The following is a 141,091-nucleotide window of genomic DNA, read 5'->3' on the forward strand; positions in this document are numbered from 1 at the left end:
TGTCTTTTAGGTTGTTTGTTTCTTTATTTTCTTTCTCATATTGCATTAGCGGATATAGGGTATATCCTAACAAAATACCTTGCACCAAGACACTGGAGACAGGGTTGGTCGCCGCCACCCAGCCATTAAGGCTTGGTGGCAACCCTTGCCTCCCACCAAAATGCTATATTTTTTAACTCTTGTCTCTCACCAAAATGTCATATTTAAAGTGGTTTGGCTTCAAAAAATTCAGGCGAGTGCGTAGTGCATCCGTTTGGTCCGGTAATGGTTCAATTCCCTCCAAATTACTCTTGGGTCTCCTTAGGTCCGCCCCCTCCTCCCTAATATATGATAGATTAGGTTATACAATAGTTGCTGTCTCCCAAAAAAAAAAGTACACTGGAGACTATACGGCTCTAGAATTATGTTTAGGCTCTCTATTAATTAGCAAGCGCCACAATCATTTTTTATTTTTTATTTTTTGAATGACACTCCTTAATTAGGTCACATCTAATGATTCACTTCAAAGAAGCATTGAGATTTTTTTATTTTTATTTCAGATATAAATTTAACGTGGCATACAGGTATCACTTGTCCTTTTTTTCCATTTATTTTTTTTTTCAAGTTATATGGTTAAGCACTTCAATTATTACCTTTGAAAATTTGGGATGGTTACATGGTTAAGTTATATGTTCCTCTTGTACTAAATCATGATTCATCGCCATATTTGGTTCTTTACGATGAGTGTGTATATGTATACTAGTAAGGCCTAGCTGTGCCTTGGAATGTTTGATGGAAGGTTTGAATGTTTGAGTCATAATACATTAATATTTAGTTAAAATATGAGTCATTAATGCTAACTAAAATTATGACCAAGTATAGTATGCAATTTTGTTATCAATTTTATTTTAATTTATTTGTACGTTGATATTTGGTTTAATTTACATTTCAAATTTTATGCTTACATATATTTGTTTTAAAATTATATGTATAATTTCATTAGCAAACATTGCATCAAAAATATATCTATGGTCAACATGTTTGCAGAAGTTAATTGTGTTTCATAGGTGGACATCTATATTAGAATTGGATGTATAGTTTTAGTACATTTATTTTTTAAGGCAAAAGAGAGTAAATTGAAGTACATTAACATAAAGGATCGACAAATACAAGATAATAGAATTAAAACACATTTAGTTAGCAAGGTACAAAAGTCTAAGTTGAAATACATTAACGCAAATGATAAAGAGATACAAGATAATTACATTAAAACAGAAGTAGTTTAGTTTTGAAGCACATAAGCATTATATTGTTGGAAATTAATGCTATGCATAATCATTGTGAAGGTTCATTGAAGTTTGCTGGTCAGCTGCAAGTTGTTCAACTTCATAGCTTGTGATAATGGTGAATGTTGTTCCTTTGATTGCTTTTTCTCTTGGAGTTGCTTTTTTAACTAAACACAGGAGTCTTTTTCCTTGGATTGCTTGTGTTATATGATAAAGTAAAATCATATTCTGCTATAGTCACATAGAAACACGTTAAGATTTAATATGTCAGCAGTTTGTAGTTGCTTTTCTTTAATACTTGATTGTTTATTTCAGTTAGTTCAGCAGCTTGAATGGACATCAATTTTTCAGCTTCGTCTCCTAAGGCAATTGTGTCCATTTGTCCAGTGGCATCAACTATGGCAAGTGCAATGCAAGCTCTATATATGTAATTAGATGTATTAGCCATTTTGTTAATTTTTCATTAATCATGAGGGGAAAATTTTTAGGTGCATAAAAATATAGTTTTCTCGCCTAAATAATTTAAATGATAAGGTTGGAAACTGTAATATAAATAATTAAATTTCAAGTTAATATATCTTCAAATGTTAATGTACATATAATATACTTATATGTTTTAACAAATATAATTTTAAATAATTTAAATGATAAGGTTGGAAATTGGAATAGAAATAATATATGGTCAAAATGCAGAGGTTGAAAAGTCTGCTCAAAATAATGCAACTAATTTAAGTCATTGAGCACATCTAAAGGAATGTTAACTTCATGAGACAATGGCAAGCCTATAGACAAAGTAAAAGAAAAAGCTCAAAATTCATCCATTGTGCCATGTGTCAGCACAACAAGCTGCTACAGTAACATTAGGCTTTTGCTTATCTTATAGTAAGATAAGATAAGATATATAGACAGACCTCGGCTCTGTGCTCTCGAAGCCTAGTGGAGAGGAGGAAGAAATTTTGTATTTCTCTCCTAATAAGTTGAACTTGTCTAGGAGAGAGTTAGATTAGGTGATAAGGTGAAAGAGATTTTAAGTGGAAGGCTTTGAACTTTTAAAGAAAAAAAAAAAAAAAAAAGTTAAACACTAGTATGCATGTATTTGCCCTTACAAATTAAGTTGCACTAAAAAAATTTTGTGCGACTCTCCAAAATTCATCTGTTATGTAACCTATAAATCTTGACCCCAATGTGAAAGCTTTCCGGTGCTAGCTAGCAGCTGGTCATTCTATGGTTCCACACATTCAAGTCGTGTATGGACCACTTAATGTCAATCCATTCCAGGGCTGGACGTACTGCCTGCGCTTTACTTTGCCGGCAGTGCCGTCGAATCAAGTTCCCTTCGGTTGGGTTTCACATTGTCTTCTATTTTGGACTCATCCTTCTGTTTATAATCTCCCCATTTCCAGTTCAGTTGCTTCAGGATCAATGATTAGAATCTTGTTAGAATAAATAAATTTCCTGGGTGAACCGAATTTTATCAGTGTATTATTATTTGTAAGGATCATCGATCGTGTATATTGTTCTGGCGGTAAAGGTGACAATGGCGATAAAGGGGAAAAAAATTTTAATAAAGTTTCGCCTTTTAAAGCAGAGGGACCAAAGGTGTTTGTTCCAGGGGCCAGTAACTTCTGCTTACGCCAAGGAAAAGGAGGGCTTTTAGAATTAATGGTGGACCATTTAGTCACTAGTCGAATAAAAACATGTCCAGGCCATCGAAAGAAATGAAAACCCTCTTTAAAGCTATTACACAGCCTCATGCCAATCACATTGGAGAAAGAATTGCCTGTCACTATGTTCTATCAAATTCTTATCTTCAGATTCCAAATTTGCTTTTTCACTTTTCTGCCTTCTCTTTTTTTTCCATTTCTCTTCTCTTTCTTGAGCTTTTTCCAACACCTTTAGGTGTTTTTCTACTACGTCAGATGCTTGAGAGGATGTCAATGCATAAAGTCTTTTATCACACTGCCACTGTTATTCAACGTCGACCGCAGGCTTCGTCAAATGACTAAATCAAATATTATTAATTTATTCGCCTTGCCTTTCCGTTGGATCAACCAAAATTTAATGGTTTGGCTTTTTTGACCCTAAAACTCCCTTTATATATTCAAAAAAAAAAAAAGCGGTATATATACCATCTTTTATCATCGAGATTATACGAAGCAAAAAGTCAAAAGAATTTGTCAACTTGGTCACTATAAAGCTAGCTAAAATGTGTGGTCATCACCATGCGTAGCATGCGCTTTATCTAACATCCAATGCGGAGGGATAATTTCTTCATGCCAAGCTTCCTTCTTTACTCACTATTTATTTTCAGGCATAATCAAGAAGAAAATGTGGATGGGTCAAAATTCGACTATTTGAAGGTCAGTTTGGGATATCAATTGGAATATCAGCCAAAGAAATAAAATGTCCGAGGCTGAAGAATGGGAAGCTAATGACGGAGAAACCAAGAGAAAAAAAAAAAACCAAAATGAGACTCTGTATGACAGGCTTAGGTTTTGGGGTTAGAAAAACTCAGCCGGTTCGACCCCATATATATATATATATATATATATATATATATATATATATATATATATATAGACCCTATTCTCAACTAATTTTAGAATCCTGATTTTAACTTTTGATTTTCGAAAAGCTATTTTATTGTATTCTTAACTGATTTTAAAGAATTGCTACGTTTTTCGTGAACACATTTTTCAATCACCCTTTTATCTCACATATATCAAATCGCTACAGTGATTTTTCTACAAAAAAAACCCAAAAAAATGCAATCCAAACAAAGCCAAAGGCAGCTTTTTAGGTGCTTGTGGATCCTAATCCTGACCTAATTTTTTCATACAATCAAAGATATCCTCAACTTTTAACATTATTACTAAACTGGACAATTTTTTATGTTACGCATCTCTTTATCTTCCTTCAAGTCTTATCCATATTCCAGATTCATCTATATCCCTCTTCTTTTTCTCATCAACATTTAATTTTTCACAAAAAAATAAATAATTACATCAAAAAGTATATAATTAGTACAAAAATTCAGTTGTGTAGCGTATGAGGTTAATTTGGTCATCTTCTTCTTCTTCTTTTTTTTTCAATCAAAATCCAACATATTATGGTAAATTTGGTCCTTAACTACCGTGAAAGATCCAATAGCTCCAGGGCCAGACCTTCACCCTCGAGTAAGAGTCAAACTCTGCGGGCGCTCCCGGACCGAATCCGGATTAGTCCGAAAGGGATACCGGATGGTTAGACCAAAAAAAAAAAAAAGAAAGATCCAATAGGCACTTTTCGCAAGATTGCGGCCCTGATCTCAATACGGGCAAAATCTGCTCTAAGTTTCCGTGCCAACCCTATAATCACAGTTCACAGGAATCTTTACGTTTTCTTGGTCCTTGATCCCAGGACCATAATATCACTAGTACAGCTAGTTAGTTGCTTTTTACTTTGTAAATTTGAATTTCGCGGGCACCGCAAATTCACGTAGTAACATCACTGTGATGTTAGTTTGTTTCCCCCAGACATCCGACTATTGCCTTTTGTTGCTCCCAATCCCATCGTCAAATAGAAACTAGTTAGTGTACTAGAAACCATTTACTATATGAAACTCACAATGCAATACTTACACTGATATTTGTTGTACTCCACAATTAGACACTTTTATAATCTAAATCTCATTTTTAAAAAATATTAACATGTCACGTGGTGGACTAGTATATATTTAATAATCAATAATTGATTTTAATATATCATATGGTAGTATATTACATAATTCACATTGAGCATGCAAAATATTTTTCAATAAAGTCCCTCTTAACGAGTGCTCCAAAGCACCAATGAAGCAGATCTTGTTATAAGTTTTGGTTACCTATTTCAACCTAAAGAAATGTGGTTATGAAATCTAATCGACTAAGCAATTATTAGTTAATGTTATTCTTCTACTCTACAAAAATCTTGATTCATTCCTAGCATACAGCGTTATCCTCAATTGATTTTTAAAACCTAATTTTAGATTTGGATTTTGAAAAAATTATTTTGTTGCATTTTCCAATTACTTTTCATGTATTGATATTAGATTTTTTTTTTAGCTTAAAAAGCTGAAAATCAGAAGCATTTATTTTGATTTTTTATTCAGTTTTTTTTTTAAATCAACTTTTACACAATCCAAAAAAAAAAAATTTAGGACAAGGCTTATGAATTGCAACACCAATACGTACCAAAAAAAAAAAAAAATAGAACACTGATAACGAGAAAACTAGAATTCGTCAAGCTCCAAGAACTTTAACTCAAGTTTCACAGTGCAAAGCATAGAGATTTCTTGTCTTTCACCTTTTCTGTTCCAACTTGACTCTTAAAAATGATACCCAAATCTGAAGTTCTTGGCCAAGACATCCAAATATAAGACAATATTCAAGTCCCAAAGGAAAGGACGTAAGTTAAGTCGCAAGCTAATACATGACGACAAAGCGTTTACGAAAAATAACAAAATGAAACCATTGGTCCTCTGATCAGTAAAGCCATAGGAGCATGCAAGTCTAGTGAAGAGAATCCTAAGCTTGGAAACCATGAAAGTCGTGCACCAAACAAAAGGAAAGAGGTAATTAATTGAATAACAATTAATATAACGTCAAACATGTTACTTATCGTGAATCTTATGCTGAGCTTAATATGCCAAAATGCAGCAATGAATAATATTTTATTTGTTCGGATAGAATATTATTTGAAATAATTATTATAACACTTTTTGTAATGTGATGTATGTGAAATAAAAATGTAGTTGAATATAAACAGAGGTGGATTAAAAATTGTGCGCGAAATGTTATTTAAAATAATGAGATGCAGAAACAAAGGCCATTTTAACCGGCATGTACTGTTTGTCTTAGTATTCCAAAGAAGTCCCTTAACGAGCCAAATGTTTAAAGGTCAAAGGGAAAGAGATGGCGCTACTGATTTGTGTGAAGGTATTCACTAATACTACTATTACTGTCCATTATCATTGTCCTAAAATGTCGTGCCCCGTCTAGTTAACTAATTGTTTTGTTCGTATGTGCTAATTAAGGTGCAAGGTGGGGCTGAGTTAGCATGTTAATTTCAAGCATTCTTGGACTTTTTGGCTGCTAGCTACTTTGTAGGTTATACTTTATGGTGCAAATTAAAGGTCATTTCTCACCCTACATTTCCTAGTGATGGAGTGGCTCACGAGCGACCATCTTAACTTTTACTATTATTCTCGGGCAACGTGGCCACACTGTCTAGCTAGCTAGCGTAATTGATAATTAAGCAAGTCTGCTCCGTACTTCATTTGCTTGGGTTGGGTGACGAGGACCTGCCATCAAAAGAATAATGTCCATGCACTGTTATACTTTCATTCTTTTTTGACTTTTATCTCACCTCATTTGACTTTGCAAACAATTCATTCGAATTCCCGTCAAAGGATTTTCGACGCATTTTAGCCAATAACACATGGGCATCTGTATGAGTCTGAAATATATATGTAATGTGAGTTTCTGTGCCAAATTCTGTACACAACGATGAAGCAGATATGGATATCTACAGAAAATGAATGCCTAATCCTTCCTATTCATAATGTTTTCCCCTCTCAGGGGACAATGTCAGCGATATAATGGATAAGCAAGACAGTTGCTGAAGAGGGTCATGACTAGTAACTTAATCACGGTGTATTGAGCTTAATTAGGACGACTATTACCTCAATCGCAAAGCATGCACCTAATTACCAAAGATTTGTGCCTTCGGGATGTGTACTTTATATGATCACAAAGTTCGTAACTTTGTAGTAGCAAAGTATGACAGAAACCAATGCACGGTCGTGAAATTGGAATCTCAAATAATACAGAACGGTAATCAAAACCTTTTGGCATATTAGGATCACATAAAGCAAGCAGTACCATGTTTGTTTCAAAAGTGAACTGCAATCATGCATATATTTCTTGAAAGACTACAAAATTAAGGGATTGTTCTAGCTTTCTAAAATAGTAAAACAATGATGTCCAAGAATTTGTGAAATAGTAACAAATCTGGAAAAAAAAAAAAAAAAAAAAAGCGGGTAGCAAGTTACTGCTTCTAAGTTCTAACAACAATGCAAGACAGGATTAAAAAGAAAAGAAAAACATGGATCACGGATTTAGCTAGCAACCATATAAAAGGAAAATACAAGTGCATGGTGAGTTTGAGAGGGCAAGGACAGTATAGACAGACGAGTCTTTTGCCAAAATAACTTATTCTTTTTTTTTTTTCCAAAAAATATTCTTACAATGATTCAACTCTAAATTTTATTACTAATCTAATCTTCTGACCTTATCCCATAACAAGGAGCAACTCCCTCCATACTTTCTTAATCAAATTCTCATTACACTATTATTGAAGACTTTGTGGGTGAAGAGAGTTACAGTGAAGAAACAAACAAAGACAGATTAGAATATTATAGTCATATATGGAATTTATGGACCATACCAATGGCTAATGAAGGGGTTTACCCTTTTTCTCATTTTCGTTTGCATTTGATCGGACGGACAACAGAAAAGACTGACATGGGAAGAAAGTATGAAATTGAATCATTTTAGGATTTTTTTTTTTTTTTTGTGAAGGGAGTTATTTAGGCAAATATAGACTGTAGAGTGCTAACGGCTACGAATGATCCCACAAGGAGGAGGAGGTTTCTCTGGAGCCGGTGTTCCACTATGCCCACCACAACCGCAGACCACAGGTCCACAAGTAAATAAATAAATAAAAGAAGCCCCATTCCGGTATAATTAATCATGTAGAGAGGGCGTTTTGACCCCAAAAAAAAAAAAAAATGTAGAGAGGGATTGGGTTTTGCATATTTAGGCATTCATTCTGATCATTACGCACCTATCGGCAGCGCCGTTATGGCCCTAAAATAAATGACCATCAGTGCATGCCTCCTCCTCGGTCCTCTCCCACTCGCAAATGCCATTGGTACACCACTAGTTGTACTATCAGTTTTCAACGTCACAGCACCATCGATTTGCAACTTCCATTTCAGGCCTAATTACCATGATAGTCTTTTTTTTTTTTTTTTTTGCTTTAATTATGAGTCTAATTTGATTAATCAAATTTGAGAGAAATTAAGAAAAAAAAAAAGAGGGAAAAAGATCTAGCTGCATTGCAAATCATATTGCAAGTTGCAACTAGATATTCTTTATTTTTTATTGTGTAAATTTTGTTTACCTTCCCATCCCTCCTTATATCTTTTCCATCTCTAACTGTCAAACCCAAAAATTCGAATCTCGAAGTTTATAGTAGAAAAGGCTCTAAAAATTTTTCAGCCAGTCTTAGACATTGCCATGTCAAATATTTCTTCTCATGTAATTAGGAGGACATCCTAGAGTCATGCCAGTAAAAGCTGGGAGAATTACACTGGAATCATTAAGTATTACTATCATTTTAGACATTTTTTCGATTTCTTTCTTCATCATTTAACTTTCCTCCATTGACCATTCCCCTTCAACAACAATTAAACCTACCGCCTTTATCCTCTTTTCTTCTTATTTTCCAATACAAAACCTAGACGCCTCCTCTACCTCCCTCGATCACCACCAATTTTCCGAACTCAAAATGCATTACTACTATCCTATATATCCACTCAATTGGCTACCCATCTCATTTGCCTGCACACAGAAACCAGTACTTCTTCCTACTTCCGAGAAAACAGATGAAAACAGAAACTTAATATAAAAAGGAAAATATCTATAAGAATGAGGCCACTGCCGTTGATATGTTATGATAGAGAGTTTTTTGGCCCACTTGTTGAGATGAGTTTCACGTGCTAATTTTTTTTTTTAAAAAAAGTAAAGTTAAAATATTATTTAAGCTAATCAAACTAGAGAGCTTTTGATGTAATATATAGCTCAAATTAACATTGATTGCAAGGGAAAAAAAAATCTCACATCTGTAAAATGCAAGCAGTTTTGTTTCCAGTCTTAGTACTTGCAGGGTATAATACAAAAATGATGCATAGGACTACAAAGGAAATTAATCTCTCCTCCGATATGGGAATCCCTCTCAAAATGAATAATCTCAATCCTTGTACAAAATCGAGTGAAAACTTCAAATCGAAAACCAGTCCTCGATTCCTAAGTTTAGGAGAGAAGAAGAAGAAGAAGAAGAAATGAAAGTGACTGAAAAAGAAGCAAGGAAAAGGAATCAAAATAAATAAGGCAGGAAAATTAGTAGTGTCACTTTCTTCCACCTTCTGCCCCTTCAGGCGCGAAGCTGAAGTCAAGACAAGCCAAAGTTTGCCTCAATTTTCTCAGTAGCCAGGCAAACCATACTTACACAAACAGCCAAACCAAGTCGGTCTTTAAGTACAGCTCTATTGCCTGTGTCAATTTATGCAAAACATGGATCCGTGCTCAATCAAAAGAATAACGAGAGACTAAAAGATGGGAGTACATTTGAACAAGGCTAATTGAGTAATTTCAGTGCACCACACGACTAGTTCTACACCAACCGTATGCCGATATATTTGCAAAGTACTCCATCCGTGGTCCCAACGGCATGATCAGCCGCTTAGTAGTATAACTTTCCCCAGTTTCGCTGCTCCGTTGCTGATACACGTGGCCTAACGATGATGGTAATTGTTTTCCTTTTTTTTTTTTTTTTTGGAAAAAGTGAATGCTCCTTGCCAAATGTGGCAACTCTGATTTGTCCGTGCCACATAATTACAGTGTGAGTTTTTAACATAATCCACATTTTAATTAGAATATGAGTTTTTTTTTTTTTTAAAAAAAAAGATAATCCAGATTCACGGTCCAAAATTTCGATTGGAGTGTGAGTTACTCCTTACCCAAAAATAAAATAAAATAAAATAAAGAGCGTGAGTTACTAGAAGAGCATATGTCGTCATTATCACAAATTTGTGTGTTAATCATGGTCCAGATCTGAATAACGGAGCCGTCAAAACTCAAAGCCCAAGAACACTGGAGCTCCCCGTCATATATAACGGCGTTTAAGAGACCCATTTGCACCATCCCCCTGGACCACAAAAGAAGCCGAACTCGCAGTCACACGCTACTGAACAGCAGAGAGAGAACAGACAATATATATATATATATATATTAGTGAGGATGGCTCAATAGAAACCCCATTTCTCAAATCGTCCAGAAGGGGAGAAGGGAGTAAAGTAGGGAACCCGCGCAAGCCAGCCAGCCAGCCATTAGCGTCGTAATCAACGTCGTCATATCTATCGCCTTCTCCAGCACTTTCTCTTTCTGTAACAGAAAACCAAACAGAAAAAAAAAGGAAAAGAAATTACTCAGCTGCTGCAGTGAAGAATCAGACTTTTGCAGACCCAATCTTCTTCACGTACTACGTGCCGAAAAAATTCTCTCTATCCCTCTCAGAATATCGTTCCGTTACAGAATTTGCGGATGACGTAGGCCGCAGGCTGAACAGAGAGAGATATACATATACATATACATATATATATATAGAGAGAGAGAGAGATAGAGGATCTGCAAATTTTTAATTTTTCTTTTGAAGAGAGAGAGAGAGAGAGAGGGATTGATATGAAAGGCATAATAGTAGCCAGAATGAGCAAGGATAAGGGTATTGGAGAGGAGGTGGCTGAGACAGATGTGGAAACGACCAGAGCTGTGCCGGCAGTTTCGGCAACGGCTGGGGAAGGGAGAAAGAGGAAAGTTGGCTGCGGAGGAGAGCTGAGCTATGCGACGTCGCTTGTTCAGCTAAGAAGTCATCGACGGCTTAGAGTTGATGATAATGTGATGTTGGATGATTTAACAGGAAATGCAGCTGCTACTGGTAAGTTGGACGATCCATGCTCGTCTTGTTGCTCAAGTAATGGATCGAGTGAGCTGGACTATGACACTTCGGAATCCGTAGATCCAAAGGTATGTCCCCAAAACAAGTACTACTATATATATACAAAAAAAAAACTTCAAAATTCAAAATTAGATTGTCCTTTGTAGTTTTAACGGCGCAATAAATAACACTTATGATCGAGGCTTGAATTTTTCGGATTGAATTCTGGTGCTGCAGGTGGAGGAGGAGGAAGAGGGGACTGTTGAGGTAACAACGTCGACGTATGAGTTGGAAAACTGCTGCAGAGAGAGGTAGTAATAGGGATGGAGACGAAGCCTTATTTATTTCAATCATTACTGCTATGAGAGGAATCTTCATGCACTTAATTCACTGTCGAACCATATATTACCCACGTCTTTTCACCTTGAATTCGAAATTTAAAATCAATCTTCAACGGTTTCTCATCTGGTGCTATGAGAGGAATCTAAATTACTGCTGCTAAGTTTCTTGAGTTTTGAAGTTCTCTCTTTCACTCTCCCCAGTCCTTCCTATATAAGTTGACATCTTTTGCCTGACAGTTCGCTTTACAGGAGAGGAACGGCGCCGTGGGCCGAGGTTCAAGCTGAATCAGGCGAACTGGAGTCAACAACAGCATCAAGGCTGCGGTCCATGTCGTCCGAGGAAAACTCTTCCCGCTGCCGCACATCGACGGAGGAGAAGAATATGCCATCTAAAGATGAACTAGAAGAGTTCTTCTCCGCAGCTGAAAAAAACCTCCAACAGAAATTTGCACAGAAGTATGCATATATGAAGATCCCTCTTTTATCTGACTCTCTTCCTCCCTTCCCTTCACATAATTGCAGCAAAATTTCACGACAGTATTGCAGCAAAGTTTTTCACCAATACAACATTGAAATATCGAAATTCATGTTAATTGGATGCAGGTATAACTTTGACATTGTTAAGGAGGAGCCGTTACAAGGTCGGTACGAGTGGGTTCGGGTAAACCCGTGACTGTGGCGAGAGTAGCTAGGGTAGCTAAGCACCAAGAAAGGAAAGAAGCATGGTCGGAGGTATCATCCGTAAATTCAAATTTAGTACTTCCAGTTGCAGTAGTGTTGTCCGGAGAGCAAGCAGTGGCAGAATCTAGGTATACTTTTCAGGTCAGGGTTTTAATGGCAGTCTTGGTTTGTTAATGCATCAGCCGGATGATATGTTGTACAGTTTAATTCTCAGTTTGGTAACCAGAATAGTACTAGATAGTAGGGATTGCTATTTAGTCCAAATAGTAGTAGTATTTTGATTGGGAAATGCAGAAAATGTTCCATTGAAATGTGGGAGCCGCTAATTGGTCTTGAAATGAAATTATGAATTACTGCTACATTTAGTACAGATTTGCGATGGTGAGGTACATGAAGGAGGAAAAGCTTCTTCTCTAAAAATTCAGTCTCCGCTTGGGGGAAGAACCCCGGTTGAATAAAAGCACTATTTTTAGGGAGTTGGTGCTTCCGCCTCGCCTTTAGCGTTTAGCTGTCTCCTTCTATTCTGCTTTCTTTCGTTTCTCTCTATGTGGCAGGCGGATAGTACGGGATGCCGATCCCTCTGACTAAAGTCTGCAGCTTCTCCTGCTGCTGCTGCTGCTGTAGTTTTTATTTTTCTTTTTAATTTTTCAGTTTCTCATGATATTTGGCAAATGGCAGTTAACACCGTTTTCCCCCTAAAGCATATTACAAGAAAAAGAGAGAGAGAAAAAAAAAAAAAAAGAAATAAGAAGGGACATCAATATTCTTTTATAATTTGACATCATGCCTTTCTTTCTATTGATTACTTGGTGGTCCATTCTTGTTTATGATTGGATAATATTTTTCTAAAATATACCAAAGTTGGCTGGAAGGAATATGAGGTAAAGGAGTCCAGGACGGAATAATTAATTGGGTGGATACCGGCACTTGCTTGGATAGAAGTGGTGTGGTGGAGGAGCCGCTGAGGAGGTGGAGATAAGAAGTCTGTATAGGCGTAAAGGCATAACAGAACCGTGAAATGTGAACAGAGCTTGCCGTGTAAGTAACGGACTTGTCTGTTTGAGGTCAGGGAAATTGATCTAATGTGATGTGACCCCATGTGGGCATGTAAGTGCGTGAGCGACTGTCTCCTTTTCAATTAAAATTAACTCCACTGATTCGTACATGTAACCCAATGTAAGTAAAACATTCCATCTTTTGGAGTTTTGGCTCCCCACTCTACTCTGTATTCGGTTATCTAACCTCAGTACAAATTGTTGGTAAGTGTATGTAAAGCTGTGTTTGTGTTGAAATGTTCTTCGATGTGTTCATCATTTCATCATTCATAGAAGGAGAGAGAGAAAGGAGGGGGAAAAGGTGCGGGGATTGAGTTGCTTCATACTACAAGGCAAGATGAATCTTGAAGGAAGGGGGCGGGGCGGTGGCGGTGGCGGTTGGAAGGGTGGTGAGGGTGGTAATAATCAATTCTAGGAGGTGAGTCTAATCAATTTTGCAACGGTGAAAGTTTTTACCATGGAGTGTGTGGGGAGGAGGGATGGTTTGTCCTCGTCACGTCTCGTAGTAATGATTAAGTAGGAATTATGGTAACAGAAAGTGGAACGAAACAGGAAAGGCATGGCACTGATTTGGAGATTTGGGTATCCTGAAATATTTGATTCTGGTGGGAGCGAGACTCCGCTTGAGCAGTGGTGGTAGGCTGTTTTAGGATGCCATTATACCATTCGCTCCTAGCATTATGTTATTTCATGCCAACTGAGCAAAAGAGATGCGCTCTTGATTCTGATACCCGAACCCACTTTACAGTGGGCTTGGGTAAATGGGCATTATATTTATGACAACTACAGTACTAGTACTACTCGGCTTATAATACTTCGCCGTTCGGGAATTGGGGTGCTTGCTCAATAAAAGGTCGAGTACGAGAGCTTTTCTATCAAAATAATAATAATAGTAAAAGAGAAGAATAACGTTAGTGCGGGGGACAAAATTCTGTTCAAGTACGCACTTTTTTGTACCAAGAAAAGGACACCTAATAGTCACAGGTTGCAGATTCATGTAAATTAATGAGAAAAATAATAAAATTTCTTCTTCTTTTTTTTTTTTTTTTTGCAATAGGTTCACTTTTATTTTGGCATTTCCGTTTTCTTTTTTTTTCCCCCCCGAGTGAATTTCCTTGTTAGCTCAATTTTCTTCACAAAAGAAGATCTACGGAAAAAAAAAAAAAACAATTTTCCTTTCCTGTCAAAACAACTTGAGCTGAAATAGAACTTTCCACTGGCGCAATTTCTCCAAAAATGTCCATCAAGAGTTGTACGATTAGTACATGGAAACGAAAATCGGATTTGTATGAAATCTTTCTTTACACATGGTATGAGTCACAATGTCCTTGCACGATAGAAGTTGACTTTCAAATACAAAATTCCTGTGTAAGATTGACATTTTGGTGAACTAGGATGCTAATTTTATACTTTTTTAAATTTAAATTCACACCTTGTGCGAGTTTAAAAGTTAGTTATACTAGTCATTATTCATTAATACATCAAAGACAAGAATTTAGGATGAAAGATGTATATATAACATCACTCCTTTTGAATTTAGCACACCTTAATACGCTTACCCGCAGATTAACATCCTAACTGACTTATCCAAATTGAGTCATTATTTTCTTTTAATTTTTAGATCAACATACTAAAACATGATATTGTTTTGAGAATACTTTGACAGTCAATTTACATGAAACATTAAAACAGTGAAAAATGAGTCAAAATTGTAACAAAATTTGTAATGATTAATTAGAAGGTAAAACTTAATTAATTTTATACGAAATTTTATGTATGGCTGACACGAGTGATTAAATATATATCATAAACAGTATTGATTTTTAAAAATAATTTATAAATTCACTTTATTGGGATGTACACGTAATAGAGAAAAATTCTCTCTAATGCACGGAAGAGAAGAGGGAAGTGGGGAGGAGTTGTTCCATTGCTTGGTTAGGTAATGGCTTGCTACCGCACGTGTAAAGGGTTACGATTTTGAAACGACGGAAGGATATAGATTCCAAAATTAGTAGTAAAACGGATGATGAGAATTAGCTGGCAAGAGAACTTAGCTAAATGCTGCTATTTGTGCTTTAGAATCCCAAGGATGCTTTGAAGTTGATAAAAGCAATACTCTTTATTCAATGCTTTATTAATTGGAAAGAAGGACCATTAATAATGTTAATGCTAGTGGCTGCTGCCACACACGGCGGACTCTTTGGCTGCTAAATGGATTTAGCGTAATATATAGCGCTATTCTTTTACTTTTGAGTCTTCCTTTTTTTCCAGGACGGAAATAACACACACGCTTAATTAGAATAAACACAAAAGTTAAAGAAAGAATGACTCGCAAGCAATTTAAAAAGGACCGCAACGAATTCACATTCAGCATTGATCACAGAACGACCTTAAACCGCAAGTAAAGATCCCACGATCAGCTAATTAACAAAAGAACTATCCGAAAGCAATTTAAGAAAAACTCACAAAGAATTCACGTACAACTAATTGATAACAGAACAAAGATTCCTGCGAATTTTAAATCTAGAGTAAAGATATTACGATCTTTGGACGTGAGATGGTTTTACTTTTGAGTCTTCAGATTAGACTTTTTTAGCATGACGGTCCTAGCCGTGTAATAGGAGCAACGCCGCGGATCATGTATAACCAGCAGGGTATTCTTCTTGGATCTGGTGAAACAAAATTTTCAATGCGTGGAAGTTTGGGACTCGCAAAGCCAACAAAGTTACAACCCCTTTTAAGGTTTTAAATTCCGCCCGCCCACTTTGGTACTCTGAGAATTGTCAGCTACAAGCCTACAATATTCTCATTTAATGAATTGGGGAGAATATGCTCCCAGAGATTATTAAATCATTAGTACTACCTCTCATCTCATTCGCAGATAGAAATAAAAATAAAAAGGAAGGGATCACCAGAAAGGAAATACGCCTACGCAAGAAAGAAGAAGGACAGGCAACATCGCCAGGCTTTTAAAAAATAAAAGAAAAATTGTACTGCTACTACTGAGAACAATTCTCGTGCTTATAATACTAATAATATTGTGGCTTGTAAGCCGAGATCGATCAAGTTGATGCGAGGATCAGATAACATATCTGCTTCCTTTGCATCTTAAAGCAATAAAACATTACTAATGCCTTTTCTACACGAATCAATCAATATACTAATTGATTTAAGCTATAAACGCTTGAACTTTTATAAAACCTGCCTTTTTTCGACTTGGCTTTCTCTTCTTAAGCCTCAAGATTGAAATAATCCACGAGGAAATAGCTCGTTAAGTCCTGATATTGGCATTTTCAGTTCAGACTACTGCTTCTTTGATTTATGTATCCAGCATGCATGAGCAAGAGTTCGGGCTGCAAACGAGTCGAGTCGAGTCGAGCTTTGAACTAATCGAGCCGACTCTCGACTAAATTTTATGAATCTCGAGTTCGACGAGTCGGTAATTTTCAAGCTCAAGCTCGACTCGAATCAAGTTGAGTCGAGCTCGAGCTCGAAAAAAATAAAATAATGATTTTTTCTTAATAAATAATAAAATATTAAGGATATATACGTAATTTTACTATGAAAATAAAAATATATATAATATACGTAATTTTATTATTAAATAAAAATAAAAAATATATATACTCAAACTCGCGAGCCGACTCGCGAGCTAACGAGTTTAATATTTTGAGCTCGAGCTCGACTCGAGCCGCTCGTTTGCAGCCCTAGCAAGAGCACTTCAATATGTAACCTACTTTGATTGGAAGGGTGGTGGAAATCAATATATTAATCGAAGCATTAATTAGCTAGAGTAAATTTTATATACACTGTCAAATCAGTGTATATGCTATTACGATTGGATTGATGACACATGAGCAAATTTTAAATTTAAAATTCAAATATTACACACGTGTCATATATTCAATGCTGATAGTGTATATAAGATTAATCAAATTAGTTAGATCCTAAAAAAATTTAATTAATTAACTGGGAAAACTCACCTTGGCTACGATTGCGCGGTCTTGCATTAATCTGGCAGGTATACGTACAAAAAAAATTTTTAAAAATTTGCTGGCGATCAATAATAGAACAGTTAATTTAAGAAGCTAAGCTAAGCACCGTGACTAGTAATTGTCGCATTATAACTAATGAGCAGGCAAACTGTTCGTATCTCAAAGAAAATATCTTTTCACTTCAAAAGAAAAAAGCAAATATCTTTTTTTTCAGGTGAATATCTCAAAGCAAAAAAAAAAAAAAAAAAATCTAAGACAAAAGGATTTAATTAAGTCCGTACAATTCGTGACGGTGTGATGGGACTAGGATTGTATGGAGTACATAGGATGATAAATTACAGGTGGCGTCGGTCTCCTTCCACCATCTTACTCTTGCATCCTTTTAAATGTCATCATAATATCATTCTCTCAGAAGCAAAGGTAGAATTCGAGTCAATAGAAAAAAAAAATTCAAATAAAAGGTTTATAAGTTTTTTTTTTTTTTTTTAAATCCTGTATTTGAAAGATGGGCCTTCTTGAAGTTGCGGCTCCTCATTGTTGGTTCGCCTGTCAAAAGCCCAAAGCTCCTCCTCCTGGCTCATTTGTTTGACAGGGGCCCAACATCTTGGGTAGGCTTCAATGCTTGCTGGATGGCCCTTCAGTGTTTAAAACAGCCAAGGCAGCCACTGGACTATCTTGCAGCCTGTGGCCTGTAGGTGCTGCACTTTGTAGGCTTCGGCAAGGCCTTCATAATTTAAGAAAATTCAGCAACACAACCATCTTCCTCAATTCTGCGGCTTATGTGTAAACTGTACTTTAGCATTTAAGAATTGTACAAACTCAAAGGACAACTTAATGCACCAGAAATTGGCGGTTAATTCGACAGTGTATTTAGCAGGCAATTATAACCTATAAAATGTTTTGACTCCATAATTAATTAGAGAAATATGTAGAAGTATGGAACACCCCTCACCCCCCCCCCCTCTTCCAACCAAAAAAAAAAAAAAAAAAAAAAAAGTGGGTTACACAATTTCAACGGAAGCAACCGATCTCACAGATGCTGATCTCATCGAACCATCCTTTGTGAGTGGATAAGATGTAGTAGGCTTGTTCGATCCCTCCTTAGTTATAGAATAAATGATCAGAGCCTTCACAATGCGTCGGAATTTCCTCCTATAGGTAGGGAATTTCGAGACACTCCTTAACATTCCGACCATCCTACAAGAAAAAACAATCTACCATGTTAATGAACTGCATTAAGAATTTTACAGGAATGAAATAACACACGACAATGTTGAAATACCATCTCTTTTTTTTTTTTGGGTTAAACTCATGAAAATGATGCCAGTAACCTGTAAGGTAGAAATAGCATTTCTCACCTCCTGCTGATGCCCTCAATCTGAGCAGCTCTTAGAGCTTCTTGAGGTATTAAACTGCCATTTTCCCAAGCCTTCAACCGTTCAGTATTGCTTCCGAAAAGAAGTACTTTCTCCAGGAACCTCGTCTCACTTTCTTCGAGATGAATTACTCTGATCTGTTCTTTGAGGACCATAACGGGCTGGAAAAACCAGTCCAGCAATCTGTCTTGAGGACGATTCAGGTACGTGATCTCAAGGTCATCAAGAAGCAATAAACCAGCTGATCCAGCTTTAATGGAGTAAAGGATGGACTGCAAGAATGAGTAACAAGGCAACCCAATGTCTACAATGGGTGCTTCATTACCATTCTTTGCCTTCAATGAATCATAGAGGTCAGCTGGTGTTATTACGTTGGCGTCCAATAACTCTTTGCCCCTTAGTTCACATGACCTCATCATATTTCCCCACACCTGTAGCATTCCAAGCTAAACATGAGTTACCACCTCATTTATCCCCTCCCCCCCCCCCCCCAAAGCCAAAAATGGAGAGCTTATGGTAATAAATCTAAATTTGCATCTTTTATTATGAGTCAACTTTGGTAACACGGCTGACAGAGTGCACTGAGATCTCATAACTTATTGCTTAAATAAGGATCAGCAAGCCATTTCCCCAATGACCAAAGAATTCCTAAGTCTAAATTAAGAAATCATACCATGACACCTGTTTCGATATTCCATTTTATTGTTTTCCACTATTGCAACTCCAAAATGTTCTTTTTACTCTTAACTCTGAGCTACTTGAAGAGTTTTGGACAATCAAAATTCAACCTGTGTCATTTGCAGTTGGTTGTGTCTGTTACATTTTAAGTTAACTATACATACTTTTTAAGTTTCGAGATGTCAATAACCTAAGCTAATAGATTTCGAGGTATGATGAAACCCGGCACATCAAACAGGGTTATGCGACATGAAGAGACTAGCTAGGGCCACACGCAATGCCAAATATATATCGTGCCAGATGAGTGAACCCAATGTAGTTCCAACAACCTACCTAAACAAAATCTCAGTTACCCCAACTCTCATGAAAGCTACCAAACAGCCCCACATACTTGGAAGCATTATCTAGTTTTATGTATCAATTGGTAGAATGCTGTAAAGCCTAAAAATTAAAAACTCTCCACCAATTGTTCAAGAAAAGCATACCTGCACCATTTTCACTTCCTGTATTGCCTCCCTCACTGATCTTGAAGATGACAAACTAGGTACAATTACGGCTGGTGCTTGGGTAAAATCAGTACCAAATTTTCGTTGTACTGAGGATCTTTGTCCGATAGAAAATTCCGTAGAATTGGATATCTTCTTCTTTCTATACCGGGGCCTGGCTGCCAAAGACTTGGTTAGTCTTGTCTAAGAGGGAAAGCCTTATATTAAGTTGTAGAAGCATTTATCAACTAAATACCAATAATAACATTAGCAGATCAAAGTCGAGTATGATTCAACTAATTACTTTGGAAGGATGGATCCCTCTCGAAGGTAAAGCCAATCATTCGTGTACTCATCAAATTCTGCAACCATGGCAATTGCGTAGGCTATGCCTCTCTTGAATGACCTTTCCTGCATATCATTTTAGATTTTACAGATAAATGCAAAGTTTCAATTATAAAAACAATAAACTAAAGCAGAATGGCAGGAAAATAAACCTGATATACAACAACAGATGCATACAATCCTATGAAAAAGCTTGAGAAAACAGCCATTATTATGCTGCCAATCACAACTAGTGGCCACATAAGGATGGTTAAACCAGCAATCGGAATACAAGCTGTTTCAAGAAATGGCCCTTCGCGGCTGATTAGATCATGTATCAGTCTCTGCCAGCCTTTGAACAACATGTATGGGCTTTTTACAATTGCAATAGCCACGTACAGAGGGATTTCGACAATAAGCCCCACAATCCCAGCAAGGATACATGCTGGCACATGGATGAGCCTGTAACAGAGTTTGAAGCAAATTAGAAATAAGTGTGTACTAACGAGCAACAAACGAGTGTGTACTAACGAGCAACAAACGAGTGTGTACTAATGAGCAACATAAAAACTTCAACAAATTTTTGTCACGAATGAGCCACTCCAGAAGAAACATAACTACAAACAAAATTTGCCTAACTGATAAATGACAATTCCAATAATGCATCAGATATGTCGCGCAGGTTTGACCAGTCTCTTCCACTGTTTAATATATGTAATATATCGTATTTATCAGTATCTTCACAAGTACTTAAGCATAACGCAATATAACTTCTTGAAATTCCATGAATTTCATTCTGTCTAGCTTCTCCTGCAGCAAAAGACAAGGTTTTTTTGACAAAAAAAGAAAATAAAAAGAAAAGAAACATTACCTCAAACCACACATTCCAACAGCTTCCTAAGCTAACCTCTCAGAACAGTTAGCTTGCACTAAACTAATACAATTCAAATGAGCTCCTCTCCCATTATCATCAAACAAAAGGAGCAGAGAGTATACCTAAGAGCTTCAAGCCCCTCTGAAGAGGGGGATTCACGCAATTCTTTAAGGAAAAGTGGGTAAGAATGATAGCACATATCAGCAAAATCTCGAACAACTGTGCAGCTTCCTTTGATAGTTCCCCAAGTTCCATCCTAAATTTCCATTAAGAAAGGAAAAACTAAATGTAAGAGAGAGAGAGAGAGTGACGGCAAATAAACTGCAGAATGCAGGTGCAAAGCTCATAATAGAGACAAAATTCCAACTGTACCACAACGCAATGGAAAAACTTCTTGGACTCATCATCATGTCTGAAGGCCTCAAAAGCAGAAACCCAAGGAGTGAAAAAACCATATCCCACTCCAACAAGGACAGTACCAGCTATGCTTAAACCTAACCATATACCAAATAAGGCAGGCAAAGCCAGAAAGAAAGCAACTTTCAGCGGTGCATCAAACCTATTTGTCCTGTAAATAGAAATTTGAGGAAAAAAGATTCAAGAACCCAACATAAGGATTGTCGTCGAGCATCAAAATTCAGAGCATGGAAAGCATAACAATTTCAAAGGTTTAGAAACGGTCATTACTTGAAAATAGTGTATGCTGTCCATAAAATATGTGCCGGGAAGAGCCCCAAAATCACCCCAACATTCCCTAGTATCAGTATTAAACCAGCAATTGGACCCACCAATAAACCTGAAACATGCACAAAACTAAGAGCAGAAGCACAACTGAAAAAGCGTGAAACTTGGTAAAAGATTAATAGAAATAGCAAAAAGCTTTACTATTTCAATACTAACTTTTGAGACCACCCAAACAGAGGGCAGAGCAGAATGCAAATATCACGTAAAGGGTCCTCAAACAATCTTTCAAGTGTTCTGCTGGCATGTTCGTTTCACAGATTAAAAGCAGAAAACGAAAACAAGGGGAAGAGTGGAAACTTAGAGACCAACTGGGATTTTATTGCTCCCAACGAATTTGAGACTTGTTCATGAAGAACGAAGAATATATTGATCGAGAGAAAGTCTGCTCGATACGTGACAAAACAGAATACTATAAAAATGGTTTACAAAAAGCCAGAAGAGCAAAAGGCCTTTGTAGTCTTAAACCAACCAGCGGCGAACAACAACTACGCGACAGCACATCACGCGCCCGAAAGAAGGGTGCAACGACGGAAAGAAATTAATAATAATAATAATAATAATAAAACCCACTAATTCTCCAAGAAAAAAAACGTGAATTATGGACTTTTGAAATATTGCTCAGTGCTCGCATGAGGTGGAGAGTTATACTGTTCTCTTGCTGGATTAGTAACTTTATTTGCCAATCACAAATCGCCAATTTTAGTGGGAAAAACCCCATATATTAAGTCGTGACATGAATACAGTACCCCAAAAGAAAGCATAATATATGGGGATAAAATGCAAATGAGAGTTGAGACATCCCGTTTACACAGCCAAAAAAAAAAAAAAAAAGGAGTGTGTCATTTTCTTAATTTATATGTAAAGAAGCAAATAAGATAATTTTTTCTCTAACTGAAAAGGGGTAGAATTTAAGAAACGAAAAAGAAAAAAAAAAAGAAATTTGACCCAAGATTTCGTATTGAAATCCAAACTTTAACTACTAAATCATCAAGTCTTCTTGACAAGTAAATGGGATAAATTAGTACTGCATGATCTGAAATCTTTGATTTTTCTAATGACTGATGAATTAATACAGCTGTGTATGCATGCATGTCATGTTATTAGGAAAAAGAGACAACAAAATACTGTGGGGATAAATCAAGAAACCAAAATAGGTATTTACCCATGATGACACTACAAGCGTGAGTAGTCCGCCGTCTCAGGGCAACCGGAACAAAAAGGGAGAACAAAAGTCAACGACGTTTAAAATAATAATAATAGTGTTTCTGGCGGTCGGTTGTGAGTTCACGTTGCTAAATTATTCTCGCCATAACAATTAGCATCGGATGCTCCTAATCACTCTCTCTTTTATTTATCTCTTCTGCTTAGGAGTAGGGAAATTCTTGGGCAATTCAACCATAGGTGATTTTATGATTACTGCAATTCATGTGTTTAATTGGTTTTGCTTTTTAAAGGGGGTTATCAGTTATGCTTCCATGTTTTTACATTTTTCTGAATGGAATGAGGCTGCCATATTATATGATATTAGATTTTACATTTGGATTGTGAATTATTAGAGATATTTTTACTGTAGCACTTTTTGTGATGTGATGTATGCGAGATAAAAAGGTAATTGAAAAGATAGAAAGGTGTGTTGAAAATTGTAATGATGATGTAAGCAAATATATTTTGACAAATAAACAGCAATCCAAACAAACCTATGTACCAATCTTCCGTCAAAGTCAAATCATAACAATATACAAAATCGGCTAATTAATATATATTTAATAAGTTCCGCAATGCAGCCACATTTCGTCATAATTTTCTTAGATCGTAAAATAACTTAAGACGACAGAGACTTTTCAGTATATCTTACTCAAAGTTACGTAACGACAGTGCAATATGCATAGAGGAACTTAGTAAATCATCAGCAAGGATGTCACCCTTATTGGTAAGTAACTCAACTATGACTAGCTTACCAGCTATCTATCAGCACGAAATTATATACTACCCTACCTACGAGAGTGGATATATTTATATGTGGGTGTGTGGGCGAGACGTTACTTTTTTTTTCTTTTTTTTTTTTCGTTTAGAGATATTCCAACTTTTCGTCCAAATTAATATTCTAAATCTGTGTAGAGTCTTGTCTCAAACATGCACAGTAAAGTAGCATACGAAAATTAATCACAAAACTTATTAGTAATTACTTGGCTACGGGGCTAATCGAACTAACACATGAGGACGGATGAGACGCTGCTTTAGGATGAGGTTAAATCACAATCCGCTATTTCTAGTCTACGTTCTGTCATAGTCAAAGACAAAAGGACCATTAATTTTGATGCGGCTCGATATAAGCGTCTTGCAAGCTATGATAAGATGTTCTAGTTTTTTGTTTTTTGTTTTTTTGTCAATATGATACGTATCCGTCTGGATTTTAAAAGTAACGTCACATTTAATTGTGATAAATGGGTGAAAGGTAAGGTAAGGTTTGAACCCTTGTCTCCCACCCCAAATATAAGATGTTCTAATTAAACGATCGAAAAAATATATGATAAACCTTTTCTAAGAGAATAAACAGTACTCACTTGATTTATTTCCCATAAAAAGGATAGTGATTCTATTCCTTTTTTTAAAAGTGCATGTTACATTGTAGATGTGGTTATAGCCTTGGAAAAAAAATTGGATAAAATTGCTCAAACTGCAAATTGACTACTAATAATACTTAATTAAAGTCAACATATGTAACTATTAATAATTATATATTCACTACGTATATGGCATTTCTTTTTTGATGCTGTAATTCATTTTGCAATAGATCTTTTGTTCCACTTTTTGTTATACCATATGTTCCTCTTTTTATATTATTATTATTATTTTTCTTTCACAAACATCATGTTTTACTTCTTTTTTATTTCTTTAAGATTTAATAATTATTAACTGAGTAATACACATAATTTAAGAAACTCAAAAAATCAAAATACACAAAATGAGATTTTTTTATGAAATTTTCGTTGTATTTTTTGATTTTCTGTTATATATTACTTTTTTGAGACTAGTATATTTATTTTTATTGCATTAATAGTTATTTGATAGTAAGAAAAAAAAAAGAATTAAAATATGATATTTATGAAGAAAAATAGCAACATAATCAAAAGTGGATCTGAAAACAGAGTAAGGAGCGAGACAGGATATTTGTTCATTTGCTAATCATGTACTCACTGGTTGAGGCCCAGAAAATAAAAATCTTGAATTCAAATTTTCCTGTTATCTCCTCGCTTCTTAAGTCTCATCCATCTTCTGCTTAAAAATAATTTTTAAAAAAAATCACGTACTCGCTGTTATATTTTTCAATGTAGATAGTGATTCATGTTTTAAATCATTGAGATTGCTGTCCTATAAATGTCAAAAATACATATTTCACTATCTAATGAATTTAATTTAAGAGTATGATACATAAATTGGATTGTAAAATCTACCTACTTTTTTATGCTAAAACAACTCTACTTCCTTTTTTTTGCCAAGGAGCAGGTACATTCGGTGCATATTTGTGTTTCTATTTTAAAAAATGATTGAATGTTAATTCTCTGACTATATATTAGTTTAATCCTACTATTTATAGGTTAATAATTGCAATGTTATTCAATTATAGTCCCGTGTTCATCGTTTCAGGCATGAATTACCTGTACTCATATTTTAGTTTTTTTTTTAAAAAAAGGAGAAAGAAGGATGATTACTTTTCTGGACTCGGGACACAATAATGCATGCTTAGCAAAATCAGTCGGACACTACTTGAGAAACAAGTCAGATCTTCTGTCCTACCCTACAACTCATTCAACTCTTATTAGTCATCGGAAACATTGGGCGTTGGTCCAAATGGTCAGGGATGGTTCTTCGTGTATTAGATGGGAGGTTTAAATCTTTTGAAAATTTTAAAGAGTGCAATAATGTACGTGCTTGGTCCAACAGTTTATCCTCAAAACTCCTATACAAATCCAATTGGGCATTCCTCCCCCCATAGTCTAAAGAATTAGACAAAAGTTATTGCCACCAAAAAAAAAAGAAAAAAAGAAAAAGCGAGCCTCTTTGAATTGCTATTTTATGAGATTTTTGTAAAAAGTTGTATTATAACGGTTTAATGTGTCTGAGAAAAAAAGGTGATTGAGAAACATAAGAATTGAACTCTTTTGAATTGCTATTTATTGAAATTTTTACAAAAAAAAAAATATGCTGGAACAAATTGATGCATATGAAAAAAGAAGTGATTGAAAAACATGACGAGTGTACATTTTTTTTTGGATAAAAATTGTAACAGGGAAAATGCTGAAAATTCCAACATCGCCCTTTTTGCTGGCAATTTTCCGAAAGCCAAAAACTATTTTGCATCTGTGGAGGGTCCGTCTGGACTCTGGAATTCAAAACCACCGCCGTAACGAGACCTCTTGTATGGCGTAAATGAAAAACTCTCCTTTGAAACCTTGGAAGTCATGGTTAAATCACTTCATAGCGACTTTGAAAGACTCCGAAGAAGTTCATCAATCTTGCGCTGGAGATATTTCTGTGTCGATGGTCGAAGCCCTCAGCCTTGGTCAGATCGCAATCATTTTGCACCCTAAAGTCGTCCTTAACCCAATCCTTTGACGCATTGTTCGGAAATGTGTTTCAATTACACATTTTTTATATCTTATTTATAGATATTGATATAATTACATTATCAACATATTTTTATAAATCATCTTTTTATCTTATATATAACATATTAAAAAAATATTATAATATTTTTTTATAAAAATATTTTAAATAATTTATTATCCAAACGCACTCGATCGATTTGAAACCGAAATGTTCACTTCACGGTGAATATTTTAGTAATCATTGCAATCTTTTAATGTCTGACATAATTTGCTTCTTTAAATACGTACTCCATTCTGCGTCCAAAGGAACTGGGTCTAGTTGTAACAGTTTACGTGAAAAGGGCTCTCTCTTTCATTCTTTTTTTTTTTTTTTTTTTTTTGTCCGAGTATCTATTATATCATATACTACGAGGAGAGGGAGGATAGGAAGTGATCTAAGAATAACTCGAAAGGAATTGAATCACCATCGAATTAAACTGATGCACTATATACTCGTATAAATTTTTTAAACAGAGTCACTTAATATGACAATTGGTACCCACCAAATTTTAATACTTTGATGGTGGCCATCAGCCCAGATGCTGATGATTTCCCATTTCGTCCTTGCTGTGCAAGTATTTCATAGCCAAATAATAAATTAATATCTACTCGTTTTCATGTTTTTACGAAGTACCATTGTCATTGCAGGGGAATTGGTCCAATGGAAAGGATCCAAGTACACATTGGCGCATCGATGGGTTATCCAAGACTTTTGATCTACATGATAGAATACCGATTTGACCGTAGAATCCCGTATAACTCATCAATTCTTTTAAAAAAACATGGGAAAAAAAAAGAGACAAATTTTCAAAGTTTGGAAGCGGTCAATGTATGGAAGCAGGCTATGCTGCTGCTTTGGGTCCAATTTGCCATCGTTTTCTGCATATTCCAATTGCGAAGCTGGGGTACAACTCATCCGCAGCCCGTCCATCAAAACCGCCCTCATGAAAACGCTGAACCAACAAAAACTAGACGGAAAGAGGTTTGAATCCAAATCCTTAGTACATTAACAACGTCATAATCTCGCATCTATGAGATTCCGGTAAGCGGCAAATGTTGTCGAGAAGGCTTTGTTGTGGTTCTCTTCTCCACGTTTTGGTAAACCTGGTGTCGGGTTCCGGTTGATATTTTTACAAGCTTCAATTAGGCACCATAAACATCGTTTTCCCGGTTAGGTGCACAAAGATCCACAGACCCTTCCTTCTGTTGAATGCGGGAAAAGTAGTGAATATAAAGCCCAATAAGGGCCATTAATTAGGCGCGTTATTCATTGCGCGATCGAAATGATGCAGTATAACATTTAGAGCACAAGGCCCATGAACTCGTTCGCGTCTGCTACAGGGACTGCTTCTCTAGTTTTCACTTTTTTTTTGGTTTTCCTTTTCCAACCACTCGACCCGACCTTTCCACACAGACAGGTCGTTGGTCCATTAGCATGGTGGAGAACCGAGAAATCATTTTCATCCCTGGAAGATGCTATTGCAACCCAAGGTGCTATTTAATCAGAATTGATCGGAAAGGTTTGGAAAAATTCTAATCAGAATTAGATCAGAAAGGTCAAAAGACAAAAATAAGTCTAATTCTGGCCAAATCCTTCATGTTTATTCTTCCTGAATTATCCTAATTTTCGACAAGCATTTTCCAGACAGGAAACGGATTTCAAGCTTTATCCCCGCCCCTCCTTGCACCGGCAGCCACATCCAGTGTCCAGATGGAAGAAACAGAGTGGCAAAAGCAGATGCAGAAACTTGGTACTTTGAAACTTGTACACATTTTTTTTCCCAGTTCACCGTAAAAAGGTGCAGGCGTATGCCGTAATAATCCAGGTGGGCACCGCTCAATCTTCAGATCTATCCGCCATTGTAGATTATGCTGCGCGGAGCTCCCACAACAATTTCTTGATTTAAATGATGGGTCACCCCACAAAGGTTTTGACGCAGGGTATAAAATTACCCCTTTGGCTTTTAAAGCAAAACGACTTCGACTCTTTATAGCTTCGATTGCAACATTCCGTTTCCTTTTCTCTAAAGCAGTAAAAACGGATCAGTCTTGACGTACTGTCCAAAACCTTATAGCTCCAACCTGAATTTACCCCGTAGCTTTGTAAATTGGGAGTGCGTTTCCAAGAGGATGGGATGAGTTAAAAAAAAAAAAAACAAGGGGATGAGACGAGGAGATCTTCAGAGATGAAAATACCATCGTCTTTCGTTGTAGAATGATGTTAGTACAAGGAAGGCATAAAGACACAGGGCCGAGCCATCAGGCCCCTGTTTTCTTTTTCAACAGTTAAAACAAAACCAAGAGAGAAAAATAAGATAAATTAAAAAAAATAAAAAAGAGAAAAAATAGCAGGGGCTTGTGTTGTCTGACCCACGCACCACGGCACCCACATCTTCCCGGGTTTCGATTTTACCTTTCCTCTGCTCTTCCCTTCCCACATTCATTTCTTCTTTGCACAGGTAACAACAAATCTGCGATAAAAGTACACCTGAATACGACTAATCCTCCTGTTTCTCGGTTCCATTTCTATTTATGTTGGGTTAAAGTTTTGATTTTTAACAGATATGAGGTTGAAGATAAAGCCAGTGCAGCCAAGTCCAAGTCCTGAAGTTCAATATCAAGAAAACCTCCGGGTTACTGCTGACCAAGAAGTCCTGAAAACAGAGGCTGTGGAGGAAGAAGGACAGGGCTGCGGATGGCTTATCCCTGATGGAAACAATCCCATGATTTCCAACTCTGAAAATAACAAAGATAACCCACCTGAATTATCTCCAACCACTACTCCTGTTCCCCAGTACCTGGTCTCTATTCTTTTAACCTTTCTGCTTCTGTTTGTTCATATGTTTGTCGATTTGCTCTAATCGGTGGTAGATCTGGTTCATCTGTCCAGGGGAAAAGGAAGAGGAAACCCAAGGAGTTGATAGATGAGATATCACCTATTATCGTAAGGAGGAAGAAGAAGCAGCCTTCTGTTTCCAAATCTGAACAAGTGAGATGTCATCCTGTTTATCTATTTTAGTCTGTTTCCGTCAACTGTTTGGCAATTTTTGAGAAGGGTGGCAACTTCCTTTCTTTCTTTCCCATGGATTAATTACTGAACTCTCTACCTTCCTAGAATATCCCATGCCCGATACTAACTAAAGATCCACGAGCTGTGTTCTTTAACATTTTGTTTTTGGTTCTTATTCATGAACTTCTTTGAGAAAATTAAGGAACCTTTTATCATAGTTGACATGTCGAATAGTTTACTGACCAAATTTATGTCTGTGCGTCCTCTCATAAATAGAATGTAGGTGGCCTTGAATGCAAACATGTATTAGGCACAGTAAGTCTTAAGCCGAGTAATGGTTTGCTCAAGTTCAAGTTTTCGTGGTCTACTTGATCAGCTTGGACTCAACAAAGTGGAAACATGGTTGAGTTTCAAGCAAGGCTTAAGTAGCTTGGTAAGTTTGTCAACTAATTTTAAAACCTACCTGAAGATTTTTATTGGTTCTGTTATAGCTTCTTTGTCCCCTCATAATCACCCATGATCACGAGGAAACTCTATGTGACTTGGATCAATCAAGGTTTAAATATAATTCCACTTGTCGTTTTAATTTTTTCATCTGCCCCATGGGTTTTGTACTCCTCTTTTGAGTTTCCTGTCCCTCCCTTACTAATCAGAATTTATTCCAGAGTATACATACTAGAACATCTTGGTTTTATGTCAGAATTGATAGGTAGATTTGTATGTTTTTGCAGCTTGTCATGGAATGTCCCTAAAGCCCTATGTTTTTTGCTATGCCGTACTACCAATTTATCTTCGTTGTGGTGTTTCCTTTATTATTCTTGCTTAATGGCAATTATTGATATGAAAATCTGATGGTCTACGCATAGCAGGAAATAACTGATGGTGGAGGAAAACATGTGAGGTTGGTTCAGTTCTTAAATTTCTCAACTTCGCTTATTAACCTTTTATGCTTATGCTGAAGTCGGAATGGCTTGTTGATTTACGTAATGCAGTAAACAGGAGAAGTCTAAAGTTGATGGGTCTAGGAACCCTGTCCAAGTGAAGCCAGCTACCATGATTCGAGCAGAGGAGGTTCAATCAAGTTTAGGGAATGAGTATCCTAGCTTTGTAAAATTGTTGGTTAGATCGCATGTTGGTAGTTGTTTTTGGATGGTAAGCTTTGCTTTAAAGGATTTAATTTAATACACTGCAATTAATCCTTTGGATTGGCAATGGACTTTTGGTTATATAATTACTGTTGTTCAGGGCCTTCCTGTGCCATTTTGTAAGACGCATCTACCAAGAAAGGACACTACAGTGGTTCTTGAAGATGAAAGTGGGGAACAGTTTGAGATTAAGTACATTTCAGAAAAGACAGGACTAAGTGCTGGATGGAGAAAGTTTGTGGCTGCACACAAGTTGGTGGAGGGAGATGTCTTAATCTTCCAATTAATTGGGCCTACGACATTCAAGGTGCAAGAAACTGTTTCTGCTTAAACTCTTATGTGCGTGAAATCTGTTGCTTAATCTTCTATCGACTTCAAACTTTACTTGTTTATAGAAAACGATGTGATATTAAGCCAAAAACATTGATCCCATAGTAGGTGATCTCCATCTTGTTTTCTAAGAAATTTGTAGCGCATGGTGGTGTACATAGTGATAAAATTTGTATATCAAACATGCTTTTATCTTAATAAAAATATTGCAAGTTGTGCATGTGGCATTGGAAGCAAAACTATTAGGCAAGGACACAGGTATGTGCCATATGAAAGCAGCCGTTTAGCATGGGCAATGAAGGTATAAATAAACATGAATTTTGACTGCTTCTTTCTCGTCTATTTTATTTGCATTTTCCCTTGAGGAAACTTGGACCAGGTTGCAAATCTATCAGAACTTGGAAAAAACTTTTTGTTTAGTTATGGAAATGTTTCTGACAGTTTTTAAGTCCAATTATGCATCTTGTGCGATATTGGAAACCTGCATGTCTTTGAGTCCATCAATATGCAAATAAAACATCTTTTACCTTCCAATTTATGACATTCTTCCCCTTATTCCTGCTCCTTGAAGAAATGGAGACAAGACTGGGACCAATTTTAGATGTTTCTCTAATGTTCTTTTAGCTACATAGATGTGATAATGATGTTTATTCCATTTTGAAGCTTGAGCTCAATTTGATTTCAACTATGCTCTATGATCAGAACAAACCCCAAGCCGAAAGAAAATAATACAGTATATTTTCCGACTAAGGAAAAGGTTATAGTATTGTTTCAGATTAAAGCAAGCTTTTCTGAGAAAAGCTTATCAGCTCATGTCCACCAAATAAGTCCTGGCAGATATGAGCAGACGAATATTTATTTCATAGATGACCATGTTGTTTTCAAGCTGTGCATATTCTTCTGTTCATGTGCTTTCTCGTCTGCAGGTCCTTGTAATAAGGGCTAATGATCTGACTGAGGTTGATGGTGCTCTTAGCCTTTTAAATCTGGATACACTTGCAAAACAAAGTGATGCAATTGGTTAGTCAATAATCTGTTGAATAATTTAATTTTATTGTGTCACAAGCTTCTGTGCTAATTATTTATTGTTTTCTGGCATCATGGAATTTTCAAATTATGCAATAAATTCAAAAAGTGGAGGGAAATGTAGATCTTCAAAACAAGAAAAAAAAGCGTCCAAAATCTCTTCCTTTGACTGTGGTGCAAAAGAAGAAACAGAAAGCTGGCCTGTCAAGATCAATACTCCCGCATTTGGGACACCTGGAGGAACAATCTGGAAATGATAGTGATGAGGTGGCTTCAGAAGTTTTGGAGGGTTCCAAATTTTCAGCTGATGCTGTTCGTTTTAGGGACATTAAAGGCTTTGAGGAGTTCCGCATCATGGTGAATGGGGTATGCATAGATTCTGAGCTTCCTGAACATGTACGACGAAAGTATTATGAGCTCTGCTGCAGCAAGAATGTTTTTCTTCATGAACGTTTTCTCCCAGGGCTTCATTGTAAGTTGGCTGCTGGAATGATATTTGAAGCTGTCAATACCGCAGAAGCCATAAGAGCTTGCAAAGTGACCACCTCCCGAAAAGAATTTGAGAAATGGGAAAAGTCTTTGAGGTCCTTTGAACTTTTGGGCATGAATGTTGGATTTTTAAGAGCACGTATGCGCAGGCTGCTGAGTATGGCTTTCGAAGGTGAAGGGGCCTCAGAGGCAAAGAGGTACTGGGAGGCTAAAAATGCACGAGCTTGCACTGAAGATGAGATCAGAAATCTTGAAGCCAAGCTTGTAGAATTGAAGGCAACTTCTGAAAAATACGATGCTGAAATAGAGGCACTAAAGTCGAAGGCCGAGAGCTACGAGATACTGTTCCAGGAAGAGGTTAATGCTCCATGGTAATCATATTGATAGCTTGGTTATCTTGTGCATTTACCATGTGCTATATGCAGCATGGAGAGAGGAAGAAGAGCATAATATTATAAAGATGTGAATTTGCAATATAAATCCTACGTAGAAGTACTGAGAGTAGTTCATCAGCTCTTTAGATCTAGTGAATCTTTTGATGAAGATGTTTGTAATACATGGGTTGTTACTTTGTTAGACCGTGCATGGTAGGGACAATCAATCATATTACAGCCACATCCATCCTCCCCCAGCTCACCCCAACAACAACAAAAACACGTTTCTTGTTAAGAAGGAAAGGGTCATGGATGCGGCAGCTCCATTCAGATTTAGTGCGTCTTCTGAGACTGAGGGCTTAGGTAGCTGATAATAATCAAAAGACAATAGTAATATTTGTCACCTTTCGGTTAAGGTAGGGTGGCGGGTTTTGGGACATTGTTCATGTTTTTGCAGGCGAAGCACCGGATGGATCAGCCTTGTGCCTTTTTGTCTTTCTGGTAATTTACCTCGACTGGTTCTTCGTTTTCAGGCGTTAGGTCTGTGACACGGTTTGCCCGATAAAGATTACAGGGATTCATATACTCCTCTTCGCCTTCGCTGACTAATGAACTTCTCTTAGTATTGGTAGTTCACATCTGTTCCACATTAGTCTTTGGAAGGACTAGACATATAGCCTCCAAAGAGTTTGGAAGGACGGTTAAGTAGAAAAAGCTTTAAAGGATTAGGAATTTTTACGGTCAAAGAGGAGAGTGAAAACAAAGAGAGGGAAAAAGAAAGGACGGAGATACTTCGTCAGGGACGCGAACCGAGCAAGAAGGTTTTTGAGCTACTACTCTGGTGGTGCTTCCACGACTAGCTAGTACTTTGACCGGTGACAAAACCAGATTTACAGTGGAAGTTACGCCCATTTGCACTTTGTCAGATGTGGGACTAGTTAATAGCAGTTTTATTAATTGGAACGAAGTTTTTCGTACAACAACATGTTATTGTTGTGTGCTTCTCGACGCGATTTTGTGCCACAGATTCACAGCTGTGGCTTAGCTGTCATGTTGACTGCCAGAGAGTCGCTTCTCCTGCACTTGCACTGCCACCTCTTGAGTTCTTTAATCATTAGCTTTTTCCATTGTTCTGGAAAACCCCCGGCGGTTGATACCCTTTTTAGAACCTTTCTCTTTTTTTTTTTTTTGATTAGTTACTAACTGCAATGTAATTAAGCTCTAATGCTGCACCACCAAGGCACATTTCCTCCCATCAGGCCTTTTCTTCTTCTCTTGCATAAAAACGAAACGCTAGCTCAATTCTAATCCCAGAAGCTTAAAAGCACATGTTGCAGAAGGAAAGTGCTTAAGCTTGGCAGGGCAAAAAGCGCTTTTCAACTGCAAACGATAATAATACTAAATACTTTCCTTCTGCACAGAAAAAACATCAATCTTCTGCACAGAAAAAAGAGAGAGAAGAAAGATGAAACGGGAACTCCAAAACCACGGATAATATGTTAAATCCAATTGCACTAAAGTACTTGCTACAAATGCAACAATCCAACCCGAACCCCGGCTAATACTACCCCAAATTCATGATGAAATGATGGGCTCAATTTTAGTACAATGTCGGCCTACAAACCTCCATTACTGACTACACTACAGCACTCTAATAGTACAACGTTGTCATCATCCACTACAATCGAAGCTGATCCTCGTTCATCTGGGAACCTGACCCTCCATCATTCACCATTTCCTGCAACTCAACACCGTCTTACGTATCAGAACTGGTCACGTTATTTCAACTGTAAGTGCAAACTACTCAAAACCAATGCAAGGATATTCTCTATAACACTTTTCTGGGTAAGTGAGAACGGTGAGAAGACTCTGTTTCAAAACGAAAAGAGCAAGAGACTCTTTTTACTACTACCGGAAGAAGGAAAAGACCCTTCTCGTACCCAGAACGATGATATTTTATTAAAAAAAAAGAAAGAAAGAAAGAACACTTAACCGCGAGAATATATCCGAATCTCAACAAATGAAAGCGGGCCTGAAAAAGCAAAGAAGAAAGACTCTTTAACAAATGTACCTGAATGAGCTTCGTCTTGAGCGAAAGCAGACCTGGACCCTTCAGCCTTGTCAATTTTTTTAGATCCAATGTGAGACTTTTTAAGGCCGAGGAAGCCCTTCCACCTCGTACTGGAGCTCTTGGGAGGCCTCAACGAGAAAATATCATCTTCGTCGTCTTCTTCTTCAACTTGTTGCAGCTCATCCCTGAGAGTAGTTGTTTTCTGGAACTGACGGGTGCCGCAATTTTCTTTGAGGGGCAGCAGCCTGCCTTGAGAGAAGAGCTCATCGGCACTCATCATGGAATAGTTGGACACAGAGAATTCGAAGTCTGAAGAAACAGGGGCATCCCTGTAGGTCCTCACCATGTGGGGACGATGAGAAGTAGAATGACTGGTGATGGAGGACGAGGAGGATTCAATGAAGTCATTGGAGAAGGAGATCCTGGGGCTGATGATAGTAGTCGGAGGAGTATTGGGAGCCCCAACCCCAAGAGGTAATTTGCTGTGCTGATCGTTGCTGTTCTGGTTGTACATGTCTAAGCATGCCATGGAACGCTAACAACTCACAACCAACAACATAAAAACATCAAAAATGAAAAAAAAAAAAAGGTTGGGGAAATTCAATTCAAGTTTGGTCAAGCGAAGTGAAAGAAGCCCTATGGTTCTACACCTAAATAAATCATCCAATGGGGGTTGATGGGGTTTTTTCTTATGGGGAGTCGGGGGTGGAGGGTGGGTGGGGGAACAGGGGACCTACCTTCCTCTTCTGGGGCGCTAGCACAGTACCACGGCAGCGTCTCACCAATTCAAGATGCTTGTATTTATATCCAACGGGAAGGTGACTGCCCTTGGAAGCAAAACAGGGAATTTCAGTTCCACCCCTTGAAAATTTCAGAATTCTCTCTTTTGCACATGAGGGAAACCCTCCCTACGTCGTATAAGCCTTTTTTTTTTCCTTTCAAGAAATTAGAGAGTATCAAAATGTTTTTGCATAAACATAAATGAGTTAATTGGGTCTTTAAAAAAATTGTTAATTGGTGGGTCTTTCCCAAAAATTTATAAACGACTAGTCCTATGAGCTTTTAATAAATGGCGACTCCACCTTGAAAGACTTGTGTCATCCTAAACTTGAATAAAAAGAAAGATATCTAACTATAGAGTTTTGCTTATAAATTATGTCGTCAAAATTGAACTACTTCATTAAAATCATAATTTCTTTTGATCTGTCAACTAAAGTCTTCAATTTCGACTGAATTTTATCAAGTGATATATAAGTTGATAATGAAGCATGATTTAGTTGTCAAGATATTTCACCTATAATCAAGAGATCGGGGGTTCAAATCATCAACGGAGCAAGTGAAAGCGGATTTCTTGTTTTAGCCTTTTAGGGGGGACAAGTACAAATTGACAGGAAACAAGGTGGGCATTGGCAAGAAAAAAGAATACTATCTAAACAAGGAAGGTAGGTTTAATGTTTTCCGGACAAGGCGATCATGTCAAGATGTGATGGCTATTGTCATTGCATGATAATTTGGCAGTGAGTGATGATAGTGAATTGATGGCCGATTCCAAATCTTGGATTAGAATCCAGGGCTCCTGGTCAAGGGTTTGGACTGCTCGTGGGATTGAAGCCAATCTGTCATTTCATTACCACTACCGTTTTAGTGCTTCGTGCCGGACATTCTGTGCATCTTTTGGATCTTTCATGCACTCGCTTTTAGCTTGGCGAACTCAGAATTCAGATAGTAACAACACTAGTACTATAACAATTCTGGTGCAAGTAGTCAGTCCTCTTTGTAGCATTTTGACCAGCATCAGCATCACATGCTTCACATTCTATTATTGTTTTCTGTTTTCTTTTCTTCTTTTTTTTTTTTTTTTTGAATACGCAACTACTATTTGGCATTGCGTTTTAAACGAAATCATTCACTCAGATTCTCCTATCCTTTAACTGAGAAACGAGAACAGGCATATCAACTGGTCGACTTTGAGCTTGTGGCAATACAACCTAGTTTTGAAACATGGAAGAACAAAAGATGTGCTGCTCTTAAAATACTGCACCGTTGCTCTTTAAATGCAATTTAAGAAGATGAACATTATTGGCATGTGTTTTTGAGATATGTAACCCAGTGCTGGTGGCAACCGGGATTCCTGCATGTTTACACTCCAAGGGAAGAACCAAAAGCAGAAAAGGAAATTAAAAAAAAAAAAATTGGGAAGAAGACAAGAATGCACATGTTAGCATTGATTTATCATATATGCAAAATCCAAAACTAAAGGGAGGGGTGGGGTGGGGCTCCTCTCATCTCATCCCTATCTCAATTCTCATGCAAGAATGAATAATAGTAGTGATAATAATGCAATGTGGCAGCAGCAGGCGGAGGGTCGACAGAGATTTAATGAGTGAGCTAGTATAAATTGGTAAAAACTGGGACGATTTATGAACATGTGATGGATCGGGTACCCAGTTTTAGGCTGGCGCCTGGCAAGTGTAACAGTTTCCATTGCTGGCGAGTAATAAAGCAATTGAAATAGTAAGACGCTCGCATTCATTTCTTGATGACTTTAAAATTGCAAGGTATCAGATGTTTTTGACTGAGCCTTTTTTTGCGTTCTTCTTTGCTTTGTACTATTACGCATTCATTTTGGAAAATTTGTAAGTAGAGAGAGAGAGAGAGAGAGAGAGAGAGACAAAATTGGTGGCAGGACCAGAAGCCAGAAATCCCACCATCTACAAAGCAAAGATGCCTGAGGCCCTGAACTGAAGGAGAAGAAAGGGGAATCACAACACAAAGATCAGGCCATGGAAGGCACAGCACAAGCGCAGAGGCTGCTGGCATAGTAGTCGTTTGAATAGTGGGATACTGGCACCAGGGTATGCAGTGGGCTTGGTTGACTGAGCTTTGACTTTCCAAGTCATCACATTAGAAAATGGTGAGCTGGTCGGGATACTGACGGGTCGGCGGGATCACGTGCATCTTGGATTTTAAGACAAAAATGGAATTACCAAATCAGTCCGTCACATTTCAGGTTCCGTTATTCACGTTTAAAATTAGTCAAAATAATCTCTTGGATATAAAAATTTTGCACACTTGGTCCCGATGTTCATTTTTGCTCAATTTTCTAGCCAACAAATGCACGGCTACTTCATGCGCCCATGATTTTTTTAAGGGAATAAAATTTATTTCCCTTTACCCCCCCAAAAAAAAAAAATATATATATATATATATACACACACACACACATGACCTCCCATTACCCTCAATTTTTATCCATCAAACTCTATTTCTAATTCCCAAACACCAAACCCCAATTCTCAATAACAAAGCTTTTAGCAAGTTCACAAAAACTATATATATTACGGTATTTAGATAAGAATTTACACAATCATCCTTTTATTTTATCAAAGTGGTACATAAACTCACCATAGTCAGATCCAGTGGCGGAGCTAGGAATTGCAATTAGGGGGGCGAGTCTCTGTTATTTGGACCAAGTCCAAATAACTTTCAAACATTATTGTTTGTATCCTTGAGAGGGGGCAAAGTGAAATTTTTTATCAATATTTTGGAGGGGCCAAAACAATATAATAAAAATTTTTTTACTTAGAAATTTTTTTTATAACAATTGGGGGGGGCAAAGTGAAATTTTTTATCAATATTTGGGGGGCAAAACAATATAATAAAAATTTTTTTACTTAGAATTTTTTATTTTAACAATTGGAGGGGGGCGGTTACCCCCCCTGGCCCCCCCCTTCCCTCCGCCCCTGGTCAGATCAAATGGGTTGCACCTTTGCCATCCTTCTGAAACTATATTATCAGATCCCCGTGCCATTTTCTTCATCGCCTTTTGTGAAGGTACACGCACCAAAGTTTTGTTGTTGAGAATTGGGGTTTAGTTACTTCGAATTAGAAATAGGGTTTTAGTGGTTGAAAAATGGCGGAAGGAGTCGTAATGTGTGTGTGTGTGTGCGTTTTTTTTTGGATGAAGGGATACAAATTTTATGTCTATAACACGTCAAAAAAAAGTATCACGCTATTTAAAAAAATTTGCTACCCAAAAACGGACTAACCACTCGTTTGGTCAAGGGATATGAGACTAAAAAATGGGTTTTAAGAGCTAATGAAAGTGATTGTTAGAGTTTGGAAGATTTCTATCGAAATAGATCTATAGGTTTCAACAACTTCCTCCCCCTGATCTTCTGTCTGGTTCTTATCTGCCCCCCAACTCCAGCCACGCACTTCCTCTCTTCCTCGCCCTCAGCCATCACTTTCTTTGACCCCTTTTTCATCTCCAGTTCCCTATCACTCCATGCAATACACTACTTCGGCCCTCACCTCTCCTATCTTACAAGACAGTAGTCGGTGCCAAAGAGATAGGATAGGAAATCAGGGAAAAACAAAAAAAAAGATAAAAAGGCAAACGATGGATAAGAAAAAAATAATAAATGAAGGATTAAAGGGGCTGGAGTGGTTTATTAATTTGTATCTACAATGAATTTGGATGTTGAAAGTATAGGAACCCCACAAATATGGAGTCTATCTATCCTGCCGCCTAAGTTGCATCATTGCGCGGAATTTCAGTTTTGAAAAACAGATTTGCAGGTGTATCTCGGGGGTTTGGGCCTCAAATGATTTGGTTGAAAGTTTATTCCCAAAGAAAAATGTTGAAGATTTAGCAAGGGTAACTGGTGGTTTGCGGAGGCTGTCTATGTTTTAGGTGGCAGGACGGTTTGGTAAAGGGGGACGAAAACGAGAAGAGAAAATCAGAATAAAGAAAATCTAAAAATAATAATATTTAATTCTAAAATCCATTCCTAATGGTGTATCGTGTATACCAAACAATCAATTACCATTGAGACTCTCTTAGGTTGAGTGTACACCTGCTAAGGGTCCCTTAGATTGAGTGAGACTCTCTTTAGGTTGAGCGAGACTCTCTTTGGTGTGTCCTGAGTGTAGTTTAGTTTTTCCTCCGTAAAATGCCTATTTGTCAAAAAAAAAAATTACCATTGAGAGAGATTTTGACAAAAATTCATTCTCAAATCTATAGCTGCCATTGCTTGGCGAATACAATCGACGGGCAAATAAAATCTTTCTTCCTGTCCTGGAGAGCTGGCCAATGTTATACATTGATAAATGACCCCTACGCATTTATAAACTAGATTGAGTGCATTCCCATTTCCACTGAGAATGTTAATGGGGTCGAACCAACCCGAGTTTAGCCTGTTTGGCTCGATAAAAGATAAATGAGTCTAAATTTTAATTGGGACGAATAGAGTTTTAGCCTAAATATTAGGTTTAAACTAATTATGACCTGAGTTTGGGTCATACTAGGCTCATGTCTGATTAAAACGCAATCCATATATGAGTATAAGCATATATGTAAAATATATATAATAATATCCATAACTTATAATTATCTATACTATATATAAATGGAGACGAGGGGATTTGGGGTAAACAAAAATCTGTCATTTCATGTACCTAAACTACCCTTGATGGTGAGAGAACTTTTCGGTATAAATGAAATCTATCTATCTTTGATAACTAACTACTACCAATACGATTTTTTTTACCAAGTAATATGTATTTTTTCATATACTATTTTTGAACTTATTAGTAAATCTTAATTTTAATTAACAACCACCAATTATGGTTATGACAAACTTCTAAATAACTCATTTTTATAACTTTTATTTTGATGAATTTTTTACATATTTTTTTTAAAAATAGAAAACCAATTTTCTTGAAAATGATTTCAATAAATATACTCAAAATATTTCACAATTTTTTTATTTGTTGCACACACATTAGTATGTGCCTTGAATACTAGTGCATATTATGACATAAAATGTAAATAATTTATATGTAAATTTGTATTAATTCATAATTATAAAGTATATATTGTACATAATTATGTATTTAATTATAGTTTGGGTCAAATCCGATTTGAGGCCAAAACTCACATAATAGTGGGGGCTGAACTCGAGTCCTTTTAGCATGGTTTGAAACCTGAAATCCATATACTTTGTGAACCGAATTTGGATTCATTGAAACATGGGTCAAAAGTTCGATTGACACCCTAATCCCCGCGTACCAGAAAAAGTGTGCAGAGAAATCCCATCCCCAAACCCCAAAAAAAAAAAAAAATTGTAATCCGGGGCGGTGGCGGGGTGTTGAAGGAAGAAAAAGACGCGAGTCCAGATCAATTATTAAGGAACCAATTATAGTCATTAAGATGGGGAAAGGTTCATGGTACGCATCATCGACATCATGAACTCGTCCATGTTAATGAATCCATCCTATGGAACAACGTAATTTTGTGTTGGACAGAAAATTGGACACAAAAAATTGAACAGAGGATCCCGTTTGATAAGCATCCACTCCCCCTTTATCATTTTCCTGGACGGCTCCAGGCTCGACTTTTCGCCAAGCCTTCTCGTCACCTCCGACAATCCCTCCGCGCTCATTTTCCCGTTTTGAAGGAAGAAAAAGACATGACTGCAGGTTAGTTATTAAGGAACCAATTATATATATATATAGTAATTAAGATGGAGAAAGGTTCTTGGTACGTATCATGAACTCGTCCATGTTAATGAATCCATCACCATCAGGATCCTCGACTTTTCTCCAAGCCTCGTCATCACCTCCGACAATTCCTCCGCGCTTATTTTCCCATTCCCGTCCAAAATCAAATACTCGAGAGGCACCTTGAAGCCTTTCACGCCAGCTCCTTTAGCCCTGTCTTTCACGCCAGCTCCCTTAGACCAGTGGACTTTCGTGAACTCTTCAAAGTCGATACATCCATCTCCGTCCGAATCAGCGACCTTGCCGATCTCGGACTCTTTTGCTATGATATTTGTTCTTTCTTCCGGTAACCCTGAGTGCTAACTTGTATTCTTCCTCGGAGATTTTCCCATCTTTAGTTGCGTCAAACTTGTTAAAAAAGCTTCGTAACTCCTCCGCCTTTGGATGGAAAACTTTTGACGTTACATTTGGCTTCTGCCTAATTTGGTGATCTTTTGTTGTAGAAATTCGGGATTGCTTAGGTGAAGAGCGACTCAAGACGTTGTGTTGAAACTTGAGAAAGCTCAAAGACGACATGGGGTTTCTTTTTTTTTTTTTTTTTTTTTTTATAATGATTAAATTGATTTTGCTCTCGTACTTCAAGTTTTTGAATGATACTACAAAATTCAATTGCATTGCGGGCTAATATCTATTATACATAATCTACCTCCAATGGGATCAGATAGATGCTGAGGACTTGATTTGTTCCCCTTTTTCTGAAATCGTTACACTAATTAGGCAATAAAAGCACATTCTTTCCTGCAATGAGTTGGGCATATAAAATTGCTTTTATTCCTGTTCTTGAATCGAGCGTTGTGGACCACGAACAAAATTCCGTCTTAGAAGTTGGATTAAGGCTTTTGATAAAAAAAGCACTTATAGGTATTAAAAGTACTTGTAAGGCGTTTCTTGAATACCATCTTATAAAATTAGGAGTAGAGCTTTTGGTGTGAAAAACACTTTTAATAAAAGTTTAAATTTGGTGCTTTTAGAGTAATTTTTGTGATTTAAAAAATAAAACATTAAATTTTATCATTTTATCATGTATTATAAATTAAATAAAGGGATAAAAATGATTAAAAATTTTCAAACTATACATTATCATAATACAATAAGTACTGGTTAAATTATATTTTCAAACAATATATTTAAAAATATTTAAAAAATATTTAAAAAAAATAATTTTCAATAAATTAACGCAATCCCGAACAATTCAGAGCATGCACGAGAGGATGTGAGTCCGAACAAGTGGACGTAGGGATGGCAACGGGGCGGGGTTGGGGCGGGGGACCCCTCCCCCGTCCCCCGCCCCGCCTTGCCCCGCTTCCCCCGCGGGGTTAATAAAATTTTATTATAATTATATTTTAATAAATAATCAAGTACTAAAATATCAACACATCACCAAATTATTATTCATTGTAATTTTACAATTGAAACTCATAAAAATAATCAAATAGAAGTTATTTGAATACAATCCAATATGATGAAATAAATATAACTAAAATAGTCACATTTTCACTTTTTGTACAAATGCAATCACTAATTCATCATTGTGTTTGTGCTTTTTTTTTAGAAAAAAGTGTTATTCTATTAAGTGTAATTAGAAATTTAGTATAAATGTATTAGTAAATTTAGTATAACTATTTAATAAATTCTATTAGTAGACATGTATAATTATTCATATAATTGATAATATCAATTATATTACATAAACTAATATACATTATATAATACATCTAACTAATAATATCATTATCATAAGTTTATAACTAATTAACTTACATATAATATATAGTCATTTATATATATATATATATATTTTTTTTTTTTACGGGTGGCGGGGCGGGGGTATACTCCCCCGCCCCCCGCCCCGTTTCTAAGCGGGGGAAATTTTTTCCCCCCGCCCCCGCCCCTTCCCCAACCCCCGTCCCGTGAGCCTCCCGCGCGGGCACCCGCCCCCATTGCCATCCCTGAGTGGACGCCACATTTTTGTTTGATTCCGCTGTCCACCACCCAGCCCCTCTTAGGGCCAAGAATTTGCTACATTATTCCGCCATAACGCGTAGGTGCCTTTCCACCAATATCGAACTAGTGGTATTAGACTATCCATCACTTTGGCGTGGGAAGTTGCCTTCGGAATATCTCTTTATTTTTTTTTTCTTTTCGATTAACATGGGTAAGCTTTGTAATTAAGAAACGGAAGATCATGATAAAAAAGAAAAAGAAAGGTTCAAAGTGGAGACTAAAATAAGCAGGATGTACGATCCTATCGTTACTTTGGTTCATTTATGTCTTTGGTGTCCCAATTTAAGCAATAACTTGAATAAAACCATTTCCTCGGTTTGTGATCTTAAAATATTAAAACCATGAGACCTTGAGAACTTAAGCAATAGCATAACCTTAGGACCCTAGTTTTTTGCCTAGATTTTATAATACAAGTTTTTTAAAAATTTTTTGTTTACAGTAACTTCTAAAAATACACAAAAAATTTTAAAAATACATATCTCAAAACACCCAAAAAATAAACATCTACCTTTTTCTTTTGTCACCACCATTTCACCTTAGGCCAACACCACTGTCGCCGTTATCACCACCTCACCGCCATCGCCTCTCCCTCTTTTCCTGTCTCCCTCATTCTCTTCTCCCTTCTCCTCCTTTTCCCCTTCCCCCTTCTTTTTTTTTCCTTTCTCTCTCTTCTTTTTCCCTTCCTACTTCTTTCCTTTTTTCCTCCCTCCCTCTCCCCCTGGCCGTTAATCTCACCCATCTCTTTTGCCTCAATCTAGACCAAATCGAGGTAGGAGAGGTGGGCGAGATTCACAAGAATGGGGGAGAGGGAGGGAAAGAGGGAGGAAAAGGGAGAAGAGAGACGGGAGAGGAGAAAAAGAAATGAGAAAAGGAAAAAAAAAAAAAGAAGAAGAAGAAAGAATAGCACTACCTGTTCTTTTGATTTTTACCACCCTTTTTTTGATTTTCTGTGAAAATTAATAATGGAAACGGAAGGTACATAAAAAAAAAAAATGGAGTGTAGGTGTAATTTTGATGAATTTTAGTCAACAGAGGGGTTGTGGTCAACATTGGTGATAGCTAGCGGTGGCCGGAAACTCCATAGTTGCTACTTGTGGGCAAAGGAGGAAGAAGAAGAGAGGAAAAGGAGGAGAAAAATGAAAAAAAAAAGTTGTTTAGTTTTTCTAAATCTGCAAATATACAAAAACCTAAAAAACACCTAAAATATGCCTACAGTAAAATTTTATACAAACACCTAAAAAACTATCAGAATTTATATTTGGTAATTATATGCATGCATTAGATTATTATTCTCTCTATATGTTGTTTACATTTTTAATAACACCAGTGGTTCTTTTGGTTTTGACTACTTTTTATTCATTTCCTGTGAAAACTTATATCGGAAATGAAATTTACGTAGAAAAATGGAGTGAAGGGTATAATTTTGGTCAACAGGTACATCAGTGCCCAACCGCCAATGGCTGATGGTGGTGGCCAAAAGCTCCATAACTGCTGCTGTGTGAAAAGAGGAGGAAGAAGAAGAAAAGAGAAATTAAAACAAAATTTTATACAAACACTCAAAACATACACTTTATTAACAACACAACCCCCATCAAAATTTTCCAAATTGATGCATATGGATATTAACAACACAACCCCATCATAATTTATATATGCATCACATTATTACTTTCTCTATCCGCCGGTTGAATTTTTTTTCCCATGCGAACATGGTCTGATTCAAATTCACACCGTAGACTCTTTTGCCTGACTTAGTTGACGGTCATGATCATTCCATATTACGTATTCACCCCGAGATTCACGATCAGGATCACCTGTAATTCCAATCAACTCGCTCGCCCTATTTGCTTGATCCATCCAATCTGTTCCCCTCAGAACAAAAACCATCAGGACCGAACACACGGCCTGGGCCACCAGTAGACCCAACCATAGGCCTAATAAGCCCTTTCCCAATCCAAATCCAGTGATGATTGCGAGAGGTAGCCCAACACCGTAGAAGGAGCCCAGATTAATCGTGGCACCCAACACCGGCCTAGCGCAGCCCTTCAATACTCCACAACCGGCGGTCTGGGGGCAGTTTCCGAGCTCACAGAGGCCCACCACCGGCATGGACAGGGCGGTCAAAGACAGAATGGCTTTGTCCTGTGTAAAAGCTCGTCCCCAAGCATTTCTGCATATTGTGACGAATGACATTGCAGCTATGCTTGTAAACACTGCACATGCTAATGCTACCAGGCACGAAATTCTTGCTTTGCTAGGATGGTTGGCTCCTAACTCATTTCCCACTCGAGTAGACACCGCTAAGCCCAAAGATGAAGGAAAAATGTAAACAAGAGAAGTTGCCTGCAAGAGAATCCCCATGGTTGCCACGACTTCGGCCGCATTTGAGAGCAAACCAGATAATAGAATCATCAACTCGTACCACCACCACTCTAAGCATACAGATACACAGCTGGGGAGTGCAAGGCTTAGAATCGGCTTCCACTGATTGAAGCATTGGAGGGACCACCCTGGCCATGATCTTTTATACACCCCAGAAAAGATTATGTAAAGAACGAGTGTTGCAAGGGTAGCGAAGTCTGTTATGGATGATGCCGCAGCAACGCCTCGAATGCCTAGGCCGAGCTTATGAATGAGGAGATAATTTACTGGTGCATGCAAGGCCAGAGAAAAGACAGCACTAAGGATAAGGGGCAGCGTTACATTCTGTGTCCTCAGAAAGATTTTGAGAGGGTATATGATGGATTGGAATACAAGGTCTGGTATGCAGAATGCAAGATGGTTAGCTGCAACTGAAGATATATTTGAGTCTTGGCCACAAAAGACTAGTATTGGCTGGATGTTGAGCCACAAGAGGGAAATGGGAATTGAAGCGAACAAAAGAATGACGATTGTGCGTTGCAGGGTTTGACCCATGACTGACCACTGCTTAGCCCCACAGGCTTGAGAAGAGATGCCTTCCATGCCCATGGCTAAACCTGAGATGATGGAGTAGCCAGTGATGTTGGCTATGCCACTTGAAAGAGACCCCCCAGCCAGTGCATCTTTCCCCATTCTTCCCATGAATAGCACTGATATCATGGATTTACCATAAACAAGCAGGCCGGTGATGATCATGGGAAAGGCTATGGTGTATAGCTTTTTAATCTCCTCAGCAACCTGAGAGATTTGTTGCGAGAGTAAGGGCAAGATATATTCCAAAAAGAGCGATACAAGATGGATTCACATTGGCTAACCTCTGGAAGGGTTGGCCGGGAACCGTGATGTTCGTGATCTGGAAAGCTTTCGTTCGACTTTGGGAGGCCATTAATATAGTCCACCAGTAGAGGAGCTGAAGTTTCTACAGCCATATCAGCTATTTATTGATCAAAACTTGTTTGCTTGAATTGAATGAGGAAAAGATATTTATACTAGTTAATTTTCAAAGAAGAAGAAAAGGACGACCAAAATGAAATATCAGATTGCTGTAACCGAAAAGAAAGATGGGCATGTAGCTAGGGGGAGAGGGGTCTTTTGGAAACCTCGCTCCTGGAAGGGGGAGAGTAAAGCAAAAACAGGAATAAAGGCAACATCAATTAATTTCCCTCCCTTCGATCTTCTTACTACAGTCATGAATCATGATCAAAGAGATATCATCAGTGCCCAAGAAGACGATGTATGTGAAAATGTGTGTGTTTGTTAAAGGAGTTTGGTGGTGTGCGAGTAAATTAGACGAGAGTGGGGATGAGAAGGTGTCAGGTGACCATGGAAGTCTTGTCCTATCTGGGAGTGGAAGGCATATCCCATCTAGTGTTACTTATACTAGTAGTTCCCAAATTCATCATCATTTGCCTGGTTAGTCCGTGGCCATGCATGCAACTACCAATACTTGTAAAGCTGTCATCACCTCCTTGCAAGATTTTGTGTGTCATCATCATCATTAACAACAGCTTCTTACTTTGTTTTCATCTTCTCCTTTTCTTTCTTCTTTTCTTATGTTCTCTTTTTTTCTTTTTTCTTTTCCGCTGCTAAATTTTTCTTAGAAGAAAAAAATGAGTCAAGCAAAGTCCAAATAGTAATTGTCTTTTGCCAGTCTTTCTAGTGTTCACGACACAAGTTCATCTGAGGAGCCGGATTTAGATGAAGTAGCACCCCGCATTGGACGTGCCATGCGCTTCCATCAGACAGATCCACAAAGAAAGTGTCTTCTCCACACACGCACACACATACACCCCCCCCGGCGCGGTGGGGGGCCGCACCTAACGTTGGTAGGATTTGCAATAATTGTTGACTACAACACAGATACATCCTTGGTACCCAACTGATGGACGTGGTGATTATACCTGGCGATTGGATGATTATACCTGGCAATTGGGCTGGTTCAACGGATCTTGGATGGATTGATATTGAGTTTTCATCTAAATAGATTATATTCAACTCGTCCAACTTTGGATTTGGTTGATTTTGGATCGGGTCATATTGGGTTATTTCAAATCCATAATCTAAATATGACCCAACATATTAATTAATGCATTTTGATACATAAACTTTTTCACATACATTTTAACACACAAAAGGATTTTTTTCACACATATAAACACATTTTCACATACATAAATGTATTTTCACACACATAAACACACACTCACTTTTTAAATCCCTTGGAAACACATCATAAATAGAATAATATTTTATATTGCTTGTATTGTGAATTTTAGATAATAAATTGTACATTTAAATAAATTAGCTAAAAAAATTGTTTACTTTATACTTTTAAATACTACTAACTGATTGAAACTTATTCTTGTCACAACTTATTAACACTTTTACTATTCATATCTGCATTATTGTAAGTTGTAATGTTCTGTGTATTTAAATTATTGAATGCTAGATTATATTATGCTTGAAAATGTAAGTAGTATTATAATATTGATGAGGAATTGTTAACAATGAAATAAAACAAGTTAGCAAAAAGTAAAAGAATGCAATTAGAATAAATTTAAAACCCTATTCTACGTGCATGAAATATTAACAAACAAAAGCAAGTAGCAACTTGAGAACAACCACAAAAAAAAAAAAAAAAAGGGGAGGAAAACAACACACTCTTAAAAGGCATAATAAATTATTATAGAAGTCGAGCAAATTTAACTACTGTTGTAAAAGTAAAATAAGCATGAGTTTTTATTTCAAGTTTCTTTGTTCTTTTAAATAAAAATTTAAAAAATTGATTGAAAACATATATATATATATATATGAGAATTTTAAATACAAATTAGTCAATGAATTTTAACACATGTCCAAATGCAAGTGGTTGGATATATGTGCATTGAATATTGTATTTATTATTTTGAATTACTTTTAAACAAATTGGGTATTGGGTGTCCAAATAAAAAATTCAACACGCGCAATGAATAAGTTGGATTGCTCTTACCCAATTTAAGAAAACCCATAACTCAACTGACCCAACCCATCATTTAAAATTAATGGGCGGGTTGGGCGATTTTAGATTTTTTTGCCAACTCTAGCGGTGATGAACTAAATAGCAACCCTGTCGTACTCAGATATTGTATGTTTACTCTTTTTCCACTCTCATTCCTTACTTTTTGTGAACGAAATGTACCATGATGTACAAAGTTTGAGTCTGGAGGATAAAATTAGCAAGGTTTGAACGATTATTATTATCAATATATTCTTTTCTACGTTTGTTTGGATTGTTTTTTTCCTAAGAAAAAAAAAAACAACCGTTTTTAAGGGCAGGGGGAGGGGGGGGCTAAAACGTATAACATTTTCTGTTTCATAATTCTTCCAATAACATTGCTACGGTAAAATTTATCTAAAAAAACCTCCCTAAAACACTTCCCCAAATGGAGACAAAAAGTTTGGATAAATGGGAATGGTGTCACATCTCAAAATTCAACAAGACTACAACATAATAACGTTTATAGGTTTTCTCTTATTTCTTTTTTCTGTACCATTTTTACGTCGATTATTGACAAAACAAGAAATTAAGGCAAAATAGATAACCAAGCAGCGTGAAAAGTATTTGCTTGTCAGCTTTGTGTCGATAAAGGCCCTAGCATTTCCTCCAACAAAAAAAAATTAATAACAAAGGCCCCAGGCGACAAACGTAACGGAAAGGTTTGAGCTTTAAAGTTGCATCAGTTCATCCAGACAGGAGACCTAAATCCGTGCACTGGGATGGACGCCAAAACAAGTGAGAAATAGATTCACCCTAAACGCACTCAAGAAACCTGAATTCAGAATTAACTGGCAGCCTAGCAAAGTTTCCTGCATCACTTGTTTTCGCCACAAAAGATATACATAAAAACTTTATCCAAATATTTACGACAAAAGATTCTCTCTCTCCTCTAACTTCTCTTTTTAATGGCTAAAATACACCTATCGTGCAAAATTTGATGCCACTGTCAAGTACAAGTTCTCTTGAAAATATGAAAACTAATTTTTCTTATTTCAACAATTTCTTGCCGTTGTTTGAATTTTTTGCTAACCAATTATAATCGTTAAGACAAATTGATGGGCAAGATAACCAATATTTATAAAGAAATAAAATACGGATAAAGGGTTTGTCCAATATTATATTGACCGCAAGAGCTTAAATTTGCATTATGTTAGGATGTTATTGCGAGTTTATCCCATTGGCAATTCCTATCCTCTACTTTTAGGGTACCAAAATACAACAAGCCGTACAATGATTCAAAACTTAGAAGTAAGCTTGTTAAAATAGAGAGAAAAGATTACAAATTTGATTTGACGAGAGAGATTGCACGGTAATATTTGCTTAGTTAGTTGAAATTTAATTGATTGTACCCAATTACTCGATCCATCCATCAATTCTTTTCAGTTAAATATTCTTTCTTACAATTTCCTTGTGAGATTCAGTTTTTATTATTCTCTTGTAAGATTTGAAAATTTTCATAAATCTGATTTTTTTTAGATCTAGAATTTCTCACATATATTATGGCATATTTAAATTTCTCTTTGTAGCAAATTTTATGTTAGAAGGACCCCCAGATGCATTGGGTTTCAGTGATTCATCCAAGTAGAAGATAGTTTTGAAGCTTCAATTTTATCCTTATGTTTGTTAATTTTTCAAATCTATTGTCACAATTAATTTTCAAATCTATATATGCGTGTTGGTGTTTTGATATATTTTATGCCAGCAGTGCAATATTGCAATTAAATTATACTCTAAAATTATTAATTACACGTTAAGCTTTAACATTGGCACAAAATATACAAGTGAAAACAAATACCTTTAAAAAAAAAAAAGTGACAACAAATACATTAAGTCCTCGTTACCATTGTAAAACCAACCTCTTTTCACTTTTCTCATTCATACTCAACTAGTATTTTGACCCGTGCATAGCACGGGATTATATTTCAAATCAAAATAATATTGTATATCTTTATATATTATGGTACAGAATAATATATATATATAGACTAAAAATTTTAAAGAAGTGTATGCTTGACATATTGAAAAAATTTTAATTTATAATGATTTACATGATAGATGAATTGTTAACACATTTAAGGAGATGGTTAGGTTGGGTGGTAAGGTATAAAGAGTTTTCTTTAAAAAAAAATCAATTTAGCAGTACCTGACAAAACATCTTATGTTATATCCATATATCAAAACTTATAATATAAAAAAATTATAACCAATTTATTTTCTTCCATTTTTAGAAAAAAAAAATCTTTCTCCTATCTTGTACCGCTAAGATTGTTGACTGTATTTAGATTAGCATTTTTCATAAATTTTAACGTATATTAAAAGAAATCTCTGTAATATATGTTTTTAGAGTTCTCAAAATTATTAAAAATCACCATCATTTCCCTCTTCTCTTATCCGCCGGCTAGTCATGAGATGCCTCCTTGACTTTCGTATTTTCTATCATGGTACCACTCTTTCTGTTGTTTTTTTTTTTTTTTTTTGGTCATATCTCGACAATCCCCTTTTTTCTTCTCTCCTTTTTCCGCCCATCCTTGTAACCCACATTTTTTCTTCAACCTTTCTCGCCACTTTTCAACTCTTCACCATTTTTTTCCCTCCCTTCTCCCCACATACCCAATCTCTAAATTCATATCCCTGCGATCCAATATATTTAACTTTATCTATCATAATGAAAATATAAATTTAAAAATTGATTTCAATGGTTGCAATTATTAATATCTAAAAATGAAAATGAAAATGAAAACTGATAATATCTATAATATCCTCAAGTACTACAATCAATATGTATATGTATATATATTTAATATAGAAAATACATATTTACATATGAAGACAACAACAAGAATACATAAAATAATTAATGATACCAAAAGTTATCCTTAGTGTTTAGGTTTTGCACTCTTATTCAAATCTAATCAGGGTCAAATTTGGGCCAAATATAAACAAATTAAGTAGTATTTTAGAGTCGAATGTTCTATATTTTTCTCTTTATCTATAATGTTACTTTTTAAAATTTTTTGGTAGAATTGGTGTTGTTATTATCATTATTTTTATCAAAAATGAATATTTAAAAAAAATTTCCAAGTTAAAAGGCCAGCACTACTTTGTTTTTTATTTAGTGATTTCATGAATGGTACCATTCTTGATTTTTTAAATCCTTCTTTTTTGTTTTCTATTTAATTTTGCTCTTTTACTTAGCATTAATAAGTTAAAAGATAAAGTATTATCATTTCTTTTTTACTTTTACTAAGTTTGGCAATGTTTTCTCTTTATTTACCCTCCACTAATAAACTTCAAACCAACTTCCTATATAAGTGGAGCCACTTCTTACTTATTTAAATTAGAAAGGCGTGGAAGCCACTTCTTACTTAGAAAAATGTTATTTGCACTCAAATTTTTATTATTTGCAATTCCACCATTTATTTTATCATATAATCTAATTAATGAAAACTATATGATCAAAATGATTATTGAAGTGTGAATAACAAAATGGAGTGTAAATAATTTTACTTATTTAAATTAAAAAGAAAGCATGAAAGGGTGTTATATTTGTTATCTCTTGTTATAGTCTTATGGAAGTTTTAATTGAAGTATAATCATTAATAACACAAGGCAATTGAAGACGTGATAGGTTGAAATTCCAATATGATATCATGCACGTTAACCAACAGTTTCAAATAAAATAATTTTAAAAAGTAACCAACAATTTCAAATGTGAGGAGTAGATGTGGAAGTTAAGAGAAATATATTTTATAAATTAAATTAAAAGTGAAATGCTAGACAAATAGAATTGGTAGTGGGAAAATATGTGGAGGCTTGTTGCTAAAAATCCCTTCTCAAATTTATATAGATATAGATTATTTACGTACGATTCTAAAATATTGGATTGATGTCAAACCTCCTTTGTTGTCACAAATCCAGATATTAAAGGGTACATCTTCTGTCTTCCACCACACTACTCTCTCCGCACCAATAGACGTCCAGGGTCCAGTCTCACTCCCGACACCCCAAAGTAGGTCAGCCAGGTCCTTGAAAAGTGATGTATCATCCTCCAGAATGGCATTCCCTAAAATACGACAATAACATTTGCAAAGTCCTTTGGACATTCTTTCGAGGAGAATCATGGAATACGAGTCACCTACTATCCTAGAAGGCAGGGACCATTTCTCGTCTACGCTCTTTCCGCCTCCTTTCTTCCCATCCGTTTGACGCGATGTTCATCTAAGAGTATCTACTGCTCCATCTCGAAGAGGGAGAGAAGCTTATTTCTGGAAATAGCCGAGCAATAACGCAAAATTTTCACGTCAGCTTTACTGTTCTCATCATGGAAACTAAGAACTGATTTGGTGCCTAAATTGATTGCAACATTCAATTCATGTCGCGAGAGCTGGGACCATGGGCTGAATGCTGATGCTATGGGAAGATGGATATATCAACACAACAAAGTAAAAGGCTTGTGGCTGGAAGGTTCCAATCATCCAATACCATGGGGTATTATTGATCTTTTATACGAGTGTTATGAAGAAAAGCCCCCGCTGCCAATCTCCAGAAGCTTTAGTTCTCTACCGACTTCAACTTTACTTCTAATTCAAGACAGAGAGAAACTGCTGGGATCAATCATGGTATGGTGAATTTTTAAGGATGATATCCAGCCATCTAATGAGTTGATAAGGATACCACAGACCATAGGTTCCAAATATTCGAATCTTCCCGCACCCTAGTTCTATCTAAGAGAAAAGGAAAATCTAACATCAACATACTAAATAGGCACCAACATGGGCAAGCTTTCACCTAATTATTTTTTTGCTCTGACAGCAGCAAAGATCTTCTTCAGCTCAAATGTGTTGTAGCTAAACATAGCAAGTACATATTTGGCACCATTATGGATCAGACAATTTCAGAAAGAAAAAGTCAACCAGCTGGAAAAACCGCCTAGCACATAAAATATTTGCAAAAATAATAGCTCATCCGGAAGTGATTGCGGCAATATCAAATACTTGTGCCATGTGCTCGCTCAAATTGATCAGGCAGCTTCTAATGGTGATTTACACCATGAGTGACTACTATCAGCTTAATATTCAATGACTAAATATAACCAGTTCTGCCTAACTTCAGTCTATCGGTTACTGTTAATTTCAATTTAGCATTCATTGTAATGATATACCTCCAAGATAACTGGTGAGGCAAAAAGCAAAATACTTGACTAGAACAATCCACTTTACTACTAATGTCAAATCTTGAGATTCCATTGCTTTTTCCAGTCCAGGATGGAATCCTCTTATCGCTAGAATTTGTCCAGTACAGGCCACCACAATGGTATAATTCATTGTAGGACAATGGAAGATAAACTTGTCCTCTTATAGGATTCAGTTCTCCTAAAAAAAAAAAAAGGAAGAAGAAGAAGAAGGAAGGTTTAGAAGATCTCATCTTTAATCACCTATCATCTTCCTAAGACAGAAACTTGAAAGAAGCATTTCTTTAACCTTTATGTCAAAAATTCCACTTCAATATAGCAAACAAAAAAGGACGGAAACTTTTTATGGATACGAGTAAATGCATATATCTGATGCTACCAAACACCTTTATGCCCTGAGAAAGAGAACACAAAGGAAACCTACAGCCCAAAGAAGGGACCATGCCCGACCCATAAATCCAGCTCCAGAACATGGAACTATAATTGAGTTCAGCCTAAAGTGGGCCAATTACTGATGTTTATTAGAGGATTGTGCAAGTAATCTGCATTCTGAGTAAAGAACATGGTCCCAACCAACTTCATTCTGTATCATGACAGCAAAAGAATGTGGAGCCTAACATGTCTAAAAACGATAATGTTTTCAATGATCACTTCCATGTTTCAAGTCATTTTCTTGGCCAATAAGAACATGTTTGGTAATTTATCTTTTGTTGCCAAAGGATCAGTTGCATTACAATGCCATTTCACCTTAACGGTTTACCATAATTAACTCCAGTAAGAAGAATAATCCATACCCATTGCAAAGCCTATGCCATAGCTATTTATCGCCAGCCAACATGACTGACCTGAGAAAATTATCTGTACGAATAATGGTAGCTGATCTGGTTAATCAAGAATCAACTATTAATTTAACACATAGAAGCACAGAGTTATATTCATTACATACAACTTGCATCCACACTTGTGAAGCATCACTGAACTATTGATGCTGGATGTGCAAGCAAGAATTTTAAATAGAAATAAGGTTCCAAAATTCTGTGAGTATAAGTGGAAAAACAGTACTGAAACAGAAATACTCACAAACATCCCTTCACCTTATTCATAACTTGGATTCTTACTTCCGTAAACATCTCTTTGTCAATTCAAAATCCTCCTATTAAAGGTTATGGATATTAACTCTATGATCTCTTATACAGTTAAAAGCAAAAGTTTGTGTACAACCTTTTTGGTCCATCCCATTACAATTATCTCAGATTCATTTCAAGAGTACAAAACTATGAGCTACACTAAAATTGCTCCCCTCAAGAAGTGAAATGAATTAAGCATTCGATGAACAACCCTGATTCAAACCAATGGTACAAAATTGCAAAATCTATGCCTCCCATTTTTTCCTCCCTAACATGGGAGGCAAAACTGGCAAAAAAGTTTAACCATCCACATTCTTCACAACAAAGTAACAGAAATTATAGGCCACATTGATCCATTTGAAGAGCATAAGTCTGAAGTCCTACTATAGTCTTTGGCATTCCAAGATGGGTGATGTTTTCACGAAGCTCAAACATGGGCTATTCTTGATGCAGAAATTATGGATTTTAGCAACAGAAAATGACATGTTTCTCGAAGAACAAATAGATATTGTTAATTACATTACATACCTCATTTGCAATGGCATGACCCACGTTTACAGCTTTTGACATTCCACAAGCCCACTAACTTTACATCATCTCAAAGATCTGTTCAAACCACAAATAATTCTAATATTGAAGAAGTTGAGAAACAGTGGTGACAGCAATGAAAAGGATAATAAAAAATCAAGAATCAATTACCCATGAAAACAATATGGTTTTTGTAGTGTAGTATATTTCATTACATGTAGGATGAAATGTATAATCAATCCAATCTCCAATAACATATCTGAGCATCATAGAACAGGTCAGAAACTCACATGTATGGGCATCTCAGCTATGACAAGACCACTGCTCTCTTCAATGCTTTTGAGAGTTGCAACTTCACCACCAACCACCATATTAATGACAATCCCATCTGCATATATTTACTAAGAGAAAATGTCAAAACTCAACATACTAATATGAACAACATTAAACAACAGCAGGACAAACTTTTGCTCCATATGGTTGTTTAATTCATGCACAGAGATGAGGAAAAAAGGGAAGCAATAAGCTGGTTCCTTCTTTGGCATTCTTAACTTTGCTTTCATTTTTTCCTCCCTTCCTTTCTCTTCATGATGCCAAAAACATGCTTGCAATTTATTTAATTTGTGAAAGCAAGAACTGGATCAACTAAATGCACCCCGTTCTCCTTTCCATACATGATGTACTCACAAAACGGGGAAAATGTGGTTGGTAGGGGTGTTAACCTGTGGCTAAACAAGTTGCCATACGCCTCAAATAAGTTTCCTGAATTGAAAAAAAAAAAGTTACCTTCCATAGTAAGAAATAAAATGGCTATGGCGGCAACAACATAGAAGTAAAATGACATGGACAAATACATGTATGAGCATATATATTCCGGAAGCCAAACAATTCCAACTGAGATGGAAACATGACAAACAAAGTGAAAATATAGAAGCAAAATTCTGAATAGGGGAAGAAAGTAATTCCCAAGCAAAAAAATGTTCACGCAGTTGTTGAGGAACAAGGTAAAATGCAGTTGTTGAGGAACAAGGTAAAATTTAATTCTGCGAAATACTCTTGTAGCTTTGCTTTTGTCTGAAAATAATCTCAATCATTCAAGTGAAATATAGTAGACACTTTTTGTGTTAATACATTTAAAGAATGTCTCAATCACCTCTTATTTACCTTGTGGCCTTGGCTTATACAGAATGCCTAAACTGCAACAAATTGCAGTAGCTAAATAGCATAAAACTTTCCTTGATCAATCGGCATATGAAGAATGTCTCAGTTATACCAAAATACAAAAGCCAAACACCATAAAACATGTTAAAACTTCAGAAGTACACAAACTTGGAACATCTAAAAAGAGACACCATAATTGATTAGTATCCCAAGGAGACACCTACGTTTACATGTAAACATCAAGCAGTAAAGTTAATCCCATAGGTGATGCATATTGGAAGTCATAGATGCACTAGTATAGAGATGAAGTGGGAAAATTCGTCGAAATTCAAGAGTAATCCTGACAAATAGTTAAAAGGGAATAGACTGGAAGTATACCAAGCAAATAGTTGAAACTTGTTAACCAAATAAGTAGAGTCCAGATACAGGTAAAACTGAGATTTAAATCCTGAATTTGCACATGACATCCAACTAGTGGGAGGGGCTGCGGTGCCTTCAATTCTAATTGCTACATCTTTCCGTGGGCATAACTTCTTTTGCTTGTACGATGACTGACCAAACAAACTTGGACATAGAAACACATAAATCATCAAATGTCACTACTACAAATTCAACCCTACAACATAATTAAGCATAATTTCCTGCCGCCTTTCCTAACTGAACAAAATGCCTTTTTATCCTGTGGTATTCAAAGGTTAAGTCTGACAACTCTCCAACTTACTCTAGAAAGCCTGTTTATCCACTAGATTACAGCAAACAGATAATTTAAGAGGAGTGGATTACAAGTTAGAAACTGTAAGCTGAATAAAGTTCAGAGGCAAGCAACAGTTCCTTGGTTATTGCCAAGCATACTAGGTTCAATATATATCATAAAATAAAACATATGTTTAGGAAATGGCATTGACCTTTTTAGTTGGCAGCTCATAATTAATCAAAACTCGAGAGCTGATAGGCGACTCCCCCATGCCAAGCAACGGCAGGCAAGCATCAGTAACAATAATCATATGAGACTTGTTCCGCTCTTCTTTGTCATCTTTCTTTTCTTCGCCATCGGCAGTGCAATTGTTCCAATTAATTGCCGTTTGCCTGAACTTCTCCAAAATCCGCGGTCGTTCAGCTTCCGCCTGGTCACTATACTGCATCATAAGCTCAAGGTAAAACTTCACACCACTTCATCTCCCCAAAACAAGGAAATAAACAACTGAAGATTCTGAAATCCTGCTAACAAGTAAAAAGATGCATAATGATATAATACCAGAGTTGCAATAGAAATGTAGGAGAGGCGGGAGACGGCGGAGCAGACGGCGTCGAGCTCGTCACGAGTGCTGCAGCAGACCACCATGCGTAGACACGGTTGCCGTCCGGCCATGCCTAATAGATCCACCAAGGTTTCCTGCTTGTTTTATACGCATACGCGCGCGCGCGCGCATACACAAAAAATAAAACCTCAATAGTGTATTTATTTTTGTAAACTTAAATTGATAGTTTTGGTAGAAATAAGTAGACAGAATTGTGTGGAACCATCTTGAATTGGAGCCTATCCACGGCAAGATAGAAATGGCGCTGTTGGCTGCGGTAGCATAAAAACAAAAAAATTTATACCGCTTTTTATTTTAGCATGCTTTGAAAGACAAAAATGGAAATAAGAAACAATAACGTTGAAGTACCTGAAATTGGAATGGGATGGGGAGGTGGATAAGGGAGTTTCGGTTGAATCCATCTTCCGCTGTCCAGAGATGCTGACCGGTGACGAGGAAGAATCTCCGCAATTTTGCCTCGCCTTCTGCCCTGCGGCCTTTTGTTTCAGCGCGGCAACGGCGTCGTAGGTCACTTGGGCTTGGGCCAGGTGATGAGTTTTTAAAGTTTTTGTTGGTTTATAGAGCATAGGAGGGGAGGGTTACTAACTCGTCCCTCCTCCCGCCAGCCTACCCAAAAAAAAAAAGAGCATAGGCTTGGGCCTTTTGTTGGCATTTTGTGTAAACCTTTCCCCGAAAAAAAAAAAAAATTTTGTCCAATTGTGATTTAAGGACAGAATTGACAATTTAGAAAAATTTACTAGGCCTTCTTAGCTTTCCGTGCAAATCAGCCCAAAAAAAGGTGAAATTTTTGTTTGAAAACATAAAAATATAAATTGAAAGATTTGTTTATAATGCAAGTAAATAATTTTTTGTTCACATAATTACTAGCTATCCAAACACACTTAGAACCGTTAATATTCGTGATCACTACCAGAGTATGGCAGCATGACTTCCGTCCTCACGGTGTGTCAGTTGATTGCTGGGGAAAGGAACTCCAGAGCGACCCAGGCTCGAGATTCTCCTCATTTGTGCATACTTTTTTACTGCCTATCATCGAGAAAGTACTACTACAATCCATCCTCTCCCCACATTGAAAAGACCACCATAGCAAAGATAGACCAGACTTTTATCTTAAAAGTGATTTGTATTATAGCTAAGCTGCAAACTGCGACAATTTTTTACAGTTCACATACATTTAGGTATTAAACCCTAGACATTAATCAGAGCTGGATATCCACATTGCCTTCAATTTTCCAACTCCCTTGAGTTACAACTAACTGAATCTTTTTTAAAAAAAATAATAATAAATAAAAGATTGAAAAATCTCCATTATTCTGACCTCACAATCCAACCTTATAGTTGCAAAAGGCCTTCTTGAGCATAATAATAGCACTGCCGCTACTCCAGCTCCAAAATACTACCCCCTCTGTACCAGGTCGTTATTCTAGTACCACTAGCCTCGATTACTTCGACCTTAATTTCAGTTACAAACCTTGCTGGTTTCACCAGCGCATGAAGCTATTCTCATCCAAGCTGCACAAAAGTCGAGTGTCTTGACGTCTTTCCTAGGACGAACCTCAGCATAACCAACATCCATGTCATCCCGACCCCTCTTTCTGTTCTTCTCTGTTAACAAGGTCACACCGAACAACTTCAAGCTCCCTCCGTTCCCATTTTCGTCATCATCATCATCATCGGCTTCTTTGCTGTCAACACGATCATCAACAACACAATTGTTCTCATTAAAATTCATCTCACCCACCGCTGCTCCCTGGTTCATGATGCTGTTGATTTGATCAGGTGCAACATTTACATGCTTGGTCAAGAATGCAACGAGGTCGTCGCATTGTTTCTTGGTCTGTGCAAGCTCTGAACTCAGCATCTGATTATCTTTCTTCAGTTTTTCATTCTCATCGGACAAGTCCGCAAATTGCTCTGCAGATAAGGTGTCCACCGACCCCGGGCTCTTCGAGCCGGGGAATGAGGTTGAGCTTGAGCCCAAGTCCTCGCCGGAATTTGCTGGTGAGGTGGGATTGGCGGTGGTTAAGGACTTGCCGGCCCCAGCTTGGTTTGTGGACTGTGTTGACGTCGTGGTTTTCCGTCGACGGATATCAGTTAGGAGCTCCTTCCGTCCTCGCTTGAAATTGTCGTTGGCAAATTCCCATTTATCGGGGACAATTTTTCGGAAGCCCTAGAGGACAAAGGATGGGAATGTGAATTGCACAAACTTAAACGTATTCAAAATTAATCTTCTGTTCCTCTTCTTCGTTTTTACCCCCCTTCTGTTTTCTACAGTCGATTATTTTCATAAAAACAAAAAGTAAAAAATAAAACTGATGACAGCTGATGTAGTGTAGTAGCACCACAGATGAAAATTCACTTTCTAGCATGCCGTATCATATACTAATAAATCAAACATCAATTAAATCTCGGAATTGCAGCAAATAAAAAAGGACAAATATCAAAGCTAAGACAATTTCCAAATCAAATCCTAAGCTACTTCACCCTCGAACAATTATTACTTGTTTGGATTGTGATTTTTTCATTAAAAAATTTTACTTTTTTTTTTAAACTCATGTATATCAAATTACTATATCGCATTTTACATCTCTGGTGGTTAGAAAATTTATTTTTAAAAAAATCAGAGAGTAGGCATTGCAGCTAAATAATTAATAGCAAGAACAAAATTTATTTATGAAAGATGATTGACCAAATAAAAGTAGGCATTGCAGCTTCAGGAGACGATAAGACCAGCCTTCCCAACAGAAAGCTACGACTTTTTAGACCTAATAATTAATAGCAAGAACAAAATTGACCGGCGCCAAACATTTTCTCCTCCTAAATACGCGCCAAATTCTCCATAAGCACGCAGGTCAGTTACCGGAAAATAAATTTTATTTTTCTCCGCCGTCAAACTGGAAAAAAAATACTTTTAAAAAAGGTAAAAGAACAAACTTCAGGTACGGCTAGGACAGGTTCATTTCAAAAAAACGTGATGCAGACCCAGATCGTGGCACGCGATGTCAAATTGCGCGGCCCACCAGTACCACTTGAGCTGGTTCAGGAAGTTTCTCCCTATAGAAACGGACATTTCTCTTTTAGTGGTAGGGCCCAGCTTCTCAACTGTTCAAACTCTGTTGCACGCAATAGATTGGTAATTTGGCTGGTAGCTTTTCGACACCAAAATGGACCCGCCAGCTAAACCAGCAGGTCCAATATCAATCAAAGCTGCTGCTCCATTTCCCCCCCCCCCCCCCCCTTCCTCGTTTCTTTCCTTTTTTTTTTTTTTTTTTTCCAACTTCATCGTGGCTTGCTTCGCACCCAAAAAAGAAGAGAGAACCCTTTCAAGTCTAATTACCACCTAATACAGGTTGATTAAGACAAAGCGCCGTGGTAAAACAGTCCTATCGGTTCCCACAATTTTCAACGGGGTAGTTGATAAAATAAATGGTCTCGGAATTAAAGTTTTCTTTCATTTTCACCCATCTTTTTTTGAAAATGTTTCGAAGGACAATAACAAATATTTAGAAGGTGCGAGATTCATGCACAAATATCTCATTTAGACACAAGTACCATAACAGCAGTACTATATAAGATACCAATTATAGTTTACATAATACTACGTTGATCCATTGTGGTCCTTTTTTTTTTTTTTTTTTTTTTGAGCAAAGGGCGATGACGATTGAATGATTGAAGTTTCGTCGAAGGCTTACCAAAGATTATTTTGATTGTGTGCATAGTTAAATAGACCCAACCACTTTTGTGTGCACACCCGTGCTTATACGTATAAACTAATCGTTTTACCCAAAGCATATACTCTCTTAGAGTTTGAGGACTAACCCTGCCACCTACAAAAGATTCTCTACTGGCTAGCAAGCGGTAAAATGCAGAACGGATCCTCTGTCATTCCCTCTTTCTATCCCTATTTCTAATATAACATTATTATTATCTTTACTTCGTAAACATTGTATTTAAATTTTTTTTATTTTTTTAAAATTTAATAACTATTGACTAATATAAAAAAATAAAATAGCCTTAAAAAGATAATTAACCTTTTAGATATTTTGAATTTTCAAGTTTATTAAATTTTATGTATTATTCAGTTAATAATTATTAGATTTTAAATATTAAATTAAGAAAATAAAAAAATAAAATATGATGTTTATAAAGAAAAAATAATAACATAATAAAAGATAAGATAGAGAGTTGGAAAGGAGAACCTTCCCCTCGGCCCTCCCCCGGCGGGGGTTGGTAAAATTGTTCTTCAAACAGTAGTACTGCATCATCATTCCCAGCGATTTTTTCTTTTTTTTTTTTCTTCAAACAATTCTCTACTACTCCGAAAGTGCGTTGTTCCAAGTATCTATCTCTCTCTCTCTCGGGTTTTATGTGATCACACTCCAATTCTTTTGATAATAACAGCTAGTCCATTCTTTTTCATAATTTTGGCAAAAGATTGCGAAATGATTAAAGGAGAGCATATATGGCTCGGCTAAAGTTTAATCGCTCAAAAATAAGCAAGCAAAGTAATCTACAGAGATGAATGAACTTACATAGGTGTTGAGCTGACGAACGAAGCTGGAAAAGTTGTTGTGCTTGAAGTAATTAGGCAGCAAATCCTTAGCAAACTCCGCGGTTTTCCAGACCACGAACGTTGTACCGCTTTCGTTCCACGATATTACATCGTCCGAGCAGGGATCATCCACCAACTGATACGTCTTGGTCAAGAACGGCGCCGGAACTGTCCTTTGACACATCTCTTTCTTTTTTCTCTACGCCTCGCCGAAAACAACACGAGTCCAAAAGGGAAAAGAGATACTATATAGGACAACAAAATACTCGGAAAAAGAACTGCTAGTGTAAAATACTCTAGTTTAGGCTTAAAAGAAACTGATGATGGTCAAGTCAGAGGTTGTCTGGGTTAAAAGAAAAACGGGGCAAGTTGAACTCAGATGGAAGAACGACTAAAGAGAAGGAGGGCAGTGAGGAATTCCCAACCCCAGCAGTAAAATCCAGAGAGGAAGACGCGAGAATGAAGGCGATCGTCGTTTGAAGGCATGAAAGTAAAATTAGAATCCATTAGTTTGGGGGGAGGTTTGATCGCTCTTCAGAAGCTGTGTTGCCAATCCGCCTAAAGGACAACACGACCATAACTACTCGGAAAGTCGGTCGTTGGAAGGGGAAAGGAGGAGGACAGAGACAAATATGGGATGGACTGCGAGCGTTTTTTGAGTTTTCTTTTCCAGAGACGTGTACGGGACCCCTACTTTACCAAGATAGGAGCAGTATAATTATAAAAGCAACAAAAGTTCGATCAATGGGTACAAAGACCAAGAAGCAAGAAAGTGGCAATCGTCCGTTTGTTGAAAAAAAAGAAAGTGGCAATCGTGATTGAGGAATAGCCCTCTTATGCAAGTAGTACCACCTATGTTCTAGAAATATTTAGAAACCACAGCCCACCTTTTAGTCATCAGACACCACACTTTCAAACCAAGAATCCCGGCTGCAGCTACCGTGTTTGTTTGGAGAGCAATTTATTATTTTAAATAATATTTTATTTGTATTATAAATATATTTTTTAATTTATTTTTTTATATTTTTAATTATTTTTTTATTTTACCTACATCACATCACAAAAAATGTTATAGTAATTATTTCAAATAATATTCTATCCAAACAAAGAAAAGAAAAGAACGAGAGAGAAAGAGAGAGAGGGAGAAAAAAAAAAGAAAAGAAAGGGTTTGTTTGGATTGCTTCATATTTTCCCAATTTTATTTGCTTACATCATCTTTACAATTTCCAATACACCTTTTTATCTTCCCAATATTTTTTTATCTCACATACATCACATCACAAAAAATGCTACAGTAAAAATATCTCAAATAATCCCAAATAACTTACAATCCAAACAGACCCTTAAGTAATCTAAGGAATCGAAACGGCTGTGCCGTCTAGTGATTGGCGATTTTTTAATGGAAACTATTTATCTGTCAAAAAAAATAATTGAATGTGATAAAATAAAACTAGTGACTGGCTCTGTTTGGATAGCTTACTATTTTTTTATAAAATTTTATTTAATTACATTATAAATATATTTTTAATTATTTTTTTATATTTCTAACTATCTTTTTTCCGGAGCACATTCACTGCTTTTCTCTTTTTGGTTTTGGGTGGAGGGGCGATCTAAATTTATTTAAACGTGGATTAGATTCGAATCCATGGTTTCTTGAGAAGGTTTCAATAAATAATAATTATTATTATTTTGGTTACATAATGGCTACTGCCAGCTTTTCATCTCATCGGCATTTTACCCGTTCCGTAGATGGGAAAGAAAATTGGCGAGGAGAGATGAAAGGTCGCTTGCAACTTGCAGGTGGATACAGGAGGGGGCTATCTGGCAGGCTTTTCAACACACTACTGTAAGTCTGTAACTCACTGTAAATTGAGTATACACACTTATACAACAGAAGAGATGTTATGTTCGAAAACTATTTACATGGGCCCTTACATATTTATTACGTGAAAATAATGTGATGTTCTCTCGTCTGCACAATTTGGGTTGTGTTTGGATTGCATTTTCCGTCATTTTTCATGAAAAAATTATTGTAGCGATTTAATATATGTGAGGAAAAAATGTGATAGAGAAATGTGATCACGGAAAACGACAATATTTTCTGACGAAAACAAGCAATCCAAGCAGAGCCTTGAATTTCAACATTGTTAACCGATTTTGGATCATTTTAATTTTTATTGTTTGGGATGGTTATTTCTAAATTCTGATCACCATCATCGCCCTTTTGTCCTCAACTGTTTCTGACTTGCTTTACCGCGTAATGGCTTCTTCAATCTTTTCTTCACTAATTAAAGCTTCCTGCGTCATCCTAGTCAGCTAGGATTCTACTAGAATGGATGCCCAGTTGCGGTGGAAGGATCCGTCCAAAATTTAGACGGTTAACTAACTTAATTCCAAGAATACTGCTTACTATCCAAATTTACCATTTGAATGATCAGATGGGGATCATGGGGCATCATGATTTACGACATTTATCCTCATTACAATTTTCTTGGGGCATCAACACTGACGACACTCTTCTGCATTAGAATTCTCCCTGTCTTATTAGCACTCCATATTAATAGGGTAAATTATCTTGTATTCTCTTGTGATTTGGTGTTTTACTATATGACTCTCTTATGGTCTAAAAAATTATATATAACTCAACATAGTTTGAGTTAAAGCGTCACTATTAGTTTTTTTTTCATTAAACTAACAGTCAATGGTAAAAAGTCAAAATCAAACTAATAAATTAATGAATTCACCTTTTACTATTTTTTCCTTTTTCTTTCTCTTTTTTTTTTGGGCCTATAAAATATTAAGTTTCTCGTAATGCAAAAGAGGTGGAAGGGAAATAAAAAGTAAATAAATAAGAAGCAAAAAAGATGGAAGGAAACTATACAATAAATAAATAAAAAACAAAAAATATCAAATCTTTTTTTTACTACAGATATCACTATAGATTTTTAAATTAAATCTTTAAAGTTATTTTCTATTTTTATTGCAATTCTTCTTTTTTATGTTTGGAGGAAAAAAATAATAGAGAGTAAATCTGTCAATTTATTAGTTTGATTTTGAATTTTTACTATTGAGTGTTAGTTTTAATGAAAAAAACTAACGGTGACATATTAATTCAAATTATTAGGAGGTTATGTATATGTTTTTAAATCATAGAAGGGTTATGTGATAAAACACTAAATTATAGGGGAATAAAAGGTAATTTACTCATATTAATACTATAGTAATAGTGGGTATAACTGTTTAAGTACGCAGCAACAGCTATTAACCGCTTATGCTACTATGATTCGAAAAGATTAAGGCCTCCCAAGTTGCAGTTTAGACGAGTTTGTTATTGAGGTATAAATAGACAGAGGTATGGCCTAAATAAATCTAGACGGAGTATAAATATGTAAAATTGTGCTGTAGAAAAGTAAGGAAAAAATTAATTTATTCTTAACTGGATTGAAATAGCACTTGTGAGACCCGTGGTCCCGTGAAGAAATCTAGCAATCAAATTGTCAAGATATGCTGCGCAATGATGATTACTAACGTCCAAAGCCATTAAAATCACTCGAAACATTCCTAAAATGATATTGAGCTTAGATATTTCTGCAACGCCTTCTTGAAAAAAGATCAAAATCCTGTCGATGATGCTTACGACTTCATAGAAAAAAGTTGACATCAAATTTTCTCTTCATATGTAATGGCACCCACGACCGTCAAAAAAAAAAAAAAAATTTACTCGGTTGAATGGTTCTCTAGTACTCCAAAACACTTTAAAAAAGTGTTCGTACTGATCCAGCCATGCATCTCCATGTATTCAATTTTGACGAATTTTACTCAAACATATGAAGGATGGCCTCTTCAAACAATTGCAAAGATGGTTTGATCTCAAACGCCTACCGCAGTATTCCGACAGTGTCCAATTACATTTTTCACTATCAACGTTTTCAGCTTAGTTTATATATTGGATACAAAGAAAGACACTTCGAATAATCCAGTACAAACTTGACCAAAAAAAAAAAAAAAACAAGAAGAAGCTAGAACAAGTGTTGGACTTTCAATAAAATTTTTAGAAAATTTCCAAGGTTGACTGAGGATTCGAGCTGCCATCTAAGGCTTCTAGAAAGTAAATTGCACATGCATGTCGTCGATGAGTCAAATACCCTTCACCATCCAAATTCAAGATGGAATTATACAGGACAACGGACTTCTGCATAGATTTAATGAGACTTGTCTTTAAAGAGAAATAATGACGGGTGTCGAATCTGTATAATAATAATAATAATATTTAATTATCATCAAAAGCAGTCAATAATTAATTTCGAATATTGAAGTAGGGATTCTAGGTATGCAATGGGTTACTTGATTCATCCTATTTCCCTAGAGTTTGTTTAATCCGATATACCAGAATTAATTATCTGACTAAATTCACAAACTAATAGACAGTGACAAATAGGGTCGTCTTCTCAGGAATTAGGGAGAAATTTGTTTCCTTTCGAGTCAAGACAAATGGGGGGTTTTAAGATTAAATGCTAATGAATTGATAACTAAATAAATCAAACGCGAAAAATAATTAATTGACAAAAATAATTGGGGAAACTTTAGCCAAGAATACACTTCAGAAATTGTTCATGTCACTGATCATTGATTCAAATATAATTCCAATAGTTATCAATAGATTGGTTATAATTGTCATACACACGATAAACAACCAACCTTTCCTTAATTTCTCGATAGTTAAGGTACCACCGTTAATTATTTTTCTAATCTGAAAACAACCCTAGGTACGACCATAGAATTTAATTTCTAGTTTGCACTAAGATTTAGAAAAATCCAATCCTAACTAACAAACACGCTACGAGGGTTTGTTTAAAGTAGATCGTATGGTTTCCTGTCATAAATCCAATTACGCCAATTGCTACCATGATGGAGGTAATCAAATAATTACAAATTCAACTACCCCCAATTAACAAAATAGATTACGTGAATAATTAAATATTGCGCATTATTCAATGATACATGATAGTTATAACAATCAAAAGTAGAAAATATATAAATACCAATAAATAAATGAAACAGTTAAAATAATTTAGATCTCACAGTTATTATTTAACCAAATCTTCAATTGTCCCTTTACTAGAAGTATGAAATTAGTTCTCCATTAATGAAGAACAAACCATGCAAATAATTGTTCCAAGCTTTTCCATCGTTTTTACTTCCAAAAGTCGGCTAAAGAGAAAAAAGTAAAAGACAAGAGTAACTCTTGCTTTTTTGTCTCTAGCCAAAGAGATGATGAATTGATGTCTGCGAATCTTTTTCTCAATTACCTAATTGATTGGTTTTCTAATATCAATCCAACTCTTAAAAAGATTTCTATTACAAATCAATTTCCTCCAATTTTCCTTTTCTTTGAGAATGATCCCCGAAATAAGGAGAGTCTTGGCAGCTGACAAATTAGGAAGTTGACTTGGATTGGTAGATTGCCTAATTTCAATCTCGACTTTCTGGCCTTGAATGTAGGTTCCGAACGCACCACCATCAAATTAACTGAAAATTTATCACTTTTAATCACGTATTGCTCCTTTTCCTGCAATTAACACCATTAACCAAATATAAATAGAATCAATCAATTAAATTAATATTTGACTAAAATCAAAGGAAAAAATAATTATAAATTTAACAACAAATTATGACCTATCAAATAGGATATGTGTCTGTGTGTGTGTGTATATATATATATATATATATATATATAGAGAGAGAGAGAGAGAGACTTATATGTTAATTACAAGGATGATTCAGAAGCTGCCAGTGTGTTTGGATTGAGATGATTTGAAATAAAATAATTTGATTCACAAATTTCAATTATCTTTTTATCTTTCAAATCACATTTTTATCTTACATACATTACATTATAAAAGAGTGTTATAGTAATTATCTCAAATAAATCATTCAAATAAACTTCTATCCAAACAAATTGTTTTTTCCTTTTTTAAATCTCTTTTTAGAACCCTAATGGATTGAGGAATGCAATATTATCTAGTAGGCATCCGCATTTCATAATCTTTATTCAAGACAAGAGGAGTGACTAGTGAAGCCTCAGAATGTGCATAGTAGTAATACTACTACTAGGTCGAGCTGGATGCACTAAAAAAAAAAATCAAGGAAAATGGATTTTATGTCTTCCTTGTAGGAAGATGGTTCTAATATAGAGCAGCATATATAAAGAACGGGTTGTAAACTCTTTCATTTTAAAGTGGAGTTGTAGAACTCGTATAGTGTGGGTGTTTTCCTTGACCCCTTTCCGGGTCAATGATATGAAGAGATATAGGGCCTGTTTGGAACCTGAGTTTTTTGGGAGTTTGTCTAAAATTTTACTGTAGTGCATTGTAGAAGTTTTTGAAAAAATTTTGTAGAAGTTTTTTGTTAGGTGAAAAATTTTGTAAAAGTTTTTGTAAGGTGAAAAACTTTTTTTTTCTTTCCCTTTCTTTTTCTTTTTCTTTTTCTTTTTCTTTTTCTTTCTTTCCTTTTTCTTTTCTTTCCTCTCTTTTTCTTCTTCTTCTTCTTCTTCTTCTTCTTCTTCCCCGTTACCTCCACCACCCCCAGCTGCAACTCCACCTCCCGCCGTCCCCCTCTGCCCCTTCCCCCTCCCCCCGCCTTCCCTCTCTCCCCCGCCGTCCCCTTCCCCCCGCAGCCTCTCTCTCCCCCGCCTTCCCCCCCGCAGCCCCTCTCTGCCCCTCCCCCCGCCTTCCCTCTCTCCCCCGCCGTCCCCCTCCCTGCCCTTCCCCCTCCCCCCGCCGCCTCTCTCTCCCCCATCTTCCCCCCCCCGCAGCCCCCCTCTGCCCCTTCCCCCTCCCCTCGCCTTCCCTCTCTCCCCCGCATTCCCCCTCCCCCCGCAGCCCCCCTCTGCCCCTCCCCCCGCCTTCCCTCTCTCCCCCGCCGTCCCCCTCCCTTCCCCCTTCCCCCTCCCCCCGCCGCCTCTCTCTCCCCCATCTTCCCCCCCCGCAGCCCCCCTCTGCCCCTTCCCCATCCCCCCACCTTCCCTCTCTCCCCCGCCGCCCCCCTCTGCCCCCTTGGCCGCCCCTCTCTGTGCCACCCCCCTCTGCGCCAGACGTAAGAGAGAAAAAAAAAAGACAAGGGAGGATGATGGCAGGGGAGGAAGAGGGGGAGAGGGAAAAAAATGGGGAAAAAAAAAAAGACCGGCACCGGCATCGGAAATTGGTGACGGAGCCGGCAATGGAGATGGTAGTGAGGGAGGAAGAAGAAGAAAAGGGGAAGGGAATTTTTTTTTTTTTTTTTTGTGTTTTGGATATTTTAAGTGTGTAGGTTAAAAACTTTGATAAGTTTTTTGGGGTTCCTGTAGCAAAAGTTGTTAAAAAACTAGTTTTATACAAACTTGGTAAAAAACCAAGCTTCCAAACAGGCCAATAAGTATGATGGGCGGAAGGCCTGGCGTTAGGTTTAAGTTGTAGTCATTACTTGATTGTCGAGGCATAGGGCTAGACAACTACATCCGATTTCCGTCTACCATAAACCATCTAATTCTAACTACCATTTAATGCAATAATTTAAACCCGATTAGATTGAAATGAAATGCAATCGCCCTAAAGGAAGTAATATTATTCTTTAGATCCTAATATTTTCTGGTAGTAACTTTTCCACCATGTAGAATTTACGGGAATTACCCAAGTATGCCACACTGATTTCTGCTATGCATGCAAAAGAATCCTACGTCCACTGTGCTTTCAAAAGCTTCCAATGACCAGCCTAATGGGCGCAGTGATGTATCAAAGCATGGAGGAAACTACTACCCTTTCTCTTATTAGATGGAGTAGTCTTCATATTTTTCGCTGTAAGGGATTAATTAATTGGTACATTTCTCTTAGTTACGGAGGAATGAATCTGCTTATTCAGAAGTTAGGGCTCCCAGAATTCATATTCGAAAAGCAAGAGCCCGTGCCTATTCGGACCACCTGTCTTTTTCCTGCAAAAATAAAAGATAAAAACAGACTACTATTTTCTTCCCTCTTTTTTTTTTTTTTCAGCATATAGATCTCTAGAAGTTCTTGGCTTCCTACAGCAGACTTTATAAATAAGTGTCCAGCCAAGGCGTTATTTATATATGCTTGCATCAATGTAATCTCTAAACCTTTGGAAGAGTTGATCAATAATTAGTGATAATAAGCATCCAGATGTGGACATGAAAAGAATGAAACTTCCAGGGAATGCAAATGGAGTCTCAATCACTCCATTAACACATGATAGTGGAACATTAGCAGATTCCGAAATGGACGTCAATTTCATCACCTATACATGCACAAGCAGCTGCTTCCTTACAACAACCTCGCACTCGTACAATTCGCGAATATAACTGTGGAGGTCAATTGTGTATTTGTCCGCCTCAGCAACGGGTGTTTGGAGGGGGCCCTCCCCAGGATTCGAACCCTGGTCCTTTGGGGTGAGGGTTTTGGGGTTGAAGTCCTGGTAACAATTGACCTCCACAATAACCTACGTAATAATCCCGTGTAACTATAGTAATTGTACTACAGCGAAAAGAGCTAAGCCTGAAATGTTACCGACTTTGGATTGTGAGTTATTTGCTCAAATATATTTGCTTACATTATTATTACAATTTTCAATACACCTTTTTATCTTTCCAATTATCTTTTTATCTCACATACATCACATCACAAAAAGTGCTACAGTAAAAATATCTCAAATAACTTACAATCCAAACACACTCAATTGTTATGGTTCATGCTTTGAGACTGGGTTAAAAGATTCGGCTTATAGGATATTATTTGATCGGAGATTATAAAAAAAATTAATCTTTCCTACACTGACAATGTATACAATGTCAACGTTGAATGAATGACAAATATGTAAATTGTGAATTTAAAATTCATCTTTTGTGCATTTAAATTTCCACTTTTGTGCACATGTCATCGATCCAACGATGATAGTGTGATACAGTCAATGTATATAAGATTTACTCTTGTAGAAAAGGGGATTAAAAACAAAAGCCTGCTTACTCAAGGATCATAAAACAAAAGTTTGACCTATTTAGTTGTCTTTTTCAAATTGCCAGGATTGATTTTTCTCTCTTCTTCTTTTTTTTTTTTTTTTTTTTTTTGTACAGAGTAATTACCTCAATTATCGGTGTAAAGGTTAAGGAAAGTAGTCACCAGATACAAGTTGCCAATTGTGGCTTTCACTTCCATCGTGACCCTGTCAAACACTTGCAGCTGAGTGCCCATTCAACCTATAGTTTGTTCCTCAGAGCATCAAAAGTCCAAAAATGTGTTGCTTTCTTCATTTTCTTTTTCATCTTTTTTGGGTAAACCAGGTGACATCTTCTTCTTCCGCTGCAGTACTACTTAGCTCGAGGAAACGCGTCCAACAGCAGCTCTATACGTATTCGGGTCAATTAGAAAATATAACTTCAATTGAGTGCGTCATTAACCACAGCTAATATTAGTCTAACTTATTAATCATTTAGTGCACTCACAAATTTTTGTTGAAGCGGACATTGTTGAAATTATACTTTTGTATCAGAATATGTTTTTTTTGCTCTTCTCTTACTCGTTACACAAGCATTTTTTTGCCCCTTCCATTTTCCTCGTCATGATTATGGAAATGCAGGCAAATCTTTTGGTCCCTTCCATTTCTTTCTTTCTTTCTTACTTAAATCTTTTGGGTTGTTTTGATCCTCATATTATTTTAGAATTCATTGCGCCTGAAATATTTACCGCTGCTTCGTCAAAGTGGTTTCATATCACTTAGTTGTTATGCAATATACAACATTATTTTTAAGTTTCTATTTTGAACCATTGGATGGCCAGATGTAACAACAATGGAACTCGAATTTTGGGTTCAAATTGGAGAAGTAATAGTCAAGAAATTGCGATGCTTTCAAAGGTCGAAGTCGAACTTGAGAAATTGGTCTGCAGGAATGTTTTCATGTAGTGGTCTTGTAACTTCACATATTAGCTTTCAATTAGAAATCGACTGTGCTTATGGAATCAACACTCTTGATTCTTCAATTTACCAAAATATATATATATATATATATTTTTTTTAAAACTATTTGCACATTACCCTGTGTACAAAAGATTTGCATCCCACCCAATGGAACCCTTTTAACAGTGGACAGGAAAACACCTCAATTCTTCGGGTCTTCTTCCCTCCCTATTCGTTCGCATCCAAAGCAATGGGAACACCTCAAAGATGATGCAAGCATGTTTTTCCTTGATCTGAATATTACGGCATCAGAATACTGTTGAATATTCGAGAATCAAATCTATACGGACCCAAACTCTCAGTTCCTTTAGTAAGCGAAACGACTGCAAAATCCTGGCTTTGTTCATTGCCAATTTCTGCAGTTTCCCATGTCCCGTCTTCTTCTCTTTTGGTCAGAATAGACCTCCAATCTTCTATTACCCTTCAAGTCTGCCTATTGTCTTCAGCAGCCCCCAAAAAAAAAAAAAAGTCAAAAGAACTTCTTAGTTCTTACTATCTTTGCCCATAAAAGTTATCGTGACTCAATAAATTGGGAGAGCACATCAAGTTGAAGCTCTCATCTTGACCGTGCAATCATCAAAATCAGCCAAGTTTGGCGCCTGCAGAAATATTCAATTCTCAAGTTTCTCAGCCTTAGCGGTTAAGCCAAACTGCAACGAGGTAAAATTTATCATCACATTCTTCCCGGGCCGGTCTTGAATTGAACGTGCTATCGCTGTTCTAGAATTCTTTTTGGGCACCTTAGTAAGTAGCCTGCATCAGCAATCTTCGTAATTGGGCCTCTACCATACAGATTAAAAATTTGTCCATTAGGTCGCTATTGCCTTTTTTTTACTTTTTTTTTTTAAACCAAATTGTTATCGACAATCAAAGTTTAGAAGAATCCAGAAATCTACAAACATTTGATGTAAGTGGCGTAGATGGGTATATGTGCGTGCGCGGATTTATAAATTTCTCTGATAAGTTCTAGTCGTCTTTTTTTTTTTTTTTTTTTTTTGTATTTTGGATCAATTGTCAGTTGTCACCGTCTATTCTTACTCTTACTTCTGTTTTAATCTATTTCAAGGGAGTGACAGAACTGGGTCAAAAAGAACCAACATTCCTGTGGACCCAGGTCATTTAGTATTTCAACCATCAAGGTGATTTTGTGCAATTTTACAAAAATGGAATTTCAGTAGAAAACTAGAAATTATTAATTTTCGTCCTGTAAACTAAATCATCGTACACTTCACTGGGTTACAAAAAAATAAGCAGATAGATGCTTGAAGCATATTAAGGAATTAAGTGGCTTAATTGAGCCAGAATGTAGAGAAGATTATTCAAAAGACAGGAGATACGCTGATCCAATCTTAATACAAGAAGCTAGCAGGTACGTTTTACCCAAAAAAAAAAAAAGGGGGGGGGGGGTGGCGGCAGACTTCAACAAAACAAAGGATGTGTATGTTCAATCAAACAAAGGAACGGGCATCATCTTTTCCCACATCATTCATCATGGGGCAGACATCAAAATGAAATCTAGTACCTCAACCCAAGTGGGAAAAGGTAAAGCAGATGCAAAAAAGCCGAAGCAAAGCATTAATGTAATACAGATTCAACAACACCAATCATGGAAAGCAAGCACCCAAATAGTAGCTAAAGTCAACACCTCAAGAAATTCCAAGATCCTTTTCCCATTAGGTGAGGCACTACCGGTATATTAGTACTCCTACACATAACCAAATTACCAAGCAAGCATGCGAGCAATTAATCCAGTCGGTGGACGTGTTGGATAATTTATGTCAATCAATGTGAAACATGAATAGGAGAACTATCATGACTTCACCAAATTTGTTGGAATTTGGTTACTTTTTCAACTATCATGAAACCCTTTGGTTGAACAACAACAAAGACTTCATCTACTAAGCTGTTCATCATCTTCATCATCTGTATCCAATTCATCGTCATCATTCACCTTGAAGATTGACGAACGGCACAGGCAACCACTTGTGCCCACTGTCTCAATCTTGTCTTCACCGTTTGTGGATTTTCACCTGTTTCACATACATCCCAATCAAGATCTGATTTCTATCCAAAATTCCATGCCCAAAAAATAAACATCTGTATCAAACTTAAATATCAAAACAGCTCCAAAAACAAATCAACTGAATTTCGGATTAAGGGTGCTTTCTGTTCCCTATAACGAGAAATGGAGTTTGGATATGTACTGTCCACGAAAGTAGCTCAGTCTTGGGGAAACCGAATAAAGAAATCCAATCCTCAATCAATAATAGTGACAACAATCCACACTAAGATTCACATCCAAAAACTAAAACCAGTAATTGAATTAAGAGACCAAAAAAACATTGAAAGAGATGATCCAAAAAAGCGAAATGAAAAAAAGAGGATTTTGCAATATATACCTGGATCAAAGATGTTATGAGGGCTGTCAAGAGGGGAAGGCGTGTCGCAGTCCGAGGCAGTGGAAGAGAAAGGCAATGCCAAAGTGATATGCTTAGAAACTGTGTCGTTGTAATTCTTGTTTACAGCATAAAATAGTCCATAGGCCGGAAAAGTATCAGACAAACGTTGGTCCATTTTTGGGGAGTCAAAACTGAAACCCAATTCAATACAAGCCTTGAGTTCCTCAAGGTCTTCCTCGGTCACGCTCTTACTCCGACGGTTGCAGCGAATGTCGTGATTTCCCTTCCGCCGCTGCCAAGCCTCATCACGATAAGTGTCCGGAGACCAGGATTTTTGTTTGTACAGAGATGGAGTAGGTGTGGGCACTGGCTGAATCCGCCGGGGCTCCGGTATGAACTCCGTTGGGGGCGGTGAGAGTGATGGAGGAATGGTGGGGTTGTGGGACATGATGGAGAAATAATACGTCTCTCCTCTCACCCAGCCCCAAAGGCGGGGAGACGGGGAGGAGGGGCTTCGGCGAAGAGGTCGATGGCTACCTGGTTATCGTTAATTAAAAAGAAGGGTTGATATGGGTTGAGGGTTTAGTTTATACTGGTCCTTGGAGTCTTTTGTGTGGGGTCTGCACGCTAAGTATTGGTTGGTCCGGCTCATGATGACCTGTTCCTTCATACGTATTTTCTTCATTTAGAAAACACTAAAAAAAAAAGTGAATTCGATTTGTTTGCTAAAAAATGGAAAATGAGGAAAAAAAAAACACACACACATTATTTTGATATTCAAAGGTGGATTCTCCAACTTGAAGCAGAATAGCTCATCATATGTTATGGCTGCGCATTGAGATTTAAAAGGAAAAATGGTACGTCCAAATTTAGGTCCCATCTTTTTCTTGAATTTTTAAAAATATTCTCTTGACAATTTTTCTAATATCACATATACTATATCTCACACGAAATGTATTACTTTTTTTTCTTTACAAAAACTCTAAAAAAAATACGACTTGAACAAAAATTACTGTGCAAAAAACAAATAAGTATTTGTACCCTAAAAAGTTGTGATTTTGGTAAAGTAAATTACATTCTTATTTTGGATATTCTTGTTAAGACATGTTGGATGAGTTGACAAAGGTGCAGGATAGATGAAGATTGTAAATTTGCCAACAATTTTTTCCACCTATTTATCCTTCATAAACATCATGTTTTAATTCTTTTTTGCTTCCTTAAGATCCAATAACTATTAATTGAGTAAAAAATAAATACAACAGTTTCAAAAAAGTAATATATAATAGAAAATTAAAAAATATAGCAGAAAATTCATAAAAAATCTCATTTTTTATGCATTTTAATTTTTTGAGTTTGTTAAATTTTGTGTATTACTCAATTAATAGTTATTGGATCTTAAGAAAGCAAAAAAGAATTAAAACATGATATTTATGAAGGACAAATAGCAATATAATAAAAAGTGAGACAGAGAATGACACGGGATATGGGACAGAAGATCCGTTGCGCCAAAATAACAATAGTGAGGAATATAAATACATCGACACTAGGAATATTCGGAGTCCCAATTCCAGGGCCAATTATTATAATCAGTGGTAGAACAACGCAAGTACAGGACGCAAAAGACTAGCGTATGGTTCGGCGGAAGATTATCTTCTTGGGCCGCAAACATGTTGTTTACACGCAATCAGGAAATATGTATAAGAATGATTGCAATCAGACATTACTGGAAATATGTATAATAAGACGTCTGATGCTTGATTGCCGGCGCAAAGTATTTGTTTTCTATGCATACGCAAGGATACAAAATAATATGTAACTTTCAGCACAAAATTTAATCGAAGTCGGAAGGCACCCACCTCGACCAAGCCTAATTTCCTTGAGACAATAGCTCTGTGGTCTTTAAATATTATTATTGTTGTGTTTGGATTGTCAAATTATTTCAAATAATATTTCGCTTGCATCATAAACACATTTTCAAATTCACATTTTTATATTCTCAACTACTTTTTATCTCACATATATTAAATCACAAAAAGTACTACAGTAATTATTTCAAATAATACTCTATCCAAACACACTTGCGTTGCAACATTACCTGTTGGCTTATTGAAGCTATGATTTTGAGAGGACAAATGATATTGTCACAGCCTAAATTTTATTTACCCGGTGATTTGTGCTAAAAAATTAGATTGCCCTTTGCATTTGGGCTTGATCTTGAGAAGGGCAAATTGAAATTTTCATTTAAAATTTTTTGTGGAAATAAAATATAGGTTGTGGCTTTAACACCAATAAAAATTTAAATTGGAACGCTCTACATTTGAGATCTTAGCAAACTGCTAAAAAGTTAAAACATATAGGTAATAAAAGATGGATAATGGGAGAATCTTGGATTTAGTATAAACTTTTTTTTCGTCCCTTCTTAAATTTTCAACTTTATCCTTACAAAATAGGGCTGGAGCTGAACCAAGTAACTCGGCTCGAGCTCACGAGTTACTTGGTCAGCAACTCGAGCTCGAGATCGGTTGACCAAGCTCGAGTTCGAGCTTCTCGTTAGAGCTATCGAGTCGAGTTCGAGTTTGAAAATATAATACTTGAGAGTTCGACGAGCTCTATCGAGTTTTTTATAATATATATTTTAATTTTTATTATTGTGAAATGTCAATAATATCCTTTATTTAAATTTATATATAAAATATTAATTTTTATTACTTGAGCTTGATTAGGCTTGATTGAGCTCGAATAAGCTCGATTGAGCTTGATTTGAATTAATTACATTTAATTAAACTCGAGCTCGAGTTCCATAAATTGATGTCGAGCTCGAGTTCCATAAATTGATGTCGAGCTTGAGTTCAAGCTCGATCTTAGTTATTTTGCCTCGAGTCGACAGCACCCCTACTTACAAATCACTAAATTATAACTCTACCGTCTGATTGCATGTTGCGCATATAGCAAACGGATGTAACAACAACTAATTTTCACCCATAACCACCCACAAATATTGACACCATCAAATTAATTAAAATTCTATTAAAAATTTTTTAAACCATCAAAGTTTATTTTTTTCATTTATGAAAATTTTTATATAAATTCTTCCATATAAAAAGTGATTGTTTCTAAATTGCACACACATTAGATGTGCCTCATCACTAGTTTGTATAGTTGTTTTTTATTTAATTTGACCTGAAATATGTGAAGACAAGGATCTTAAACTTCATTGGGTTTGGTCACAGACTTTTGAAGAGCCAACATTAAGGGTGAGCAAAAATACCCGAAAACCTGTCATATTTGATCGGGTTGAAAAAAAATCTAGCACCAACTCATATGCAGTTAGGTTAGGGTTACATGATTAAAAACTCACAGGCACTTGATCCTCCCGCATATATATTTTTTATTATTTATTTTTATACATATGCTACAAATAATGGGTTTGTTTGGCAAATGAATTTTTGGCCAAATTTATTTCATACTAGTTTTTTAACAATTTTAATTACAATAATCTCAAAAAATTTCTCGAAATTTTTAAACTACATGTTTTAAAATACCCAAAACACAAAAAAAAAATTCTCTTCCTACATTTCTCCTTTTCCTCCTCCACATCAACCCACCATCACCTTCAACGCTGATTACTTCATCTGATGCCGGCAAAGATACGTGTTTTTTTTTTCTCTTTTCCCTTCTCTCATTCCCTCCCCTCTTTCTTTCTTCTCTTCTCTTCCCTGCCACCTCTTTCGCTCTCATTTTATTCTCTCGCTACCCTATCCCTCCCTCCTGTGCAATTTGGCCGCACGGCCAGATTAGGTCGCCCAATCTGCGCAGGAGGGAGAGGGAGGGTGGCGGGAAAGAAGGGAGAAAAGGGAAAGAGGAAAGGGAAGGAGAAAAGGAAACGAGGGGAAGAGAGAGAGAGCGAAAGAGCAAAAAAAAAAATTCTGTTGCTATCGGGGGCGAGGGAGGGAGAGGTGGTGGGGAAGGGGAGGGAAAGAAGGGAATAGAAGGGGAAGAGGAAGAGAGAGCAAAATGCAAGAAAAAAATTGTTGTTGTTGTTGCTACAGCTTCCAATGGAGGGGGGGAGGGGAGGGAGAGAGATATGAAAAAGAGAGGGGAGAAAATAAAAGAAAGAAAAATAAAGAAAGATAGAGAGAGAAAGAGAAAAAGGAAAAAAAAAGGGGAAAAAAAGTTTTCTATCTTAAAAATTTTTCCTACACCTTCTAGAGTAAATTATAATAAAATTTTAGATAGTGACAAAAAAAACTCATTTGCCAAACGGGGCCAATATTTTTTGGAGTTAAATAAGTAATTTCATTGAACAAATTACATTAAAAATATGGAAAACTATAGTTTGTTGACAAAATCCATTTATAGAGGTCATGATCTTATTTTTTGGAAAAAAGTTTAATTAATGTAGAATATACATTTAAAAAAGGTACCACTTATTTTAAATTTTCATTAATTTTGAATTATTTTAAATTTTTTCATTTTTCTTGTATTCTATTCACACATTTGTTTCTTGGGAAGAGATTTTTTTTGAAAAAAAATATTTATTAAGTTTTAAATGAATATAAAAGATGTAAAATTAAATTAGTATAAAATAATTAAATAATTAAATGATAAGTTAGACGGACGAGTGTCCGTTGACTCGATCCTACCTTAATCGAGTACCCGCTCATTTCTGGGACGGGTAAGAAACAGAACATGTTTGGGTGGGCCTGTGAGCTATGCGAACACAAAATTAGAACCCAATCCAATAAAATTATACTACGCTTTCGCAGGTATACACGGGCCTGCAGCTTATCTAAATCCGGGTCTCGTCCTCAGCTTCCGCTAGCTTATTGTACACACACACTGACAATTGTTCGCAGATTTTCTCATTGTTCTTCACTTCTTCCTTACTCCCATGTATGACTGCTTAAAATGACTCCCGGGGATTAGGGTTTCTGATTCCCAATTGAAAGAACAAAAGAGTTACCATCAAACCGGGAACTTGGGGCCGGAAGGTGACTGTGATAACCGATTTGATCGGAATTATGTGGCACGAAGCGAGGCGGTCGGAGAAAAAGGTACATGACATGATGGACGCGGCTCGGAAGCGGGCCCAGAGACGCGCTGTCTACCTGGCTAAGAGGCGCGGCGACCCGCAGCAGTCTATCCAAGCCGTCGGATCTCGCTGCCGTATCTATCGTGACGATGCTCTCTACCACGCCACCCAGGATCAGCAGGGCCTGTATGAATCATTTACTCTTATTATATTCTCATTTCTCCTAGGACTACAATTTCCCCTTATTGAATTCCTGCATATAGCGAGCAGTTTTATGTTTTCTTTTACGTTTCTAAGGATTTGGTAACTGGAAAGTGGAATATATTTTTTCTATATTTGTATTAGATTAGCGTTATATTTTGTGTGTGGCTGTGGATGTCATTTGTTGAATGTGAAAGTTGGCAGATTCGAGTAATGCCCTGGTGCGCGTGGTGGTCTATGTGAGTTGGTGACTGGTGAAACTATGAGAGTTGGGAACTGCATGTTGTGCTGTGTTAAGAAATTGAAAAGGGATAGTATATTAGTATGTATTGTTGGACCTTTGTACCTATTTTGCGTTTGCTTTGTAAATTAGGTGGCCTTGACCTATCTTGGAAAGAAGTTCTACCATAGCTTCTGTTTTCGACTAAAGGATACTGCTTTAGTAAATAAATTGTCTAGGTGTGTTTCTGGAAGCTTGGTTTATATCAAAATATGCATATCAATGCGGGAGGGAGTTTATTTTTTGAAGCTTCTTTTCTTTGGTTCTTTACTTTGTGTATGCAAAGTACTTCAGGTTGTTTCTGACTTGATCATTTTGACTTATGACATAAATCTAACCTTTATGCTGTCCTTTTGACCAGGATTCCGTGGAACGGAAAGCAGGATATTTTGATTGACAGGTACTTAAAACTTTGTGATCTGACTATTTTTGCTAAGTAGGAATGGGGTTGACAAGCTGGACTGCGTATTTACTGGTCTAACTGATCTAATTCCTTGTTAACAGATTTGATGGTCGTGCTTTGCTTGATTTTATTAGAGATTCTAGTTCGAGACATATTCGGGTTCCTGAGAAGTCTGAAGAAGAGGAAGAATTAGAAGAGTTTGTTAATTTTGAGCGTTATCGGGATTTAATTAAGCATCGGCGTAGAGGATGTCGGTACTTTTTGGAATTTTTGATGATCTATTAAATATATGGCATTATAAATAGCATATGTCAACCTTCAAATTTTTCTGTCCTTTGGGATTCAATTATGCAAAGTAGTGAATTCATGCTATGCTCTCCATTGTTCTTAGTGTTGGATACCACATCCAGTCAAAAGATGACAACTTACTGCACTTCTTTGAGCTAACACTTCCTACTGACAGTTGCCGATGATGAAGCTTTGCAACATGTTGATCAAGAGATTGAGGCTAAGATCAACCCTTTTGGATCAGACAGGTTCAAGTTTATTTGTCTACTGTATTTGCCTGCAACATCATCGTGACTTACAATTATGCGCTTAGTTAGTTCCTTTGAGGATATAGACCTTTCTTTTGCTGTACCATTGTGAGAAATTCAAAGTTGCTACTGGTACCAATAATCTTTGACTACGGGATAAGAAAGGAAAACAAGAAGGGATGAAGGGGCATGCTGAAAAAGAATTTGGCTATACTGGTTTGTATGACCGGTTATGTGTTCAGTAATATTGTGAAATGTTGAGTTATTGTAGTGACCTTGGGTTTTGAGTCCATTGAAAATAGTGAAACTTTTGATTTTTGTATTTATTCTGTAATTAATGTTGGTTGGCATGTTTCTTAGTGGATCTTTTGATAGAACTTTATTACAACAATAAACTTTTTTCAAACGTGGGCAGGAGTTCTTTATGGTAACTCTGTAAGCAGCTGTATATATCTCGAATTGTGAAGCTGCAATGTCATGATTCTAGTTATTTATGTACACGTTTACTTTGTATTTAAGTATTTTTGATGTGTGTATTGTTTTCCAAATGATATAGATCTCATCCTCCCCAGCCAGTGGCAAACAAGGGGTCATATTCACAAGTTGGTTTCTCTTATGATGGAGATGGGAAAGAGGAAACCCACGACTCAGATGGTGAGGAAGAGGATGAAGATGAAGACGATGAAGATGATGATGAGTTTAACAGTGATGACAGCAATGATGTGGGAATGGAGTCAATTGCAAAGGAATTTGGTGTTAAGCGCTATGGATGGCTTGTATACATGGATAAGAAGGCTAAAGAAGAAGAAAGGAGGCAGAAAGAAGTTATCAAGGGAGATCCTGCAATTGTAAGTTTTCCAAAAGCTTGGGTTATGATAGAAGGATGCAATATATGGATATATCTTTCAGTCTCTCCTGATAACATTGGATTTTGCAGAGGAAGCTGAGTCGGAAGGAAAGAAGAAAGGCTTCTCAGATGGAAAGAGAAAGGGAAAGAGAAGCATCTCGCATTACTGGTACTAGAGTACTTCACCGTGATCCTTACCGGTGAGCACCCTGAATTTCTTTTTGTGTAGTTATTGGAATAAGGATCAAAGGGAGAAGTTCTTATATTGGATTGTGTTTGTTATATCCTTTGCTTGCAATTTTCAGCGAGTCCAGAAGAAGCCCTACTTATGAAGCTTATTCACGTTCTAGACGGTGAGTTTATGCTTATGGTGATGTCGTACTTTTGAATGAAGTGGTACTTATGCAATACTAGTAAACCTGTATTATTTTGTCAGGTCAAGGTCAAGGTCTAGATCTTACTCACCTTCCCACTCAAGGCGCAATGCTCGTGGAATGCATTCTGATGATGTTCATCGAAGCAAAGATAGAGCTCCTAAGATAGAGTATATAACAGAGTTTGGAGGGTCTGATGGAAACGAACCAAAATTTGAAGGATATTCTCCACCACCATCTCCTCCAACCCAAGCTGATGCACTGAACCGGTCGGAGCACTCGACCTTTAATTCTTGCAAAGATATTGGACAGTTTTTCTCTGCTGCAGCTTATCGTCCATTTTGTTACCTCAGACAAACTTATGTGGTTTAGAATAGATCACTTCTTAGGGTTATCAGCATAACTGCCAAGAGGGAGAGGGAAGGAAGCTTCCTTTCTGAAGCACATTTTCCCCTGAATTAACATAATATGACTGTATCCCAGTTACCAGGATGTTACAAAGGAATTCGCTAATGTTTCTGATTTCATGCAGGCCATCATCTGGTCGCATACTTGAGGCCCTCCATGTAGATCCTGCATCTGGTGTATCTCTTGACAAGGAAAAAAATGCCAAATTGTTGAAACCACCAGCAAGGTACTAAAAGCTATTGCTGGAATTCTTAATTATACTTTTATGTTGGCATGTGTAATCAATGGACATGCATGTTCATGGTAAAACTGTGAATGTTCAGCGTTTCATTTGTTTGCTTGGCAGCACATCCTCAGCATTAGCCAAATTAAGCAAGGCAACTAGCAGTGGCAGCCTCACTAAGCAACAGGTGGAGAAGAAGGAAACACCACAAGAGCGGCTAAAACGGATTATGAGCAAGCAACTAAACAAACAAAGTAATTAATTTTCATCCTCCCTTGTTATATAGCATATGGACAAAAAGTTCATGTGCAATTGTGTGGAAAGTATATGTTGAACTTTAATTTGAGTTCACAGCCTGCATTATCTTTTCTCGAAAGAACACAAAAATTTTACCTTTGATCAATGGTGTGGACTTTTTCTTTTCTTTTTTTTTTTCCTGGTGGCATAACTGGTTCTTTTTGCAGTTAAAAAAGATACAGCCGTTGAAATGGCTAAGAAAAGAGAACAGGAACGACAGAGGCTTGAAAAACTTGCAGAAACAAGTCGTGTTAGTCGATATCGTCATCGCAGTCGAAGTAGAAGCTACAGCCGATCTCCTTCCAGGTAGTGTGTACTGCTATTTGTGTTTAATATCAAGCTATGCAGCTTTTAAGCCACATGGCAACATGTGCGACATGCAGTACTTTGGAAAAGTGTTAATTTGTCAGGAAGGTGTAGCTCCACAGAATATGTAGTCATGCTTAAATCTTTATTGCATTTCTGTTGCCTTCTGTCCTTTGTTTCTTGGTTTAGCTACTTTTGTCATCCAATGGTGGTATCGTAGCTTTTATTGAATCTTTACTAGTTTTCTAGATGTCTTTGAATCCAATGGTGGCATATTGGTTTAGCTTTTTGTCATCCATGTTAATTTGAATCTTTACTAGTTTTCTAGATGTCTTTGTACGGTCCCTTGTTCTACCTGGGAAGTCAGGCACTCAAAGAAAGTATGTTTCAGATATAATTGAATTGAGCATTACGAATATGAAGCGTCAACTGGGTTATATATCTGAAAGCTATGGTAGTCTATATTCTCTTTTGCTGCAGCCCTAAGAAAGCTGCTTAAGAAAAGTGATGCATAATAAAGTTGTTTCAGAAGTTGAAACTTTTGTTTAAGTTGCATAGGCAAAAGCTATTATTAGTTCCTCCATGCTGCCTCCTAGGATCAGCTCTAATAAGCTCAAGAGGTTAAAAACGGAATGAGAGCTACTGAAACATCATTTTGCTTTAAAAAGCAACTGAAACAAGCTATTTAAAGCTATCTATTACAAACTATACAAAATGTTAGGTTTCGGTTTTTTAGGGGTTGGAAGTAGGAAGGGAGAAATACTCTTCACGCATATATTTTTTTTAAAGCATCCATGCTGTTAACCTTTTCCAGTTAGATGAGTTGTTGTGGTAATTTGGTTTTCATCTCGTTTTCTTGGTGGTTGGAATATTTCCTACTTCGGTTCTCTAAATAAGTTTTCTGTTCTTCAACAGAAGGTATCGTCGAAGTAGAAGTCGAAGCAGAGGTGGGGATTCTCAACAACGTCGCTCTCGCTCCCGCTCCCGTTCTCTGTCGGGCTCCTCCTCCTCCTCGCCGCATTCGCATTCACATTCACGTTCACGTTCACAATCCCGCTCTTACTCTAGCTCGCGTTCTCACTCGCGCTCTATATCTCGCTCTGGCTCACCTCGGTATGTTAACTGCTTTCATTTTTTTTTTTTTGTGCAGTGGAATTTTGATGTTTACTCGCTTGCATAATTCTGGGTGTTGCACAGGGCAAGAAGGCGATCAAGATACTGAAGATTAATGTTGAAAAGGGATGGAAGATGGTTTGGGCTGCAGATCATTATGTGCTAGTGTCTATGTTGGAGTGTGGTTTGAGTTGAAAAATTCATCCATTTGGGATTCTCTTATTTTTCTTTTCCCCTTTAAATGTATTAACTGAAGTAATTAGAGTGTATAGCTAATGAAATTTCCCTGTGAATATCTGTTCGCAGCCATAAACGGGTAATAACTAAAGTGATACAGGTGGGGGAATTGGAAGTGGTAAAAGTTGTATCGGTTAAATTTTGTTTACTCTCGAGAGCTTGTTGACGGTAGATTGGAAGTGCGAATCGTTTAAACCATCAGTACTCAGTAGTAACGTCAATGAAGGGGGGCAAAAAAGTGGGAAGAAGGAGAGTTGGGAGCCCAACGTGAATGACTTGAAAGAGAATCGGTCGTTTGAGGTCTTTCTAATCCGTTTTGTCTTTTCATGGTTCCAAGTTAACTTCGCATCTCAAGCATCCCGTGTTGGCCACGGATTTTGCAGAAAGCAAATCTCGCCGGCGGAACATTGCTTTATGCCTCTGATTCACGCTCACTCATCGAATGACCTCCATGAAAATGAAAGAGATGCTCTTCTCTCCTTTTTAACTTTCCATTTTCGCACTTTATTTTGGTTCACAAACCTCCTCAACTCGAAAAGCTCTCCGTCGTAGCTATCATCTATAGGTTAGACGATATCAAAAGTTTAATCACCACACGAGGGGCTTCCTTCCATGCTACTTTAGTCTCTTTTGCTTTCGAGTGGCTGGCTGCAGAGGTTTTAGGCCGGCGACCTTCCCATCCTAATCCTAAATCCTAAATCCTAAACCACCCTACGCCCGCCTAATCCTAATCCCATATAAAACTATTACTACAAATGTGGGATCCACATCCCACCGGATCGAGGAATGAGTTCCCAAGTCGACTCGACAAGGACATGCCCGTGGCTGGCTCGCTCGCCCTCCCTCTCCATGGGAAATCATTTTATTGAATATGGAAAAGCAACTTTAAAAACCGTTTGTTGTTTCAGAATTTTGTTGATTGCTTATCAAGTAGTAACGGAGAGTGCCATTTCCTTTTCAATTTACTTGGAGAACCATACCATTAATCTTTCCATACCCCACCGACTAACTTGAAATATCACACTACCTCTAATTTTATTTTATCAATCAATAATATTAGCTTTCAAAAAGGGCTCTTTAGATTAATTAATTCTCAAAGATTGTGCAGCTTTATACTGCACTCCATTCGTGCGTGCGTGTCTCTGTGTGTGTCTATATATATATATATATATATATATATATATACCTCTGGTTAAGCTGTGGCCAATAATTATTATTTCTTTAAGCACGTAGACAACCGATTTTGGAACAATTTTTAATTATAAGGAGGTTGATGGGAAGCACATGGGATGGTGAATCTCTCTTCGATAAATAATATATATATATATATATATATAATCTCTCTTCTCGTATGAAATGAAATCTCTAATGCTGCTATTTGTGACTATATATATATAATAAGACGCTAGTATCTACCCTACCGAATGATTCTATCGTAGTAAACATGCAACCTCCTCTCTTGTTATAATCCTTAGGGCCCCTTGCAGCAACTTAGATCCCAAACAAATCACTTTCCTTTTTTCTTCAATTCAATGCAGATTTAATTAAGTTTACACCTATGATTATATATATTGCTCATGCCTCCATCTCAATCACACAGACACAACACACAAATGGAGGCGTCAGGCTGAGGTCATCACCTCATAGGTCCATGCCAGTTAAGCTCTAATCTCATGCATATCTATTACTTGTATGACTGTAATTCAATCATTTGCGTCTACTTTGGAGCAAGCATCCCCATGAAGCATAACATTTTTTTTATTTTCTGAAAAAAAAAAAAAGGGATGAAGAAGTATCCGAATGGAGGTTTCCGACGAAGAAGCCGGTTTGTGAAAGAGTACAAACCAGGAATAAGTTGCATCACAAAAGTTAATTCAGGCCTGCAAGTTAGAACTAACTAATGATTGGATTGGAGGTCATGTGATTTTGCTTGATACCTGTCGTTTAAGTTTGCTGTACCCACAAATTGTACTGTGTTTGGCTGGCTAGCAAGAAGATATCAAGAACCCAATGATCTTTATCCGTGCAGAGATGTTCCAATGATCGGTTTTAGTGAGATCAAAAGCTTCTTAGTGAATCATCTTTATATCTTTTTAAAAGCGTTATTGTTCGCTCTTCAATTCTTAATAGTAATTACTCCTAAGAAAGAAGCAAGCATTAATACGCGTGTAATCTGTTTTTGATTAAATGCGCAACCTAATGTATATGTATATGTATCATTCCCGAGCGATCGCCATCTTTGCAAGGCATTATGGGAGAAGAAAAGGTCACCAGCAAAGGAAACACGACTTGACTAGACAGAAATTATGGGAGCAAGCTAAGCTTGTGAGATCCGGACATGAAATGAAAGCAATGCTGCCTACTATATATATATATATATATATATATATATATATGCTTGCTTGCTCAATAGTCAACAGTCGTTGAAATTTAATTTTAAAATGACAAGAGTACGTGAGTTTTCTTTGCTGAAGACGAACATGCATGGACCCCCCAACCCAATTTTTGCCCACTTATTCCAGGGACAAGAAAACTGGTTTTCCATCCCAGTCTTTTCTACGTAGCATGCTCCCGTGGGCAGCTGGTTCCCACATTACCAAGACCGTTAATGACATTTCCTGGACTTTTGTAGTTGTAGGTCTCCGTGAAAGTGAGAAGCCATGCTTGCTCGGTCCCTGCTGCTCTCCTCTTCCTCCTACAAATCTAAGTCCCACGTAACAAAGATTTTCTCTTTGGATTGACCATTTCTTTTTCGTAATTAATTAGCCGACCCCTTGCATTATTTTCTCTGTCTCGCGGGGGGAGTTTGTGGTGAAGGTGTGCATGCAGCCTTCTTCTTTGATCCTGTTTAAGATATTAGCTAGAGAAATGCGTCCACATAGGTCATGCTTCGTCACCGCCTTGTGTCGTCCGTGGCAGACCAGGGATTTGAGCTTTTGCCTTCATAATTCTTCCACAAAAAAAAAAAAAAAGGTTCCATTTGTTTCAAAGTTCACTTGCATCAACAACGATTGTATACGAAACAATACAATACAGTACAGTCTTGGAGGCAGCTATCCTCCCACTCAATCAATCCCTTACAACCCTGATCCATACACCAACGTTTGAATCCAAGACGTACGTACGTGTCTATTATGTATGCTTGCATCGAGGATAAGTGACCTGTGTGATCGAAATATAAGTGGTTACCATCTGCAATTCATCTTTTTTCGTAGTAGTAATTTTTTCCATGAGAAATGATGGAAAATGCAATCCAAACACAACCTTAAAGGTGCTGAAACGTAAGAGAAGAAAAGTTAGCGGTCAGAAGATTGACTAACCATATGATCTGTAGTCTTTAATTAATTAGGGATCAAATCAAATACATGTTTTGGAATGAACCACCGGCCAGCCAAATTTGATTAAGCTCCGAATTTTAAGGTGATATGCACATGTTAGCCCAAAATTATCCAAGTCAACCAGCAATTAACTTCATCCAAAAGAAGAGGGCAAAATATATATATGTATATATATATATATATATATATATATATATATATATTCTCCTCGAGACCTTGGCAGATGAAGATTAAAAACTGGAAATGTATGAAGTTGTCAGCGTTATATCACGTGCTTGGGGTCGAATTCATGACCGTTACTCCTAATCACAAACTTAATTTATTAGCAGTTAGCTCGATCGCAATAGAATGGATAGCAGGGAAATTGAGGAGAGCTGAGGTCCATATATTTTACTTTTATTTTGGTTCTGAAATTCTTTGTAACTTGTCGACATTTAATTTTAGGCTGGTAATGAATATGAACTCGATCATGAGAGGTACCTTCTCAGTTGGCAGGCAAACGGTGGTTGACCGGTGACTTGTGGGAACCGAAGGTATTCATGGCAGGCAAAACATAAAAATAAAAGAAGATACTGATGGCCAGAGCACATATAAAATGCTTGAACATATATACGTGAATTTTAGAAAAGTAGAGCTACTGTTTGATTTCATGTGACTTCATCTCCTAAACGAAACAGAACAGAAATAAATTATGGAGGCCGGCGGTTGAAATCATAAGTACAACCAAACGTTGTAGTATTGAAATGACACCATTTTGATCGGCCGTTTGTAATATTGAAATGATTTTTCGCATTTGATTCAATTCCTATGTTATATCAGAATAATTTCCAAAGAATGAATTGAATGACTAAACTGCCTTATTTTTATCAAACCTATGTTACATATCTACCTTCTTTTTTTTATTTTATCTCGAGTTACTCTATCCGTTTAAGAATAATAATAATAAGAAAAAATTGATGTGCCGTCTATTAAGTACTAGTAGCAAACGACTTATTTATTGAGCAAAAGTGATTCGTTTTGTGTAAATAGTCACCAAGATATAGATATATAATTAATACCACCAAATGTAATGTACTTTATTTTTTTTTTCTGGATACAATAATATTCTTATAACCTAATCTATTCTATTTTAGAGGAAAAAAATCTAAAGAAATTGTATTAAGAATTAGCAGGTATACATATTAGACTGGATCAAATAATTGCTCTAACATCTCCATCTTTGAATTTTTTCCATTGGAGTTGAGGTTCAAATCCTCGACTTAACGTTCAAAGAAAGTGGTAGCAAGGCATTGTTTGGTGTAGAAGAAGTAAGAAATCTATAGTGCGTACTTTGTGAGCTGAATTAAAGCTACCTTTGAATAAGCGCAATTGGTTTTTTGTCTTCCCACTTGCTAATCAATCAAAACCAATTCGAGATTTCCCCCAAAAAAAAAAAAAGGTAAAACTTCATCCTGGAATTTTTTTTATCTGTGTTTGGTGTTCTGTCGATATACAAAATCTTTAAATCAATTCAAAGTATTTTTGAAGATAAATAGACTGGTATGAACTGATGCTTAAGCACCTCGATCTGATCCAGATACTTCACGTTTTGCTGGCTTCTGGAATAGTTTTTTCATTTTTCATTTTTTTTTAGCATCTTTGTATAGTAATTTCCATTCCTTGCTTCTCTCTCTCTCTCTCTCTCTCTTTGTTTTTTTAACAGCCGGACAGCAAGAAGAAAGAATCTTTCTATATACGCGGAAAAACACGTACTTGAGAGAGAGACAGAGAGGGAGAGAGAGAGTACGCGATTTCTAAAAGATCCTACGGGCTACAGGTACAAGTGGACCAGAATAAGTAAGTAAGTTTGTACCACTTGCTGTCATTAGATAAGAATTAATCATTCATGCCAATTGCACTTTAAAGGCATAATTCTCATGATTTTTAGTAGTTCCCCAACCCACGTTCTAATTCACACAATTTATACTGGCGATAACGAATGAAAGGAAACATTTATCCATTTATCTTGGCCTTGATATTTTCACTACTTTCCCTCCGTAGCATAAAGTTTCGAAGCACAAAGATTTACTCCTCGCTTTTATATATATATAAAAAAAAAAAATTGGAAAGAAAGCTTAAAGATTTACTAAAGTAATATGAATGCTCATCTGGAATCATACTAATAGAATATTAAAAATCAATAATGTTTTAAAACCCATTCTGGACTGATCGGTCGAACCGATTGAATCATTGATCGGCCTTCTTTTTGGTTTGAACATGTTTAAAAAATCAGCGTGCATCAATTTTCAATTAAACCAATTGAACCGTCCGGTTCAATCAGTTTGCATTTCATTTGTTTGTTAATGCCTTTTAAGTGTTTCAATTTTTATAATATAAACTAGTACTCATATAATTTAGGGAGATTAAAAATATATGAAATAATACTATTTAAAATCCTTTAACTTATTAAAGCTATTTTTGAATCTTAAACAAACAATACTACTTTGAATAAGAGAATGAGAATTGAAGTGATTACATTTAACCGGTAACAATATGACTTAAATTTCTACAAATATTTGTTTTGTTTTTTGGATATTTAATATTTATGACATCACAGGTTAATGCGAACAGTTCAACGATTGAACCGGTGACCCTTAACCCATTCATTTTTTTGGGACAATGAATGATTTGGGTTTCAAAACCTTGCTAAAAAAATATTTTGGATTGCATTTGCCCTCCACAGACTTATTAGACTACAGAGAGTCGAATAATTGCATAACAACCAGCATGAGCATGCATTTCAGTGTGCAAGCAGTTTGCCAACGTCTTTTTCTCTCCTTTTCTTTTTCCTTTTTCGGTTTTCCGCCCTTTACTTCTTCGCAGAACAAATAGACACACACGCATATTATTATCAATTTAGCGGTCCACATCCTCAAGAGGGGAAGACCCCCGAAAAAATAAAAAATAAAAGTAGAATCCATCTTAACCATCAAATCCTCGTATAAATAAATCGATCATTAACAATAATCTGTCATTACTCACTAGTCACTCCCATAAAAAATCCCAGCAGCAATCAAATGATTCACAAACATAAACAACAATTCATGCTTGTTTTGTTATCATTTTTTTTTTAAAAATCTTTTTCTGCTTTCAACCAAAATGTCAATTACCAAAATCTAAAAGCGGGGCCCCACTCCACTACCCTTCCTTATAAGTATCCCGGCTTTCTTTGCATCCGCCCCCATATCATAAATCATAAAACTCCTCCATTTCCACTTCACTATTATCATCACTCTTTCTTCTTCGTCTCTAGTCTTCCCAAAGTTTTTATGTTTTTTTTTTCGTTTTAAAGAAAGAAAAAAAAAAGGAAGAGCCATTCTCCGGCCAACTTTCAAGAACTCGAACCCAGAACAAATTCTTCTTTTTTTGTTTACTTCTTTTCTTCTTCTTCTTCTTTATTTTCCTTCTTTCTCCGAGGCCCCTAAAGCCCATCTGTACTATCACTGACAATGGTGGACGTAGACCGGAGGATGACCGGTCTAAACCCCGCCCACGTGGCGGGCCTCCGGCGGCTCTCCGCTAGAGCAGCCGCAGCTGCCTCCACTTCGACTCCCTCCACGCCTCTCCCTCCGCGTAACAGCCTCCTCTCCTTCACTTCCTTAGCTGATAAAGTGCTAACTCATCTGAAGAACTCGGGTGTTCAAGTCCAACCCGGTTTGAGCGAATCCGAATTTGCACGGGCCGAAGCGGAGTTTGGGTTTGGCTTTCCACCTGACCTTAAAGCTATTCTCTCAGCTGGGTTGCCGCTGGGGCCTGGATTCCCGGACTGGAGGTCTGCCGGGCCGTCTCGTCTTCAGCTCCGGGCCTCTATTAATCTCCCTATCGCCGCTATCTCCTTTCACATAGCCCGAAATTCTTTGTGGTCCAAATCTTGGGGGCCCAGGCCATCGGACCCGGAAAAGGCGCTCAAGATCGCCAGAAATGCCCTGAAACGGGCCCCGCTTTTGATCCCCATTTTTAACCATTGTTACATTCCCTGTAATCCTTGTTTGGCCGGGAATCCCATATTCTACGTCGATGAGCATCGGATTTTCTGCTGCGGTTTTGATCTCTCCGACTTCTTCGACAGGGAATCGTCGCTGTTCCAGAGCTCAGACCCTCAGATTCTATCCAGACAACGATCCGTGAGTGAGAGGTCAGCTGGGTCGTCGTCGACGAACTTTTCGAGAAGAAGCCTGGACGCTCTGGCCGCCGGCGGAGGCAGAACGCCGAGATGGGTGGAGTTCTGGAGCGACGCGGCCGTGGATCGACGTCGGCGGAATTCGAACTCGTCTTCCTCGTCATCGTCGTCTCCGGAGAGGTACTTCGAGATGCCCAGGTCGGAAATTCCGAAATGGGTGGAGGAGTACGTGGAGCAAATAGGGTCGGTTTTGAGGGAAGGAGGGTGGGACGAATCGGACGTGTCAGAGATCGTGCAGGTGTCAGCATCGGGGTTCTTTGAGGGAGGGGAGATGGTTTTGTTGGATAATCAGGCGGTCATGGACGCTCTGCTGGTGAAAGCGGATCGGTTCTCGGATTCGCTCAGGAAAGCTGGGTGGAGCTCTGAGGAAGTTTCGGAAGCACTGGGTTTCGATTTCCGGTCGGAGAAGGAGAGGAAACCGGCTAAGAAGTTGTCTCCGGAGTTGGTGGAGAAAATTGGGAAACTGGCTGAGTCGGTTTCCAGGTCGTCGTCATGATACGATGGACAGCCAAGCCCTCTGTACTATAAAAAAAATCTGGGGCATATCGGCAGCAGACGTCGAGATTCTTTTCTTTTTTTTTTTTTTTTTTTTTTTGGGTTTTTGAGATATTCAATACCTCGGGTTTGCCTTTTGCCTCGTTTGGGTATAGGAGAGAAAAAGAAAAGTATAAAAATTCCGGAAAAAAAGAAAAGAAAAGAAAAGAAATGAGAGTAGTATCAAACGATTTTCTTGTCAAATACTTGCTAGGTTCCACGGAAAAATGGGTGGGTGCCATGTTGTATCAAAGTGGTTACGTTACTGTTAGGAGGAGGAGGAGGAGGAGGAGGAGGAGGATCTGATGATATTAAATGTTGTAAAGTGTGTGTGGAATTTTAACAAAAAAAGAAATCATATGAAATTGATCTTTTCTTTATTTATTTTAGCAGTAGCTGATAACGAACGGATGGATGGCAGAGCAGCCTCAAAGCGTCGAGAGAAGAAAGAAGGTTGTGTGTGTGTGTGTGTGTGTGTGTGTTTGATCGCTTCGCTTGGAAGAGTTGGAACTAAACCTGGTGTTTTGATTTTGAAACAACACATATTATTCATTCCTCCGGCTCCTAGTTTTTTGTACATGGACAGCTACCACACTTAACAATAAATATATGTATGATAAAAGAGTAGTATTAGCGTCGGCAAAAGAGAGAGATAATTACTACTCTCATCATGTTTATCGTGCTCACAGCTAGGCTATTGAAATTTGCCAAAGCCACGTACCATTATATTTTCTTTTCCCCCTTGAAATTTTGTGGTTTTTCGTTTGTACGTTTCTGGGTCGAGATGGGAATAGGGTGAAAGAAATCAAATGGGGCAGCGCACGTGTGCTTCTTTTTTTTGGGGCGAGTAGAAAGACGTTGTTGTCGTCACTTGTCCAGAGAGACAGGCAGAGAGTGTGTGCCCCGGCTTGGAAAAATTGAAACCAATCAATGAATGAATGAATCTCTTGACAAACATGTACTCCCTCCGTCCCCGTTTTGTTAGTCTTGATTTTTTTTTCACACAGATTAAGAAAGTGTAATTAATTTGATTAAAAATATAAATTTAGATTAATAATTTTCTAAAATACCCTTATGCTAATCAATGTATTGGAAAAATTCAATGTATTCAATGTAGTGGGTTAGTATTTAATAACAATGTATTAATAACAAGATATTTAATAAGGGTATTTTAGACAATTTAAAAGATTACTACATTTCTTAATGGAAAAGTGGACTACAATTTGGGACGGACGAAAAAGGAAAACAAGACTAACAAAGTGGGAGGAGGGAGTACATCTTTTGGGGGTTGAATGAACCAGCAGCTCAAATCAATTGCAACTGGCTGTTGGTGGAAGGTGGGACTCTGGCCAATTTTTGCTTCTGAAATAAGCCACAGCAACGGCTTCGTTTGTTCCCAGCCTCTCAGCCCAACCATGAATGAATGCATGAATTGAATACGCTGCCCTGCTGTTGGGGCGATATGTGGGGTTTCGGAGTTATTTGTGTGCCTGTTTTTGGCCGATTGTAGCACTGACAGGAGCAGTCAGTAGCCTCCTCTTCGTTTTGCACTGAAACTTTTTATTATGCTTTAACAAAATTTGTTCTTGATAATTAACATCATCGGTATCATGTATTTTATTACTTGTGTTAGCGCTACATAAATTTTGGTATGAAAATTTTACCGTCTAATAATTAATTCAATGCAATTTTTTTTTTCTTAATTTTCACCTATATATATATATATATATATATTTTTTTTTTATCATTTGAATGTATATACGCACCTGCAACTCAGATGTGCGTGCGGTTTTTGTTCTTTTAGCTTTTCCGAACTTTTTTTGTCTATCATGAATTCTTCTTCTTGTTACTTTCCCTTTCTCAGGTATGAAATGAACAATGGCGTGAATTTGATTAGACGGGTCTCAATTGCAAGTGAAAAGGAAATTATGTCTGCCTAACGTCTATTCTTTTGAGAAACTGCAAAATTTGAGTTTGATGCCAGAGACGGAGAATTCGATGGGGATATATGTGTATAATTTCCTTGGAATTGGGAAACAGAAAAAAAAAAAAAAAAAAGGATAAAACTGTCGTCTGGGGGAGGGGATGGGCTCTCCACTATTCACAAGGTGGAAAAGGGTAGGGAAAGAAAAGAAAAACCTGACAACGATACAAACAACACCCACGCCCCCACCCCCCGGACTCCTCGGCTGCCCTCTCCTCCCGTCCCGTCCCGTCCCCGGGTTTAGCTTTTGAAAGACAGAACAACGAGGTAATCTCCCTTTTTTTTTTTTGGGGTTGTACTCGAGGAAGAAATGATTCTACCGGGAGTTTACTACTTACTCTACAGCTTCTCGTAGCAGTTAAAATGTTTGCCCTCTTTCTACTGTTTGATCTTCTTTGGTTGGGGTTCTTTAAGTTGCTCTTTATGGGCATTAACATTTATCTATCGCCTGAACTTCAAAATTATATATTTTACCCTGAGTAAATTATATTTATACTTTTAATTTTGACATATATATATTTTTCTTCTTTTCAAATTATCCCCAATCTTCCTTTTTTTTAAATGGTCAACTTTTAGTTTGTTGTATTTTTTAATTATATATTCATCAAAATATTCTACTACTATATGATGTAGTATTGGACAGCGATTTAATTAACCTATTATTGTGTAGATTTATGTATGACGTAACATCGATTTAAATAGGACTCCACTCGCGTCCTACCCCGGCCCTATATAGAGTGTATTATAATACTAATATGCATGTATATATTTTATTGTAATTTAAAATTAGCAAAATGATATTTAATTGTGATAAAATGATGTAGTCATTGTTGGCATTTTAGTTATGTTTGTAATAAAAGTATGATTTTATTGTGTCAATTTGCTTGACTTTTTATTTGTCACACGTGTTGCATATATATTTTTAAAATACAAGATGATAAAGTGGTATCACCCAATAAATTCGGGAGAACAAAGCGTTATTAACCCTTCTCTCTACCACTACAAAATTAACATCTCGATCTAGTTGGAGCAGGCATCAAATAAATCTCTAGTCAATTGGCGAGTGTCTGAGAATTTCTTTTCGTATAGCAAGCTTGATTACAAGAGTACTGATTGCAGACAGTGTGAGAAAAATAACAAGGAAGAGAAGAAAAGAAACGAGCAGACTAAAGAGAAATCTCATTGATATAACAAAAAGTAATAAAATAAGTGTTTTCAATCTTTACATTATAACATTGGTCGCCACCACAAGTAGATGATGCATGAATCAGGTATTATTCTTTTGGCAAAAGGTAGGTGTTACTTACTAGCAAACTCCTTTTTTTTTTTTTTTTTTTTTGAGTGATACTAGCATACTCATATTAATTATGCCTAATTTTTTTAATATTATTTTATTTACATTATAAATATATTTTTAATTATCTTTTTATATTACATCACAAAAAAAATTACATTATTATTCAAATTAATTTTTTGAAAATAATCTCCTATTCAAACGTGACTATTTTCTTTGAATAAATCTTATATACACTGTCAATGTATACATTATCACTGTTGGATGAATGATACATGAACAAAATTTAAATATCAAAATTAAATTTTACACATATATCATATATCTAACGGTGATAGTTTGTACACCGTCGCAAGTGATATCTCTTTCAAACACCGAACTAACGAGAAAGGCATCAACCATGATCACAAAATTAAAAGTAATTTGGGGCCACTTGGAAGCATCCAAATGGAAAGACATGCAGACCATAATTTATACAGAGAGGAAAATTCAGTGGCTTTGATATTCACCCATCGGAGTTAACAACATTCAATCATATGATTCCGTTGGTAAATCATGAACCATTTTTGCCCGTTGATATGTTAAGCAAGACGCCTCCATATTTGGCTTTTAGATTGGTGGGAGTCTGCTCACTACAGCAAATAATTAGTCAAGATAACAGAGAGTAATTATAATGCTCCGCTTTTTCTCTAATTGCGGTACCTTGACACCATCATTTTAGCTCCAAGCCATATCGCATACTAGCATAACAAAAGGTCCTTTTTCTAGCATAAAAAGGTTTTTTACCAAAGGGAAGCCTCTGTTAAGGAGCGTTCTTCCTAATCATTTCACGCTAATCACATTCTTAGTCTTAATAATTAAAATGTCACAGAGCCCACATCCAGTTCTTTCTAGCTCTAACAAATTCCTGATTGGGAGGACCTGTCTTCCCTACTCAATTGCTTTGGCAGCACGAAATTTTGTACCAATCTTAAGGAATTTTGCATTAATATTTCAATGGAAAGTTGGTCTACCATGAAATTTGATTTTGAACGAAGACCGGACCTTAACCTTGGATCCATTAACATGAAGTTGGTCTACCATTTCTTGTTGGATCCATTAATATTCAGAGGAACGGAATATGAAAATTAATGTTGAATCCCGATAATAGGAAGTAAAAGTAGATTCTCTTTTTTCTTTTGACCTGGTTGGAATTGCTCGATATGCATGGTTTCTTTTCTTTTTTTTTATTATTATTTTTTTGATCTTACGATATGCAATAATTGTTTGTGCACGGCATTTTAGGATAATTAATTGCTGCCAACGGTCACTTAAGCTGAATTGACCGTTATGAACAGTCACGTGATGCTCACCGGCGGGGACTCTTGTTTCACGTGCCATCACCGCCAGTTGCTCCTATGGCACGTGTAAATGATGGGTGAGTTTTGCCAAGCAACACCAACCCAACCGAATCGCGGTTCAAACCTGCTTGTTGTAGTTAGGGATGTATTCGAGTCAAATCGAAAGCGAGTATTGCTATAATCGAGTTCGACTCAATAGTAGACAGGAGTAGCAGAAATGGAGTTCGAACTCGAATTCGAAAAATGGTTTGAAAACTCGAGATTGACTCGATTATACTCAATTTTCTTGCGAGTATGATCGAGATCGAATACTTAACTCGACTGAAAGAGTAATTCTAATAATTGATACAACTTCCAAATCTAAAAAAGTAAAATTGTAATAACTAAATATATAGTTTTTAATTAATTACTTTGTGCTCAGTAAGGCTTGACGAGCTATCGAACTTGAAATATCAATACTCAAAATTTGCTTGAATAATTATCCGGCTACTCGTGCTCGACTCGCACTCGATTTTGAGCAAATGTGAGTCAAACTTTTGATTGAGTTACTCGCGACTCGCTTGCAAGGATTTCGGTTCGATTACATCCCTAGGCTGACCCCTTCTCATTCAGCTACTTAACTCTTTCTACTAGGGCCTTACATTCTTAGTTGTTGTATCTTCGACACTACAGCCAAATCCACCAGTGTACATTAAGTAGAGTTTTAAACAAATTGAATCGAACTGAATACTTGGTGTTCAAACTTGATTTGTACAATAAATAAGGTCCAAGATCGATTGGATATTAAATGAGTTAGAAATATTGTTCAAATTCAATTCGTTATTTTGTATGGATATTCAAGTTTGAATTCGAGCTTGGCTCATTAAACTAAATGAGTCCAATTCGAACTCAAATTTGAGTTTAAAAATGATTTAGTTATATTTTATACAAATAATACATAAATTAGAATAAGTTTAATTATATTCTTTATTTTAGAAAATAAATAATACTAATTTTTCGTACAATAAATTTTTCCAAAGGAAAACATGGGGCATGTATGCATATGTTTAATAATATTAAATGTACTTATACTTGTATATTTTATTTTTTATAATAAAATATGTGCTCATGAACATATTCAAATAATTTATGAACATATTCGTGTTTGCCTCGATTATCAAACGAATCTAATATTGTGTTCAAACTCAATTCATTTATTATACACCGAACCTTTTTTGAACTTAAACAAGCCGAACACGAACCTATTCATAAACATTTTGGTTCGTTAAAAGCTCTAGCATTAAGTAACTTTTGTTTTCTACTACCTACAAAATTTGCCCAATAAGACTTTAATCAAGTGGTTAGTGTGTTTAAATAGAAGATTTTTTGATTTTTTTTTTCAAAATAATCACTGTAGTACGTTTTATAACATCACATATATGAGATAAAAATATGATTTGAAGATAAAAATGTGATTGAAAAATATATTTGTGAAATAAGTAAAATATTTTTTTTCATATAATTACATATCTAAACACACTTGGCGCTCCAGAGCAGATGGTCCCAAACTCCAGTTTCACAACAGTAAATATTGATGTACTAATAATATTAGTATTACTTGTATTAAAAAATAAAAGTGGTGAGGGTTCCATTCTTTAAGATGCAATTTAGGAATTGGCTTGGGTCTTCTGGTACACACTTCTATGTTATCAGAGAGATGTTTAAAAATTTTATTATTGCATAAGACACATGTTAATGAGATAGATTATGTAACAAGAGTATAATAGAAAAAATTGTAACAGACAATCCTTTATCCTTAAAGATGAAAAGATTCAAACTCATGCCTCCAACATCGATAGTGTACTTTAACAACTTGAAAGATATCTTTTATCAATCTAGAACATCATAAGCCTGCCATATAATATGCAAAAATTTGCATGGTGAAGTTATGCCCTCACCAACTTCTTTCGGGATACGCATTCTTAGTGAATTCTAGATGTGTATTGATATCTAGATTTAATAAAATCATGGCTGAAAAGGGTACTATCTATGTGCAGAAGTTTAAACAAACTCCTCATGTCGCGATATGCATTTTCTCTTGGCATCTGTACATGAAGACGTTTTGGTCGTCATTTGCACAATTTGACATGAAGTTGATAAGCATGCAAAAGACAGAAAGTCCATCGACTTAACTTAGTGAAATACTACCCAACTGACATGACCAAATCCGAGATAGTGCTTCTATAATGGCACAATAATGGAAGTGGAATTGACATTGATGCATCTTGTCATTTGGTGATGGTAGTCGAAGGTGGTGGCTGCGGAGTCTTGGTAAGAAGGATCTAAAGCAGTTGCTGTGCGGATGAATGGGATGTCTATCATAGTGATGGCAAGGAAACACAAAACTAGTCTCCATGTTCTGAGAGTTGAATTCTGAATTTTGGATGTGTAGTTGGAATCTAGGTTCAACGTACCAGGGCCAATAATTTGTCCAGGTTTGGATGGTGACCACACGTTGACCTTAAATGAACCCTGTCCGGGCAGCCATTGCACCACCAGTCTCCGTGGTGGTTTGGTTCAACAACTTGGGCCAATTTTTTTTTTTCTCTCTGACAGAGGGGATATTCAGGTTGCGGCCCGACTAATCCCCTTCGGCTTGAAAGGAGAGGCCCTATCTCCTTGGACACGATAACCCTGGGATTCGATCCCTGATGGAGGAGATAAACAACGGATGCTGAAGAGCTTTCGTGACCAATTGAGCTGCCCAGAGGGCTGGGCCAAATTGGTTACTGTCGAATGTTTTAATTTTTTTGGGTTTGGTGCCGAATGTTCTATTTAATGATTGTTGACAGTGTGCTTAGATGTTGGAAAGAGATGTCCACAGGAAAATATAAAGAAAGCAAGAAAACTTTTTCTTTTCTTCCTTTACTGGGATAGATTTTGCTTAGTTCTTCTCCATTTGTTCTCAGAAGTTGTTTTGTACATGCAACCATTGTCATGTCATATTATCTGGCTAATACTTTCTGGTGCAGATCTAGCTAATGTTTCTTTCTTCCTTTCTGTTTTTTTTTTTTTTTTCATTTGTAGTTTTTACTTCTTAGGCGAGGCAAAGGAAAAAAACATTTAATCCATACAATACTTTTAATTTTTTCTTTCATATTTAATATAAACATGAGAGATAGAATCTATTTTCTTTGCTCATCTTTCTCTTTTTTTTCCCCACCAAAATCCTCTCATTTCCTTTCCTTCCTTTCCCTTCAATCCAAATGACGCCTGTAACTTTCTTTGTGCTTTAGAATTTCATTTCTTTTTGTCGCGAGAACTTCCTCCTCCTAAGGCTATAAATGAAGTGAATCAAACTGAACTTTCCATAGTTTGAGTTTGATTCGAGAGGTCAAAAATTTATCTAATTCTTTAATATTAAATTATCACTAATACATATATATAATATCTATATAATAAGATAATAAATATAAAAATTTATGTAAAATATTAACAAATAATTTAAATAAAAAATATTAAAATTTATTCGAATCGAATTGAGTTTTAACAAGATGAATATGTACAAGTTCAAATTCAATTCGATATTATAAACAAATTCTCATTCTTATTCAAATTCGAGTTCAAGTCCGTTAAAAATCGAACTCAGGATGGAGCCCAAACTATTCGTTAAGGGTTCGGAACAAGCCCAAAACAACATCTTTTTCAGAAAACTGAATTTTTGGCTTCATCCCTCCAAAAAAGAAGAAAAGAAAATGTTGTTACCATGCCTTAGGGCCTCATTTAGTAATCATTTTTTCAAAATTGCTTTCTTGAAGATTACTTTGGACAACAACTTGTATTTTTTGAAGAACAACTATTTGAAAACTATCACTTCCCAATCTCTGAGCTGCAGTTACCTTGCCTCACCAGAGAGTCTGGAGCCGGTAGAATGATACACAGAAAGGCATACAAGAGACAATATCAGCGATGCTGTAGTTTCCTGTTGAATTTACAAGCTTTTAAAAGTAGAATTCTGCATAAGAAGCGATAACACTTCCTGTATTCCAACTTCCACCTGCAAGAAGAAAAAAGCTCTTTTTCTTTCAGATTAAAAGAACTTTTTCTTGTTGCATCTCGGTGGTTAAATCGCTAGCCATGAGTCTAATAACATTAGTCTATGTAAGAATATTCCTAATATGATCATATGTACCGATCTATTCCTTTTTTCTTCACAATACAAAATGCAGCAGCTTCACACGGCTCCGCTGCCATGCAAAAAAATGCTGTACAATATCCGTGTCCAAGATTTCAGAAAATTTTAGAACGTGACCATTGGCTCATACAGCTGAAAGAACTTTAGTCTCTCGCTTCTTTCCCGAGAACGGTGGCTGGTTAGTGACCTTTACCCGGAATGCAGCCTGCGATGAAGCAAAGATGATTGGTTAAGATGGCACTCTGTAAAACAAAAAGAATATTCGTCGAACCACCACATCATGCAGCAGATTTCGCACTCATATATCCGTACAGAAGAATTGAAAAAAAAAAAAAAAAAACAACATTCAGAGACACTTGACCCTGAAACAAAATAAAGATGAAGAATCCAGAATTCCCTTGTATAGCATTGTAGATATTTAAAATAACAAGAAGGAAGGAACAACGTCATCACCTTGTCGGAACCAAACTCAATGATGTCATATGGATGAACACGAGCTGGCGAGTTAGGAGGCAGCCGGTAGCGCCTACCATCGTTGCTGCAACACATATATAAATAAACACACACACACATATATATATGTATTGGTCTTGAAGAACTTAGTCTACTGGGAAAAAAATAGTAAAAGGACCACCAGTGGAAAATTCAGTTTTCATTTGACTTACTCTGTAATCCAGGTGCCATGTTCACTTTGTAAATCGGTCAAGAAAAATAATCCATCTTTGTAGCTTATTTGAGCATGCAGATTGGAGACCTGACCAAGTGCAAGATTTCATTCAGCAATACTATAGTAATTGACTAGTGGAAATTTCCACAAGATATTGAACACCAAGGATGTCACCTGGGGTGAATTAATAATTATGGATGCTCCAAGAATATCAGGGTGTGATGCACTCCTGAAATCATAAACGGCAGTCACCAATTCTAATTTTAAGCTTTGCAAATATTAGATCATAAACATGCAAGTCACCAACTCTAATTGTATAACTAGATGTCATTTTGCCAGGAAAATTTCCAACGGAGAAGTCTTCTAATTCTTCTTCAAGATATGTTTCTTATAGCAAATATGATAGCAAGACGCTGCCTGGTCCACTGTTCAATTCAGTTTTTTATTTTGGGTGATATAAGTCTTCACTCAATAAAGCCAAAGCCCTAACTGGTAACTTTGACCTCCATATCTTTCCTTTCCCAATTTTGCTGACTAAAGTGACGCATAAAAAATCAGTTGACATCTAACATCCGTGGGATCAAAATTACAGAATTTTCACACAAAATCCTATTACATGAAAATATAAATATTATTCTGTTAGAGGGAAAAGAATTTTTCAACCCTTTTACTAGCACAAGTTATCATAAAACCATATCATGCTAACACAATTTGAATTCTCATGCAGCATGAAAATATTGTTGTCTTGCCTTATTGTCACATTTTCTACACTCTATCAAACATATAAGAACAGAATAGCTTACCCTATTGTGCAGATATTCTTCTCATCTCTGCCTAAGAAAATAGCTACTGGATCAGGATTGGCTTGTCCAATGGGAAACAGGAACCACCTGTTGTTAAGAGCATGGACATTACAGTTAGGGAAGCCTGAAGACAGAAGGAAAAAAAAAAAGAAGGTCAAAGACATCAGAATCATTCGGCTTGCTACACTCACTCTCCGTTCAGAGCACGCTCCAAAGAATCATCATCTTGAAACCATTTTTGTAGCTGATCACTTGCCTTCATTAATTGAAAATTCATGAATTATCCATGAAAAAAGGGTACTTAATATATCTTGTTGAAAGCTTGAAATAAGCTGCAACTATTTTCAAATCATGACAAAATGAATCCAAGGCTCACATACTTTATCAGTAAGTCTGCAATGCAATGGTCTGCCTTCAAGTTTTGAGCTGGAAAGAAAACGCTCGATTGTCATTCTTAAGTTAAGTAAATTAATAAAGCGCATTAGATTAAATGCTAGTCTTTGAAATTCTGGAGCAACTAAGTTGAGTAAATCTCAGAATTCCAAATGCAGCCCTTCTTATAAAGGTGCTTTTCTGCTTATAATTATTTTAGTAATGCCAAGGTTCTCCTATCAGAAAATGGACATTTCAGCTCTCCTGGGATTTCAGATTTCCAAGAGGCAAAGTATTAGGGAACACGCCATTGACCAAGCTTCTTTTCACATGACCAATGGAGAATCATTGAAAAGGAAGTTTAAAGAAACCAAGTTGTTTCTTAAAGCTCATAATATGCAATAATCACATCCTTCACCAATACAAGTCAGTGTCTACCATAAAAGCAGTTATACACTGAAGAAGACCAGCATACTTTTCCATTGCAAAATTTGTGACCCCTTCAAATAGAACGGAACAAGGCAAAGTTCTTGAAAATTATCCTTCTAGGGAATGAGTTTGAAAAAAGATTCTCTTATCTTACCCATTGCCACCTAGGACCCAACTTAGCATTAATGGCATTCCAATGTCGATAAATATTCTCCCACCAACTCTTCCTGGATGCGGTATCCTAAATTTTGTTAAGAACTGCAACAGAGATTGTCAGCTTCATTTAATGAAGAGAAGGTTCCATTTACTGAACTCCATTGATTATTTCCATCTGATTTGTCACTACATAGGATGTTCTTACCGATAGTGGCCCTAATCCTACACCCAAATATGGCTTATAAGTTGATGCCATGATTGCAGCCAATCTTGCCAATCCATGAATGATAGCAACTCGTAGTTTTCTAGCACTCTCATAGCTGCAAAGAGGCAAATCAGATAAGAGTAAGCATTCTGAAGCAGAGACCTAGTCCATTTACATATATATATATATATATATATATATATATCTGTTTATTTATTTTTCCAATGGTCAACTCCTACTCCTATTCTTATTGTAACCTATAGAGGAAGGCCCAATCAGGCCAAGGGGGGCTAGAGAGAGGATCCCACCTTTAGACCAAAGGGGTGCAGCAGACCCTTTGGATTTTACTATAGGTGCAGAGGTTTGAACCTCTGACTTGCAGTCAGGCCTGCACTTTATGCTTCACCTTGTGGCCAACTTGCCTATAGGGAGCTGGTTTATTACATTTATATTTGATTCACGAAAATTTTAACTTAAACAACTTGAAGAATCTGCAGAAAAAAATGGTGCAACTAGAATTTTTTTGGCAGAGGCCCACTATCTCCAGTATGGTAGGGGAAAAATGTTCTTCTCCTGCCTGGAGGATTTTTGTGTTTAAGCATTTCTGGGTTTCTTATAGCTTAATCTCATAAAAGGCTACCAACTTTTGGTGTTATATATAATCCTTGAAGGTTAAAATTCACTAAGCTCTGTGGAGCAACAATTGTTAACCAGTATAATAGCTTCTCTTACCTCTTTAAAGCAGAGACAACATCCATTGGGCTCCCTGATTTTATGCTTTGTTCCCAAGCTTTATCAAGCTCCAAAGCCAATTGATAGCTGTCCTGCATCCATGAAAATGGAATTCAAGTTCTAATCTTTCACTGCTTCAAAGAGAGGCGAGAGCCCGATGCTATGCTGGGATTACATTGAGAAGAAACTTTAGTACTAGACTATGGTTTTTCTTACATGGAAAATTTCCAACAAGAAATGTAATGCACAGAGATGAAATTCTGAAATATCACAATCTTCAGAAAAGGATATGAAAAATTCAATTGCTATTAGGAAAGGAATAAGATGCTTTTACAGCATTCAAACTTCATATTCAATAAAAATGTAAAATGACGGACAAAATAAAAAGACGACCTCAATCGCCATGCACCCTCCTTGTCCCAAATTAGGTTGCATTGCATGAATTGAGTCCCCAAGTAAAGTCACACGACCCCTTCCCCAGCTAAATGATGGTGTTCTGTCATAAATATCACGACGAAGAATTGCATCTTCGTCTGTGGCCAGCAATAGTTCCATCACTTTATCACACCAACCATCAAAGATTTTAAGCAACCTTTCCTTCTTACCTGTGTAGAAAATACACCAAAAGCATACGACAAGACTGCATCATCAATAGTCCTTTCCTAACCATGAACTTGCCAGCATAAGAGCTTCAGATATCAGTAAATCTAAGACCGATTATATTGCCCACCAAAATTATTATTCCCAGGATATAAATTGATTTAAATATTATCCACATGCACTATGTATCATCCCTTCAGAGTACTTATCTATCTTCTTAAAAAGGACCTATTAACATGCCATTATTTTCTTAGAAGAAAAATCATTACACAAAATAAGCCAATAATAGTCCTCAAAGGCTTAAACTGTATATTGGTCCTAGTGTCAGGCATTAAACTCATTTATGAGAAAAGGGTCCAAATTATATAGTACATACCATTTGAACTATCAACACCACCGGGTGGCTCCTTATGAAATGCATACCACTGCATCTTTCCACCACCAACATCTGAAGAAACAAAATATTGCTTGTGGCCCAGAAAAACTCGGTACCTGAAGAACAATTGACAGTAAGTAACTCAATCAAAGTAATAATGAATTAGAAATGAGTTAGGGATATTCCAGAACTAATGTCACATACCCAACTGTGTCAATATCAACTGGAACAAAATCTGCAATACCAGTGTAACAAGTATAGTCTGAATATATAGGTTCTGTGTGACCAAACAAATTTCTCCGGACCTGTTGAAAGAAAAGCAACCAGCCAAAGTCCCAAAATCAAAGTTATATCTAAAGTGTAATTCCAGTCAGACATTTGTTTCCAACCCCTCAGACAAAATACTGCCACTTTTAGCAACAAATCTTTAGTTTCTTGACAATTCCTTCTGAAGGACAACTACATCATACATAGTAAAAGTGGAGTAGTTGTCAAGAAAGATTGAATTACTTAGAAGTATGTAATACAAGATTTACCTTAGACCATATCCCATCAGCACCAACTAGAAGATCACCTACATATCGCTGTCCATTCTCAAGAATCACAGTGACCTGAATTTCAAAGAAAGCAAGAGAGCAATAAGAACCTGACAGTCATCAGTAATTGAATAGCTTCATGCTCGTTAAAGAATAAAATGGATGTGCTGAAAACATTAGTCTTCGAACATTATGCACAAAACTACTTAAAAAATAAAATGAACATACCAGTTCAGAGTTTATTTTACCTTATTACCGTCATCCTCAAAGTTAACCACATTGCTCTCATTCATAATTACATCCTCTCCTACTGCATGAACAAGTATTTGTTGCAAAGTCATACGGCTAATAACTCTTGTCACTGGAAGCCCCCGTTCCGCCGCAGGAGTGAATGTATCAAACTTGATGTACCTGATAACCATGTATCATCTCAACCGATTTGCCAATACTCGATTTTATTCTTGAAACAGAAAGTTCAAGGTAAAATCCCTCATTGGTAACAGCAATTCCAATTGGAGAAAACTATAGTCTATACAGAAATATAAACTTTGTATAGGTTTAAAAGCATCATACGTCGACTCTGCACCAGTACAATTGCGCACTAGAAGTATCCTTATGCTTCAAAGCACATAATCCAAAATTAAGGATCTAAAATGCTTTGGTTACTTCTGTTAAAGCATGCCAACTATAGCAAATTTCAGGATTTACTCAATTTAAAGCATGAATTATTTTTTTTAAATATTAGGCTGTTTTTATTCCGTTATCCCCTTCAATTGGTAAGAAAAATAATTTTCCAAAACTTTGATGATTCTCAGCATTTCTGACAATTGAAACTGAAACCCCGAGAACAGCTGCACCAAGTATATGACAAGTTCTGCAGCATGTTTAATGTTGACAAATTTGTAAAACCACCAAAATCTAGGAAGTTATACGCCAAATACTTTATCCATACAAACAATTACGTCAAAAGAGTATGGCAGAGCATTGATTTCATAATCACCTCCCTCATGCCAGAAGTGTACAATTTGCAAAACAAGAGATGCAGGGCTGCAGAGTGGTTGCAAACAAGAAAGGCTAGATGCTATGGCTGCTACGTGGTTAACAGTCTGTATGAATTGCATAGTCCACGAAGTTGAGAGGCCTTCTATTGGACCTATCAGCTAGTGGTTCGCGTGTGATTGTATTGAATTAAAATTTCTTACATAATCATAACGCAAAAGCTCTACGGTGATTATTAGCAACTTGACTCATGCCACTATCAAATATCGATTTCAAACAATTATGCAATACAAGCATGCAAAAGTTAAGTTTCAGAAAATTTTCCAGACAATTGTATACACAAGGAAATAATACATAATCCCTAAAGAGATACGGAGGCGAGAAGCTCACCATTTGCCAGAAATACCGTCAACCAATCCATTAATCCTATCCCCAGTTATGCAGCCAGCATTCATAATTTCCTCAGCAACATCCATGTCAATAGCCTCCAAAGCAGCCAAAGCATTGCTTTGTATTTGAATTGGACCTCTATACTGTCCTTCCCCTCTTATAGCACTCATGTCCTTCTCAAACACTACCACCTCAAACCCCTTCTTCTTTGCAGCCAGTGCAAAAACCAGCCCTCCAATCCCGGCCCCCGCCACAAGAATCCTCAAGTTCTTTTTCTGGGTTGCCTTTGATGAGTTATTCTCATCATCGACTTTTGCAACAACACTTTCTTTAGTTGACACCCTCCTCTTCTGAGCTTCACGCAACCCGGTCTTTACTCTTTTTATCTTGTTAAAACGCCTATTCTCGTCTTGGTTTCTGAAATAATTACACCTGTGCTGGTGCAGGAATTGAAAGAATTCAAAGGAAGAATCTTTTGCTACCAAAAGTGGAAACTGTTGGCTTTTTGATAGAATTGCAGTCGAAGGATTCATTGAGTTGTAAACAATTGAACTCATCTTTTTCACTTGAAAAATGGAAGTCACCCCTGCTCTAGCTACTAGTATTCAAGAACTAAGGTATGGGATGAAGCTCAAAACCGAATCTTATTTCTTGGAAATCTTCTACTCTGCTTGTTGGTTAAAAATCGGCAACCCAGAATCAGAATGACGTTTTAGGCATGAATCCATCATCAGCCTACAAGTGATGGAGACAGTGGTGGTGGGGCATGAAGGGTTGAGGGCCACTGCCTTTGAATACAGAAACTGTTGGCGAGGATTCCCTGCCATGTGGCGCGCCCATGTTGTGCGCTGCGTTACTCAGCTTAACCAAAGAAAGCTTTTAACAGACGTTCGTCTGTCTATGGTCGAAATTTTTTGGCTTATAAATATTTCAAAGCCCAGAGGCCATATATTTTATTAGCCGAAAATCTCCATTCTTGCCTAGCTAGCCATTATTGGTTTGACTCTCGAGTCTTAGAATTTCTCCCATCTTTGTTGCTAATTTCGTAAATTTTAGACAATGCATCGAGACTTTGTTGCAATGGAGGAAAAAAAAAAAAAGGGAGCATCATCTTTCCCCTGAAACATCATCGTCCATTGAGCTTAATTGCAACAAACTAATGTACTTAAAATTGATGAATTATTTTCTTTGGTATTTGCTATATAAAATAGTAGCATAATATCTTTTTTTCTTACACTGTCGGCAGCACGTGTATTTAATGCGTCTCATATCATTTAAATTTAAATTTAAACAGCAAGTTTTCATATATGATATGCATTTAAATTCGTTAGTATAAACAATCTAAATTCGATAGTATAAACAATGGCAGTATGAAAAATTTATTCATATTAGTGTCCCAAATCCTATATTCTCTTCCATTCTTCTTTCTCAGAAATGAGAAATGTTGGTTCCGAGGGAGGCTAACGAACGAGCAGCAGCGTTGGTTCATTGTTCCTTGTAACTAGCGAGTAGCGAAATAAATTGTGCAGTGGGGGCACCGACCCATGGCTTCGTGCACAAGTGTGGGGAAGGCAAATCACAAATTAACTTTAATTAAAGCCCGTAGGCGCAGAAAGTAGGAAGATAGATTAGGATAATTAAAAAAGAAAAGGGCACTTCATCCTTGAGACAAAACCCAACTCTAGTTCCAAGGAAATCGAAATGGTTTCTAGCATCGCTGAAAGTCGGCGGAGTCCGAGGCTTCAGGGCAGGATGGTGAGGACGTTGATTTTTTTTTCTTTTTTTGGGTTTGGTTGATTTTGCCCCTAATTCCGTCGCTTCTAATTCCCACCACCCACCCCCTCCCCCTCCCCAAAAAAACACGTTCTTGCCCGGGGCACCCCACAAAAAAAAAGTAAAAACTAAAAAGAAAAATAAATAGCTAGTGGTTGTTATCAACGTCTACTGAAATTTGCAAAATCAATGAATTGAACCGAAGCGAATATCTGAGAGAGACTGTTGTGATTTGTATGTGAAGCAAATTCAGGCACGAGGACGCGCGCTAACCCCTCAACATTCGTCTAGAAACTTTCATTTTCGCTCAGATTTGCGGGTGGCGGACTTGATCAAACGAGCAATTTCGGAACTATTTTGGTCCAGACAGAGTCAAGTAATAATGCTCAGGAAATGACAGGCGTGAATTATGAGCGCTAGCAGCAAATTCTTGCCCTTTTCCCATTGTCTTGAGTTACATTAAAGTCTAAAGGGAACTATTTATGCTCCGTTAATGGCACGGCACTGTTTAACAAGTTTGAGTTCAGACATATGATCCTGGCTGTTGAAAGGAGTTAGGAACGGACGAGAAGTTAAAAACCCATGTGTGAACTGGTGCAAATAATCAATCACAAAATTATGTGTTGGTACTTTTGAGCTTTGTCCTCGTTCCTTCACATTCATACAAATGGTCCTGCAAAGGGTCATCATATGAACTGTGACGAGGGAGAGCCTGAGACGATAAATCACCGGCAAGTTGATTGGCAATTGTTAATTATTAGTTGTTGATTTAATATATATTGCTTGCGTTTCAAATGTGGCAGTGAAAAAACAATCCAAAAATGGGGAGATTTCTATTTGATTCAGTCCGATTGTTGTAGTAAACTCGTACAATCTTGATATACTTGTAATTTTCACCCCAGCTCTACCGACTGGAGGTTTTACGTAAGAAGTCGGAAACCTCCCAAGACCATTTCTATTTGAAGAGAAGGAACTACTGTACTGACTACTAGGGAATAGGGGCGCTGCCCAAATGTTATATGTATTTTGCACGTAGCGTAATTCTGTTTGTATATGGTATAACTTATTTTCAATAATATTTAATTTTAAAATAAAATTTTGTGAGTCCCAAATACATATGTTATTAAAAACGAGGTACAAGATAAGATCTGGGCCATATAAATTTTTTTGATCAAATCTTAACTGTGAACTGCTCAGAGACGATCCGCCTGATGACCGTCCCTGCCCCAAATCCACACTTCCAGAGGCTTTACTTGAGAAGTCATGCAAACTCTCAAAACTGCAGCATAACTCATCTGGGTTGAAATTTGGGGGACAAGAGGCACAAACGATTGCAGGCGATTGTATTCATTTTTCACTGCACGTAATTTTTATTGCACACGATATAACTTACTTTGCACACGACATAATTTTTTAACACCTTTTATGGATCTCATTCATGACATAAAAATCGAGTTACATGCTATAATCTGAACTGCACAAATTTTTAAAGTCACGTCATGACCGCGAACCTTCAGGAACGGTTGTCAGCCCCATTTCCAAAATTGGGTATCGCTGCTATCAATAATAATTCTTATCACCTACTAGCTAGCTTAGGTTAAAGTTGCCACGGGAAAAAAAAAAGGAAAAAAAAAAGAGTGGACTTGATAATTGCGTCGTCAGGAATTGATCTCCTGTCATGTCATTCGCTCTGAATGCGTGCTTGTGGAGGAGAATTAACGGATCATTTAGCTTAGGTCCAATTGTGTCAGCCAGCTGAAGGTGTGAATAATGTCCATTATTTGAAGTATGTGATCGTTGAACTTAGTATTTTATTTCTCGAAAAACGTAAAGACCTTTGATTGTATAGAATTCACATCTTACTATAATTGAAAAGAAGGAAAAAACAAGTATTGGCTCATTCACATTTTGCTTGCTTAAACAGGAGTTATACTACAAAACGTGCTACGATTTGGTACTAAACTACCATAAGTTGCTAGAAACGTGTTGGTGGCCTGCGAATGCCTTGAAATGGATTCACTTTTATATGGTTTTACCTCGATGTATACCCTAACATCACCGAATGCATGTCAATATATATAAAATATTAAAATTAAATAACATGTAAATTATTCAATTCAAAGGTGATTGTATATACAGAGATAATTCTCTAAATTTTATTTGGACCAAAAAGCAGAAAAAAAAAAGAAGAAGTAAAAGCCACTTGGGGAGTTTTATTGGAATGATGGAGCAGGGAAAATTAGAAACGGAAACCCTCAAAGGGACAAAATTGAAAATTGAGGGTCTGCTGCATCAGTCCTTCCCAAACTTTATGGCACCGTCACATGGACTGACCGCGCTTTCACAGATGGGGACAACATGCGCCAACTCGACCTTTGGCTCTTATGGACGACCAAACCCAATGGGAATGCTTCCCCCCCCTCGGCCTCGGCGCTCAGCACTCGTTTTGTAGTACAGTAATAATCAGTAATGCCCATCTTCCTTCGATAATTAAAGAAGGTGCATTTTCCTTTCCTCCAGCATCCTTCTTCTTCTTTCTTCTGTTCAAAATGTGTGAGCTAAGACTAAAAGACGATCAGAGACCACCCCAGTGGAATTGAACCCTCACAATTGCTAGTTGTCTAAACCTTTTAAAGTATCTTATTACTAGTACATTGGTTAGCAATTCTACATTCAACTTCTCTCACCCTAGCCCCAGCAGAAGATGATGAACCTTCTTCTCAATAAACTAATCTTTGTTTATCCACCTAAACTTAGTACCCCTCCTCCTCTGTTAGTAGTTAGTACTCCCTCCGAGTGACATTATCCTCTCTTTCTCCTTGGACTCAGAGACAAAATGTTGTGCTAGAAAGGAAACTAGAAAGCAAGCAGAAACAACCAAACTGAAGACTGAAAAGCAGCATTTTGTACTGCCACTCACAACTACATGGGCAAGTTTTCAGGCTCTCGTCTCTGACCAACAATCTCAAGCTAACTTTGCTTTTTGCTATAAGCCTCAACCCTTTTTTCTTTTTCTTTTTTTTTTAAAATTTCATTCTCGTGGTGATGTTATTTTATTCTGAATACTTTACCTTATTGTCTGTCTCCCTTTGTGTGCGTGAAAATTTGTGTTAAAAATTGAGCGAGAATAAGAACAAAGGTTGTGGAAGTGGGAGTGGGTCTGCTGTTGCTTCTTAAACAGTCTCTGTGTTACATTTGGTCAATTTTCTGACAGCAGAAATTTAAGGCTTGTTTTGGACGCAGCACTTTGTACTGTAGCACTCTCCTGCACTTCACGAGTAATACTGTGGTCCAGAATCTAGCAATGAATCCTGACTTCAGAGTTTGCCCACTTCCCCAATTACGATAAAAGAAAAAAAAAGAAGGTCGATTTCCTTTTACTATTTTTATAATCACAGATAGTATGTTTGTCATATACTGACATCTAGAGTTTGTGCGGTGACTGGTGAGGGATGAAAAATAAGTCCACTCTGGTTTACCATTTCAAAACGAAGATTTTTTTTTCATTTGTTTTTGCTTTTATTTGAGCAGTATATAGGTGAATGGATCTATTTATTTGTCCTTTGGGTTTTTGTTGCTGAATCTGATACCGCATGGGAATGTGGCCTTTAGGAAATTCAGACTATTGAGGAAACGATGCAGCAGCTGGTATCTTGTTTCAATTGAGAGTCATGAAGAAAAGTTCTGGTTCTATTGGTAATTCAGGGGCGTATACAAGTCCAGGAACCCCAGAATACGGAGACAACTATGGCAGAGGGATTCCAAAGGGTTGGAGCTCTGAACGAGTTCCCTTGCCGACAAATAGTAGCAGGAGGCACGTTAGTGCTGCTGCATTGATGCCATTCAACAGTGGAAGGACTTTGCCTTCAAAGTGGGATGATGCTGAGAGGTGGATTACTAGCCCTGTTTCAGGATATGGGGTATGCAAGACTTCAAACGTACAGCCTCAGAGGCGGCCTAAATCAAAGAGTGGACCACTTGGGCCTCCAGGACTCATGTATATGCCGAATTATTCCCCTACCGCGCCAGTTCTTGAGGGTGGAAGTGGGAGTACTTTCATGGCAGGTTCGCCATTAACAACTGGTGTATTGGTCCCTGATGGTTTATCCATTCATTATGCCACGGGGAATGGCGTGAAATCTAACTCGGTCTTCGCTGAGCGTGCAATTGCTCATGCTGCAACGGCACCTGGATTGTCCGATTTTTTAAATGAGTGTTCTATTCCAAGCTCTCAAGGTATAACGCGCGCGCGCGTGTATGTGTTCTCTCTTAGTTGACATTTTTCTTGCCAATTTCTTCCATTTTCTTAGATGCTGATTAAGTGGGCTAATGTAAGTTCTGATGTGATTTATGAGCTTTTCCAACAATTACCAGAATCCAGGTGCAATTTAAAAAGTTTTGTTGACAAAAACCTTCAGTTAACACCAGGCACTAAGTTGTTAAATTTGATCAGTACAGCAACTCGCAGTTATCTATAACTGGTGTCCATTTGCTCTGTGCTGTCTAACTCAGTTAAACCCCAGAGACGCCAAAAGTTCTTAAGCTGGAAGCCAGATGTTCTCAAATTTGATGCTTGCATGACCTTACCATCAGACTCCAGAGTTCCTTCTATTTTATCCATTGTCTTTTTCTTTAAAATTTTTTTGACTCTCTCAGAAGAGGGGGGGGGGCAGATATGGACAATCTGATTGATTGTTCAATAAGCAAGTGCTGAAGTTACTTTTAGATACCTCGGTGGTTAGTGTTGCGAAACCAAATATTCCACCCCACTTCAATTGCATCTCAAGGCATTTTGAAGTGTTGATATGCTGCTATTTTATATCTTTGTAGTGCTACTTCTGCCGTGATGATTGATAGCCATAAACAAGGGCCAATGGTCTCACTTGGAGAAGTGTGGACAATCTGTTAAACGTAATCGGTTCCTCTACATATTATTTGTGTGTTCTATTTGGATGCCTGACGTATAATTTGGCTCAGAAGGCTGTTTTAGATGGATCTCTTTCTCCCTGCAGAGTTGCCTTTAGGTACTAGGTTCTTTAGTGACCTACTGGTCATCCTAAATGTGCCCTAGATAACCTGTCACCGTTGTCTGAGTATGTCTGCAAGTCTAACGTGATCGTGTATACCTCTCCTAGTATGAACATGCAGTCTCTCATATAAAAAAACTTGAAAAAGAATACTGATACGATCAGCGGCTGGAAACTTTTTCTTCCCATGCAGTCCATTTCGGCTGTGGGCAATGAGGCAGTCGCCCAGTCATTGTTCTGTGCTTGGGAAGTCTCAAGAGTGTAAATTGTTGGTTATCAATGTGGTTGATGATGCAGCAGGCAATGTCCAAATTAAATGATGGTTGGAAGCTTCTACTCTGTATCATCAGCTGTGCGAAGAATGCATATTCTCTCTCAAATTTTTTTATAGGTATAGAAAATTAAATTGCATGATCTATATTTTTACCACTCGACTAGTGTTCTTCTATATTGATTCTTCTTCATACTGTGCTCGCGTCCACTCTTTTGAACTTTACTTGTGGTCCACTTGCGCCAAACATTAAACTCAGTGGGCAGATGGGGAAAATTGCTTGGAGCACTTTGTTGATATACATCCCGTTCATGTTTTTTAATGGGGTCTATGAATGATCCTTCATATTTAAGTGAAAACCATAGTTGGTCCTCCATCTGGGAAAAACTCATATATCTGGATAAAGCTTTCTGGTTTTACATATTTCTTTTTGAATGTGCAGACCATAAACTTGGCTATTTAGAGGCAGAGAGGGGTGTATCACGTGTTATCTCACGTAGGGATGTGGCCACTCAGATGAGCCCTGAGGGAAGCACCTATTCATCTCCTAAAGGAAACTCATCATTCTCAGCCTTCCCTCTGCCAATTCCAGCTGCAGTTGAGCAGCACAACTACAATTCTGCTAAAGTTGAAATTAGAGATGTCCAGGTAGATAAGGGAGCCACTATCACCCGGCAGTCCAAGAAACTTGGAGCAAGGAGGATGAGAAGGAAATCATCTGACTTTAAAGAGTTAGCTTCGCCGTGGGACATTTCAGGGGCTGCAAAGACCTTGTCAAAGTACCTTTTCTTTCTCTTCTGACATGCAGTATCTTTTGATTGTCGAAATATTCCCTCTGTTCTTCTCCGTAGAATATATTTTGGGATCACGAAACCAGAAAGCATTGTAATTCACAAGGCATAATTTTTCCTGCATCTGCAGATTAAAACATTCTCTGCAAAACTCTGCCTTAACATGCGTAGCTTAGCTTATTTTGTAATTCAAATTAAGTTTCTTATTGAGATCCTTTGCAACCTTGGTATTCCAACTGTTGAGTAAATTACATTTGCATTTTGCAATGAAGAGAATTGCAGAAAATGTTTATATTGCAATGTAGAGAATTGCTTGGCATGCAATTTACATATTAATTCCGCGTATTGTTTCAGGTCACGAAGAGAAGAAGCCAAGATCACTGCCTGGGAGAACTTGCAGAAGGCAAAAGCTGAGGCAGCAATTCGGAAACTTGAGGTTCGGGTATTACACCGTTGCTTCTGTTGCAAAGTTGACAATTGTGGAGATATCTGATGCGCTAACTGAAAGTAAAGAACGGTTTCTTTCTTTGACTGCTCTGAAAGTTTTTTGCTGTCATTTTCAGATGAAACTAGAAAAGAAAAGATCAGCATCCATGGATAAAATCTTGAACAAACTGAGAGCTGCTCAGACAAAAGCGCAAGATATGAGAAACTCGAATACAGACAAACACGCTCATCAGTCTAGAATTTCAACTAAATCATTCTTTCGCAAGTATATGAAGACAAGTCCTCTGATTGAGTGCTTCTTTTGCTGCACTTAATTGCCAATTCTCTACACGTTTTCTCAGGGAGATTGCAAATCCTTGTAGGCTCTCTTATAAACTTGTGAATATCGATAGTATTGTTTTTGTCTCTTTTGTATCTCTCAACGATTGGAAATACTGGCATAGTAGCTCGGCTATCTCTTGAAGATCAGAACAGAACGTCTAGTTCGTCGCAAATTCCAGCTACAATGAAGTTTACCTTCGTTCATGTATATAATGTAGACATGCTACTTATTACTGGGACTGGCAAACGGCACTTCTTAGTAGTGATAAAGCTTTTGCTGCTCTTCCGTCAAACATTGTGCAAGTCATCTTGATTGTGTTCGAGTAATTTCTACAAGCATCCTCAAAGAGGAATATAATCTGATTATGCCAATCAGTTTATTGTAGGCCCTACTTCATGCAAAGTAAGAAGCTATGAGGTGATGATCATTCATCGTTTTCTTCGCCAGCTTCGTGAGAAATCACTTTCTGAAGGCATTCCTAAACAATACTTGCAGTAATAATTTTTGAAGCAGCTTTTTTGTAAGTTACTTTTTTCTTACACCTGCCTTTTTAATAAGTTTGGAGATTATTTTCCTTTGAAATATGTGTTTGGATAGGAAATTATTTGAGAATTTTTTTTTCAAATAACATTGTAGTATTTCTACTGACTGACGTCACGTGAGATAAAAAGGTGGTAAAAAAGATAAAATATTGATTAGAAAGCATGTATATGATATAACTAAAATTATATTTTTGCAAATAAAAAGCTTATCCAAAATTAGAAGACCTTTTTTCTTTTAATAGTGTCCGAGACCTCCCACACTCACCTCCTTTGTATAACCTAACTCATTCCTCTCCCTTTAATCGTACATCTAATATCACTAATTTTGACTTTTCTGGGAAACCATTTTTCTTCTTATAACATGCTAAACAGGTGTAGGGAGGATTAAGTGCGCAATTAAAACTACTTCACAAACATGTATAAACCATCATGACCTAAGGCGGACGATCTAAAGCTTGTCTCTGCAGAAACGATGTTACGAAAACATTTTGCGTGTTCCACTCATGCCATTCAATTAAGAGTTATAAACAAATGCTGTCAAGGTTGTTCCTTGCTTAGATTCTTTAGAATTGCGAGTGCTTAGGTTCTCGATGTTAACCTCAATATAATCCCCGAGCACAACTACAAAGCAAAGACTGATCTTCCATGCATCTTTCTCGACATTAGCACCTTCGTACTTCGTCAAACTGGAAAGGAATATGGCCAATTTCATCCGTAAACTTTTTTGCTAATACCAATTTAGTTTCTAACTTTTATTTTTGATCAATTTGATACTTGAATTTGTTTTGCAGTTTCAATTAAGGACTATCACAGTGGCACCATTATTTAAAACTAATCTGACTCCTAATTAATTAACTAACAATGATATTTTGATTTCGAAACTGTAATAAAATAAGTAAATCATGTTACAAAATCATTAAATAAAACTTTAAAATCATGTAAAAAATCATAAAATAAAACTTTTTAAAAGTTTAATTTTATGAATTTTTATATAATTTACTTAATTTATTACAATTCCATAAGTGACATTCCCAAAATATTCCAATTTAGTTGATCAATTAAAAGTCAAATTGGTTTTAAATAATGGTGCCACTATAGAAGTCCTTGATTAAAACTGCTAAATAAGTTCACGGTTAGAAATAAAAATTAGGGACTAAATCAGCATTAGTGAAAAAATTTAGGTACAAAATTCGCCATTTTCCCAAATGGAAAGGCAGTAGTTTTGGCAAAACAAATAACGGTACAAGTTACATTAATCAGTCCTGCCAATAGAAATAAAGTCAGCTTAAATGACATCCAACCACAGATAACATAACCAATTAACGAGTGTTTCAACGATAAATTGGCATATAAATGTTTCGAACAAAAGCTGTCCTACTTGAGCCATCACTGGGTATTTGTAAAGGCGAACATTACTAGTTATCTAGGTCCATTCTAGATGCAGCAGCATTTATGCCTCGGACAACTAATAAGGCCTATACCTAAAATCTGCTCTGGAATGTCTTCCAGCACCCATTCCGTACCCCCACTGCAAAACAAACACAGCACAATTAACTATAGGGGCTGAACAAAAATCAAAAAAGAAAACAATCCGTATAAATTGTCATCTAATTTGTATTGTCAGTACAGGAGAGAACGAGGACTTCAGATCAGCCACATACGAAGATTGCATACACATTATGTGGCTACAATAATTAGTCGAAGAGCCATTCATCAGCAACATTCTACTCAATAAGCAAAGCTAGATTTATGTATGAACTTGACTGTCGAGCTCTAGCTAAGGTAAGGGTCTTAACTCCAAACACATTGGCATCACACACCAAGTAGGGAGCAAATCCATATTAGTGCTTCACAGAATGCACAAAAAGCTAATAGATAGATTGAAGACTCAAAAAGCAATATGTTCATCTTTCTGAGCGATGCAATGCTGTAAATATGGAAATGATACTCACATCATCAAAGTCCATCCCTCCATACATCCTACCGTACGAACGCATAGGACCGCCATAACCTGCATATGGTTCAGGATTATCCATCATGTAATTACTACTTGGACCGGCATCGTCAATGGGAGTAGCTGAATCTATTGCAACCTGCAGAGTACATAGATTATGCATTTCAAGCATATCAGTCAATTCAATAATACAACATTTACTGTGCGCAGCATCCACTTTGCAAGTTTGAGAAATGATGCCATTCTAATTCAAGAGCTAAAGGATATTTCTAAAATTTCTACATATGACATGGAAAGTTAGTGTAATTAGCCAAGAAATTTTTTCTTAGACTTACAGATATTCTACAACCATCTTTTCTCTTCTTAACATACAATTAAGTCATAGACTTGCGCTTCTGACAACATTGAGATCTATTTGAAGAATAAAATTTCTATCCTTATCCATTATCTTAAACAAATGCTAATTCTTCAAAAGTGAAAATTAAGATGTAAAAATCAAGTTTGCTAAATCACAATTAACTTTGGAATGACATCCATCTAAAGTAGGATTTAATTAACCCACAAATTAGTAATAAATTGATTGTCCACAATAGTGCAAACAGGACTTGTTATAGGTCTCCCAGACTTAATATGTTGAGTTACAGCATAAATATTAACTATACGACTCATCAACAGACTGAACATCCAGGAAACATCCGGAATGAAAACTTCATCAACTACCTGTTGTCCACATATCTCATGGGGCCTTCGAGACACACGATCTGCAACACCGTCTTCAGCAAAGGTTACAAAACCAAACCCCCTGTGGCCTGTCCTTTTGGGATCCTGATTCCAATAGCATGTCTGGGTCGTAAGAAGCTGTTCATCAACCATAAATCACAAATACTGCTTTTTCTTACCTTTGGAACATAGACATCTAATATACGGCCGAATCTACCAAAGTACTGACGAAGATCTTCAGCACTTGCCTCCTGAGGAAGCCTTCCCACAAATATCTTTTTACCCATCCCACGAGGGGGGCCTCCTGGGCCTCCTCCTGGTTTTCAAGAATTATAAATGGTTGTCAGACAATTGGCACCAGATAGTGAAAGTGCATTAACTTTTCCTTTTTGTCCCTAATACTTACTTCCATACATAGAACCCGGATGATCATATAAGGTGGGAGCACCCAGTGCAGCATATCTGGTTGCTGCACTGATGTAAGCATTATATGCACCATATCCACCCTGAGGCACTCGGCTAACTGGCCTGAATTCGTCCTCCTGAGAGAGAGAGAGAGAGAGAGCATTAAGTTTCCCAATAACCCCACTTAACATTCCAGACACAGATAATAACTAGCGAGTTGAATATTGACAAATGCTTGCCTTTGGTGTGGCTCGGTCAACAACTATTGTAGAACCCCCCAGTTCATGGGTCTCAGCCATGAGATCATCCACAGATTCTGAAAAAGAAAGTAAAAAGTTTGAAACAGCATATCACAAAAATCACTTAAGAAGCTACCAAGTTAGGCCTCTTGATAGAAAACTAAATTAACCACACCTATGAGGCAAAATTCAAATAAAATTAAGCACAGTCACAGCACTATGCCATAATCACCAGCTAAGCTAGTTCATAAGACTTCATTATCTTTTCAGTTCTCACTCGAGGTCATGGAGAATATAGCCTAGTTAAAAATTTTAAAAGATTTGAAATGTTGGAACATAAAGTGCCCTGGTGCTCCTTGACTACTTGAAAAATTCTCAGGGGAGGTGACATGCATAACAATTAGGCTAAATAGTACTTGCAACTTCTACCTGCGTTCCCCCTTAATGATCCCCATTGCTATTGCTTCCACCATCAGAAAAGAGAATCTTTTGAAAAGGTGGATGAACCAAGAAATTTATCATTTGAAACAAAGGATTAGATTTATCGTTAACGTCAACTCTGTCAGACCACAATGTCCACTTCCAATACCATAAGCACTCATTTTTAACAAGCCACATCTCCATAATCCAATGCAAGTCCACTTTCCAATCAGTACCCAGACCAATCCTCTTCTGTTGAATCTCGAAGGAAGAACTTTCTCCAAACCACAGAAACTCTTCAGATCCTAGAAAAACCTCTAAAATACAGGTCCCAAATAGAACCAGTAAAAGACATAATTATGACCTTACCAACTTGAAATGCCGAAAGTTAGCAACTTATACGTCCATTTATCCCAATAAATTGGGCAACTCACTCCAAATTACCAGCTTTGTCCACCTATATAATCAGTTAATCATGTGGAGGAAATATGCGATATGTGAGATTGCAGCCTACATGCATATTCTTTCGGTATGCACATGTCCAAATGACCCAATTCGAGATCGATATCTTTCACATAGACAACACTTGCACCAGGGGAAACAAAAGAGATAAGGAAAAAATGTGAGCAAGGTGAATCATTTCCCTCTGCTGAACAGAGGAAAAGCAAGTTTCTTGCACCAGGTAAAAGATTATCAGGTTCCACCTGGGAACATTCAAGTGGGACTTACCAGCATTAGCAAAAGTGACAAATCCGATTCCACGATGTGATTTGGTGCTTGGATCCTTAGAATATGAGACAAAAGTATGTTATTCTTTACCATTTCTATAATCATGAATCTTGAATTTTCCTAGAGAGTTAAAGAAAACTGAAGAGGTAGGGTGGAGGTAATGGACCTTGGGCATGTAGAGATCTGTTATGTCACCATATTTCTCGAAATAACTGCACCAAAAAACACATGGAGAAAAACATTCAAAATTTAGAATAATGTCAGCATAATGCGACATGAAACAGAAAAAGCAACTAAAAATATCTCTCAAGTTCAATAAAGAGGTAAAAACAATGACCTTCTGAATGCTGCTTCTGAGACAGATGGAGAAATTCTTGCCACAAAAATCCGTGTTACTTTCTTGGATGGAGCTCTCATCTCCTCCTATAAATCAGCATTGGTGTGTTTCATTAGACATGTAAAACAAATTCAAGTAATGGAATCACAATTTTACATTGGTCTACAGCTCAAGAAAGTTTTATGGGCAAACAATATAAGCTAAAAAGGATGACGAAGGTTTAAAAGTTCTCAAATTGAATTATATAACTGCAAAACTAAAACTGGAAACCTTTGGAGTGGCTATTTTTACTTCCAGCATTCTGTTACCAAGGAAATGCTCGCTTGACAATGCAGCCTGCAGAATAAATACAAAGAATCAAAGCCAAAGGGGCAGCAGCATTAGAACAGAATTTGAACTTTTTCATCCGGAAAAGAGAAATAATAACATAGTAAGAAAAAAAATTAGAAAGAGGAAAACATAAATGAGCCAAACCTTAGCATCCTCAACAGTTACAAAGGTCACATAGCCAAACCCACGAGATCGCCCAGTAGACCTCTCCTAAAAGTTATAGAAAAGTTGCATAAATTTAGCCTTCCATACAATCTAGATAGAAATTTCTAGAAGATACTAAATGTATTACTCCAAAAACAGGTACGACAGTCTAATGCAAGTAATACACCTCTTTGATATTGCAAGTGCTAAAAACTAATTTTTCCGTATTGAGAAAGTACAACTAATTTGTCATAATGTTGAGAAAGATGGTACTTTGGAAGCATTACAGACATATAATTTCCAATCAACTGGTCCTCGGCCCATCAATTCAACCTCCAGAAACCATTTAAAAGCATCAACGGTACTCACGTATAAGCCAAAAACTCAAGTTTTCAAAAGAATACAATTACTTCACAAGCTGTACCTGACGAATCATAAGGAGTCAGGATCCAAGTACAGGAAAAAACAAACAGACAGACAACCAACATAGGAAAAATAGCCTCGACTAACCTTCATGACTATACAGTCCTCCAATTCCCCAAATTTGGTCATATATTCCCTCAAACCTTCTGTATCCACTTCCCACGGGATACCCAAAACCTAAATAACATTGCACAATATACATCAGTATAATTTCTGCTCCGGAAGAAAAGAATACCGTCATCATAGATATTACAGGAATTAATGAAAGGAGGCTTGAACTTACAACAAGCTTTCTCTCAGACATATTGAAGACGGTCAAGTTAAGGAATCGTGCTCTGCAGTGGAGTTTATAGGAAAATCGCGCAGGTCTCTCACCAATTCCTCTCTTTCCCTTACTTCCTTTTGCCCTCTCCCGATCTTATATCGAAGCTCTCTCTCTAGAAACTGAAATCGCTCACACAACTCAACGACTCTTCCTCTTCCTCCTCCTGCACACAATAATAACAACACAGACACCTCTTTCTCACACACAATCATCATCAATATACACCAATTTAGACTCACCATTTATTCTCCTTCAAATTTTCTCAAAAATTGGGAAATTGATTTCATTATAACCCATAAAAAATTAACCAAAAGAACGACGAGTAATTGATTATGTATGCACGCTCAATACCTTCTTACCGATTCGAATTCTCAAAATTCTAGCTACCTCGCTCGCACGCTCCCTAGCGCTCGAATCGCACGACGATTCGCTCAGCCTCCCGCCGCTCAGCTCAGCTTCTCAAACCCGTCAAAAGGATTTCTCTATCTCTACATCCCGCAATCCGTAAATTGCTATGTACACATATGAAGGGCTCTTTTTTTTGGATAGCCCCCCACGATTTAGCATTTTGCGATATTCCCCTTTAAATTGTGAGATTTTTGACATAGATTTTAGGAAAATTGTTCAAAACGTCTTTCATATTTTATAAAACAATTTTTTCGTCTCTCACTTTCAGAAATGTACTTTCACATACTTTATAAATTTATATTAGTCAAATTTAGTTATTATTCAAATTTTTAACTAGTTTTTTGTCAGAATTCATCACGTGCCTTGTATGAAATTATTTTTAAGGGCAAAATTGTCAAATAATCAAAATTTATATAAGCCGATCTATAATTCATCACGTTTTATAAAATGAATTTTTTTGTCCTTTACATTTCACAAAATGAATTGTTTCGTCCCTCATATTTTATAAAATGAATTTTTTCATTCTTCATATTTTATAAAATAAATTTTTTTATCCCTCATTGATTATGTGTACGAATAATTTTTTTTTAAAGCCAGATATATATCTATTTGATTTTACTTAAATAATACGAATAACATGTAATATATCTCTATTTGATTTCACCCGAATGTACTATTCAGGTGAAATTAAATAGATATATACAGGAGTTTTAAAAAAATTATTAGTTTTTCACTCATGTTCATTTTCTTTTACTTAAAAATTGAAAATAAATAAGACGTTTAATTCTAAACATTATCAAGTATTTATATCGAATTAAATTTCGACAGAAAAGATAAACAAAAAAAAGTATGACAAAAAGAAATCAGTGATTTACACTTTCAAATTTTAAAACAATTATAAAGCAAGAATTTCAATTGTTAGTCTTAAAAGTTGTGAGTAAAAATCTCAGATTTAAACTACAATTTATTAGCGTGACTATAGAATTCAAATTATGACCGATTAATTAGATGGTCTTATTACACAACTCAATAAATAAATTATTACAAAAAAAAAGACTACAAATATTGAATAGATTCATATGATAAAATTAAATAAATATATGTGGGTTTAAAATAAATTTGTTAGATTTAAACCCGTGTATATATCATTGAATAGTATGTATACATTTACAATTAGTCTGTTTAAATGAAATTAGATAGAGATATATTGCATGTTATTGGTACTGTTCAAGTGAAATCAACTAGATATATAATAGATTTAAAAAAAAATCTTTGTACACATGGTCAATGAGGCATAAAAAAATTTATTTTGTGAAATGTAAGAGATTAAAAAATTTATTTTGTGAAATATGAGGGACGAGACAATTCATTTTATGAAATGTAAGAGATTATAAATCAGATTATGTAAATTTTAATTTAATAATTTTGCCCCCAAAAAATTATTACATGTAAGGCACGTGATGATTTCTGGCAAAAAACTAGTTGAAAACCTAGGTAGGAATCAAATTTAATCAATATAAATTTGTAATGGACATAAAAATACACTTTTAAAAGTGATGGACAAAAAAAATTATTTTATAAAATATGAAAAATATTTTGAACGATTTTTCCTAGATTTTAACTTCCGGATGATTTACCTTTTTTCCCCTGCAGTTTATAATATTTTTCAACACCAGCGTGTATGGATGCATACTCAAATTTGATTTCTCTTTTTTAATCCGCATGGCATACATCTATGCAAGTGGCGGCATCGAGTCATGTCGAGCCAAGAAGTACAATTGCACCCCTTCAATTTTTAAAAGCTCAAAATTAACCTATAAAATTTTTAGAAATTATAGTATTGCCTTCTTCTTGTCCCCCTAGATTTTGGTAGTATTCCCTCCAACCTCACAATTCTCCCTCAAAATTATTGAAATCTTTTACAATTGTCTTCTCCGTCTCCATAATAGTGAACCTTGGACTAAAATATATATAATTACATGATGCTATTTTTTTGCTTTCTATTAAATATAATTTTTTTTTGTAAGCAAATGTTATTTGTTTAATATTTAACTTTTCTTACATGTCTATTTCATATGAATTACAAGTCCACTAACTATTCATGTAACAGTTTGATTGTGTACAAATTATTTGTCAATTGTTTATATTAATTAAAAATATACATCTTGTATTCTTTTGCATAATTTTATAACATTGGATGAGTTAAAAAATAAGGGTTATTACCACTTTACCCCCTTAAACTATATCACTACTATCAGTTTACCCCCTAACGTTATCTTTTAGTCACTTTATCCTCATGAGTAATTCAACTCAACATGTTAAGAAATTTTGGATAAAAATACCCTTTGATTTTATAGCATGCGACATTCTTATTATCACTTTATTCGTTTAAATTATAGTGATACAATCACTTTAGTTCCTAACATTATTTTCTAAGCATTTTACCTCATCGTTAATCTAACTAGTATGGTCAAAAAATTTTAAATATATTTATCCTTTTTTATATATAATTAAAAATAAAAAAGTTGGAATGGTTATTCTTCCTTTTTTTTCACTATAAGAGATCGAAAAATATAAAAATAAAAAGATTTTCTCAAATTTCTTTTTTCACATTTATTAATACTAGGAAAAGAAAAAGAGATAGGGAAAAAGGAGACAAAAAAATTAGATTTTACAAAAAAAAGAAAATAAGGAAAAGTCTAACATTATCGTAATACTTTAAGGTTGTCGAGATTAGGATTGGAATTTGGTGGTAAACAAAATGTGAAATAATTTTAAAATAATAAAAGTATTTAATTTTTTCTTATTTGTAATTTAAAAAAAAAGAATTGAGCTCTCTCTCCCCCTCTCCATCTTTCTATTTTTTTTTTCAATATTAATAAGATTGCCAAGAAGAAAAAAAATAATATTTTGACTTTTTTCTTGATACTAAAAAGGAGGAGAGTCACTTTAAATTTTTTATTATTTTTATTATGCAGAGAGAAGGGTATTTTTTCTAAAGTTTTTTAACTTGCTAAGTTGGTTTCATGATAGGATAAATTGTCTAAAAAATAACTATAGGAGGTAAATTGATAATGAGACTATATTTTATGAGGGTAAAGTGATAATAATTTTAAAGGTTAAACATGTCTTTTCACTTTAATTAATAACTTTCGTTAAGTTTGACCGTTAGTCTTGAGGGTAGAGTGACTAAAAGATAACGTTAAGGGGGAAATTGATAGTAGCACCAAACGTTAAGGGGGTAAAGTGATAATAACCTAAAAAATAATGAATCTCAAATTACATGCTCACTATAATAAATATTTAGTTATTTCAGAAACCTGCAAACCAACACCTTATGAGTCTAAGTTAATATTATTGCACCCCTGAATAAAGGTCCCGATTTCACCGCTGCATCTACCATTATACATTCATGCTAATGCTCCTCCACATTCATACCGCAACACACATTTGCAACAAAGAGCTTCCATTGAGTACGTTTTGTACTTGAGTTGTTTTAACCCCACTCATTGTTATGTTATATTTCCATGTAAATTTCGTTGATTTGGTATTCAGTTTTAGGTCCACACTATTTTGTTTGGTCATTTATCAAATTATTGATTTTGTTTGGGGGGCTGTTGCAAAGTCCATGAAGTTACTGAGTCCCCTGCATGTACCATTCCTTGAATGTTTGCTGTGTCTTCGTCCAAATATCGCATTCAAGGGTCAATCTTCATCCAAAATGCGTACTCTCCCAAGTAGGCGAGTTAATTGCCCTTTTTCCTGTTCAAAATCGGATTGATGCAAATCCAAATTCCTACTAATGCTTCTATATATATATATATATATATATATATATATATATATATATATATATATATATATATATATATATATATATATATATATATATATATATATATATATATATATATATTATATCACTTCATGCCCGCCCTTAGTTATATTTGTTTAAAAAAATTGAAGTTTGCTCTACTGCAGCACCGGAAGAAATATCAAATCAATCTTATGTTTTTATGAGGTACAAGTGTTTCTTTTTTTTTTTAGTAGGATGAAATGTATAGGAGTGAATCTAGATAGTTGCAGTATCAAAATTTGCTATTTTCTTTGTAAATGTAATTAAATGTGAATGTGCTATTTACTTAGTTTTTGGCATGTGCAAAAGTCAAAACTAAGAAAGTGAATTATTTGCATAATTTTATCTCCTTACATTTTTTAATCACTATTTTATCTCACATGCATCATATCAAAAAAATGTTGTAGTAATCTCTTCAAAAATTATCCCAAATAATCTACTATCCAAACACACGTTTTTTGTTCGGTAAGCTTAAATATGTAAAACATTCTAAAAACTATGAAGTATACGCAATATAATTGTTAAACAAAATCATTGCACGAAAAAAAAATTTCTTTTTTTGTTTTCTTATTAGGAAAAATAGTTGACAACGAACTCCATTTTAAATTCAATTTCTGAGAAAATTAATTTTGAGAGCTTGTATATTGAGCTAGTGAAGTAAAGTGTAGTTTACTCCCACACTCTGTGCCATTCTCTGTCTCACTTTTTATTATATTGCTATTTCTCCTTCATAAACATCATGTTTTAGTTCTTTTTTGTTTCCTTAAGATCCAATAATTATTAATTCAGTAATACACAAAATTTAATAAACTCAAAAAACCAAAATGCACAAAAAATGAGATCTTTTATGCATTTTCTGCTATATTTTTTAATTTTCTATTATATATAGCTTTTTTTAAGCTGTTGTATTTATTTTTTACTGAATTAATAGTTATTGAATCATAAGGAAACAAAAAAGAACTAAAACATGATGTTTATGAAGGAGAAATAGCAATATAATAAAAAGTGAGACAGAGAATGGCACTGTGGGACAGAAGATCCGTTGCGCCCTTCAAAGTATGTTTTTAAACCATTGGACTATGATCCAACGGTCAGGGAGAGTCATGCACTAGATCGGTGGTTCAAAATTTACCTAGTGCATTACAAGAAAGTATTGTGCTTCTTATCTTCAAACAAAAGATTCAGATTAAAAAAAAAAAAAAGGGGGAGAAAGTATGCTTAAAAGTGCATACTCAGATGCTTTACTTTTATTGAATGCAAAAGGCAAATCTTTCACCACACACCGAAAAGGGCAAAAAAAAATTTTTTTTAATAATAATAATAATAAAATAGACAAGCAACAGGGATAAACGACCCAGAAAACATGAGCTTAAACGAGGAGCAGTTTTAATTATCCACTTACACTAACTGAAAAAATCAACTTTTTCGACTAGGTGAGCCCTAGAAGAGGATCATCCAGTTTCTTCGTGCTTGGATTTCCCTCCGCTGGGCCGTCGTTTGCATGAAAATCGTTTATTGGCGAAGCCATGGTTTGGGAGCGTACAAATCTGGAGATGCAAACCTTGTGGAATTGACATAATCTAGAGGAGCATGTGCTGGCAGGCCAGCTATGGAGAAGATGCCCATCAGTCGAACCGCTCGCATAACCTTCAATTCCCTGTATTCACGTCCCACAAACATTCCCATCCCAAATCCTCTCATCAGCTCCCAAACACAGATCATTTTTTTGGGGATGAACATGAAGATTGAAAAGTAGTTCTTGTTTGGTACTTCATCAACAATCTGCAGCCCATGAAAAATTAAAATATTTAATCCTAGGTTCTGATATACGGCATTGCAGATGAGAGAAAATTAGAAATGAAATTGGGAATGCCAGGGGATTAATTACATCGCCCCTGTAAAGGCTGTTGAAGTAGATACACTTTCCAAAGTGCTGAAAATCGCTCCATGAATTGTCCCAAGGGACTCTAGGCACAATATCGTTGCAATAAACGATCCTAAAGTACTTGCGCCTGCGGCTCTCCATGTTGTTTTCCACGAATGCTCCAAATCTGGAATCTCCAACTCTTGGTTGACCAAAAGTGTAGACCCCGTCTAGCCGCTCCAACAGATCCTTTTCTTCGTGATACGCCAAAATGGATGGAAACAGAATTGCTAGTGCACCACCCAAGCTGTGACCCGTCACTATAAATTTAGCATTGGGATTGTTTTTCAAAGCATCTTTCAGAATTTCCCGGATGGTATAGTAAGCGTATTGCCTATTCGATTGGGGTATGTTCTTGGGCCAACCACTGCCCCTCTGTAGACCAAGAGCTTCCACGAATCCACAATGCACCCTTCCCACATTAGGAAGCTCATAATAGGAGAGATCCATGTCTGTAATCCAATCATCAGCAGCAAAGGGTTCTGTACCTCTGAAGGCCACACATATCAGTTCCGAGTCCGTGTCCTTATTTTGTCGAAACAACATTGCTTGTGTTGTTGGTTTCCTTTGGAAAGCTAACCACCACCGCCACAAAAAAGGAGGAGGAGAAGAAATAAAAGGGGATCAGTTCCGATTGAAAGACAAATAATTAACTATCAAACTAACAGCAATTTAAAACACCAGGTTGACATTATTTGGACCACATACGTGCAGCCTTTTGAGTCCGTCATATTATTGCCTTCACATGGTATCTTACGTATTAGTACTATCTAGGAGGATAGGGTTTCGAATGCTCAAAAGCCATGAAACTCGTTCTTAATGAAAAGCCCAGCTAATTTTCGTAAACAAGTGTTCTCCAATAACTAATCGTTGCAAATCCCCCTCTCACAAGGCAGCCATTAAAATTTAAAAGTAAGTTAGGAATAAGGAATACTTACCGTTCCAGAAATCGTAAAATCCCATGAATTCCATCTGTGAAAGTAGTTTAACGAGGTCATCAATTGTCACTACATGATATCTAAAGAGATGACTACACTAGGTTATCGAATAAGTAAGAACCAAAACATATACACAAACACGTAACACATGTAGAAAATTGAAACTAAAACTGTTTTACCTTCCAGATTTGCGAGACTACATATGCAATATGAGCGGGGTTCTCGTAAACGATTTTGGCAGCCATCATTGCGAGAGCCGAATTATATCTCCTATCGTCAATTAGGATGTTCTCAGCCAGCTGTTCCCTATCGTCTGAAAGTCCAATCAGCGACAGGAACTTGGGCGAGTCTCTATCTGGGGTTTTTTCTGGTCGGCGCCCTACAAAAGATAAAAATGGATGGATACTAACCTCCTTACAGCCTTAATTAAAGGAACAACCATGCACACACGTAATCTTTAATGACCTAGTCGATAAAATATAGTAAAAAAGAAATCCTATCCAGATTGTTATGCTGTACAACAAAACAATAACTAATTTCTTATTTCCTTCACACTACAAGTGTTGGATCTGTTAGCTAGGCGCAAGTCAGACACCAGGATACTCTCTAGCATCAGGTATCAGTTTATGGATCTTAATTTACGTTCATGCTTTTCATTATTCAAGTGTAACTAGAGTCACTGCTGCAATTTATTTTGAAATCCAGTCTGCGCTTGTTCAAGTGGTTTGTTCTTGCCGTGTGACAGTGCACTAGGTTTTGGAGGCTTGCGTTTTGAAGAAACCCCACATACTCGAGGTATTAATAGGGAACAAAGGAGTGCTGTTCCTATCACAACTCGCCCTGGTTTGTAGGATTTGGAAGATGGTGGGAGAACTTCCACGTAAACTGTTGGGATAAGACCTCGCCCGCAGATTAACGCATCCATCAGCACACGCACGATAGCATGCATGCATGCCCTTATGTTTGGCATTTTGATGTCTCTATTCTTATCGATCAATGTTCATGAATTATCCAAAAAGCAAATAATATTTGCATTGAGCAAAGTAGGTAGCATGAAACTTGGAAAAAGTCAGGCGAATGAAAGAAAAGCAAGAGCAATAACTAATTAGGAGATTGAGTAGCAGAGTCTACCCCGAAGGATTTTGAAGATAATTCCCATAAAACCGCCATTCACGTACAGCAGGTTAAGCCAGTTCTCGATTGCATACCCCAACAATGCTAGCGGTCCTGCGAGTATGAACAAGATAATTTGCATCACGACAGAGCCAACTAGAACCACCCTTTTAGGGAATGGTAATCTCGTCCCTCTTGGGGTAAAAATAAATCTTCTATTGTCTGCACGGCTGGAGAGCAAGAAACGAAGGAGATCGAAGATTGTGGCTTCCTTCGGAGCTAGCACCATATAGTGGCTAGCAAATGACCTCTCCTCATGGGAAGCCATTGAAGATTCAACTCTAAAGGCTGGGAGATAAATTAATTGATAAAAGGTTCAGCTAGCAGCTAGTATACAGTAATATGGTCGGACAGGGATAGAGCGATGCCTTTGGTGGACCAGTATATATATAGAGAGATCAGCGATATAAGGCATCGAGATTTTCTTCCAAGTTCATTCCCTCGATCAATCTAGTGATCTGCTTTACTCTGATACCAATTTGTTAGGAAATTGGCTTAATTTCTTTTAGGTAAAAATTCTTGTTTTGTGTGGAAGTAACTAGTTTCCTAATTGGATTTAGTTATTTGAAGTAGCAGTCAAGTAATTTCCTATTTAGCTAGATACTACTTTCTACCCTATATGAGTTTAGGAAATAGTATTGGTTTCCAATTGTTATTTGGCAGTAATATTCTCTATAAATAGGTAGATTAGCATACTACAAAGATACACAAGAAAGGAGTGAGAGAGTTCTTAGTGGGTGAAAGGGTTATACAAGATTTGGGGCTTGGGAATCAAGTTGTAATCTTGTGGTGTTTTTCTCTCATAGTAAGAACAAGTTTTTCTCTCCGTGGATGTAAGCTTGGTGATTAAGCCGAACCACATTAATTCTTGTGTGTTGTTCATCATTCGTGTTAGATATTATTTTCTATTAAATCGTTGGTCTTTTCCTTTTCAAATAATTGGCCTGATACCCTAACAGTATACAGTAATATGGTCGGACAGGGATATAGCGATGCCTTTAGTGGACCAGTATATATATAGAGAGATCAGCGATATAAGGCATCGAGATTTTCTTCCAAGTTCATTCCCTCGATCAATCTAGTGATCTGCTTTCGTTTTTTTTTTTTTTTTTGGATATGGAAAACCCAAATTCCACGTTACGCATTTTATCACCGTTCGTTTAGATATGTACTTATTATTTTTTGTGTTATTATTCTCGAAAAATTTGTAATTCAAATTAAACAATCAAAAGAGGATAGAGAAAGGTCAAAAAATTACAATGTTCACACAAATGAGGAACTAGAAAAGGACAAGCGTAAAATGAAAGGGGACTGTGTAGTTTTCCCTTGGTAGTGTTAAAGGGAAGCCTCTTGGCACCAAAATCTTAAGCGTCGTATAATTTTGTACTAACCAATCACTTCCTCTAAAGGAGATTAGCTTGGGATAGTCGCATTGGCAATCTCTCTCCATTTGGCAAAAGTGCGAGAATCCTAAACACTTCGTGACATGCAATATTGAAAACAGTCAGTACAAGTTGTGTACGTAAAAGAAAATGTAAATTAGATTTAGGATGAAAAACTTGTTGTTTCTATCTTTTTTTTTTCCAAAGTATAACATATTCATATATTGTTTCCATCTAATGTTGGAAGCAAGTTTAGTTGCAAATTGTGCCATTATGTGTGCACACCTATTTCTAGTTCTATATACAAAAGAAAAAGTACTATACTAGAACATGTACTGGAACATGCCACTCAGCTGTCATATATCTTTCATTATGGTTGCTATTGATGATTCCTCCTTGCATCCCTTTTGGACTCTTTCAATGACAGTTTTGCAATCAGACTGCACCTCAATTCTCTACCACCCCGCTTCTTTGCTATGTTTTTTCTATCTTTTTTTCGAAAACGATAACAATTGCATAATATATCCTATCCTAAACTATTGAGAAGGGAGAACCTAGAGAGACTTGTGTTAGAAGTTAACAGGTAGACAGACCTTACTAAATCAAATGAATATTTTGGTACCACCTTGAAAGATTTTTTTCGCTGCAAGTGGCCACTGAGCGCTCAGCGGTTCTATGTTTTTTCTATCTGAATTTGGCAAAATTGGGAAAACCCAAAACATTACAACACATGCATTCGACAAATATAGCACCTTGGAGTTGTTAGAAACCACCCACTTAGAAACAAGTAGTTTTGTACTAGCCTAAGCAATCATTTCCTCTAAGAGTAAATTAGAAGCGTAGTTTCGCTTTCAAAGTTAAGACAAGTGAGAAAGCCCTAAACATTACTAATAGTCAGACACCTACATGCTACGAGATATTAAAATTAGTAATTGTCACTAATATCCTTGAAGTGGTCAAAAGGCCCACCCACGCCCTTGCAAAAACTGGGTTTGCATTAACCAACTGCTCCCCATGCCCCTGTGGTAAATTGGGTAAAATACATTAAATTTCCTTGTGGTTTGGGTTATTATCATAAACCCTCCTCATTATTTAAAAACTCTCATATAAACTCCTTGTGCTTTGGACTTCTTTGGAAAATGTATGGAAATCATCCAAATTGATGGAAAGTGTACTACACACGCTTGACAAGCGAGTGTGACAACAATATATCAAGGGTAATGTAATAATTTTACATTTTATTTTATTTTCTTTTCTTTCCTTGTTCTTTCTTCTTTTTCTTTCTTTTGAACTATCTGGAGTAGAAAAACAAAAGCAAAACTGAAGGAAAATCAACACCAACCTTTGTTAATCTTATTTTTCTTTTTTTCTTCTTTCCTTCCTCCTTTTTCTTACTTTTTTTTTTTCATTTTTTCTCCTTTCCCTTCCGGTGCAACTACAAGTAGAAACCCAAAGCTCTATGACCTCTGATAAACCCTCTCAAATCGGACTTGAATTTCTCTCACCAACTCAAAATCTCTCTTAAACATACAATTCACTTGATTCTTGAAGCCAGAGACACCACCGTCTCATAGCCTTCAGGTGATCCCTTTCCCCTTCGTCCTCATCCACCGCCACCACCAATTTCGTTTCGCCGCTATTGCCATCGACACTACTGTTTAGATTTCCTGGTATGGGTCTCATCACCAAGTCCATCAATGACGACAAGGCCAGTCTAGTTCTCATTTATAGACAATCTGCCCAAGCCACTCACCATTGCAGACGTCTCTCCAACTCCGATGCATGGCTTGAAGCTCCATATTGCCCATCAAGGTGTTCCCGGAGCTTTCAGTGAAGCCACTACCGGCAAAGTTTATATGAACATGCGAAGTGGGTTGTCGGGTGTAATTTTTAATGTGTAGACATTTTTGATCCAGTGATTTTCGTGAAGAAATTTTGTGGGTTTTAGTTGAATTTTGATTTCTCATTGCCCAAATCTAATACAAGGTGACTTTAATTTGAGCGGTTTTTGCTTAATTTAGTATTGAGATTCTTGGCGTTGATATTAATTTGATCTGATCCATTTTGGTATGAAGGAAGAAAAGAAAAGGAAAAGGAAGAAAAATGCAAAAAAAAAAAAAAGAGGCATGGTATAAATGATTGATGGTTGAACCTAGAGATGATGACAATGGAAAAGGCATCAGTGTTTGCAGCGTGAAGGTAGGCAGGTTGGAGAAGATGACTGTTTGGAAAAGATGAAATCTTTTTAAAATTTCAATTTAGCCCCTTAATTTACTTTTTGTTCTCAAATGAATTAAGAAATTTAGTAAAATAACAACTAATCCTGAATTAACTATTGGTACATTTTGAAAACGGGGTTAGCATTGGAATTTTACATCTTTTCGTCAATTTGGATGATTTCCATCCATTTTCCAAAGAAGTCCAAAGCACAAGAAGTTTATATGGGGGTTTTTAAACAATGAGGTGATTTTGTGATAATAACCCAAACCACAAGGGCGTTTACTGTATTTTACCCGTGGTAAATTAGATGGGCAATACTTGTGTAGACTCTGTCTACAGGTCGGCCCACATGTAGATTGAGTGGTGGAAAAACTGTCACATCATTCAATTTGAATGAGGCCTCGAAACTATTTCAAGCTCACGTCTCAATTGGGCTTGTAGTGCTTTTAATAAAAAAAAAATACTTTTAGGTGTTAAAAATATTTTTAAGATGGATGAATATTATTCCATAAAATTAGAAATAAAATTTTTTGTATAAAAAATACTTTTCACAAAAGTTTAAATTTGATATTTTTAGAGTAGTTTTTATGATTTGAAAAAAATTTAATTTAATTATTTTATTCTATATTATAGATTAAATAAAGAAATAGATATATTTAAAATTTTCAAATTACATATTATTCAATATAATAAACATTTATTGAATTATGTCTCCAAATAATATGCTTAAAAGCACTTAAATATTTAATAATTACTTTTATTAAAAGTTCTATTGAGAAAGTACCACAAGCTCTCACCCTACTCTTTCAGTGCAGTCCTTCAAATCTCAAGTGGTCCCAACAGATCCTCTATCCCCACCGGCTTAATCACAGCTTCCCAATTTCTATCACTACCACCACCATCACTTCCTCCTTGTACTGTGCTGCCACCAAAAACCAAACACACCACTCTCTTCCCCGTGTTCCGTGCCACCACTATCACTGCCCAAACCACCTCTATCGAAACTTGCCATCCACCTCTATCCATCACTTTCTTCTTCGTTTTCCTTCTACATGTCTTCTTCCCTTCTTTCTCACAGAACAAATACTTTTTTTTGGTTAAACTCATGAGTTTTGAAGAACACCCAAATGTACAAATTACATATGAAGTCTAAGCAAACATTATAAAAAATGAGAAAAGAAGATAGCGTTGGGGTCAGGTTTAGAAATCTTACAAGAAAATTGATATGGAGTATGGGAAATAAAGCAAAAGGACAGTTAAAGATGTGATTTTGAAGTGTACTAGTATTTTAAAGCAAAACGATCAATTAAACAGAAAAGAGAGATAAATGCAATTGCATAGTTATGCAGTTTGTCGTTCTGGTTAAGCAAGAAGTTATGAATAATTTCATTAATTAATAATGTGACACTCTTTCCTCTCCTACCCATTCCTCCATCACCATCCAGTAGCCATATCATTGGAGGAGATGGCAGATTATATCACTGGAGAAGGTAGCACCCATATCAAACATTCCCTTTCTCCTCCTCTTAAACCCCAAAATCCTCGTTCTTTTTAGTAGATTTAGGAAAGAGTGAATGGCTGAAAAGATCACACAACTATTAAAAATGGCATCGCTTGATTATCAAACTTTTTTTGTGACAAAAAAGATCACTAAACTCAAATAGACGCACCAGCGAAGTCATTTTATCAATTTTAACCAGGAATTATCTGGTTACAAGGCTATGTTGAGTGAAGGAATATTTGTGAGAGAGCAAAAATGTCCAAAAAAATATAGCTAATATGTTTCTTCCTTCCTCGCAAGGCGTGCCCAAAAAAATTTGCTAGAGTGATGACACAGAAGCCAATCAACTACTCTAACTACTCCTAGTAGTTGGCTACCAAGAGAGATTTAAAACTCTACTTGGTGTGGATCAAGTAATCAAATCCTTTGGCTTACATTTTAAAAAATTCAGACTTTCTTGAAAAAATTTGTCAATGTGTGCGTGGGTACCTATCTGGGCCATTGTTGGTTTAGGTCTCTTTAGATTCTCTTTCCCTCTAGTATAGAGTAGGAGTAGGTCTAAAAGAATTCTATCATATCAAAAAAAAAAAAAAAGATGACACAGAGACTGGAGGTTCTTGATAAAAGAGAATATGAAGAAAAAAGACAATCTCGAAGCCATCAGCGTGAAAAGAGAATAACCTCTTGCAACTCCAGTTTTGCCTAAACAGCTCCAGCAACATCAGCAAAAGTCACACCCTTCTCAGGAACCTCCTGAAACTTTAACTTGGACCTGTCGAAACCCAAAGGCTCCCTAAGACCACCAAACCCACCAGGTACTCCGTGAGCCTGTCGAAAAAGGAAGAACAAGCTAGCAAAATTGAGAAATGGGAAAAGCAAATACCCAATAAAATTAAACAACCCATTGCCAGAATCACCCTAAAAAACTGAAATGTCAACTCCGTTCATTGCCAAAATGTCAATCAAGTCAGGGTCATTAGGCACAATTACAGTAGCTCTGCGGCATCCACAGCAGTGAGCTAAAAGATGCTATCATCTTTATTGAACCTAACCCTCTCAACTAAGACTGCAAACAAATCGAGTCGCTTGCGAGTGGTTCAAGTTAAAAGTCGACTCAAATTCGATCAGTATCGAGATCGACCTGATCAAATCGAACTCGAACTCAAACTTGAGTTCAAAAATATTAAAACGGCTTATGAGCTCGATTATATATATATTTTAATTTTTTTAATAGTAAAATTACATTTATATTTCTAATATTTTATTATTTATTAAAAAATATATTATTTTATTTATTTTTAATAAATAAAATATTTATTTTTTATTTTTTTTGAACTCGAGATTGAGTTTTAAATTGACAACTTGTCGAGTTCGAATTTGAGTTTGAGTTTGATAAAACTAAGTCAAGATTCGACTCGATTAGACCAAAATTCAATTCGACTCATTTGCCACCCTACTCTCAACTTTAACCTTCTTGACAGCATTCAAGAATTAACTGTATCGCCACTAAGATCCCTCCGAGAGGTCAGTGGAGGGCTGAGCTTGGGACTTTGGGGCCATCAAAATCAAATTTTAGGAAAAGGGAGATGGGTTTGAAGTACTGGGTTATGGGGCTTTGGCTTGAATTATTGGAGGTAGAGTTGGTGGGACAGTGTTATCCACAACCAAAGTTGGTGGGGTGATTGAAGAAAATAATAAAGCAGCCAGTGTGGCTTTTGATGGAATATTCTTCAACGATTGTGAAGTACTATTGGATTTTTTCCCTCCAAGAATTGATTCAGAAATTAGAAACTTTCTAGGCAAAGATTTGTTTTTGGGGTTAGAAAGGAGAGGACGAATGAAAATTTGGACAATTCTGGAAAGGATGGCATAGTTGTTGAAGTTAACGGCAAGGTGATCCGCGCAAGGCAAGATGAGATTACCAGTTTCATTCCGAAGCTTTGAATATCTTCAAGAGAATATTGCCTGTGATGCTGTGGGAAGCTCAATTTTTAGGAAGTGCATAGAAGTGTTAGGGCAAATAAAAATATTCTAAATCTTTCAATGAAAGAAGAAATCAATGAACTTGTAGATCTAAGGGCAAGACTTGTGAGAAAAAAACATATTTGTCATATTTTTTGGACTTTTTGCTTGCTCACAAATATTCCTCCACTCAACATAGCCTTATAACTGGATGATTCACTAGTAAGAATTAACAAAATGATTCCGCTGGCGTGTTTATTTGAGTTTAGTGACCTTTTTTGCCACAAAAAAAGTTTAGTGACCAAACGATACCATTTTTAATAGTTGAGTGATCATTTCCACCATTCACTCTTTAAGAAAACTCTCCCATACATTTTAATTGATCCTCAATCATCCTCCTCTTAAACCCCAAAATTCTCATTCTTTGTAGTAGATTCAGCAAAACTCTCCCTTACATTTTAATTAATTGCTAATCATCCTCCTATTCCCCAAGCAAATCTTTTGTTGGCAACAGTGAAGATTTCATCATTGTTGTAGAAGTGATTACTCGGCGAAACTCCACCGAACTCTGTCACTGCCGCTTTCAAATTTTCCTTGTTTTTCTCACAGAATCTATGGTCTAAAATTATTCTTTCTAAAGCAAAACAAAGTTTGAAGAAAATCAAATTGTCGGAAATTAATAGATCAATGAAAAATAATTTAGTTTGTTTGGATTACACATTATTTGCATGTCATTTACATATATTGATTTATTTACATCGTCAATGCACTTTTCAATCAATTTTCTATTTCACATACATCACATCAAAAAAATACTAAATATTTTTTCAGAAAAGTATTCTAAGTGATCTCCAATCCAAGCACACTCATATGATTGGGAGAGTTTGGAGATCTTAGCAAACGGTTAGATGGAGTTTGAGGAAGAAATCTGACATTATCTTCTTCAGCACAAAAAACACAAACGGAAATAGGCGGGAAAAAAAGACGGGTTTTGGATACAAATGGCTAGTAACGACGTGGCAAATTTTGAGCCATTTGGCCTATATATGGAGCCGTATATTTACCCAAATTTTTGCCATTTAGACGAGACGGGTAATTTCTCTCTGAATTTGGCAGAAGGGAGTAAAAAGTCGAGCACTGTAGACGCTTGACAGTTTATACTAACCTTAACATGACTAGCTGTACATTCAATAATACACCACTAAAGAATAGAATCATCAAATAATGGAGGGCCCAGCAAACTTTGATCCTCATCTACTCAAAATGGCGCAACGGTTCCCATGAAAGGACTTGTCACATCAAAACTTGGCGTGTTTCGAAGGAGTCTAAAGTTTTTTTTTTTTTATCGTAAATAATTTACTTTAATCTAGTCCGAGAGAAGGAAAAATTGACGAAATTTTTTCATCAAAGAAAATTACATTCATACCAACAGCGGGATGTTGGCTCGAAGGAGTCGAAACAATCTAGAAGTTGCATAAAATGGCCCCAGCCCTTTCTCTTTCATTTTGCCCGGGAATCATTTCGCTTGCGCGTCTTGTCATAGTCAAATCTTGTCATTTTTTATTTTGATTTTTTATTTCTTCAACGTTGTAACTTGGACGGCTACCATTGGGCAACCGTGATCCATCACCTCCTTTGCTCTGCCAAAATTATCCTTGACTTCAGTTTTTGGTTTCGTGTCATGCATATACAAGTTAAATAGACTTTTTACCAACAAAATGATAGAAACCCCTGCACCATTTTGTAAAATTTTCTCCAAACATTATACGACAAAATCTGCGATCCATCACAATTATTTCGAGTGTCACTACTGCTTAGGTGGACTGAGTAGAAGTGTCAAGAGAGAGACAGAGAGAGAGAGACGATATGAGTTTGCTTGAATAATTAAATTCAGTAGTTTGATTTGAAGTGTTAAAGGTAGGGGTGCAAACGAGCCGAACTCGAGTCGAGTTTTGGCTAATCGAGTCAAGCTCGAGTTAATTTTGTGAAGTTCGAGCTCGAGCTCAAAATATCGAGCTTGAGCTCGAGCTTAAAAAATAAAAAAATAATTATTATTATTTTATTTTTAAAAAATAAAAAATAATTATTTATTTTTAAAAATGAATAAAATA

General features: G+C 36.5%; 14 protein-coding genes and 1 pseudogene across 31 annotated transcripts; 5 read left to right on the forward strand and 10 right to left on the reverse strand.

Annotated features, from left to right (window-relative positions):
* Positions 1-10,357: 10,357 nt before the first annotated feature.
* Positions 10,358-12,441, forward strand: LOC113697804 (uncharacterized). Of its 2 annotated transcripts, none has more exons than XM_027217391.2 (4): positions 10,358-11,149; positions 11,298-11,371; positions 11,639-11,857; positions 12,005-12,441. In XM_027217391.2, exons 1-4 carry the CDS (start codon positions 10,808-10,810, stop codon positions 12,072-12,074), a joined length of 705 nt encoding a protein of 234 aa, XP_027073192.1. In that variant the 5' UTR covers positions 10,358-10,807; the 3' UTR covers positions 12,075-12,441. The 2 variants fall into 2 exon arrangements, with proteins under 2 accessions (XP_027073192.1, XP_027073193.1); XM_027217392.2 differs by having other exon boundaries at positions 11,651-11,857.
* Positions 12,442-17,909: 5,468 nt separating this feature from the next.
* LOC113698544 (uncharacterized membrane protein At3g27390-like) lies at positions 17,910-22,037 on the reverse strand. The gene is made up of 9 exons (XM_027218408.2): positions 21,770-22,037; positions 21,557-21,665; positions 21,242-21,437; positions 20,992-21,125; positions 20,169-20,457; positions 19,976-20,082; positions 19,672-19,846; positions 18,491-18,939; positions 17,910-18,329 (listed from the first exon to the last, which is right to left on the reverse strand). The coding sequence occupies exons 1-9, from the start codon at positions 21,855-21,857 to the stop codon at positions 18,134-18,136; spliced, it is 1,743 nt and encodes a 580-aa protein (XP_027074209.2). The 5' UTR covers positions 21,858-22,037; the 3' UTR covers positions 17,910-18,133.
* Positions 22,038-28,589: 6,552 nt separating this feature from the next.
* Positions 28,590-32,877, forward strand: LOC113698817 (B3 domain-containing protein Os01g0234100-like). The gene is made up of 8 exons (XM_027218764.2): positions 28,590-28,721; positions 28,825-29,063; positions 29,153-29,251; positions 30,142-30,173; positions 30,265-30,424; positions 30,518-30,724; positions 31,674-31,767; positions 31,883-32,877. Exons 2-8 carry the CDS (start codon positions 28,827-28,829, stop codon positions 32,635-32,637), a joined length of 1,584 nt encoding a protein of 527 aa, XP_027074565.1. The 5' UTR covers positions 28,590-28,721; positions 28,825-28,826; the 3' UTR covers positions 32,638-32,877.
* A 1,232-nt stretch (positions 32,878-34,109) lies between these two features.
* Positions 34,110-35,367, reverse strand: LOC113698818 (uncharacterized). Its single transcript, XM_027218766.2, has 2 exons — positions 34,708-35,367; positions 34,110-34,374 (listed from the first exon to the last, which is right to left on the reverse strand). Exons 1-2 carry the CDS (start codon positions 35,234-35,236, stop codon positions 34,361-34,363), a joined length of 543 nt encoding a protein of 180 aa, XP_027074567.1. The 5' UTR covers positions 35,237-35,367; the 3' UTR covers positions 34,110-34,360.
* Positions 35,368-40,916: 5,549 nt separating this feature from the next.
* On the reverse strand, positions 40,917-41,819 carry LOC140010294 (calmodulin-like protein 30; annotated as a pseudogene).
* A 2,983-nt stretch (positions 41,820-44,802) lies between these two features.
* LOC113698730 (protein DETOXIFICATION 49-like) lies at positions 44,803-47,039 on the reverse strand. Its single transcript, XM_027218650.2, has 2 exons — positions 46,512-47,039; positions 44,803-46,434 (listed from the first exon to the last, which is right to left on the reverse strand). The coding sequence occupies exons 1-2, from the start codon at positions 46,623-46,625 to the stop codon at positions 45,001-45,003; spliced, it is 1,548 nt and encodes a 515-aa protein (XP_027074451.1). The 5' UTR covers positions 46,626-47,039; the 3' UTR covers positions 44,803-45,000.
* Positions 47,040-52,458: 5,419 nt separating this feature from the next.
* On the reverse strand, positions 52,459-58,663 carry LOC113698689 (ATP-dependent RNA helicase FAL1). 9 transcript variants are annotated; one of them, XR_011817673.1, is made up of 8 exons: positions 58,408-58,648; positions 58,262-58,310; positions 57,996-58,133; positions 57,646-57,876; positions 56,302-56,341; positions 55,870-55,967; positions 55,580-55,657; positions 52,459-52,998 (listed from the first exon to the last, which is right to left on the reverse strand). XR_011817673.1 is itself a non-coding variant. In XM_027218591.2 (7 exons), the coding sequence occupies exons 1-7, from the start codon at positions 58,623-58,625 to the stop codon at positions 55,640-55,642; spliced, it is 792 nt and encodes a 263-aa protein (XP_027074392.2). In that variant the 5' UTR covers positions 58,626-58,648; the 3' UTR covers positions 55,579-55,639. The 9 variants fall into 9 exon arrangements, 2 of the variants coding, with proteins under 2 accessions (XP_027074392.2, XP_071913325.1); XR_011817670.1 differs by lacking the exon at positions 52,459-52,998 and adding an exon at positions 53,709-54,105 and having other exon boundaries at positions 58,408-58,647; XR_011817672.1 differs by lacking the exon at positions 52,459-52,998 and adding an exon at positions 54,810-55,077.
* Positions 58,664-59,162: 499 nt separating this feature from the next.
* Positions 59,163-63,388, reverse strand: LOC113698688 (heat shock factor protein HSF24). Its single transcript, XM_027218585.2, has 2 exons — positions 62,592-63,388; positions 59,163-60,229 (listed from the first exon to the last, which is right to left on the reverse strand). The coding sequence occupies exons 1-2, from the start codon at positions 62,793-62,795 to the stop codon at positions 59,519-59,521; spliced, it is 915 nt and encodes a 304-aa protein (XP_027074386.1). The 5' UTR covers positions 62,796-63,388; the 3' UTR covers positions 59,163-59,518.
* A 10,643-nt stretch (positions 63,389-74,031) lies between these two features.
* On the reverse strand, positions 74,032-75,576 carry LOC113699156 (uncharacterized). Its single transcript, XM_027219298.2, has 2 exons — positions 75,013-75,576; positions 74,032-74,643 (listed from the first exon to the last, which is right to left on the reverse strand). The coding sequence occupies exons 1-2, from the start codon at positions 75,458-75,460 to the stop codon at positions 74,561-74,563; spliced, it is 531 nt and encodes a 176-aa protein (XP_027075099.2). The 5' UTR covers positions 75,461-75,576; the 3' UTR covers positions 74,032-74,560.
* Positions 75,577-79,729: 4,153 nt separating this feature from the next.
* On the forward strand, positions 79,730-85,325 carry LOC113698446 (uncharacterized). The gene is made up of 13 exons (XM_027218268.2): positions 79,730-80,230; positions 80,887-80,925; positions 81,030-81,178; positions 81,392-81,464; positions 82,021-82,312; positions 82,402-82,511; positions 82,617-82,664; positions 82,748-82,954; positions 83,218-83,319; positions 83,440-83,570; positions 83,781-83,919; positions 84,835-85,032; positions 85,117-85,325. Exons 1-13 carry the CDS (start codon positions 80,034-80,036, stop codon positions 85,139-85,141), a joined length of 1,710 nt encoding a protein of 569 aa, XP_027074069.2. The 5' UTR covers positions 79,730-80,033; the 3' UTR covers positions 85,142-85,325.
* Positions 85,326-91,846: 6,521 nt separating this feature from the next.
* Positions 91,847-93,937, forward strand: LOC113698155 (uncharacterized). Its single transcript, XM_027217861.2, has one exon. The coding sequence runs from the start codon at positions 92,096-92,098 to the stop codon at positions 93,320-93,322; it is 1,227 nt and encodes a 408-aa protein (XP_027073662.1). The 5' UTR covers positions 91,847-92,095; the 3' UTR covers positions 93,323-93,937.
* A 7,969-nt stretch (positions 93,938-101,906) lies between these two features.
* Positions 101,907-109,178, reverse strand: LOC113699006 (zeaxanthin epoxidase, chloroplastic-like). Of its 2 annotated transcripts, XM_027219022.2 has the most exons (16): positions 108,418-109,178; positions 107,277-107,439; positions 107,029-107,103; positions 106,697-106,797; positions 106,493-106,608; positions 105,910-106,121; positions 105,517-105,608; positions 104,785-104,899; positions 104,578-104,681; positions 104,003-104,048; positions 103,814-103,878; positions 103,623-103,709; positions 102,994-103,048; positions 102,818-102,906; positions 102,606-102,690; positions 101,907-102,357 (listed from the first exon to the last, which is right to left on the reverse strand). In XM_027219022.2, the coding sequence occupies exons 1-16, from the start codon at positions 108,972-108,974 to the stop codon at positions 102,277-102,279; spliced, it is 2,043 nt and encodes a 680-aa protein (XP_027074823.1). In that variant the 5' UTR covers positions 108,975-109,178; the 3' UTR covers positions 101,907-102,276. The 2 variants fall into 2 exon arrangements, with proteins under 2 accessions (XP_027074823.1, XP_071913326.1); XM_072057225.1 differs by lacking the exons at positions 103,814-103,878; positions 104,003-104,048.
* A 3,430-nt stretch (positions 109,179-112,608) lies between these two features.
* LOC113699142 (uncharacterized) lies at positions 112,609-117,432 on the forward strand. 5 transcript variants are annotated; one of them, XM_027219272.2, is made up of 5 exons: positions 112,609-113,555; positions 113,812-114,426; positions 115,931-116,267; positions 116,634-116,721; positions 116,843-117,432. In XM_027219272.2, the coding sequence occupies exons 2-5, from the start codon at positions 113,862-113,864 to the stop codon at positions 117,038-117,040; spliced, it is 1,188 nt and encodes a 395-aa protein (XP_027075073.1). In that variant the 5' UTR covers positions 112,609-113,555; positions 113,812-113,861; the 3' UTR covers positions 117,041-117,432. The 5 variants fall into 5 exon arrangements, with proteins under 5 accessions (XP_027075073.1, XP_027075072.1, XP_027075075.1 ...); XM_027219271.2 differs by having other exon boundaries at positions 112,610-113,555; positions 113,803-114,426; XM_027219274.2 differs by having other exon boundaries at positions 112,610-113,120.
* A 1,378-nt stretch (positions 117,433-118,810) lies between these two features.
* Positions 118,811-124,130, reverse strand: LOC113699127 (uncharacterized). 4 transcript variants are annotated; one of them, XM_027219249.2, is made up of 14 exons: positions 123,976-124,130; positions 123,575-123,779; positions 123,379-123,468; positions 122,869-122,934; positions 122,665-122,730; positions 122,395-122,480; positions 122,224-122,269; positions 122,058-122,112; positions 120,909-120,985; positions 120,671-120,806; positions 120,444-120,580; positions 120,265-120,369; positions 119,543-119,683; positions 118,811-119,118 (listed from the first exon to the last, which is right to left on the reverse strand). In XM_027219249.2, the coding sequence occupies exons 2-14, from the start codon at positions 123,593-123,595 to the stop codon at positions 119,056-119,058; spliced, it is 1,089 nt and encodes a 362-aa protein (XP_027075050.1). In that variant the 5' UTR covers positions 123,596-123,779; positions 123,976-124,130; the 3' UTR covers positions 118,811-119,055. The 4 variants fall into 4 exon arrangements, with proteins under 4 accessions (XP_027075050.1, XP_027075049.1, XP_071913327.1 ...); XM_027219248.2 differs by having other exon boundaries at positions 123,968-124,125; XM_072057226.1 differs by having other exon boundaries at positions 123,575-123,809; positions 123,968-124,124.
* Positions 124,131-129,168: 5,038 nt separating this feature from the next.
* On the reverse strand, positions 129,169-132,277 carry LOC113698383 (triacylglycerol lipase OBL1-like). The gene is made up of 5 exons (XM_027218192.2): positions 131,874-132,277; positions 130,922-131,121; positions 130,743-130,776; positions 129,769-130,379; positions 129,169-129,662 (listed from the first exon to the last, which is right to left on the reverse strand). Exons 1-5 carry the CDS (start codon positions 132,181-132,183, stop codon positions 129,393-129,395), a joined length of 1,425 nt encoding a protein of 474 aa, XP_027073993.2. The 5' UTR covers positions 132,184-132,277; the 3' UTR covers positions 129,169-129,392.
* Between the last annotated feature and the right edge of the window lie 8,814 nt (positions 132,278-141,091).

The sequence above is a fragment of the Coffea arabica genome, chromosome 7c (genome assembly GCF_036785885.1).
Source record: "Coffea arabica cultivar ET-39 chromosome 7c, Coffea Arabica ET-39 HiFi, whole genome shotgun sequence".
Classification (NCBI taxonomy): Eukaryota; Viridiplantae; Streptophyta; class Magnoliopsida; order Gentianales; family Rubiaceae; genus Coffea; species Coffea arabica.

Bases quoted from the DNA above. Each gene is read 5' to 3' on its own strand.
- LOC113697804 (XM_027217391.2), top strand. From the start codon at position 10,808: ATGAAAGGCATAATAGTAGCCAGAATGAGCAAGGATAAGGGTATTGGA. The intron at 11,372-11,638 runs GTAGTAATAGGG...TTTGCCTGACAG, and splicing joins GAAAACTGCTGCAGAGAGAG to TTCGCTTTACAGGAGAGGAA. The intron at 11,858-12,004 runs GTATGCATATAT...AATTGGATGCAG, and splicing joins CAACAGAAATTTGCACAGAA to GTATAACTTTGACATTGTTA.
- LOC113698544 (XM_027218408.2), bottom strand. From the start codon at position 21,857: ATGCCAGCAGAACACTTGAAAGATTGTTTGAGGACCCTTTACGTGATA. The intron at 21,126-21,241 runs GTACAGTTGGAA...ATGGAAATTTAG, and splicing joins AGTTTTTCCATTGCGTTGTG to GATGGAACTTGGGGAACTAT. The intron at 20,083-20,168 runs GTTTATTTTCCT...AATGATATGCAG, and splicing joins CATCTGTTGTTGTATATCAG to GAAAGGTCATTCAAGAGAGG.
- LOC113698817 (XM_027218764.2), top strand. From the start codon at position 28,827: ATGAGGTTGAAGATAAAGCCAGTGCAGCCAAGTCCAAGTCCTGAAGTT. The intron at 30,174-30,264 runs GTTGGTTCAGTT...TACGTAATGCAG, and splicing joins GGTGGAGGAAAACATGTGAG to TAAACAGGAGAAGTCTAAAG. The intron at 31,768-31,882 runs GTTAGTCAATAA...AAATTCAAAAAG, and splicing joins AAAACAAAGTGATGCAATTG to TGGAGGGAAATGTAGATCTT.
- LOC113698818 (XM_027218766.2), bottom strand. From the start codon at position 35,236: ATGGCATGCTTAGACATGTACAACCAGAACAGCAACGATCAGCACAGC.
- LOC113698730 (XM_027218650.2), bottom strand. From the start codon at position 46,625: ATGGCTGTAGAAACTTCAGCTCCTCTACTGGTGGACTATATTAATGGC. The intron at 46,435-46,511 runs GTTAGCCAATGT...CAAATCTCTCAG, and splicing joins CCCGGCCAACCCTTCCAGAG to GTTGCTGAGGAGATTAAAAA.
- LOC113698689 (XM_027218591.2), bottom strand. From the start codon at position 58,625: ATGCTCTATAAACCAACAAAAACTTTAAAAACTCATCACCTGGCCCAA. The intron at 58,311-58,407 runs GTACTTCAACGT...ATGCTACCGCAG, and splicing joins CCATCCCATTCCAATTTCAG to CCAACAGCGCCATTTCTATC. The intron at 58,134-58,261 runs GTTCCACACAAT...TAAAACAAGCAG, and splicing joins ATAGGCTCCAATTCAAGATG to GAAACCTTGGTGGATCTATT.
- LOC113698688 (XM_027218585.2), bottom strand. From the start codon at position 62,795: ATGTGTCAAAGGACAGTTCCGGCGCCGTTCTTGACCAAGACGTATCAG. The intron at 60,230-62,591 runs GTAAGTTCATTC...TTTGTCCTCTAG, and splicing joins TTCGTCAGCTCAACACCTAT to GGCTTCCGAAAAATTGTCCC.
- LOC113699156 (XM_027219298.2), bottom strand. From the start codon at position 75,460: ATGTCCCACAACCCCACCATTCCTCCATCACTCTCACCGCCCCCAACG. The intron at 74,644-75,012 runs GTATATATTGCA...TATGTGAAACAG, and splicing joins TCATAACATCTTTGATCCAG to GTGAAAATCCACAAACGGTG.
- LOC113698446 (XM_027218268.2), top strand. From the start codon at position 80,034: ATGTGGCACGAAGCGAGGCGGTCGGAGAAAAAGGTACATGACATGATG. The intron at 81,465-82,020 runs GTTCAAGTTTAT...CAAATGATATAG, and splicing joins AACCCTTTTGGATCAGACAG to ATCTCATCCTCCCCAGCCAG. The intron at 83,571-83,780 runs GTAATTAATTTT...TTCTTTTTGCAG, and splicing joins CAAGCAACTAAACAAACAAA to TTAAAAAAGATACAGCCGTT.
- LOC113698155 (XM_027217861.2), top strand. From the start codon at position 92,096: ATGGTGGACGTAGACCGGAGGATGACCGGTCTAAACCCCGCCCACGTG.
- LOC113699006 (XM_027219022.2), bottom strand. From the start codon at position 108,974: ATGAGTTCAATTGTTTACAACTCAATGAATCCTTCGACTGCAATTCTA. The intron at 106,798-107,028 runs GTAAATCTTGTA...TTCTTTCAACAG, and splicing joins CTGATGGGATATGGTCTAAG to GTCCGGAGAAATTTGTTTGG. The intron at 106,122-106,492 runs GTATGTACTATA...TTTTCTACACAG, and splicing joins TGGTGTTGATAGTTCAAATG to GTAAGAAGGAAAGGTTGCTT.
- LOC113699142 (XM_027219272.2), top strand. From the start codon at position 113,862: ATGAAGAAAAGTTCTGGTTCTATTGGTAATTCAGGGGCGTATACAAGT. The intron at 114,427-115,930 runs GTATAACGCGCG...TTGAATGTGCAG, and splicing joins TTCTATTCCAAGCTCTCAAG to ACCATAAACTTGGCTATTTA. The intron at 116,722-116,842 runs GTATTACACCGT...TGTCATTTTCAG, and splicing joins TTCGGAAACTTGAGGTTCGG to ATGAAACTAGAAAAGAAAAG.
- LOC113699127 (XM_027219249.2), bottom strand. From the start codon at position 123,595: ATGTCTGAGAGAAAGCTTGTT. The intron at 122,935-123,378 runs GTTAGTCGAGGC...TATAACTTTTAG, and splicing joins AGGACTGTATAGTCATGAAG to GAGAGGTCTACTGGGCGATC. The intron at 122,113-122,223 runs GTCCATTACCTC...TCATATTCTAAG, and splicing joins CAGATCTCTACATGCCCAAG to GATCCAAGCACCAAATCACA.
- LOC113698383 (XM_027218192.2), bottom strand. From the start codon at position 132,183: ATGGCTTCCCATGAGGAGAGGTCATTTGCTAGCCACTATATGGTGCTA. The intron at 131,122-131,873 runs GTAGACTCTGCT...TATCTTTTGTAG, and splicing joins TATCTTCAAAATCCTTCGGG to GGCGCCGACCAGAAAAAACC. The intron at 129,663-129,768 runs GTAATTAATCCC...CATGGGCTGCAG, and splicing joins ACAGCCTTTACAGGGGCGAT to ATTGTTGATGAAGTACCAAA.